Source organism: Spermophilus citellus (genome assembly GCF_964194105.1).
Source record: "Spermophilus citellus genome assembly, chromosome: 6".
Classification (NCBI taxonomy): domain Eukaryota; kingdom Metazoa; phylum Chordata; class Mammalia; order Rodentia; family Sciuridae; genus Spermophilus; species Spermophilus citellus.
Genome location: NC_138187.1, coordinates 15,903,878 through 16,048,056, shown reverse-complemented (window position 1 = coordinate 16,048,056; position 144,179 = coordinate 15,903,878). Strand labels below are relative to the sequence as shown.

The 144,179-nt window shown below is 43.2% G+C and overlaps 1 protein-coding gene across 1 annotated transcript; it reads right to left on the bottom strand.

The window, feature by feature from the left end:
- Positions 1-60,145: 60,145 nt before the first annotated feature.
- On the bottom strand, positions 60,146-142,364 carry OTOA (otoancorin). Its single transcript, XM_081298339.1, has 29 exons — positions 142,027-142,364; positions 133,319-133,400; positions 132,933-132,961; positions 132,810-132,840; positions 132,663-132,690; positions 130,969-131,056; positions 127,847-127,978; positions 123,985-124,220; positions 121,555-121,658; positions 117,914-118,014; positions 115,767-115,906; positions 114,377-114,500; positions 111,806-112,021; positions 109,100-109,267; positions 108,200-108,340; positions 105,923-105,981; positions 104,870-104,987; positions 102,858-102,931; positions 99,257-99,392; positions 97,548-97,738; positions 93,090-93,183; positions 89,458-89,587; positions 78,156-78,343; positions 75,333-75,488; positions 67,154-67,296; positions 66,810-66,946; positions 66,183-66,280; positions 62,965-63,160; positions 60,146-60,729 (listed from the first exon to the last, which is right to left on the bottom strand). Exons 2-29 carry the CDS (start codon positions 133,371-133,373, stop codon positions 60,659-60,661), a joined length of 3,384 nt encoding a protein of 1,127 aa, XP_081154465.1. The 5' UTR covers positions 133,374-133,400; positions 142,027-142,364; the 3' UTR covers positions 60,146-60,658.
- Between the last annotated feature and the right edge of the window lie 1,815 nt (positions 142,365-144,179).

Below are 144,179 nucleotides of genomic sequence, written 5' to 3'. Positions count from 1 at the left end.
TAAAAGCCAGCTTTTCAGAGACCACACATTGGCTCCTGACAGTGACAAACGGTGTAGCCACACAGGTAGTCCCCAGAGCAGGGACTTGGGGATGTTCTGGTAGAGCCAAGGAGATAAAAGGAAAATGTATGTTTCTTCCCGAATGTCCAGCAACAAATGACTGTCTTGCAAGAAAGAAATTTAGCTCAAGTGCAGATGGATGCGCTGGGCACACTGGGGACACTTGAGAAGTCAGAATGTTATTTATGGGGACAATGACTTACTCTCCTAAACAACTATAAAGTCCCAACCTGCCCGAGTTCCATGAAAGTCTCAAGTTCAAACTCCAATTTGAAGCTACAAAAATGAACATGGATCCTTCTGGAATTCAAATTGGATGTGAAGGATACCCAAAGACCCGCCAACAGATGTTACTGGAAACGTTCGACTCATGCCTACTGACAGAGCGGTAAGTAGAATCCGTGTTCTGATTTTATTTTTGAGCCAGGAGGAGGGAGCCATGTTTGTCCCCGGGTAACCTTCCTCTGTCCCTCATACGAGATCATGGTCATCACTGTGACACTAACTACCAAGCCACCACAGCTAACATTTGTTGAGCATTTACCATATATAACATATGACAGAGATCTCTTGTCACCCTCATTTTTAGACAAGAGGAAATGGAGTCCCCAGAAATAAGGGCATCTGCCAATGTGGCACGAGGAGGCGGTGGAGATGATCCCGCTAGGAAACCAGGTTCTGCACCAGGAATCTGCCAACTGTGGGCAAAATCCCACTGGCCCTTGTTTTTGTAAATAAAGTTTTATTGGAATACAAAACATGCTCCTTGATTCACCTACTACCCACAGCTCTGTCACACTCCAAGGGTAGAGCTGAGAAGCTGCAGCAGGAGCCATATGGCCCACGGAGCCTAAAATATTTACTAGCTGGCCCTTTGTGGAAGCAGGCTGCCAATTTCTGCTCCAGATCAGACGTTCTTGCTGGGTACATTTCCTCAGAGCTCGCCCTCCCACTCCTTCATGCCACTTCCACACCATCCACCCCACTGACGCGTTAGAGACCTATTCCTGATCCTTCCACGAGACACCAGGAGCCTTCTCCTTCCCAGATTCCTCCCACTCCCACAGCTTGCCTGCCAAGACCGGGGCCACGCTTCCTCCTGCCCTGCTCTGAGGCTGAGAGGAGGCTGGGATGAAGGTCAGACTACAGGAAGCCAGACTCCTGGGTCCCTGGTGCCTCCAAGACCAGCTCTATCACCTGAGAGCATGAGCCAGAGGGCTCACTAGGGAACTTGCTCCCCAAGCATGAGTGTTATTTAGGGAGAAATATGAGTGTTATGTAGGGAGAAACCTTCAAGTGCTGGCCTGTAGGAGCTGTGTGACAGAGACCTGCTCCCCAAGCATGATTTCTTTTGCATGGGGCTTTCCCTAGGGGGAACTCTACCCAGCCGGGGGAGGGGAGAAGAAGGTGAATGACCAGAGGGATTTTTGCCATCTGCAATCAAAGCCAGCAAGAACAGGGACAATGGGAACATAGGAGGGTCACTGTCAAGCCCTGTAGAGCCCTCTAACTGAAGGTGATTGCTTACGAACCATCTTTTACTAAGGCTGCCTAACAGACTGGGTGGCCTAAACCACCAGAATTCATTTTTTTGCAGCTGTGGAGACTGGAAGTCCACCATCGAGATGTTGTGGGTTGGTTTCTCCAATTCCCCCTTCTTGGCTTAGGGATGGCCACCGTGTCCCTGCGTCTCCCCGTGGTCTTACCTCTGTACGTGTTGGTATCCCAGTTTTCTTATAAAGATATCCATCATACGGGGCTAGGGCTCACCCTAACATCCTGGGGTTTACTTCATAATCTCTTTATAGATATGGTCTCCAGTCACTTCCTGAGCTTCCTTGGGGTCAAGACATTTGAATTGTTGAGGGAACACAGTTCACCCCAGAAAGGTGATCTTCCTCATCTCTAAGGGAAATGTATCTGATATTTCATCTGCAAGTTTGATACATACTTAGGTTTAAGAGAGATACTTTCATAGTGCTTCTGTTCCCAATTTTCAAAGGTCTTTTTATTAGGAATGAATCACAGATCTATTGAATGCCTTTTGGTACTCACTGACATAATCATACAGAATACTTTTAATCTTTTGTGTGTGTGTTTGTGCGGTGCTGGGGATTGAACCCAGAGCCTTGTGCATGTGAGACAAGCCCTCTACCAACTGAGCTAGATCCCCAGCCCTATTTTTAACCTTTTTCAGTGGTATGATATAGTAATAGAGTTCCTGTTATCAGACAGTTCTGGATTGACACTCAGAATATATGAAGAAGTCTTATAAATCAATAGGAAAAAGGATTTTTAAAATCTAGTCTAAACTCGACAAAGGCTAGAAGCAAACTGTTGTGGAAAAAGAAAATGTCCCTGATCAACAAACATTAGAAAAACTCCACCTCAACTAGGAAATCAGGGAAATGCAAATTAAACCAGGAATAAAATCCCATCCCACACAAGAGTTCCCAAGGATGTGGAAGACAGAACTCTCACGCCCTGCTGGTAGGAGCGTACACAGCTACCGCCTCATTTGCACAGGCAAGTGGGGACATGTACACCAGGTTTGTTTTAGCATTGTTTATAATAGCCACTAAAAGAAAAAAAAAATGGAAACAATCTCAATTTCTGTCTTCCTTCAGGCTGCTATCACAAATACCATAAACTGGGGAGCTTATAAACAACAGAAAACTCTTTCTCACAGTTCCACAAGTCTGAGCTCAGGGAGGCAGCAGCATGGGAGAATCCTTTTCCAGATGGCAGACTGCCACCTCATTATATCCCCACACCCCAAGAAGAGTTCCCTGGAGTCCCTTTTGAGGGCACTAATTCCATTGCTGAGGGCTCCGCTCTCATGACTCGCTAAAGTCCCAATGCCCCCAAGTCCTAATGCCTAACTCCTAATGAGTTAAGACTTCAACATGGGGACTTGAGGGGCACACACTCAGTCCATAGCAAATGCTCATATGTTAAAAAAAAATAGACAAATAAAATAGATGCATGTGTACCATGAATGCGTTAGATCTACTTGTGTCCGTGTGGATAAATCTCAAATACATAACGCTGAGAGGGCAAAAGCAAGTTCCAGAGGAACACATTTAGAATAAAACCAGCTATGAAATCTTAAGGACATATAAAATAACATGGAGCTAAATATTTATGAATATTTATCAAAGTTTCAGGGGGTAGAAAACAGAGGTTAGAAGGATACATACGAACTTCAAAAGAGTTGTTGTCTCTAGTGCGGGCAAGGGGCGAGGGAGGGAAGAAGGGGACAGAGATTAGAACTCAGGAGGGGTACCAAGAAGGAGACTCAATGCATTTATGAGGTTTTATTTTATTTCTTTTTTTAATAAAATGACCTGAAAAACAAAAGTGTTTGTATTCCTGGGCCCAATCCTACTTGGTCATGGTGAATGATTCTATTAATGTCTTATTGAATTCTGGCTATTTATAGTTATTTATAGTTCTCATCTAGCGCCTAGGTCTCTTCTCTCTCTCTCTCCTTTTTCCCCCCCCACTATATTCTTCAAGATTGGATTTCAGGGTTGTACCATCCTCATAAAATGAATTAGAGGGTTTTTCTATGCTGTTCTATAGTCTGGAACCATTAGTCGAGTACAGAAATGATCTGTTAGTAGAAAAATCTGAAGGAAAAATAAAACAAGTACGTTAGAAAAATCTCTGCTTAAGAAGCCTATTTGAAAGTCACCATTTAGCAATGCTTTTATTTTTTTTTCTGTTTATATAATTATTTTTCATTCAGACTTATTCCCTTTTTGGGAGTCAATTTTTGGAACTTGTATTTTGTAAAACAAATCTACATCGATGAGACCTTTTTTTTCATGTCTTTTCAAAGAGTGGTACATGGTAATAATCTTGGTTTTTTTTTAATCTCTCGCATGCCTTTTAGAGCTTCTCATCATTTATAATTTTATTTGTTTTGCTTTCCCCCTCTTGAACCAATTTGTCAGAGTTTTATCTGTATTATTAGTTTTCTTCCCACAGCTACCTCTTGAATGCATTCATCACACCTTGAGCTTTTCTGTTTTAGAATCCATGGATTTCTGGTTTAAAGGATTTCAAGGATTTATTTTTCTTGATTCCTTTTAAATTTTTTTTTTGCTAATTTTCATACTTCTTGATTTTAAACCTAACCTCATTTATTTTTTATTTTCAACAATAAAAAGCAATTTAAGAGCTTTGGCTTAAATTACATTCTGCAAGTTTTCAGACGTATTATTCCCATTCCCATTCTTCTCTAAATGGTCTTTGTATATTTTATTTCTCCTTTGACTCAATAATTTCTTAGGAGATTGTTCCATATAGCAATCGCTATTCAATATTAATGGGAGACACCCAGATGACAAGAGCAAGACCAGAGGGGTACCCAGCACAGCCCCCAACTCTCCATAAACAGGGATGTGAACCCAAAGCCTGATAATCATGAGAAATAACGTTGGCTCCTTCGTTAGAATAACAACCATGAAGTAAGTGGAAAAGGAGCAGAGTTTGCTCTCTAGCTCATTTCACAATAGGCCTCCACGTAGTATTTATAGAGAACATTAACCAAGAGGAGCCTTTCCCCAACCACAAGATACCACAAGATGCAGATGTAATGAGCAGCAAAGATCTTTTGGCAACTGGGGCCAAATCCACTATCATTGTTACGAGAACCACCAAGTGCAGGCACAGCATATAATATTGCTGATGTGGAAGATGCACCTCCCTAGGACATCCAGGGTGCCCATGGTACTCAGATGGAAGGCCCAGCCCAGCCAAGATCAATGAATGATACCATCCTCTCATGGTCAAGCATGGTGCAATATCACAGCCAGAACTGGCCAATGGAGCGCTTACCAACTTTCCATGAAAACAGACCTTTGACATATCTCTAGCACAAGACTTAGGATGTCACTCTGTACGCTGCCCGTTGTTGTCATTTCTTTCAAGAAAACAGGTACAATTTGTCATATATATATATATATATATATATATATATATATATATATATATGAGTTTTCCAAGAGCAATATAGCATATGTCCCCTTCCCTTCCAAGTAACTAAAGTTAATTATTCTGTATGTATCTTTCCATGTTTTTTCTGAGTTAATGCAAACATTCATCCATGAAAAGAAAGATACATGAGACATTTTCTTCTAGCTGTTATTGTGGCTGAAAATTAGGACCATATTATACAAATTTGCCTTTTCACCTAAGAGAATAAAGATATCCTTCCATTCCTTCCACTAACCTGTTTTTCAATAGCTGCATAAAACTCTAGAATATAAAATAACATAATTGATTCAATCATTCTCTATTCTTGGACATTCTTTTGTTTCCAAATTTGTACAAGTATATGCTATACTGTAATCAACTTTTTTTAAAATTATTGAATTGGAATTCTTATTTATGTCTGCCAAAAGTGAAATGGCTAAGTCAAAGAGTGAGTATATTTTGAATTTCAGTAGCTCCTTCCAGTTTTTTTTTCCTTTTGAGTGGCTAAAGCAATTCTTATTCATAGCAGTAAAGTAGGAGGGTCTTTATTTCCCCCCCATACAATCATAAGCCATGATTACGAATCATTTCAATTTTGGCCAAACGGATGAATTTCTAAAGTGGTTTTATTGTCATTTTTATTTGCATTTCCCCTTCCCACCATAAGAATGAGCAAATTTTAATTTGCTTATTGGCTATTTGCATTTCCTCTTTCGAAAATTGCCTACTCCTCTCCTTTGCATATTTCTTTATTGTATTTTTTAAAAATCTTTTCAATTTGCAGAAGGTCTTTGTAGATTAGAAAAAATTAGCCCTGGAACCCTCTCACTACTTTTCCTGGAACTTTCAAAAAGAGGCTCAGTAGTTTTACTGGGAATCACTGGTGTAAGAGGAAAAGCTAGAAGTGCCAGCACCATTTTTGCCACCGTATGGATAGAGTCTGATAAAAAATAATAATAATAATTGTAGAGAAAACAAGTCAGAATGCAGATAGACAGCTCATGATATTGCTTGAATACCTAGGTACACTCATTCTCAGATGGAAGGATTTAGCCATTGAATTTCTCAGTAACAAGAGCCAATACATTCCCTTTTTTGGTTTGTGTTGGGTTTCTGTCTCTTGCCACCAAAACCTTCCTAACTTCATATTTGCATATAACTATGACCCCACCCTGATTCTGGAACAAGACCTTAGCATCCAAAAGAAATGGATTTTCTAAATCCAGGGTCCAGGTAATATTTGAACTAATTATCATTGTTCTTGGGTATCACCCAGGTTTCCTGTTACTTGGCAATCTCTAGAGGTTTCCTGACTCCGTAGCACCCCAAGCCCACGGGAAGAGTTTAGAGAACTTCTCTGTTACATCAGCCACCCAAAGGAACTTGAGTCCCTACAAATCACACTGTTGGCACACTCTACGTTGGCTGGACACACTTAAGTAAAGCCTAAGCAAGAAAATGGGCAGAGGCCCAAGTTACAAATCACGAGTTACAATTACACCTGTTGGGTATTTGTGGAAAGAAGTTCTTGAATCCACAGGGATGCCAGAGGACAGGTCAGGTCTCCAATGTCCACTAGAAAACACAGCACCTCCTTAAATGGGCTGTTATCAGAAGGTCGACCTTTGCCCTTTACTAAACTATGATTATTAGTCAATGCCGTAAGGGAAGGAAGGAAGTAAATAGCTCAAGAATCATAATTCTCTGCAAGCTCTTTAACAGAGGGGACTTCACAGTGTCTGATGTAGGGATTTCTCTTCTGAAGAGATAGGAGGGCAAGATATCAGTGCTAAGAGTTCAAATAAACTTTGGATATACTATCAGAAGATCCCAAGTAGGATCATTTTAGGCATAATACGCAGACATCCCCAACCACAGCAACTACAATGGCAAACACTGATATTTATTGGGCTCCTGTCATGAGCCAGACACTGAGTGAAACACTTTTTGTAAATTACTGTATTATTTTTACTCATGTAAAAATCTAAAACAGTAAGTACCGGAGCTTACAAGAGATCAAAGCTCACAGAGGTCCCATCAGAGAGGATCAGGTGTTATGCTGAAGAACAAAACCTGAACATCCTGATGACCACACGGAACAGAAGTCTAGTTCTGCTCCATGGTGCTATCTGTCCACCATGGGCTGGTGGGGGTCACTCTACTCCTCTTGGGCTGATGGGGGAGGGGGCTAACTCAGCTCTATTTCCAGAATCACAGCACCAGGAGGAAGGAAACTCGAGCCAGAGAGCTGACTCCTAAAGCTCTCATCTGGAAGCCAATTGCTGCTTGATTCATTTCATGGACCAAACAAGCCCATATTCATATTCAAGTTCAGGGCGGGAAGAGGGGAAAACTGTAATCCCGCTTGTGCCCAGAAGGAAGAGAATTAAAGCCATTTAATTAACAGCAACCACAGGGTACAAGCTGCTCTGGCCTGTTCCAGATACGGAGGTGTAATAAGTGGAGAATTCTCCATTTCTGCCTCAGCCATTGCTCCAAATAAAAACCTTAAAGTTGAAAGTGTTTCTGCCTCATCCCTCCTTCCCTCATTGACCTCGTTTCTATCCATACCCCCTTCCTATAGGAATTCTCATCTTTCCACTTTATTTTTATAGAATTTCTAATCTCCTGCGTATATAAAACTCTTGAAAAGAACACACTGGGTTTGGATAGGGGTATGTTTTTCTCCCCAAAAGGAAGTTTAAAAAAACCTTCATTTTGTATTCAGGAATAAATGAGAAGTAGTGTTATTTATAATTGGCTCCCTCTAATTCAGACTAAATGTAGATTAATCCTAATTGATAACACATAAAATTTAATTAAACCTTAAAGGAGTTCTCAATAGATGGTATCAATGGTAATGTTGGATGCTGCGTGCAGCGGTACTTGAGGTAAAACACCATTCGTAGAAGTATTTTCAGGGCTTTTGTGAAAGTCCAGATACAGGTCATTACCTCAAACACGACATTCATTAAAATTGTGGCTAAATCTGAGAGTTGGTGTTCTCCACCGTTTGCTGATAAGAAGTTTGGATCTCCCTCCTCTCCCCAGTCAGTCAGAGGCTGCTCAGTTCCCTGACCTTGAAGCCACTCTGAGCCGTGACCAGGAGTGGCTGTCACAGCCTAGTCACATCAGATAAACCCCACCCCACCGAACAGCTCACTGTAGAAATCCAATTAACGCAGCTACATAAACATCACCCTTCTGATCAATGTTCCCAACACAGAAACATTTTCATTTCATGTATTCAGGAATGATTTTATGCGTTCAGGGGTGATTAAGAACCGATCTTCTGTGGTCCATCACTCCAGTATCTAATTACTTACAACATGAATAGGGAGTCCAGGCAGAGGAGGAGATATGTCTCCCGGAAAAAGAACTCCTTGCTTACAATTGGAAGGATAGTCATGCCAGCTCCTGGAAAGTGTATCTAAGGAAGTAAATGTAGAAACCTTCAGAGACCAGGAAGATAATCCAAGAGATAAGGGGGCTAGGTTGGCCCTGCAGCAAACTGTCAAGGGTCTGCCAGGTCCAGAGGGGGCAACCATATTTCTCTACCCACAGTGACCAGGGGAGGTGACTCTGGGACCAGTGTTGCTGGATCATTTATTCTTCATTAGAAAGTTTCAGTTTTAGATTGTAATCTGAAGAGTGAAGCCCATTTTTTTAATCGTTAAGAAATTTTTTAAATATTTAAATACCTGAGAGCCTTTTGATTTCTCATTTAAAATTTTTCTCCTAAATTTTTGAGTTGGCTCCGTGCCTTTGGTCTCTTCTTCTCTTGAACAAATATCAAATACATGCTGACTCTGGGCCAGGCACTGGAGGTAGAACAATGATCAAAATAAAGATCTCTGACCTCGGGGCTGGGGTTGTGGCTCACGGGGTAGAGGGCTCGCCTAGCATATGCAAGACCCTGGGTTTGGTCCTCAGCACCACATATAAATAAATAAAATAAAGGTATTGTGTCCAACTACAACTAAAAAATAAATATTAAAAAAAAAAGGTCTCTGACCTCGTGGAGTTCATGCTGTAGCCAGAGGAGACTGACAAGAAGCAATAAACATATTCGATAAGGAAAGCATAGGCTATGTTAGGTGGGTTAAGTGCTAAGAAAGATGGAAAAGCACAGAGGGGCCAAGGGAATTGACACTGTGAAGGGGTTGCCCGCTGCTATTTAGACAACACTGTCTAAAGGCAACACTGGAGCCGAGTCTCCAAGGGGTACGGAGCAATGAGCTATGCAAACATCTAGGGGACATTGCAGACAGCAGTAAGAGCCTGGCAAAGCCCCCAAGGAGTGTGCCTGGCATGTCTATAGTGGAGAGAGGGAGAGGGAGAGGGAGATGGGAAGAGGGTAACCTCAGAGGGAGGAGGGCCCACGGGGCCTCAGGGTTCATTGGAATTACTCTGGCTTTTAACTAGAAGGCTGCAGCATCAACAAGGGGTATCGATACAGCTGGTAAAAAGCAGTTGGAGTCTAAATATATTTTAAAGGTGGAGCCAATAGGAATACCTAGTAGACTGGTCTTGAGGAATGAGAAAAACAGAAGATTCAAGGGCAGCTCCAAGCTTTTTAGCCTGAACAAGCAGAAAGCTAAGAAGTCTCTATACCCACCCAATCCCAAATGTCCTCGATTTCAGACAGCCAGGTTACCCCCATTTATCACCCTCAGGCCAGTCATAGTGATGATGATCACAAGTACTATCTTTTTATTGAGCACTTACTACATAGCAAACTATCTTATCTGCATATTGTTTTTAATCCTAGGTCAACTTTGTAAACTAGACATTGTTCTCGATCACCATCTTTCCCGAGAGGACCCTAGAAGCTTAGAAAAGTTAAATAACTTGTCAAGTTCATAGAGCTCATAAGTGTCCCAGGCAGGATTTAAGTGCAAGGCTTTATAAATGCAAGGTTCATGACCTAGCCACCATGGTACACTGCCTCTCCAAATCTGGAATTTTCTAACTACTTGCCTTGTGTCAAGCATGGGATGAGGCCTTTTTACATTTGTGATTTCATCGGATTTTTACAATCATTCTACAAAGTTGGTATTCTTGTTCCTATTTTCAGATGGAAGTAAACTACATACTCAGGCCCAATATCTCTTTTTTCATTTCTCCAGGGAAATAGGATAGGGAATGCTATGAACTGAATATTTGTGTTCTCCCAAAATTCACATGTTGAAGCCCTGCTCCCCAGTGTGATGATATTTGAAGACAGGGCCTCTGGGAGAGATTGGATAATGAGGGTAGAGCTGGAATTAGTGGTCTTAGGCAGGAAAAGAGAGAAAAGAGTTCACTCTCCCCACATCTCTCTCCCTACCGCACCACCCTACACAAGGATACAAGAAGACGGTCATTTGCAAACCAGGTAGAAAGTCTTCATCAGAAACCAAATTGTTCAGTACTTCGTCTTGCTTTTTCCAGCATCCAGAACTTGGATAAATAATGTTCTGTTATTTTAGTCCCCCGAGTCTTTGGTATTTTGTTATAGCAGTCTGAACTAAGTCAGAGAAGGTGGCATCAACCCACCTGTCCCAACATTAGTTTGAGTGGAAGAAGAAACTAATTCATGGGAGGAAGGAAGCCATAAGACATGGTCTCTGCATTTCGAGAGCATGACTCTCTGGAAAGATGATCAATTACCCACGGCCAGCCAAATGCCAATAAGTCTCAGTATGGCCGACCCTCAGCAGGCGGCTCACCCACACTGAGGGCTGGCTCCATGCTACACACTGTGCTCCACGTTGAGGATTCAAAGATGGACAGGAGAAAGCTCCTCCAAAATCCATGGACATTGAAGAATTTTGGAGGCATATGCATTTCTGTAAATGATCTGCGAGGCTCATTTAAATGCATCCTAAGTGCCACCGAGCTGAATGTCTATTCCCAGTTCTTTTCCTTAAATGTTAAAAACTAAAGACAGCACTCACCATCTGCTGTAGCTTGAGATCTGCTCCTTCCCCCTCCCCAAGGTCTCCTGACATGGCAGGCCCTGGCTGGCAGCCCCATGTGATGCCTTTCACCAGGCTACCAGGAACATTTAGAAGTTCTCAGAACATCTGCTGGTCTTTTCTCTGCAATATCCAGCTGCTGTAAACTTGTACCCCTTGCCTCTTGGGTCACTTCAAGTTTGTGAACAATCAGGAAGCTGGGTCCTAGGGTATTCAGTTCCCCACCTAATCTGGGTCCTTGGACTTCTGGTTATCGATGCAACAAATATTTACTAAGCAGCTATTATGTGCCAGGCATGATTATAGATGATACAATAGTAATCAATAAAGATGAAGGCTTTGCCCTCATGAAACCATCTAGAAGAGGAAACAAACCTAGAACAAGCTCACGAGTTATTAGAAAGATAGAGAGCACTTTGGGAACATAGGATAGATGGATCTGAACCAGCTGCAGACTCCTGGAGCACATGGTATTTGAGAAAAGAAATGAAGTAGGTGTTACCTGCGTGATGGTGGGTATCAGCAAGTTGTTCCAGGGAGAAGGAACAGCAAGAGAAGTGGTCCCAGGTAGAATACAATTTTGAAGAAAAGAAAGAATTGGAGAACAAGAGAGTAATGTGAAATGAAGTAAAGATACCGTAAGGCTTGACAGGTCATTTGAAGAAGTTCTTTTTTCACATCCTGAAGGCAGGGGATAATCATTACATGTTAAAGAAATGACCTGATTAAATTTTCATGCTAAAAGAATAATTCTGATACTGCATGAGATAAAATGTAAGGATACATGAGAATAAAGAAAAGATGTGTTACAGTCCCATGCAGAGGTCCAGATGAGGGAGTACTTGGTGGCTAAGGTCATCATGGTGGCAGTGGAAATGAAGAGGATGGTGTCTAGATATGTCTTTTTTTAATTGTTATTTTTTTGCTGTAATTTTATGGGTGCATTCAGTTGTTACATATTGGTACATGTGCACAATAAAACAATATAACTTGGCCAATATCACTCCCTAGATAACGTTTTAGGTAGAGTCAACAGAACTCGGTGAGAGATCGCAAGAGGTAGGTGAGAGAGAAAGGGGAGTTGGGCTGATTCTATCTTTTAAGGGTGTTGGTGTCATTTTTGAGAGGAGGAAAAAAGAGCTGCTTTCATGAGTAAAGGTTGATGTTCACTTCCGGTCATGCTGTGTTTAAGACGAGTGCAAGGCATTCAAGAGGATATGTCCAGAAAGAAAAATCAGTCTGTCTTCTGTACTGGTCATTTAGTTTTCTGACTTTCTGTATGTAAAGAAGACAAAGCCAAAAGGTGGGTGTGGGGACTTCCATCCATTGAGTCCTGCTCAGTTCATGCCTCAGCCTTTGCAGGTAAAAACACAGAAACTGTTATGTTGTGTATCCAGGGATGTCTCAACACCCAGTGTCAGAACCCCGGACAGCTCCCCGGCCACCCTCCTTGTTCATCAACATGAAAATCAACCTACTGTGCATCTTGCCTTCTCTCTTGCCCCTCACTGTCCTATTCACATCCTCAGACACTCATCGGCTTCCCCTACCTACGCCTTGGAATCCAAACGACACAATCTAAAGTCTGTCCTGATTCTTGATGGGAGATGCCACAAGATCTGCTAAGCCGATGTAGGGACAGGAGACCAGCGAGGATCTTTCCAGCCCTACCTGAGAGGGTGTGGAGGAGAGCAGCGCACTAAGCAGTGAGGTAGAGAGAGGCAAGAGAACCAACCCGCAGAGGAATAAATGATGCACAGTGGATCTTCCAAAGGTTCAAGTTCACTTGGGAAGTCAAGATGAGAGTGAGCTCTGTAGGGGACGAAGTGAGGGGTGGGGGTGGGGGAATGTTCAGGGGCGATAATGGGAGAGAAGGAGATGCAGGAGAGCACTGGATGTAGCTTTCAGGAACACCAAAGAACGACTCACATCTTAAAATGCAGGCTGTGAGGATGCATTTAAAACAAAACACTTCAATAATGGTATTGATTTAGGTCCCAAACTTTTAATTAGAAGATAAAAGAAAAAGTAAAGACCCGAGGTAATTCTTTATGTGCTTACGTAGCATAATGTTCATAATATACTTTTTTTTTTTGAGAGTGGAGGAAAAAGGATAGCTTGCTGTACAGAATATACAGCATGATTTTGTTTATGTTTGAACAAAAAGCTTTTTAAAGTCTGAAAGAAGAAAACCCTAAACTGTTAGCAGTAGTCATCTCTGAAAGGTAGGATGACAGCAGGATTCCACTTTCTCAGTAGTATTTTCATTTTTTTATAATGATGCTGTCTTAGTCTATTCAGGATGCTCTAACAAAAATACCATCAACCAGGGTAGACTATGAATAACAAACTTTTATTTTTCTAGAGATCTGGAGGCTGGGAAGTCCAAATCAAGGCATCAGCAGATTCAGTGGCTGGTAGGGGCTCTTTCCTCCTAGGTGGTACCTGGCTGTGTGTCCTCTCCTGTTGAAAGGGCACACCAGCTCCTGAAACTTCTTTTATGAGGTCACTAATCTCATTCTTTAGGGCTCCACCCTCATGAGCTAATCACTTCCCAATGGCTCCATCTCGAGGGTCCCCAGAGCTATCACATTGAGGATTATATTTCAATATGCAAACATTGGTGGGACATAGCATTCAGACCATGGCAGATTCTACACTGGGTTGATGTTTGGCCAGAGGCAATATGTTGTTCAGTTGTGCAAATTGTTAAAATAACCAAAGAATTCCATGTTACTCGGAAAAGCAACCATCCAAAACTCCATAAGAACTCTTTGCCAATACATCCACGATCCCGCAGGTTGAGGGTTAACACCAAACAAGTGCAGAGCTTCTGATTTCTCTACTGAAACTTCTAGGCAGGCGTCCATTCTGATCGGGTCACGTGGCAAGCTGAGAAAATTGTTACTTTCGAATATCTCTATTGTACTCCAAAACAAAAAAAAAATAGTTATATTCATTCTTTTTAAAAAGCGTGGCAACAGCAACCATCAGAATCGCATGACGGTTATCCCGCTGAACGAATTTTAGAATGCTAGTCTGCAATTTTGATGAGGGTCACAGCTCACATGTCAGATGACATTTACATAAAAGACCCCCTCTCGTAGGCTCACCCAAATTTTTAAAATTATGCTTATTTGCATTCCACCCAGATGTGAGCTGTCACAGTGGGACTTCTACGCAGGGTTCTGTGCCTGATGAGGTCACACCCCGCAGTGTGGGCACTCCCTCCTACAGGTCTGAGTCTTACCACTCATTTTACATAGGCCTCTGCCCCTCAGGGCTTCTTGTCATTAGGCTCCACACCTGACTGCTTTGTAAGCACTCTGAAGACAGACAATTTGGCCCATTGGTCATCCTCCCTAGACGTAGCCCACTGCCTGGCTTGTGGTAGTTTTTCAGGATTTTTTGTTGCTATTGATACATGTTATGTGCAACGTGTCCTCTTCCCTGGTTATAGCCACAACTGTCTGTGCACAGTTGTACTGTGGAGAGTCAAAGTCTGTTACAGGAGCCTTCAACAGGAACGGTGTGAGAACTATTCTCCCCAACTTAAAGAGCAGAAATCATTTGTCTGTCCACCTGTTCCTATGGTAATTGCCGTAGATCACTCTTATTCTTAATGTTTTTACTGTTAGATGATAACAATATCATTCTCTTTCCCTAAGAAAGTTTTTTGGTTTTTTTTTTTTTTGCAAGACAAGTGATCATCAACTACCCCATATGCTCCATACCAGATGTTAGAAGGGGTTATTATTCTTATTGGCATCTCTGTGTCGAGATGTCAACAGCTTTGGTACCCTGATGATTGACCAGTGTATAGTCAATGAGGGTAATCCACACCAGTGTCCTGAGAAAACCCCCAAATTCCAGTGCTTTCGTACAATAAGGGCTTATTTCTCACTCACACAAAGAACAGGGTGGTTGCTTATGGTCAATAGGCAACATTCTTCCATGCAGTGACTCAGGGACCAAGGCTCTTTCCGTACAGCTTTGGAATGATCTGCACTCAGCTGACAGAGAAAGGAAGAGAATAGAGAAGTCACCACTTTCTATTGATTTGTTTGTTTGTTTGTTTTAGTTGTAGAAGGATAGCATGCCTTTATTTTATTTGTTTATTTTTATGTGGTGCTAAGGACGGAACCCAGTGCCTCATGTGAGCTAGGCAAGCACTCTGCCACTGAGCTATAGCCCAGCCCCAAGACACCACTTCTTAAAAGAACCCTGACCCAGCAGCGAGGCACATCATTTCTGCTCATGTTCCATTGGTAAAGACCAATATGGTGGTGCAAGGGGAGCTGGGTAATGTGCTTCCTGACTGAGAAGCTGCCACCCAAGGCACCTCTAGAAATGGAGTCATGAAGTTTTGGTGAGTAGCTCAACATCTACCATAGTCAACATAATAGAAAATCATCTAATAAGACTCTGTAGTAGGAAAACTGTCTCCTAATGATGGTAAAGAAGACATTTTCAGATTTATTCTTCCCAAGTCTCTTAATAATATTTCTGCTACCTGTCACAGGCTGTGCGTTTTTATGCTAATGGGGAAAGATTTTAAAGAGAGAATTCCACAGGCTGACAAGGATACAATCCATGTGAACTTAAAAGCTAGGCTGGAGCAATATATGGCCTGATTCTGTAAAATCTAGGAGTATCAGGAAGGAAATAAAGCATCTTACTATTCTTTGAGCCTCAAATCTAACTCTTATTAGTCAGCTTTCTGTCACTATAACAAAATACCTGAGGGCAATTAAGTCATAAAAAGAAAGGGGCTGTTTCGGCTCATGTTTCTGTAGGTTTCAGTCTAAGATAGAGTGACCCCAGGGTTTGGGGCCTCTGTCAAGGCAACATATCATGGCAGGGGTGATATGTTGTGGAGCAACCTACTCACCTCCTGAGCCAGGAAGCAGAAGTGGAAAAGAAAGGGTCAGGGTATCACAATCCCAGAGCACTCCCCAATAGCACCACCCTGGGGACAGAGCCTTAAAGACATGAATCTTTGGGGGTCTTTCAACATTCAAGTTATAGCAGTCTCCATTCTATGTAATGCCACTGCCCGGCAGAAAATTTGGGCACTCTAATCAGCCACAGTTCCTGTCCCTGTGGCCATCGTTTAGCTTATGAAGAAAGCCGGAAGTAAACTCCAAGAGCATGCATCTAATAAAGCTATTTCTTTTTAAAAAATAAATAAGAGGAACTGCTACTGGTCCATAATGAACATTTTGTATTTTTAAAGTATTTTCTTTCAGAGAGGAAAAAAAATGTAATTCATTCTTTTTCCCCAAAAATAATAAAGAAAATTGCTACTGGGAAAGGTTTGGCATTTGAAACCTAGTGGGAGATTTTTCCAGCAGATGGCTTAGTGACAAAAAGCTTTTAAGAATTTCTGACTGCGAGAGAGAGAGAGAGAGAGAGAGAGAGAGAGAGAGAGAGAGAGAGAGAAGGCAGGAGGAGAAAAGGGAGGGAGAGAGAAAGAGAGAGAGAGAGGGAGGGAGAGAGAGAGAGACTTTATATGATAAAGAAAAGATGTGTCCAAAGAAAGCAATTCTTATTCAAGGTCTGATGACTCAAATAATCCATACACTAGATCATAGATTTCAAAATCTGTCTGTGCATCAGAATAGCATGGAACGTATGTTTAAAATACCCATGGAATCAGAATATCTGTGGGTGGTGACCAGACAGGCATATTTTTTAAAACTCCGTAGGTGACTGTGTTGAAACCCAGTGGCCCCCGTTGTTTGTTTAATTCTGATGGTAGCTATGAAGCTGGGCGGTCTTATTAGCTAAGCAAATACTATGTGCTCTCTTGGCCACTTGTTCATCATTTTCTGTACATCCAAACCCACCAGCAAGAGCCCCTTCACCAGTTTTCTCGTCTTTCCGTCAAAAGCACTGGCACGGTGTTCTGCAGAACACTACGGTAAGGATGCCAGTGAATTTGATGATTTCATTTGGAAGCAAAGGAGGCAGAGTTCACAGCCAATCCACCCAGCACGATCTGCAGAGAAGCCGAACTCTGTCACAGCCAATGGCTCTGTCGAACACCACTGCCCACATCCTCTGGGAAGGAAGGGTGGTATCCTGTGGAAGATCACAGGCTTGAGCAGATGAGTTTTAACTTCCAGCACTGCCATCTGCTCTCTGGGAGCCCAGGATAAGTCCCTCCAACCTAGTTTCTTTATTGTAAAATAGAAATGGATGATATTGACCCCATCGTTTCAAATGGGAACAAAAAAAAAATGTGAAGAAAAGCTCTTGTCGCATGCACAAGGCCCTGGGTTCAATCCCCACACCATACACACAAACAAACAAACAAAAAAAAAAGTCTTGGAAAGAATCCAGCATAGAAGAGGAACTTGATAAATGGTACCATCCTTGCTACATTTTTTTTTAACTTCCTTCCCCCTGGAAATAGGAGAACCAAAGATCCACTAAAACTTCACATTTTCCCAGTACGACATGAATTTTCTACTAAGGGGTAACCCAGGAGAGGATGTGGAGATAGGGATATTTTTCTGTTATCCTATAAGTAATGTGCCTACCTCGGAACAGACTCTTACCTCTAGTCCCAGATGTCACTCCAACCAGAAACCACTTCCTGGTACCTGAGGCCAAGGGTAGAAAACGGACATAGTTTTTGTAGCAGTGATTCAGGGTATAGGAATGATTTCTGTGAGTCCCACATGGTCAAATACAAAATTATATGGAACTCAAATTAATCACACAGACAGGCATAAAACACCAGACTCTAAATATTATTTACCCAGCATCGAGCAGATGTTTGTATCCAAAGCTACAATCTCCTCTAATTGGCCGACGCTGTACTGCATAAACTCCAATGCAAGCTTATGTTCTATAATGAATGACAAATGCCTAGAAGAATCCTTTGTGAGTTGACAGCCTCCCCCTCTAGCATGCAAATTGCATCGAAATTCCATCAGCAGACGCAGATAAGCTCATCTGCATGATTGGCAAACTAGTGGATAAACATACCCTTGGATTCATTGTCCAAATTCAATTTGATCCGTCTCTGTTTTTAGAGATCATTTATTTGTTAATTTATTCATTCAGTCAACATTTATTGAGCAGCTATTCCAAAACAGGCACTGTCTCAGGCTTGAGGAATGCAAAGATGAATCCAGATCTGGTCTCTTCCTTCCACAATGAAAGGAGGGAGACAAGACCAGTAAAGAAAAAATGACCCATGTGACCAAGAGCAGGTAGAGCTGTGGGCAAGCTTCCATGGTAACTCAGAGGGGTGACGATCAACTCTTCCTACATGAAGTAGGGATGCAGTTGCAGATTTTTAAGGAGAAACTTGAAGGCAAGAAGCTAGCTCGGCAAATGCAGTGTAGAAAGGGGGTTTCAATAAAGAGCACAGCAAGGGCACATGGAAAGGATGTCACATTCTGGGAATCATGAAGTTTGATCTTGCAGGAGCATGAAGTCAAAGTGTCTGCTCTGTTGTGATTCCTTTGAAATGTACCCATGCAAAGGGCACAGCCCCCCCTTGAAGGACAGCATGACTATATCTATTGAAATTGGAAAGTATGCATTTTTATTTGTCATAGCAAAATGTTTTTAAAAAAATGATTCTTCTCCAAGGGACTAATTAAATCAACTAAGGTACATCAATGTATAGGAATATTATACCAACTAAAGACTATGTAGAAAGGGTGAGTACATGTCCTGTATATAGAAAGATTTACAGTTAGGGAAGGACCTCTGTCAAGTGGGAAAAAGTAGGTAAAGAAAAATATATGTCGTAGGCTACCTCTTGTGTTGGAAAAGAAAAAAAATAGGAATACATATTTATTTGCTTTGTCTTCATAAAGAAACAGTGGAAGAATACATAAGAAATTAATACCTACAAGGGTAAGGGGGAGGAAAGAGGTGAAGGTGAGGCTTTGCAAGGTATATATCTTCTATATCATTTTAAATTTGCTTAAAGTAGAACTAAATTTTAAATTTTAGTTAAAAGTTGTCTCATGCCTCATGGTTGAGCAATTCCCATCTTGGTATAAACTATAGAGCATCACTCGTGTGTGTGTATGTGGAAGGGTATATAATAAAGTGTGTTCTTTGTAGAGGAAAAAAAAAACTTGGAAATTGCCAAAATGTCCATTAATAGAATCATGAAGCTACAATACACTCATACTTTGGAATATTATGCAGCAGTGAGGGAGCAATGAGGTAGATCTATGTCTACCAACATGGACACAACTCCGAGACTTATTGGTACATAAGGAAAGGTTCGGAATGGTGGTTACCAGGGACTAGGGCTAGAGAGATACGAGCTCACTGGTACCAAATTTCAGTTAGGAAGAATACGTTTGGGAGATCCATCCTGCTGCAGAGGGACTACAGTTAATGATGTGTTGCATCCTTGAAAACTGTTCACAGTACTTCTTAACCGTTCCCACAGAGTATGTGATAAGCATGTGAGGCAATGGATGTGTTCATTAGCTTGATACAACCGTTTCACAATCCCAACATAAATCAAAACATCACACTCTATACCACTAACTAGGTACAATTTTGATTCATCAACTAGACAGCCAGTAAATGAAGAACATGCAGAAAGATACGAGAGCATTAGGTAACAACACACACACACACACACACACACACACACACACACACACACAGAAGGAGGGAGGGAGGGAGAGAGAAAAAGCATTCCTCTCTTCAATATTCTTCAGAATTCCATTCACCGTCCCCTCCCCTAAGGTAAACCGGCCTCTTTGGAGCAGTAATACCCTAGTTTCATGGGCTCCTTATCTCTGTGGCTCAGCACACCCTCTCCTCCCCACTATGGCTTCTCAATTTTAGTACCAAAATAGGCTGACCTCCAGATATACCTCTCCCAGTCAAGAATCTGGGTCAGAATTCTATTTATTTGATTGATTGATTGATTGATTGGGTTCCAGGGATTGAACCCAAGGGTGCTTACTCACTGAGCTATATCCCCAGCCCTTTTTTATTTCTTGAGACAGGGTCTCGCTAAGTTGCTGAGGCTGTCTTTGAATTTGTGATCCTCCTGTCTCAGCCTCCTGAGCGGCTGGGATGACAGGTGCGCACCACCAGGCTTGGCTGGGTCAGAAATGTTTACAGTGCGGTTTGGCCAAATGAAGAAGAGAAGAATCTAGAACAGCTTTGAGATTTCTGAGCTGGGTCTCATTACCCAAAACAGGGAAATAAAAGCGAGTCCCTGGCTGGGTGAGGTCTCTTTGGGGTTATGATAAATTTGAGCCACGGAGAAGATATTCAAGCAAAAATCTGGAGCTTCGCCCAAGAAAAAAAGTCCAACTCAAAAAAAAAAAAAATGGGCAAAGGATATGATCATTCAGTTCACAGAAAAAAGATAAATAACAGCTCTTAAATATACAAGCAGACTTTCAATTTTCCTCATAATATGAGAAATGCAAGTTGACTTCCTGAATGCCATTTCTCAACTATTAAATTGGAAAAACTCCAAAAACTTGAATAACACGTTTTGTTGATACGGGCTGCAGGGGGAAAGAACTCTCCCACATTGCTGGTGAGAATTTAATTTCACATAATCACTGTGGAGAACAATTTGGCACTCTAACAAAATTACAAATGAACATCTCCTTTGTCCCCCAAATCCCACTTTGGTGAATTTATCCTGAGGATATGCATGCACATGTGCAAAGAAATATTAATACCAAATTACTCATGACGACATCGTTTGCAATGGGATGTGTTAGGCAGGGTTCTGGAGAAGCAGGACCAGTAATGTGGATAGACAGATAGAGATACTATGCATACACAAGCATATACGGTCAGCCATCTGAATCAACAGGTTCCACATCTGTGGTTTTAAACAACCTCAGGTAGAAAATACTTGAGAAAATTGCATTTGTGCTGAAAATGTATAGACGTTTATCTTCTCAGTGTTCCTTGAGCAATACACTATAACAGTTATTTACATAGCATTTACACTGTGTTAGGTATTATAAGTGATCTAGAGATAAAGTATACAGGAGGATGTGCATGCATATCCTTAGGATAACTATAGATAATATATATCTATATATAATTATATATAGGTTACATGCAAACACTATGCCATTTTACACAAGGGACTTGAACATCCATGGAGTTGGGTAACCATGGAAGGTAATGGGAATGACCATGTGTGTGCGTGCATATATGGAGAGAGAGAAAGAGAGAGAGAGAGAGAGAGAGAGAGAGAGAGAGAGAGAGAGAGATCTATTATAAGGAATTGGCTCTCACTCGATTATGGAGACTGAGAAATTCAGATCCAGAAGAGCCCCTGGTATAAATTCCTGTCTGAGTCTGAGTCCAAAGATAGGGGAAGATTGATGGCCCAGCCCAAAATCAGTCAGACCAAGAGAAAGAACTTCTTATTTCTTATTCTTTTCAAGCCTTCTACAGATTGGGTGAGGGCCACCCACCTTGAGGACAGCAACCAGCTTTACTCAGTGCAGGAGTTCAGATGTTAATCTCATCCAGAAACATCCTCACAGACACACCCAGAATAGTGTTGAACCACATAACTGGGCAGCCCATTGTCCAGTAAAGTTGACCCATAAAATCAATCATCACAGCAAGCGACTGGAAACAACTCAAGTGTCCATCAGAAGGAGACCGGTTAAATAAATTATGGGACATTCGGACGATGGAATGAACATGGTGCAATTGTAAATTTATTTATTTATTTATTTTGTGGTGCTGGGGATTGAACCCAGGGCCTTGTGCATGCAAGGCAAGCCCTCTACCAACTGAGCTATGTCCCCAGCCCAATTGTAAATTTAAAAGAGAAAAAGAAAACTAAAAAGGGATGGAGATGTTCTCTAGATCCCGTCATGGAAAGATCTGAAGTAAAAAAAAAAAAAGCAAAGTGCAAAATATGCATATAACATGGTACATTTAAGGGGAAATGGGGGGAAATTAGCATTTTTATTTGTATTTTCTTGTGCATGTGTAAAGAATCTCTGGAAGAAGTCAGTCTCTTATTGAAAATCAGAATGAGAAATGCAAAGCAAAAAGGGAACAGAGAATTTTAGCTGACTATTTATACCACCTGGACATCTTTCATTTTAACCATGAAAATGTACAGGGGGAACAGCTCCAACTTGAAAATCAGAAGCTCTCCAAAATCTGAAACTTTTTGAGCACCGACATAACACCACAGGAAAACTCCATACCTTGAAAACTTTTGTTTCATGCACAAAATTCAATTAAATTTAAAAGACGGTATAAAATGACCTTCAGCACAGTATATAAGATGTCTATGAGACATATTAATTTTATGTTGAGGCTCACGTCCTATCCCGGAGATATATCATTACGTGGATGCAAATATTCCAAAATTGGGAAGGAAAAAAATTATCCAAGACACTTCTGGTCTCCAGCATTATGGAAAAGGGATCTCAACGTGCACCTACTCTGAAAGATGTTAAATAAATGTGAAGGGGAGACACAAGTGTCAGACACCTGGGAAGGTACCTTTTGGGATTCATGGGCACATGCCAGCCAATTGTGGAAGCCATGAAGAAGAATTTGCCCAGGCTGATGTGGAGAGAAAGGGAAAGTGCTATAGAAGACAGAGTCTGGGGTCTGGGGAGGAGAGATAACAAAGAAATTCTCAGAAAGGTAGAGGAAGGGATGGCAAGAAATACAAAAGTGTAGACTTCAGCGTTCAGCAGTCGGATCATTTCTGGGATGATGTATTTAACCAGGTAGTCTATATTGTGTCTGCACTTCCTGTAGGAAATATACCACTTAGTTACATTTCTTCTCTGGAATTCCTTTCTCTCCTGTCAGTGCAACCTGATTTGAGATGTAAATAAACCACGGAGATAATGCTCCAGCCTCGTCAGACTCTGAATTCTGCCACCAGCCCAGGCTGAGAGCGATGATGAATGGCAGGAGGGTTGCCATATAATCTCCTCGGTTTTAATACTCGATTATCATGTCCCTCATCTTGCCCGGACCTGAGACTCGGCACATTAAAATTTCTTTGTTCCTTCCACAATGCTTCTATCTCTGCCGCATCTCCAGTCTCCTTTAATATGGCTCATTATTAAAATGAACACTGAAAACCAATTATCTGTATGGCAGTAGGAGTTGGTCCTGGGCCCACCCAGCCACGCTGCCAGCTTGGCTTCCTGTTCAGGCAAATAAGAAAACACACACACACACACAAATACAAATACAAACACACGCGGCCAAGCCCCTGGCCTATCCTCTGGCTCCCGGGAGCTGCCCCTGATGGAGTCCTGTGCACTTCGTATGTTGTTACTCCATCCAGCACCCATTTATTAACACCAGGTGCTGAGGGAGGGCCAGGCAATCCCTCAAGCAAATGCAGCAGTTAATGCAGACTCCCAAAGGAGCTCAGTTCAAATGGTGACTCCACTACGAAAGCTGTGTGACCTTGGACTGGTCCTGAATCTCTCAGTTCCATGTGGTTCCCACTTGCAAAATGGAAATGATAACAGTATCCACCTGATGTGGGTTGAATGGTTACCCCCAAACTCACACCCCCAAAAGAGATTGAAGCCTTAATCCCCAGTGCATGAAGTACATAGCAGTGTTTGCATCTAGTGAATCGTATGTAAGTGTGGCATGATTTTTATAACTATTATTATTATTACTATCATCATCATCATCATCATTATTGTAGTTGCTTTGTCCCATAAGCAGGCAAATGTCCCAATTTTTGTTGAATAATAGCAAATAAATGGATGGACTTGTTGCCTGCCATAGATGGAAAGAAACAATAAAACAGATAGCTTCAGTTGGCAAGCAGGCTCCAAGTTCTCCCACATACAGGTCTTGAGTCACCTTTGCAGAGGACTTGGGACAGGGAGGATGCTAAGGGCCTTTGCATGGGTTGACAGCTTTCCAAAGACGGGGCTGGTTTCTGTTATAGGGAATGATCCCGAGGGCAAGAACTGATTTCTCAGTCCACAGGGGCAAGGGTGGCACTGTAATAAGCACAAGCGCCTGATTCTTGGAGCAGACTGTCTGGTTCGAATTCCGCCTCCTCTACTTATGAGCTCTGTGAGCTTCAGCAACTCTTTAACCTCTCTGAATTTCAGTTTCCTCATTTGTAACATCAGCAAAGACTAACCAAGTGTACAATAATGGGTAGATAATCTGGAGACAGATGAAGGACAGTTTCTTCAGAACCAACACAGAATACCCTCTCTATATGTGCACATGGGCAAGCGTGCACACACACACACACACAGACACACACACACACACACACACACACACACACACACACACACAATTGGCTGGCATGTGCCCATGAATCCCAAATGGTACCTTCCCAGGTGTCTGACACTTGTGTCCCCCCTTCACATTTATTTAACATCTTTCAGAGTAGGTGCACGTTGAGATCCCTTTTCTCAGGTGATTTTTGTGGTCCATTGTAATTATCTGATACTGCAGAGACCAAGTTCCTTTAAGAAAGAGAACATGTGTTCCCAGAACCATCAGCGGGGCTGGTACAGAATAGCTGGGCAATAAAGAGCCCATGCTGAAGCCGGGCGCAGTGGTGCACGCCTATAATCTCAGCAGCTCGGGAGGCTGAGGCAGGAGGATCACGGGTTCAAAGCCAGCCTCAGCAAGAGTGAGGCACTAAGCAATTCAGTGAGACCCTGTCTCTAAATAAAATACAAAATAGGGCTGGGGGTGTGGCTCAGTGGTGGAGTGTCCCTGAGTTCAATCCCCAGTACTGCACCCCCCACCACCACCAAAAAATAAAGAGCCAATGTTGAACAAAGCAATAACTTCAAGCAAAGTTTCTGAATCCAAAGGCATTTACATTTCAGCTTTATGATTTCTGCCATATCCACTGAATACCCAAACTCTTGTTCTAATAACAGTTTCCTTTAAATCGGGAGTCAGCAAACTATGGCCTACCGGCCACCTCTGTCCATGCCCCTTCACATATGCATTGTTGAAAGCTACTTTTAGCTCTGACAGCAGAAGAATCGCAACAGAGACCACTTGGCTCACAAAGCTGAAAATATTTCCTCTTTAAGTCCCTTTAGAGAAAAAGTTTGTCAAGCCCTGCTTTAAATCAACTTGCTTGTTAATTTAAATGCATTTTTAAATAGGAAACTATATCGCTAATGTCATTGGAAACCAGTGTTCCTTGCCATAGATGGAAAGAAACAATAAAACAAAGATGTAACTATGATTATCAGAGGGAGTCCAAGAAACAGAGAGGCAGCAGCAGCAGGTTTTATATCAGCAGGGAATCGGGGGAAACAGGGAAACGAACCATTGAGACAGGCAGGGAAGGTGCAATGGAATCACAGCTCATCACAAAGGAAGAGTACATAGAGCCATAAAGGAAAAAGGACACTGGGAACGGGAAAAAAAAAAATTCTTTTTAACATCTGAAAGTAATAAGCATAATTTATAAACTAGATTAGAAAAGAACTTCTCAGCATATTTATAATGAAAACAGCTGATGCTAATGAGAGCAATAACATTTAAATAGAAATCTGTTTACCTTTGGGAAATTCATGCATAACTTTAATGCTGTACTGATTGATTTAAGGACCAGGGACCCGACTGATTAACCTTCCAGGGGTTTTTTTGTTTTTTAAAGGGTAGTTGGCTGAGATGCAAAGGCGTGCTGAGGACTCAATCGCCTAAGCCCATGATTGGGAGTAATTGGAACCAGGTGGAACAGAGGTCGAAGGAACCAACCTGTCCATATGCTGCAGTTCTTTCCTTTTATGAATATTTCAGGCTTCTTTGAAAACCTGAAGGAAGCTATGCTCCTCCTTTTCAGAAAATGCACAGAGATATGCACACCCAAACGTTTGCATTTAAATTTGCATTGGAAATACACGTCTTGCACACAAATGGAATTTAAAAGCAATCTTATATAAAAAAGTCTTGATGTCATTATTCTATAACTTATCCCAAGATTCTAGGCCTATTTGCACAGTAGAGGGAAACAATTCGAAATTTTAAATAAGACCAAAAAAATAATAATTCTTCTCAAAATTCTCATTAGATTTAAATGAGAATGCTCTTTTTTTTTTCTTGAACAAAATGTTGGGATTGTGGAGCCATCTCAGATATCGATTTCAAATTTTCATTTAAACAGTACCAAGGGTGCACACTCTGAACCTTCGCATAGGAAAAGACAAAATTAATACTTACATTGCTCACTTTGACAAGTCAGAGCAGGTTCATGTCAGTAGACACAAAATCCTCCAAAAACAATTTTTTTGAGAGAGAGAGAGAGAGAGAGAGAAATTTTTTAATATTTATTTTTCAGGGGGCTGGGGATGTGGCTCAAGTGGTAGCGCACTCGCCTGGCATGCGTGCGGCCCGGGTTCGAACCTCAGCACCACATACCAACAAAGATGTTGTGTTCGCCTGCTGAGAACTAAAATAAATAAATAAATATTTTTTAAAAAAATATTTATTTTTCAGTTTTCAGTGGACACAACATCTTTATTTTATTTTTATGTGGTACTGAGGATCGAACTCAGTGCCCCGTGCATGCCAGGTGAGCGCGTTACCGCTTGAGCCACATCCCCAGCCCACAAAATATTTTAAATTGATCATGTCATCAATGAGGCGCGGTTAGTGAGGGAAGAATTGAAGAATCCATGCTTAGATCTGAAGGTGGTCTGAGGTCCTCAGATGAGTCCTTTAGTGTCTCGAGGTGCCTTCAGAGTTGGTACACCAAAACAAAATCATAAGACCTGATCATTCTCAACTCCCATCTTGCAGAAGACTTTCTTTCAGCTTTCTGAAGTCTGGGGAGTTATCTCCCTATGGGACACCTGTTGGGCCAAAAGAGCTCATGGTTTTTCTGCCATGACCCATCATGGTAACCACTTGAGTGAAAATATGGACTTCATTTGGGTGTCCAATAACTCTTTTTTCCAAGTCCAGTAGTGAAGAAGATTCCTGCCAAATTGTTCTGGAAGGGAGCTTTGCCTTCTCGTATACAGGTGACAATTCCACCCAATATTCCATCAAAAACGTGGGGGATTTGTTTTCTGGCAACACTCTGGTGTATAAACAAGACTATCCTATTCAGCATCCATGCTGTGACAAAACTCCTCAAAAGGCCAGCTCTCATGGCACTAAATAAGACTCCTTTCAGGATTTTGACCGCGTTTCTGTGCCAATTATATGCCAAAGTAACGAAGCGCCAATGAGCCTCCACCCCAGCGGGCGTGCCATATGTGTTGCCGAGCACACCAGATGCGGACTTCTAGGCCCAGACTTCTTCTTTTTTTTTTTTTTTTTCTTTTTCAGTTAAAGTTGTGCCTGAAGAAAATAAACTTTTCAGTCACTGATGTTTCCAAAGGGACCCACCAAAAGAAAAATGTGGCTTCTGAAGGCGTCAGGATGCACATGACAGATGAAGGGAGCTCTGCGGGGAAAGTTCCACACAGTCACAGACTGAAGGAGAGAGGAATCGCTGCGGTTCCTGCTTTGCAGTATCAGGGGGGGAGGGGAATGTTCGTCTTTCAGACTAGACGAGATTATTGGATGAAAGTACTGCTTTATTGATGTCCCTGCTCCAGTCATAAACCAGCTTGCTCAGGGCTTGGGCATACTGGTATTTCCTTTCCAAGGCCTCCCCCTTCATGTACAGATATTCCGAGAGAACACGATATGGCTATGGGCCTGGGAGGAAAGGCAAGTTCAGGTGGAGTTTCATCCTTTCCAAATCTAAGCTGCTTCCCAGGGAACACACCTACGCCGCAGGATGCTATATGGGGATGCTGAGATGGAAACCACTGTCTCATTCTTGCTTGTTGTCTGCACCCGGTTGACAGGTAATTTGCATCCCAAGAGCCACGGTGGTGGCTTTAGTGTCCTGTTATGTTCAGTGATGAAAATGAAACTCAGGTGTATTCCCAGCTGTTAGAGTTTAGGAGGAGGTGTCCCCCAAAAGCTCATGTGTGAGACGATACTAGGACATTCAGAAGCCAAACGATTGGGTTATGAGAGCTTTAACCTCATCAGTGCATTAATCCACTGATTTGGATTAACTGGGTGGTAACTGTAGGCCGGTAGGGTGGGGCTGGGAGAGGTGGGTCACTGGGGGTGAGCTTTTGGGGTATATACTTTGTCCCTGGGAGGAACAGTCTCTCTGCTTCCTTGTTGCTGGGTTTGGGGATGCTTTCCTCCTTCTCACCTTCTGCCATGATGTTCTACCTCACCTCGAGCCCAGAGCTATGGAGTCGGCCATCTAGGGACTGAGCCCTGTGAAACCCTGAGCACCCAAGAAACATTCCTCCTCCAAAATTGTTCTTGTCACCTCTTTTGACCACCACAGTGCAAAGGATAACGGAAACATCAGCTGAGCCAAGTTTGATACAAACAAAGGCCAGTTTCCTTTAGCATTATACCGGCATGTATCTTCTTGAGTTTCCATCAGCAATAAATTAATCTCAGCACTGACATACAACAACCATAAACTTTATGTATATTACCTTACCAGGCAAGCATCATCCCGTCCCACAGTGTTATTGTTGGAAATGAAGCAATCCATTATTGGTATGATTTGACACTGGGGAAAAAAAAAAAAAAATTTTTCAGAGATGACTTCAAAATGACATTATAGATGAGGGTGCAGGTCTGAGTCCCAGAATTCTTGCTGCTCATCTCTAGGCCCCCATCTCTGCCCCTCCCCTGCTCCAGGTTAACAGTTCTGTGGCCTGCTTCAACCTCCTAAGGCTATTTATCACCTACAAGATGGGAACGGCAATGTGTCTGCCATAGAGTCTGACTTTAATTTGATAGTTTTCTAGCAGCAGCTTTTAAGCCCCATCCTTTCCCCTCTCCCCACTTCTGCCCCACATCTGCACAGGCCCCATTAGAAGGCCTGGTGTTGTCTCCTCTGATGATGGCAAGTTCAAGGTCATTTGAACCCGGGGGTGTAGGCAGGAAGCCTCACCCCAGCCCCAAACCTGGCCCCCAGGAAACCCAGACCAGCCCCCTTTGCTTGCTCTCTCAAACCATTTTGGACCTGCTTGGGAAGACTTCCCTGTTCTCCCCACCACGTCTTACTTAGTGAGTGATAACTTTGCCATCTCCTCTTGGCATGTGGGTGTGTGTGTATGTGGGGTGTATGAACCAAATTTAGGGTGATGGCTTCATCCCACTTGGGAAGACCTCAACAGTGAGTGCCAAGAGTAGGTCTAGGCAGTGACCACTACCCCCACCCCCGGGGGTTCGGCTTCTCCTGCTTTGATGTGTAGATTGGCTCTGTTGGCTGGCTCCCAGGCTGTTTGAGTCAGGCCGCTGCCTACGGGCTGCCTTGCGCTCTGAGCCGAGGTGCCTTGGGCTTCATTTGTTGAGGTCTTTCAAAATTCCATTACGTACCTAACAACCCAAGTCGGAGGTTTCAGGAAGTAGTCTTTAGGAACAGGAGTATGGGGCTGGGTCGTGTGTCTTGGGCTGGACCCATCTGTAGGTCTCAGATAGAATTGTGCCTCGGTCGGTTCCAGTCTGTTCCTCCCAGTGACTCAGGCGAACCACTCTTAACTCTCTTACCATTGCTTGTGCGTCTCAAGTGACCTTAGCCCCTGTTTTACGGAGCATGCAGGAAAAGACTGCTGCCCTCAAGAAGTGTGACCATCCGTGGTCCCTTGGGTGGAAGAACACGTTGAAGTCATATTCCTAGAGGCAGGAAGTTCACCAGGACCCTACAAAATGGCTTTGCTGCTGTCCTGCCTATACCTCTGTCCTCATAAGGATATCAGTCCTCAGGGTTATAGGGGAGACTACCAAAAGCACCCATGGCACAGCCAGAGGGCCAATTCAAACCCAACTGAAGCAAGCTTTCCATGGGCAAGGTCCCTAATTCTGACTCTATTAATTTGAGGCTCCAAGGAGGAAGACATTTCTAACTATAAAACCATAGCAAGCTTCTCCTAGTCGCCACCAATAATAATAATAATAGAGAAAAAATGAAGAACTGAAATAGAGGTCCACAATTTGGCTCAATTGGAAATCCAAAATTTGCTAACAGAATTTCTACAAAAAAAAAAAAAAAAAAAGAGAGAGAGAGAAGAGGGCACAGATTGGCTGTTACAGCTCTGCAGAACAGATTCTGGATTAACTTGAACATGCACTGAGACGCACAGCACAGAGATGCACAAACTTTTGTGGCCTCGATCCATATGGGGTCTCAAATTGTAGCTCTACCTTGGGATGCCACTAAATTTAAACAAGGTACTCCCTATAATCTAGGGGGTTACTGAACATTAAAATAGAGGGCAAATAAATGTGTTTCTTCCCAACCCCATCAGAAATATTGTCTTTGGAAATTCCCCATAGTCAAAATGCCCATTGTATCCTAAAATATCCCATAGAATCCCATGGATTCTCTGACTCCCCCACCCAATGGGATAAAGTTAAGTCAAGTATTCCATACTTACAATTGGTTTAACAAAACCTCCCTGACCCTGTTAGAATATTTAATAAGACTTAGTATATCGCAACAGGGCATTTAAGATTGAAACCAATTAAGCAAGATGATGTTTAAAGAGGGATTTATCCCCATGATAAATAGTTCGATTTGGCCTGTTCTTAACCTTGGAAGAAGGGAACGGTGCCTCAGGATGGACACTGCAATCTTCATGTCACAACCTCACTTGCGAAGTCCCTGTGGCCCCCATACTCAATATTATTTAAAATACTGACATTGTCCAATCAGGAACTGGTAAATACACCGCAGTCATGAATCTAGCTACACATCTATCCAGTGCCTGTTTGAACAGCCTCTCAGCGCATGTCCACTCACCATCACAGGCACACAATACACCTTTGCCCGAACACCTGGGCAGTCCTGCCAGTGTGCAGGCAAGGTCATGACCACATCCAGTGTGATGGAGCTTTCTAAAAAAAACTCTTGCTTTAGGGATCCCAAGGTCAGCGAAATTGGCTGGACTTCGGAAAGTCATCTTGGCACCCAATGCCCTGGTCAACCATTGGCCCCATATGCATACCTTTACAGATTCGTGGATCATTGCCGATGATCCGGCCATCTCGTCTGACCAGAGACAGAAACAACGATTCCATATCCACAGTTTTTTTTCCCTTTGGGGTAAAGAACTCCATAAATCTTTTGCTTCACAGATACTCAAAATATAAATCAGGTTTATACATGTCTCTGTACCTGCTAAAGCCACAGTACAAAGCCTCATTAAGATACTTCTTATATCCTTTTCTGTTCTGACCAAAGGTTTTATTTCACGTTCCAAAATACACAGTGCTGACCTGTTGAAGAAGTCATTCGGTGGGACTTCATTTTCTCTCATCAGCCTCAGGGCACAGACCTCTTAGGAAACTATAATGGCTTAATTAAATGAGTTCGAACTCAATTAAATAAAACATGGCACATTTTTAGTCATCAAACATCAAGGGAAGATTATAATAAAAGACACGCCATTACAATCCAGCAGTTTCACTTCCAGGTAAATTATCCCAAAGAATTAAAAGTAATGTCTTGAAGAGCTATTTGTACACCAATGTTCCTAGTGGCATCATTCACAATAACCAAAGTATGGAAGCAACCCAAATTGTCCATCAACAGATGAATGAATAAGCAAAATCGAGTACAACTGTATGATGGAATATTATACAGTCTTGAAAAGGAAGAGCATATTCTATAATATGCTACCCGTGGATGAACCTCACAGACACAATGCTAAGTGAGATAAGCCAGCTATAAATACTATATGTGTCTACTTATAAGAGGAACCTAGAGTGGTCAAAAGTAGAGAAACTAAAAGTAGAATGGTGATTTCCAAGGCCTGAGAGGAAGGGGAAATACAGAGTTAGTGGATTCAGAGTTTCAGGTCTGCAAGACAAAAATGATCATGGAGAGGGATGGCGATGGTGGTGGCACAACATTATGAATTCATTGAACACCATTGACCTGTGCGCTTAAAATGGTGACGATACAGTTTGTTGTGTGTATTCTACCACCACAAAGAAATTTTTGAAGTCAGCCTCCCTTTCTACCGTTGGACTGCTGACATCTTCCAGACTCACCCCACCTGCTTCGCCTTCTGCCCCACATCTGGATGTTAAGAAAGCCCAGATGATATCTCCTTGGCAGCAGCAGAAAGTTCCCAGCCCATAAGCCCTTGCCTCCCACAAGATCCGTCACCCCTGACCACCATAAATGCTACAGCAGTCTCTTTGTCCTGTGCTCTCAAGGCATTTAAATTAAATGAGACCTCCTTAGGACACTGTCTTGCTCTCCCCAAAAAAGCCTCATTATAGGAGCAAAGAACCCCTTCTTACTCTTTTGAAGCATGTGTAGCATCATCGGTCTCAACATCTTAACCAGATTTTAGATTTTGGGTAGAGGGATCAATTCATCTTTGTAAGGTGACCACAATAGCACCCGGTACATTATGTGTTCAGTAAATGGAAATCGGTGTTCCTTTTTTTTTTTTTTAATTTCCTTATTTAAGTGACTGGATAGCCATAAATCTGATAGCCATAAAGAGGCAATTTGTGGAATCCAAGTGATAACCGGAGGATGGCTTCCTGTGCCATGGGAAATATCTCGTGGCCCAGGAATGCTAAGGACCCACAACCAAAAGCACTGAATGAAAACTTAGAGGATAAAGAGTTCCAGGTTAAGGAAGAAGGTTTCACATATTGGATGCTCAACATTTTCTGAATGAATGAATGGCCCCAGTGGGCAGGACTCGGAACTGATTAGCTAGAGAGAGGACCGAGAATAGAAACAAGTTGGAAATAATTGATAACTCAAAAACAAGAGGGCAACCTCCATGGGCTTCTTCCCACACTTGCCAAATGTTATGGTTTGGAGGTGAGTTGTCCCCCAAAAGGTCACAATGTGAGACAATGCGAGAAGATTTGGAAGAGAAATGATTTATAGTCTTAATCTTCTCAGTGGATTAACCCCAGAGTGGTAACTGGAGGCGGGTGGGGTGTGGCTATGGGGTATATATTTTGTATCTGGAGAGTGGAGTCTGTCTCTCTCTGCTTCTGATCACCATGTGAGCTGCTTCCCTCTGCCACATTCTTCTGCCATGTTCTGCCTCACCTGGAGCTCTGAGGAATAAAGCCGGCTGTCTGTGGATTGAGACCTCTGAAGCCGGAAGCCCCTAAATCAATCTTTCCTCCTTTACAGTTATTCTGGTCAAATCCTTTGGTCACAGCAGTGAGAAAAGCTAAAACACCAAACTTTAGTGATTCAGAAAACAATGTTCAAAGGAAATTTTGCTGGTAAGACATTCAGCAAAGCTGGTCCTTCTAAAGGACTCTATGTAGAAAAAAAAAAAAAAACCAAAAAGATTAAAATCAGTGCAGGAACCAGGGAACCATTTTTTTTTTCTCTTATCATATTGATCATTTCAAGTGGAACTGTTAGGTATCTTAGAAAAATTGTGGTTCTGAATTGCTTTTGCCTCCAACTCTGGACCTCTGTTCCTGAAAGGTTGTTTCCGAAAAGAAAACATTCAACCAGAAAATTTTAGCACATTGGAATCTCTCTAAAGATTAAGAAATCTCTGTAAAGGACTGAATGTCCAAAATTGAAAACTTCTTTTTTTTTTTTTTTTTTTTTTTTTTTTGCTCTTATATTCAGGTATGGATGAAATCATTCTTCATATCCCTTTCCTGTGTGTCTGTAGCTCACCTGGGTGAACTTTTCTCTCAGAAGTGACATAAAATCCAAGCCCATGACACTAAGTGTCACTCATGGAGGGACAGCCCCCCCCCCCCCCGTTTACTTTTGCTGAAGTGTTTCCAGAGACATCCGTCCAATGCCAATTCTCCACTTAGTGAGCAATTCTTTTATATTCATTTGCACATGGTCGGAAGTCACATTTCAGGGGCACAGGGGAGCTTTATGAGGCTGGGCCTCCTCTGTAGCCTCTCGTGAAGTCTCTTATTTGAAGGATTAGTATCCCCTCCAGATTATGCAAGTTGACTTTCTTCTACCTGGAACTGCTTAGACCAAAAAAAAAAAAAAAATCTACTTCAATTGTTTGTCACCAAAGCAAGAAGAAATGGCATTAGATTTCTCAGAACAGGACATTCATTACAGATTTTCCTTTGTCAGCGATGGATGAGACATTTGGGTGCTCTACAAGCCCACTCAAGCCCCCATCCTCCACTGCTGACACAGTCTTTGACTTGCTACACAAGTATCTGACCTCCAGAAAACGGATGATGGCAGGCAGGGGTAGGGACCCCCAACTCCAGAGTCACTACTGGTTCCTTTTGGGCAGCTCCTTCTACTTCTCACTAAAGGGATGCCTACCAAAATAGCAGCCAACCGTTCATTGATCTGAATATGTAAAGCTCATCCTCCAAATCCAACAAAGGGTCAGCTATTTGCAGTTCAGGTGCTGGGTAAGGTCAGCTTGGCTACTACCTTTAGAGCCTACCCATGGCCCCGGGAATGCAAAGAGATGTAGGAAATCAGACTTAATATATTGTTCTCATCTTCCTGCTATCATTATTCTTCTCTAGAACCAGGGGGATCTTCCTGGTAAAAGACTCCTTTTTTGTAGAGTAATACACAGGGTGGACACACCTTGACTGAATAACTTTCAAAATTCGATTTCCATACTAACTTCACTATTTCTGACTGTGTACCATTTGCTTTTATTATTGGCTTAATAATGTTCTTTAAATGAGATCATTCTTAATTCATTTTTTTAGTATTAAGCAATAATGTCCAAGAAATAATGGGTTTGGTGTATTCGTTATATTTTCCATAATAGGCACTCTACTGAATAACTGCCCGTTCATTTTTTTTTAATGTTGAACTTGCAACCCTTTAAAATAATCTGATGCATCATAAATAACAGTCAAGATTTGGGTAGTGCAGCAGAAGTTTATTTTATCAAAAAAAAAAATTAAACACTATGGGAGAACTAAAAAAGTAAAAAGGGAACACTTGAGTTGGCACAGGAAGATATCTGCATGAAGAAGTTACTATCCAGGAGGGACAGAGGGAAGGGCATGAGGTTGGTGAGTAGGTCCTGGATGTTGGAGAGAAGAAGTACTTGGAGATGGGACTCAGGTCCCCTATTGTCAGGGGAAATACCCTCTCAGTGCTGGTGCCTCGGAGGAGCTCCTGAAGATGGTTCTACGAGGGTAAAGGAAGAAACTAAGCGCTCAGTCAGTTACTTCTGTAATCAACTGCCCCTGCCAGACTAAAGGACCATGGTTGGGGTGATGCTAATCAGAAGAGCAAGCGAACAGAAATCCTGTCCTCTTTCCTTCTAGTCTCCCCATTGACAGAGCATCCGGCTGGTAAAAATGAAAGGTGGTACCCAGCGCTCCAGCCCCAGCATCGGAGTCTAAAGGATGGGTTAATTGAGAGGCAATAATTTAACAACCAAGCGCCATGCCATACTTCACAAAGTACTGCCGTAAAAGAGGCTCGGAAGAGAAATGTAAGTTTGGGAAAATATGCTTGTGTGTTGTGGGAAGAGAAAATTTTCAACAGGCTTTCCAGACCCCCTTAAGGCCCAACAAACAAATGATAATTTAGACAAGTCTGGGATTCTTCGCAGCTCAGCTTGTGGTGGTGGTATTAGCTTCACAACTCCAAACAGTGAGGCTGACTGCGCGAAAGCCCCTCACTAGCACCTCCCTGGGAAACCTAGAGGCACTGCAAACACAGAGCTTCCCTTTCTCATTTCCAACCAGGAGGGGTGAGTTTGCAAAAGGCACCAAGAACAGCCCGGGGAAAACACACCACGGACCTCACCACCCAAGAGCTCACAACCAAATGGCAAAGGGAGACATAAAGTCTGTTTTTTCATATTAGGAATTGAATCCAGAGATGCTTTCCACTGAGCTACATCCCCAGTCCTTTATTATTATTATTATTATTATTATTATTATTATTATTAGTCAGGGCCTTACTAAGTTGCTCAGCCTGGCCTCAAACTTCCAATCCTCCTGCCTCAGACATAAACTCTTCAAAAATTTCCACCACAGTTCAGCATAAAGGACCTTGGTCACGTGCCCTGTTACTGCTAGTTTCTCATTGAAAGTCTCCTGTGATGTTTGATCACACAGATTTCTTACTCAGTTGCAAAACTGCTTCAGGTATTTACCTCCACCCCGCCTTGTGTCCTGCTCCTTCCTCAAGAGCTGGAGTCCATCTCCATACCCGCTGAGTCTCAGTTGGCTGTGTCACTTGCTTCCGCCCCTAGGACGTGGCAGAAATGATGGAGTGTCAGTCCTGAGCTGTCTCAAGAGGCCCTGCGTGCACTCACATTCTCTGAGAACCCTTCCACCCTGTGGGCGAGCCTGCCCAGGCCAGCCCATGAAGGGTGAGAGACCACATGGAGGACAGCCGAGGGGCCGCAGCCAACAGCCAACCCTCCAAGTCATGAACCCCATTTTAGGGGAGTTTGAAAGGCAGCAATAACTAACTGACGCATTTCTCTTCTTCTCGAAGTCTTTGCAGGGATTCAGCTTGACATGATCATTGCCACCTTGAGTCATAACTTCCCTGACTGCCCCTGAGTAATCCTGGTGTATTGGGGGTTTAAAGAATTTTGTATTGACGCATTACAGTTATCATAATATTGAGATTCATTTTAACTATACAAAGCAGGGACTATAACTCCAGTTCAGTCCCAAGTACTTCCTCTCTCCCTCTCCTCCTCCCACCATCTCTATTTATTTATAGTTTTTTTAATTAGCACTTTATAGATACCTGTTCACAAAGGTGAAATTCACTGTGGTCTATTCATATGTGCACATAGGATAGTTTGGCCAATTTAATTCCACTCTTTCTCCCGTTTCCTGTCCCTCCTCCTACCCACTCAATTCACTTCTTTTACTCCACTCATCTCTCTTCTGTTTTCATGAGATTTCTCACTCCTTTTTTCCCCTTATGTTGGTCTAACTTCTGCATATGAGAGAAAGCATTCAACCCTTGACTTTCTGAGTCTGGTTTATTTCATTTAGCATGATTTTCTCCGGTTCCATCCAGTTACCAGCAAATGCCACAGTTTCGTCCCCTTCATGACGAAAACTCCATTGCATATAGATGCCACATTTTTATTTGTCATTCATCTGTTGACAGACGTCTGTGCTGATCCCATAACTTGACTATTGTGAATTATTCTGCTATAAACTTTGATGTGGCTGTATCACTACAGTATGCTGATTTTTGTTCTTTTGGATAAAAATACCAAGCGGGATAGCTGTCCACACTTCCAAAAACATTTTAAAGATTCAGTGTAATCCCCATCAAAATGCCAATGAAATTCTTCACGAATTAGGGAAAAAAACAGTTCTAAAATTTATTTAGAAGAATGAGAGAGCCAGAATAAACAAAGCAACCTGAGCAAGAAGAATAATACAGGAGGCATCACAATACCAGATTTCAAATTATACTACAGAGTTATAGTAACAAAAACAGTATGACATTGGCACCAAATCAGACATGGAGACCAGTGGAATAGAAGACACAAAGCAAATCCACCTAGATAGAATCATCTGGTATTTGACAAAGGTATCAAAAACATCCATTGGAGAAAAGGTAGTCTTTTTAACAAATGGTATCGGGAAAAAATGGATATCTATATGCAGAAGAATGAAAATAGATCCGTATATTTCACTCAGCACAAAAGTGAACTCAAAGTGAATCAAAAACATAAGAATTAAAACCAGAAACTCTGCAACTGATAGCAGGAAATATAGTTTCTGAATTAGTTAGCTTTTCCTCACTGTGAACAAAATACCTGACAAGAACAACTTAAGAGGAGGGATGGTTTATTTGGGGATCATGGTTTCAAAGGTCTCAGTCCACAAATGGCCAACTCTATTGCTCTGGGCCCAAGATGAGACAGCACATGATGGTAGAAGGGTCCCGCAGAGGAAAGCTATCAGCTCATGACAGGGTCAAGACTCAGAGAGGGGTAGGGAAAGGGGCCGCAGAAAAAATGCACCCTTCCAGGGAACACCCCGAGTGACCCACCTTCTCCTGCAGTGCCCCACCTGCCTACAGTCACCACACAGGTGGTCCATTCCAAGGAGGATGGGCTGACTAGGTTACAGCTCTCACAATCCAGTAATTTTAACTCTGAAAACTCCTGTATTAATACAGAGGCTTTGGGAGGATACCTAATTTTCAAACTATAACAATTTCTTAAGCATAAACAAACTAAAACATTTGAGTGGAAGGTGGAGCTTTAAAGTGGACCCTGACTGCATCGGTGCCAGGAATGTGCATGAAGTCTTGGGTATTAGCTTCAGATAAACCAGGTACCTTCCCACTTGGGTGAAGTCACTTTGGTCCCCCTCACCTGCCACCCAGAAAGAAGCACATTGCCAGAAAGCTGAAATAAATTTCACTCTGTGCAATCCTTGGTCTATCTGCCTCGTTCTGTGGTCCCATGGCACCTTGGGGCTGGTTCTTACGCACTGGGACTGTATTGTCATAGAACATCTGTATCTCCCTCAAAAATTCATGTTTGAAATTTCAACACCCAAGGTGATGGTATTAGGAGGTGGGGCTCTTGAAGGTGATTGAGTCAGGATGGTGGAGGCCAATGAATGGAATTATTTCCCTTATAAAAGAGATTCCACAGGACTCATTTGCCTCTCCCACCATGTTAAGATACGGAAAAAAGACAACCACTTGGGAAGACATGGATAAACCTTTGCCTCATGGGACAAGAATCTACCTTTGTCTTGATCTTGGACTTCCTAGTTTCTAGAATTATGAGAAATGAATTTCTGGGTTTTTTATAAGCCACCTCTTTATGGCATTTTGTTGTAGCCACCTAAACAGACTGAAATAGCCCACCAGGACCACTCTTTTCCTTCCCTCAACCACCAACCACCTCCAGCATTTTGGGTCTCATCTTAAATACTACTTCCTCCAAGACCTCTCTATCTCTAACATAAATCCTATTTACATCTCATATTCTCCCACAGAACTGATGGCTCTTATCATAATGTGTAATTCTGTATCCATGGGGTTCTTTGTTTAACCTCGACTTCCTCCACTCTCTGGAAGCTCCAAGGAGACCCCTTTGTACCCAGCATCAAGGCAGTGTCTAGCACAGAGCAGGTGCTTCATTAATTATCCATTAAATGGCTGAATGTCTTCCAAGTTACATTACTGAGCATCCTTGATATCAGATTCTTACAGAAAGAAAAGAGGCCTTTTTGAAGGATCGAAGAAGAAAGTGGTACCTCTTTCTCCACTATTTTGCCCACTCTGGTATCCATTCAGGATACTTGGCATGGATGTAACTGACAGGTGCAGAATTACTACATTTCCTGGATGGTGATTTTGCCAGGTTCTGAATCCATGTGGCAGAGACAGCTAATTGTCCTCTGACATCTAACCCTCTTCTTCCATTTATACTCTCCCATGGGGTTTTACCAGGGCACGTGGCCACCCTACTGGAATCTCACTTCTCAGATTCCCATACATCGAGGTGTGGCCATATGACCAAATTTTCACCAATGGAATGTGAGTGCAAGTGATACTATCTCAGCATTCCGTCATTTTCCTAAAAAGGAAAATGGCTGATCCTCATCTTCCTCTCCTTCTCCCTCTCTACCAGCTGGACCACGGACGGGCGTGCTGTGCAGATGAGTTAGCTTCAATCACATGAATAAAGGCAAAACCCCAGGGGAAGCTAAGCAGTAAGATATAAGAAACCCAGGTCTCAAGATGAATTCATGAAACCAAGTTGCCTATCCAACCCTGGGCCCATCTGGTCTGCAATATGGGAAATAAATAAGCTGTAATCATGTTTCTGAAATATTGAATTTCAGGGCATCTTTGTTACACCAGCTTATCCTGTGGTCTAACCAATACACATTGCCAAATATCCTGTTCTTAGGAGAATCAGAGAAATATAATGAATTTCAGAACATTATACAAATGGAACAGATACAGATCATCAACTCTGCCAGTCTTAGTCTGTTACTAGAGCTCAGAATTTTCCAATGTTCCTTCCCACCCCCACCCCCATTTCTATCTTGCTCCTGCCATCAGCAATTCCTAAGTTTTATCCACGAAAGAAGGAAACATACTTTTTTCTTATGTAACCTCTATATTGCTGAGGCTGACAGAATATAACTAACGGTAGGAACTAAACATTTTAATCACCAACCTTGATGATTTACCAAAAAAATCACTTTAACTCATTATACATAAATTAAAATATACTGAATATCTAAGCTTAAACAGATTTAGCACTCAGGGAACTCCTTATACAGTTAGATATCTTCTCTCCCAAACCTTAAGAAAACCTCCCTCAGATCAAAGTGTAGAATTTTCTGAACTTTTCTATCACAGTTTCCTTAACAGCACAGGAAAGATAATTTATACCCAAAGATGTCTGGAATTTAGCCCAAAGTAACCCTCTACAAGCAGATTTCTTTAAAGGGCTATACCTTTAAAATTCCAGCGCAAGTTGTTTACACCCCACTTGTAAAATAAAATGCTATTTTTGTTCTCTAGTCATCACTTTTAAGAAGTGGAAAATAGATTCAACCTCATTTAAAATAAAGCTAAAACTTCTATGATATAATATTTTTCACCTAGGAAATTGAGAATGTTTTTTTACATATAACAATATACTCTGTTAGCAAGAGTGAGTAACCAGTTCTCTTTTCCCCAAGGGGTAGGATTATAAACTAGTGCAACCTCTTGGAAGGAAGGTGGTGGTTTGCAATTTTAAATGCAAATTTTGAACTGATCCACAATTCAACCTCTAGGAATCTATTCTTTAGATGTTCTTGTGCATGTGTGCAAAGACTTGTGTGCAAAGATCAGTGCCAGCGCTATCTGTGTAGCAAAAGAATAGACGTAATCCCAGGGATAATCAATAGCAGACTGGACAAATGAGTTACCATGTGGGAGTTGGTTGGGGTTCTCTGTGAAGCAAAGGCAGTGAGAGAATACAGAATGTGCATTAAGGAGTGACACCTCTGAAGGAGAAGGAAGGGAGCAGGATTGGGCAAGAGGGGCCATTAGGGCTCAGTTTAGATTTAATGAAATCTCTGCCATTCTGGAAGGCAGCAAAGATTGCTCTCCAGAGGAGTGGCTGGGCCCTGGCACCTTTACTTTGCTCAGCCACTGAGCATGCTCATGCTCAGTGCTCTTTTGGGAGCCACCCCAGAAGAGCATGACCATGACTCCATAACTAGGTAGAACCCTAAAGAGCTGCCAACTGAAGGCAGTCAGCTCCCTGCTCCTTACCTTTCTTAAAGGAGGAGCTAAACTGAGCATCTCATCTCCTGCCCTGGCACAAGGATCACCCATAGAATGAAGATGAAAGAGGTAAATCTACATGTACTAGTATGGAACGATTTCCACAGTACATTGTATTAGTCAGATTCCCGTTACTATAATGAAATACATGAAGCAAGTCCTTTACAAAGAAAATAGGTTTATTTGGGCTCATGGTTCTGGAGGTTCCAGTTCAAGATCAAATTGCCTCATTGCTTTGGGCCTCTGGTGAGGGCAGCACATCTTTGAAGGGAGCTTGTGGGGAAGCAAACCACTCACCTAGTGAGCCAGGAAGCATAGTTGACTCAGAAACTTGTTAGAGTCTGTAAACAAGTCAGGATGGCACCTAGCATTTTGCCAGAGGGAGTGGTTTGTGAAGTAACGCCAGCGAGCCATTAAGTGTGGAGATTCCTTATTGGTTGACTGCTGTATCTAGTTTATGTTAATTAGATAAGCTGTGTGGAATGTATAAATACCCCTCCTATCCTACAATAAACAGCTCCCACTCCTGCTGTATCAATCTACACAAGTTGTTCGTCACCCACCCCGGGTTATTTTGCTGCAGCCGGACTGCGGCAGATGGTGGCCCGTAGGAGAGCCCCGGGACACTTGGGAGTAAGTGACGAAAATAAAAGCTGCCCGTCCCTAGATAGGATGGGAGCAAATCTGCTCGTCACTAGGCAGATAGGGCAAGAGGAAAAATGGCCATTTTGAGAAAATGGAGAGGATTGATACAGTATGTTTGTGTCTTGTTTTGTCTAAGTGTATTGTATTGTCTTTGTGACGAAAATATGGAAGGGGTGAGAAGTAAATTACTAAGGGAAGGAGGCACCCCAGTGGAACCAAGAATAGTTAGGGCATGTGTTGACGGAAGCCCAGGAACTCTAGTCAGAAAGAAGAAAGTTCAGAGGAGGAAGAATTATCAGGAAAAAAGTTGCAGCAAAAGGCTACTACTAAATACTTTTCGTTACCAGAGGGTGCATGAATTGACGCAGTGGCTGCCGCATGCACAAGCAGGTCACAAGCAAGGACTTTCCAAGCGGTGGCAGCAGGCCCTTTCCCCCCCACCACCCAGGGATTGGGACACCACTGCCAGAGCCCCAATCCAGACCTGACCCGGAGGCACATTCTCACAGGCTCTTGCTCCCTGTGCCCAGTGGCAGTTTGAGTCCGGGACACTCCCCGGACTCTCCCCAGGGCCATCTGGGGCTGCCCAGGTCGCAGCAGGTGGAAGACAAAGACCGGCCAGCCTCCCTGAAGTTTGCTCATTTCCAAGGCCAGTAACTACAATGGTTCTCCCACACCTGGAAGCTAATGAGTAATCAGCAATATTAAGGCTTATTTCAAATGTAAAAAACCTTGAGATAATGTAATAAATTGTTCAGAAGATTGTTTTCTTAGTGCCTGCTGGAATACTACAGGATTTTATTTAGCCATCCAGAGTTCCTGCCTTCGTCCCAGTGCTGGTAAAGATGAAGGTGGAAGAATTTCCAGTGTTGCTGAGAACCAGATGAGACTTCGGATCAAGCTAGCTGCCTGCAGAATTTACCTGGACTGTGATTTAAGCTAGCTGCCTGCAGAATTTACCTGGACTGTGAGTTAATCTATTGAGACACTGCTTTACCTGGACTGAGACAACAAACTGTAATCTACAACAAATTGTAACTGGGTATCTTTGCTAACTGTGTCATTGCTGGTATAATTTTTCCAAGGGCTTCTTGCATGGAGCCATCAATTGGCTTGGTACTGTGGCATTTTGTATCCTCCCCTTCTGCTTGTAGCAGATTGTTTGTGGTGTTTGTGTAAAAACCACTATGGTCGTTATTTAAATTAAACAAAAGGGGGAATTGTTAGAGTCTGTAAACAAGTCAGGATGGCGCCTGGCATTTTGCTAGAGGGAGTGGTTTGTGAAGTAACGCCAGCAAGCCATTAAGTGTGGAGATTCCTTATTGGTTGACTGCTGTATCTAGTTTATGTTAATTAGATAAGCTGTGTGGAATGTATAAATACCCCTCCTGTCCTACAATAAAGGGCTCCCACTCCTGTTGTATCAATGCACACAAGTTGTTCGTCACCCCCCCCACCCCGGGGTTATTTTGCTGCAGCCGGACTGCGGCAGAAACTGGGATACCATAATTCCCCACAAGGGCACAGTCCCAGTGACCTAAGGGCCACCCACACACCCCCATCTTCAAAGGTTCCATCACCTCCCAATAGCTGCATCCTAGAGACCAAGCCTTTGACCCATAGATCTTTGGGGAACATTTATCCAAGCAAAAAGAGTTAAGATAAAGACTAATAGTAAAGAAAATACAGTGTTTGGGAACTAGAGTTGAATATATAACCATGTGAATATATTAAATGGTGCACTTTCAAATATTTCATTTTATGTGTCTCTCACCTTGATTTTTTTTTAAAAAAAGGTAGAGAATACAGAGTGTTACTATCTGTGTTAGAATACAGAGTGTTACTATCTGTGTTGATAAAAAAGAAAATGCTTTCATGGACACGCATACAGAGAGAGGCACGGCACCGCTCTAGAAGCAGCCACAAGACACCAGTCCCGTGGTCCCCAGTCAGGAGACAGACTTAATTTTCACTGAACACCCTTGACGCTGCTCAAATTTTTACCATGTGCCTGCAATTACACCCCCTCTTTAAAAAACATCATTAAAGATGTTGTTTAATTTTTCTGGTGGATGAATACATTACTTGCCATCAGGAAAAAAAAAACAAAAACAAATGAAAATGCCCTGCAAGACTATTATTAGTAAGACACTGCGGTATTGATCGTTCAATTTCAGGAAATTCAGCCTCCATGGAGGTGCGGGGGCGTCATTTATCAGGTTCAGTGGTGTCCTCTCTCTCAGGGTCGGAGTACTTCAGAAACAAAGGTATAATAAATTTCTGGAACTTAAATGGAAAATATCAGAACCTACTAGAAAAGGAGAGAAATAGATCTTATTAAAATTTCTTCAAGGTCTACTGGACCATTCCGCATTAGGCAGATGATCCCACCTCCGTAGACTGTATTATTTTAAAGTTGGCCAATGGCCAAGTCACCAACACTCTCCCCTTTCATCAATATATGCAGGACCGGCTGCCCCTGTGTCTCTCCACCAATCGTTCAAGTGCATCTCTGAATCCATTTGATGGTGTCACTCAAGAAGGGCAACTATTTCAACTTGGCTGCCTCTTTTTGACCCAAAATAATTTCAACAGCTCCGGGTTCCACCAGGTTTTCTATTATTGTATGTACCTTTCACAAAGATTCTAAAGTGACCTTGAATGAAGAGAAAACATTTTTTTTAACTCTATGTCTGATTGCACTTCTCATTGGACTGCTCCAAGTCCAGAATTTTCTTTGGGTTTACAAAAAAAAAAAAAAAAATTACTAGCACTTTACTTCCAGAGACTCACAAGTAGTTTTTCAATGTCTCTGCCAGTGTTTGGCTTCATGCAGTCAGAGTGCTCAGACTTTTTCTCGACGGAGAGACATATGGTTTGGGACCATTTTAGCAACTCCATAATAAAACCGATTATAAAAATAAGCATCTAAGAATATCTCGTGCTTTTAAGATTGACACGGCTGCTCACTCCTCAATTGCTGGTTGTGGTTGGCAGTGCACTCAGCATCTCCGTGGTCAAGTTCACTGTTGCAAACTCTGAGGCAAAGTTCTGTTGCAGAGTGGGGTGGACATCCCTCCACTACGTGGGGCACGTGACCCCCTGGGTCCAGTTCTTCCCTCAAACTCATACCCTTTAGGTGAGGCCATCACTTCAAACCTGCTACTCTTCAGAAAGCAAATAGACAATGATGCTAAAATCCCCAAAGCCAGAATTGCAGGAGTCCTCTGTGTCATTCATTTATTTCTTCCTCCGCCCATTCACTCAGCAAATACTTGTCGAGAGCCTGTTTATAGGTCAGGCACTTCAATGGTAAGCAACAGAAAATGACCCCTGACCACATGGCGCTCCTGCTTTGGTAGGGAGACCCAGAAGTTAAATAGAATATCACACCGATATGTAGCTACACATGGTGACGTGTTCCAAAGAAAGCCACAAGGTTAGCATTGGGAAGCTCACCTTGATCTGGAAAGGTAAAGAAATGCCATTCAACATGAGAACTGAAAGGTACGTGATTTCACTGTTGTAAAGTAGAAGGGAAAGTATTTTTAAGCAGCTGGAGCTTCATGAGTGAGGACCGTGGAGAAGAAACCTGAAGATGGGAAAGAAGAACAGCATGGCTGAGACACAGTGACTGAGGACCATGAGGACCGTGTGGCCAGAGAAGCTGGCTGGGCCCGTGGGCTGTGATGAGAGTTGTGGACCTTATTTATCACCACTGTAAGGGAGCCCTTGAGGGTCCTAGTTTTCTCAGATGTACATTTGATTGAGGTTTCTCTGGCTTTTGTTGAAAGAACAGATGAGGCAGGGAGCAAAAGAGGGAGCCGTGAGATCAGGTTCCCCACCGGCCACAGCTGGGACAGGTGCCCAGAGGGATGAGAGAGGAGACAGAAAGAAGTGGAGGGATGGGAGGCGTGGTTTAAGGTGGCACAGACAGTTGTTGGAAAGAGAGCATCCAGTGCTCAAGGACAGAGGAGTGAGAAGGAGGGGGGTTGTCGAGAAGGTCAGCCAAACAGACACTACATACCCTTCTAGAACAGTCTTCCATGACCAACTCAGGATCTCCCAGTCTCTGCTTTCTCATCAACTCAGGAGACTACTGCTTACCTTTCAAGGTTTCTGTGCTGATGAAAGAGGCTACTGCATCAATAGGCAGTGCTCAGAATGGCCCTCCACCCATGATCCCTTGTTTGTGCATGCTCTCCTCCTGCCCTTTATAGTAGGGTTAGTTCATCAGGAGGCTAGGTTTGCCAGTCCTTGCCCCCTCTCAAATCTCCTCTCTTCCTTCTGTGCAAGACTGAGGTTGCCCCTTCTCTGTCCATAAGCCCCCCAGCCATTGACTTTCACGTCCAAGGCAATTTTTTCTGCAAGGCTAGGCAGAGAGCTGGTCTGTTCTGCTATTAGCATGTCTTTTTAAATAGTGTGGTCTATTTAACAGTCCCCAATCTTTTTTTTAAGGCAACTAGGTGAGCGAGTCATGGTTTTTCTCATCCCCATCATGGTTGCTAGTGCATTGGCTCAGAAAAAAGACTAAAGAATAAAATATCCTCCAACAAAGCACTCTGGTTGTAATTTGCTCTCACTCGATTCTTAAGGAAGAACCTCCCTGATGAGGCATATCACCTGGGCTCCCTCACAACCAGGAGATGTTATGGGAATGTCTGAAGTTGGAACTGTTGGCTATATTCATGGAGACTGATGGCAACTTCTTGGGCCAGGAAATCCAAGGTTTGCAGTAGCTGCTTCTGGATAAATCTCCAGTAAAATCAATTCAGGAACTAATAAATAAATAAAGCTTAGAAATCAATTGGAGCAGTAGTAGCCAACACCAATTTCTGGGTTTTGACAATGTAATCAAATTATGTAGACATAATTGAGGGAAGAAAGAGGTGGCTACAGAGAACATTCCTGTGCTGTTTTTGAACTTTGTCGGGTCTTAAACTGTTTCCAAATGAGAGGTTATAATTTTAAAAACCAAATATAACTTTACAAATTAGTTATGGCAAACCAATTTTGAAATACTCAGTGGCTATAGTTTTCCTATGTTATGAAGAGGAACAAAATACAGTCGTGCACCAAATAACTATGTTTCTTTCAACAACAGACCACATGTATGACAGGGTGCTGGCACCTCCTGACACCTTAGCCATCTTAGTCTGTGTTAAGTATTATGTTATGATGTTTCCCCAGCACAGAAATCACCTAATGATTTGTTCCTCAGAATGTATCATAGTAGGTGACATATGACTACTTCACAAGTTGTCAAAGCTGCAAAAACAGAATAAAAAGCAAGGTAGACACGAGGCTATCCAAATACTTCCCGTGTCAGAGTCCAAGTTTCCAGCCCATTATATCAAAAGCCTAAGTGGTGGCAGGAGTTCCCAGGTCCTGTGATCAAGGGTATCTCCTGTCCCTGGGCTCTTGACAGCAATAAGAGTCTCCCACCAGTCCATCAGCCCCAGAGCCCTCCTACCTCCTCCTCCCAAGTCCTGAAAAGTTCTCTGGGCCAAAAGGTCGACCACACATTAGTTCTCCTGTAACCCTTGGTGCAAATGTCCTCAAGAATGTCCACCAAGCCCATCTCAGATAACACGAATGGCGATGGCCGCTGACATAGGTTGGACACGTCTAACCCTTTACAACCCTCATTCTTACAACACTGACCAAGAGTTAGATGGAATAATCTGATCAAGATGGAGTTGTGGCTCATAGGTAGAGCGCTTGCCTAACACATGTGAGGCACTGGGTTTGATCCTCAGCATCACATAAAATTAAATAAAGGTTTAAAAAATATTTAAATAATAATAATAATCCTTCAAATCAGCAATCCTAGACCAGGGACCCTTCTGCAAGGTTTCTGGCTCCTATAGCAATTAGACCATCTCCCCAGCCCAGCCTTCACTCCCAAGTCCTCTGGAAAACCTCAGCCCCTCCTCTGAGGCTGAAGAACTTCTAAGTGAAAAAAAAAAAAAACCACTCCATCTTTCAAGGTTCAGAGGGAGGGGGACAATTGCTCCTGCTTCCAACGAAGAGTGTGAAAACCAAGCTCAACCAAACCTGAAACAAGTTTTCGAATGCCTTTGAGAAGATTTACAAATCAAACAGCATTTGTCCATCGCTCAGCTCTTCAAAATGATCATGTATGCACCTGAAGTTTAAGCAAAGAAATCCATTAAACAAACAAACCTCAAATCATAAAGCCCAGATTTAGAGATTTATCCCCTCACACTAATGAATATCCAATTCAGAATACCATTTTGTCTTCAAAGAGCCCTGCAGGTTCTTATCTTTGTTATCTTTCTGTACTGTTAGCAGAAATATTACATCTTTGAAATGAAGAAAAACATTATTCCCAGAGCTAAAACAGAAAAGGCTTTGAACTATTTTAGGGATAAATCAACTTGCAGTTACCAATAAACCAAAAAGAATAAAGAAGACTATTTCAAACCAACTTGGCTCCTCTTACATATATTCAAGTGTCAATTTCCAAATCAGCCTTAGAATATACACATACACAATCAAATTCTACTGAAATGTCATACAAGCTCCCATTCGATCTGTTAAACAATTTAATTTTTTCCCTAAGGAAGAAACCAGGTTGTCAGTTAAGTAATTCTCCAGTCAAGCTTCTAGATCCTGATTCAGGTAGATATTATCAATCCCATATAACTTCTTTCACCAGGGACAGCATTCCTTATACATTATATGCAAATTTACCTCAACTTCATTTAAATTTTAAAACACTTCCCTCTGCTGAGTTGCTGAATTTTGTAATAAAGAAAAATATGAGTACGCTGAGGGTCTCCAAACATAGTTGGTCTGTGTGTGCACTGCACAAAGTCACCTGGCCAAATGAGCAGGGACAAAAATCTAGTGTGTGCTCTGTTCACTGGTTAAGCCAACTGGCCTGGTCAAAAAGTCCTCAACCTAGAAGAAAGGAGACCTTTTGACATTCATCCACCCCATTCAGAGGAGTCAATTTAAAATTCATCTCTGCGGAAGTGGCACCATTTTGAAATTCACTAAAGGAATCATAGGTGACAGCTATGGCCCTGGAAGCCACCCATCCAGTTGGCTGTTACCCTAAAGCTATCCACATTCTATTTATAGGTAGAAATAGGCTTCTGTCCACAGCCTCCATAGATTCATTCCTTCCGTTCTCGTCTCTTGGTTTCATCCACATTTTAAACTCTTGATTTCTGGTTCCACGCATTGCAAGTACAGAACCCATCCTTTCTCATTCTTCTTACACTGAGAAATTGAAGTATCGGAACCCTTGACATGTACAGGTTGTTTGTAAAGCACAGGATACAATTTCAGTGATAAATAAACCAATGTTTTATTAAACATAACCTACGGAGTAGCCTGATGAATCCCCAAGACCTCCATGCAGGTATAATTAAGGTTCCGTCTTACAGGAGCATAGGAAAAGGGCTGGGTAGGTCTTCACCAAAGTGGGGGCGGGGGGCATTTGTGATGCACTTGGTTTAAAATATAGACCACGCTGTACAGGGAGAACTTACTGTGGGAGCCGCTAGGAGAAGCCAAGACATAACCTGTTATGCTCTAGAGTTTCATAAGAGGTCACTGTGATCAAGAGACACACGTCAAGTCCCTGCGCACAGAAAAAGCCAGAAGTGTTTCAAATAGAAGCCCCAGTCCATTGGAGTAGGTGCCACCCTCGACTACAGATACCAGCTTCGATTTCCCGTACTTCTTCCACGGGCAACTCTATATGTCCTATTCTGGGAGAAGTTCAGCAAAGACTTGCTTCTTAATTGATGTTTAACAATTCTCCAAGCAATTGCCTGAGAGATGGAGTGAAAAATAAGGGGAAATTGTACAAATAACTGAATGATTGCCCTTATTTGTTTAAGTCAAGAGTCAGCAATTTAAAAGCAACCCTTTTAAATCAATCTGACAGGTTGTGTGGCATTTCCTATACCATTTGGAGGATGCTGGTGTCTCCTTAATAGCTGCTGTTTTCCTGTGTAGCACACAATGACTTCTCAAACATGCAGTAGCTTTTCATTCATCCATTCCACAAAGATTTCCTGAGTACCTACTATGTGCCAGCCACTGTCCAAGGTGCTGAGCATGCAGCATGCACGAAAATGGATAAAAGTCCCTCCTGCCTTGTAGAGGTGACATTCTAGGGAGGGGGTGGGGAGACAGACAACAAATCAAAAAAAAATAACTATGTACCAGGTCAGGTGTGCTGTGGAGAGAAAGCAGACACTAGAAACAGAAAATGTCAGAATGCGCTTTCATGTGTGGGGACCAGGGAGAAGGCCAAGGAGTGACATCGGAGGCAAAGCGAGCAAGCCCTGCGGGGACCTGGTGGAGATGGCTGGGAGGCAGAGAGCAGCCAGCAAGCACAAGCCCCAGGGCAGCAGAGGTGGCAGGCTCCACAGGGACAGTGAGGAACAGTGCCCGTGGGAAGCAGGGAAGTAGCTGGTAAGCTCAGACAGCGGGGAACTGCATCTCCTCTGTGGTTTTAAGAACTTGAGTTTTGACTCTGAATAACATAGAAAAGTACTGGGAGGTTTTAAGCAGAGGAATAGGCTTTTGCCCCCAGATGTCCTGAAACAACCTATAGCTGTCCCTCAGTAGCCACAGGGGACTGAGCCCAAGACACCCTGGGGATCAAAATACTAGGAGGTCCATGTTCCTTTTATAAAAGGGCATAGTATTTGCATGTGACCTACACATCCTTCTGTAAATTTTAACCCATCTCTACATGACCTGTGGTACCTAAAATAAATGCTTTGTAAGTCATCATTATTGTTAAAGAATAAGGGCAAGGGGAAAAATCTGTACATGTTCAGTACAGAGGCAATTTTTAAATATATTTTTCATCCCCAGTTCATTGGATCTGCAGATGTAGAACCCCAGACACACAGGGCCAAGTGTCTTTCTTTGACCCTGTCACCATCCCTATTTGGAAAGCCCGTGGGGTACACCAGGTGTTGTGACAACCGACTCTTCAGTGTGCAGTAGCCCACCAGAATTTGTTCCTACTCAAGACTGGATTAGACTTGATGAAAACAGATCCCCAAATTCAAGTCTTTCTTATAGGTCTGCTGTTTTAACAGACTTAATTCAAAGATAATTCAGACACTACAAAATCCCCCCAGTTAAAGTTCATGATTCAAAGGTTCTTGGTGTATTCACAGACTAGTGCAACTACTGCCACAACGTTTTAGAACATTCTCATCACCCATGAAGAAACCGTTAGCAGTCCCTCTCTCAATTTCCCAACTCCTCCTGCCAGCCCCAGGCAGGCACTAATTGACTTTTTGTCTTTATTGATCTGCCTATTTAAAACACTTCCTATAAATGGAATCATATAATATGGGGCGCTTTGCGTCTGGCTTCTTTCCGTTAGCATAAGGTTTCCAGAATCCACCCATGCTATAGCATGTATCAGTACTTCACTCCTTTTTTTAAAATAGATTACCACTTTTTAATGTACAGTTCAGTGGCATTCAGTATATTCATATGATTGTGTAACCATCACCACCAGCCATCTCTAGAACCCTTTTCCCTTGTAAAAACTGAAACTCTGAACCCATAAAACGTTAACTTCCATTGCCCACTCTTCTCAGCTCTTAGCAACTACCATTCCACTCTCTGTCTCTATGAACCTGATGACTTACACTTCATTCCTTTAGATTACCAAATGATATTTCATTGTACGGACACAGTAAAATTTGTTAATCCATTCAGTTGATGGACATTTAGGTTGTTTCCACCTTTTAGCTATGACCAAACAATGTTCTCTGACTTATCTTTTTTTTTAAGTATCATTCTGGTTGTTTGTTGAAATAGACTCTAAGGAGGTACGTTAGTCAGTTTTCTGTTACTGTATCAACATACCTGAGATGATCAACTGATAAAGAGAAAAGGTTTGTTTTGGCTCTATTTCACTCCATGCACAATTGGTCGTGTTGCTTTTGGACCCTGTAGCAAAGGAGCACATCATGACAGGAACACGTGACAGAGGAGGCTGTTCAGCTTGTGTCCAGGAAGTGAAAAAGGGAAGGCACTGTCCCCCTCAAGGGCACATCCTCAATGACCAGAAGACCTCCCAGTAGGTCCCATCTCATAAAGTTTCCCCTGCTGCCCAGTGTGCCAAACTGGGTACAAAGCCCTTGGGAGGCATTTCAGATCCAAACTATAGCAGGAGGCAAGTCTGCAGAAATCCCAAGGAGGCTGATGATGGCTGGCTCGGGGTGGAGTAGTCAGAAATGGCCACATTCTGATGTATTTTTATACAGCTCGTGCTCCTAGTGTTTTTCCTGCTTCTTTTTCTTTTTTTAACCATTACTATAATTACTTCACTGCACTTTTTTTTCTGACTTATTGGATCACATGTTTCAAACTCTGATATAAACACCTCCATTTATCTTTCTGGCTTTGTTAGGTATTTATCTAACTCTCCCAGGATTTTCCTACATGAACCAACCACATGAAAATCTGCAAAACAGGATCACTCCAGTGCCTCTATAGTTTCCTTGTAAAGATTTACAGCCTCAGTCTCTAGAATTATTTCATCAAGCTTAATGGATACATATTCTTGAATTCTTTCCTAACCTATATTTTTCCAGCAATTTTGCTCACTATATTTCCATAGCAGTCTTCTTATCTAACACACTGGTTGAAATGTCAAAAAGCATAGGATTTAAAAAGCTTTTCTGCCAAGAGAATATATTCTCCTTCACATTCGACACAACTGGATTTGAGCATCGTGAAGGCGTTTTCTTTGTTAGATTAAATTTTTGTTTGCATGTGTTTTTTAATAGCTTTAAGCCATTGGGAAGCAATATATGCAAGAAGAAGCTAAAAGACTTATGTAAGTGGTATTTTATATATCTATAACCTACGCTGCTACCCAAGAAAGGTGAACTGTGTTAACAGAGGCTATGACTGTCTTTCACCTGCTGAATACCTTGAGGAGTCTTTCAAGTGTGGGAGTAGAAGTTACAAAGAACTAAAAACCTCTGCCAAATGGATGAAGAATTGAAACCCAAAGAAGCCAAACAAGGCAAAACTGAAGAATGATATTGAAAGAGTAAAGCAAGAGAAGACTTCTCATTGAAAGAACTAAGGGTGGACAGAAATTCCTGTGGATGGGTTCATTGTGTTTTGTTGTGAAGTAGTTAGTTCACATCTAAACTTCACTTTGGTCTTTCCTTTGGTATCATAAGATCTACACCAGTGTATTAACTGCCTGTGGCTGTATAACAAATTATCCCCAAACTTATCACGTGGGTCAGGACTTGGAACATAGGTTAGCTAGGTCCTCTGCTCGAGGGTCTCCCAAGGTCGCTGTAGAAAGGTCGGCCAGGCTTCATCTTAAGGCTGAAGAGGAGGGATCTACTCCAAATCCTAAGGATTCAGTTTCGTATAAGGGATGTCAGAGGCCACCCTCTGATCCTTCTTATGTGGGCCTCTCCATTGGTAGCTCCCAGCAGGCTGCCTGACTTATCAGAGCAAGCAAACAAGAGGGCAAGACAGCGTACCAGCAAGACAGTAGTCTCAGTCTTTGGTGAAATCTACTCTCAGAAGTGACATCCCATTATTTTGCTGTATTCTACTAATTAAAAGCAAGTCACAATAAATTAATTAAAAAAAAAAAACAAAGCAAGTCACTAGGACCAGCCAATATGCAGGGCAGCAGGAATCATTTGAGGCCTCTTAGAGGCTGCCTGCTACAATTACCCACTAGTACTTTTGTCTGAATAGACTATTTGAGAGGGTCCACAACTAGGACAATGAGGTGCATGAATGGCATGCCATTAGGCAGTAATTTGCAGAAAACCTGGTGAGGGTTTTGGTTTTCTTTGGAATTGGGGCCTCCTCATTGGCCAGATGGTCTTAGCTGACATCCAGATCCACTTGAGAATTGTGCCCAGAGTCCTTAACTGCAAGGGCAGTACCTGGTTCTTCCCACACCAGAAGAAACAAGGTATGCATCTTCATGGCATCATGACAAATTTGATTAGATAAAAGAGGCATTGATTGGTCAGATTCAGGGAATGCATGCTGAGGTGGGCTACCACCTCAAAACTTAGGGACATTTCTATAGGATTCCCATGCAGCCTTTAAGGATACATTTCTTGAAAATGTCCGTGTAAAACAGAGAATTCAGGTCCTGGCAAGAAATGGATGGCACAAATTGGGTAATTGAAAATAGGGGAAAAACTACATGCAGAAGTTTGGAAAGGGTTAAGAAAAAATAAGAGATGTCAGTTTCCCTGGAATCATCAACAGCAGAGCTCCTACCCACCAGGTCTAAAAGAGAAGCAGGAGAGAAATTCCTGGAATCCAGAGGTAGCTCAGCTGTAAAAAAGACCCATTCACAGAAAAGGAGGCCCTCAAGGAGGCTGAGCCACTGCCAGCCCTTAACAGCTCCAGAAAGGGAGCCAGGGGAATAAGTGCCCCGACTTGGCCCTCCATCTCCAGCCTCCTGCTGGGCCCCCACTGGCCAATCCCAGCTGGAAGATAGAGGCAAAGTAATTTAATCAGTCTCTCTGGGCAGAGTGAAGCTGAGAAGAGTGTAGATTTGGAGGTACAGGCGGGAAGTATCCAAAGCATAAACAATAGGCCAGGCAGATTGATACAAGCCTTTTAAAAGGGCAGAAATCACAAAAAATTCTCCTGGAAATAAGCAGATGCAATCACTCAGAAGCTGGTATTCAAAACCCACATGGAGAAACACAAAATAGCTTTTAAAATGAAAGTCTACTCAGAAGGACAGAAAGAGGTGATCCCTGGCCATGGGCTTGGGAGGATTCAAGTCCTGTGTTAGTCAGCTTTCCGTTGCTGTGACAAAATGCCTGAGGTAAACCACATATATAGAGTCAAGATTTACTTTTCCTCATAATTACAGAGGTTTCAGTCCAAGGTCACTGGTCCCTGTTGCCTTTGGGCCTGTGGCGAAGCAGAGAATCATGGTGGGAGCACATGATGGGGCAAAGCTGCTCACCTCGTGGTGACTGGGAAACAGAGATGGGGGAAGGGGTCAGGGTCCTGGCATCCCCTTCATGGGCAGCTCCCAGGGAATCCAGCTTCCCTCCACTAGTCCCACCTCCTAAAGTTTCCACAACCTCCCAAAAGCACCATCAGCTGGGGACCAAGACTTCAACACACAACTTTGTTCCCTCACTCTATTTAGGATACTGAGAAGAGCCAGAAAATAAAACGCCAAATCAAACCTTCTAGGACAGTTTTCATCAAACTGAAATATAACCTTTTCAAGGAGGCAACCAACCAGGTGGAAACTAAGGGAAGCCAATACACGGAGAACAGGAGGCAGAACCCAGAGGGATTCCAGCTCACAGTAATTTTTTTCTAAACCACCTTGGTGTCATGGTAAGAGAGCTGTGAAAAGCAGAGACTCCACTGGTGTGTGTCCCACCTCCTCCCACTTTCATCTCATTCAGAGCCACAGGACAGAGCCCTGTGGTGTCACCGACCTGCCGATCTGACCCATCACCTGTCCAACCTCATCTCCCACCTCTCCTCACTCTCACCCAAGTCCCAGTCTTGTGGTTACCATCTCAGTCCTCAAACACCCTGAGCTTTGGCCTTGCCTCTGGAACTGGCTCATCTTTCTGTCTAGAATCTCCCCTATATAAAGGCATGTTCTCCTCTGTCCTCCAAATACATGCTCCATTATCATCTTTTCAGTAAGGCCTTCCCTAACTACCTGCTTCTGAATTAAAGCTTGTTCTCTGCCATCCCCACCACCCAGTGCTCCCAGTGCTGCCCTCCACATTTCTTTTGCCCCCTAGTGCCGGTTACTGTCTGACATGGACATGTGTTTTTGTCTGCCTCTCCTGCCCCCAGGAGAGTGCAAGCTCTTTGAAGTCAGGGCTTTGTGTCCTGCTCTATCTGTAGCACCTACCACAGGCCAACAGAAAAGTCAGTTTTCCATAATTTTTCATTAAATGGCAATCTTCCAATCCCGTGCCTCCCTTCTCCTGGAGTGGAGCCGAAGTTTTCCGAACTGTGCCTATTGAAATTCCTACTGAGTTCAGTTTTGTGCAAGAGAAGAAGTGGATTCACTCAAACATTTCAAAAACCATGTAGTAAACATCAACCAGGACCTAGTCCACGGTGCAGTAGGAACATGGCAGTGAACAAGACAGATAAGTTTCCTGCCCACAGATTACATCCGGGTGAGATACGTACTGGTGAGTTCTCACTTCCACTCCTCCAATGCCAAACCCTTCCTGGTGTGACAGATCCTGTAGCTGGATTGGGCACCAGTGGGAATCCACCAGGCTGCCCATCAGTGTCTCAGGCTGCCTGACCCAGGATGCCAGGGAAGGTCATAGAGGAGCCTGGTGGAGAGTGGGGTTTCTGTGGGTGTAATATGGCAAAGAGTTAATGAAGACGGGGCAGATTCCCAGAAGAACAGACTTGTCAACCTCAGTCACTTCTATGGGCCTTCCAACATGAGTGGAGGAGGTGACCATACCCAGGGAGAGAGCCAGATCACTCCTTGAACTGGAATATTCTTCCCAAAGGATGGCCCAATGCATATTCCATGTGCTGTTCCTTAACCAGAAAATCCTGGGAAACTCTGGATGAAAGCGTCTTGACTACACTAGAGGTACAGCTAAGATGAAGAGTTGGAGGGAATTATTACTGGAACATTCCATGCCCAGATGAAGCAGTCAGTGAATCATTAGCTACAAAGATACCATGTGGCAAAGTAGGTGGAACAACCATGTTATAAGCATGAGCTCTGACTGCCAGCTCTGCTCTGGTACCTGGTTTCCATGACTCCTGGAGATGGGGAATAAGTAGGAGCAGGACACTATCAGCTGCCAAGTAGCATGGCACTCTTTGGAGGCCATGGAACAGGACCAGAACTGAGCGAGGAAGGCGTGTGGACAATATGATGTATAAGTCAGCATTTGCTACAGTAACAATCCCGAAATCTCAGTGGATTTCCATAACAAGTATTTATTTCTTGCTCATGAGTCTTCAAGTCTTCAGCAGAACCCAGCTGAGCTCAGCTTGGCTTTAAGATCTCAGTCAAGTTCAGGTCTACCCACAGTCCCTTCACGTGAAAAAGAAATTACTTCCCAAGGTGAAGCTACATCATGCAAGCACATTTAAAACTTCCAGGTCATGACATGTCTACTCACATTCTAATGACCAAAGCTGAAATTTATCAGAGTAAGGAAACAGACTCTCCCTACCGAGATGTACTACAAATTCCCATGGCTTGGATTATTAGGTATAATCCTAATAAAGGGGGTAAGCAGTATTGTTGGAAATAATCACCTGGCCCACCATACACAGGCATGTGCTGGAGGGTGTAAGAGACTGGAGGAAATTTCACAGGCCTAGGGTTCTCCCAGGAATGTACAGTCCCCGCCATTTCCTCCCTCCATTTTCCATCAGCATCTATTTAGTCTGCCTCTTAAAAGGCCAAGAAAGAAGTGAAGGCAAATAAGGACTTCACTTGCTGGTGTCCCCATGGATCAACTCCGCAGATATCCCCATGGATCAGACGAGCCCACAGCCTTTTCTAAAAATCATCAGTAACTGGGGCACTGAAGAAGTATAAAATGAATTGCCTGTAGGGACGGAAGAATCTCTGGATCATTGGACATGCTAAATGGATTTGTAGAGAGGGAATTCACTTCAGGACCACTGCAGGACATGTGCTTTGCAGATGTCCCAGCTGGATACTGGGTAGACTGGGAACTCTGCAAGGCTTAAGTCTCGGCACACACATCCCATAAATATGAGATGGGAGGAAGATGATATAAATTCTTTGGTTTGGGGGTTTGAGGGGGGTTAATATTTATTTTAAAATATTTTTTCTAATATTTATTTATTTTAATATTTAGGTGGACACCATATTTTTATTTTACTTTTTTATGTGGTGCTGAGGATCAAGCCCAGTGCCTCATGCATGCTAGACAAGCACTCTACCACTGAGCCACAACCCCAGCCCCGATATAGATGTTTTTAAAAGCCTCCCAAGATGCTAGGCTGGATCCAAGCATGGTGGACCACCTTAATCCCAGTGACTTAGGAGGCTGAGATAGGAGGATCAAAAGTTCAAGGCCAGGCTAGGCAACTAAGTGAGATCCTATCTCAAAAGAAAAAAATTAAAAGGGCTGGGGACTTAGTTCAATAGTAGAGCAACCCTGGGATTGCCCTAGTACTAGGAAAAAAAGAAAAAAAGGCAAAGGTAGGCAAAGTGAAGGTCCAAGAAAGACCAAATATTTCACATAAATTATAACTCTCTTCCATGGCAGCATCTCTTCAGTTCAGCCAGGTAAACACAGTGCACACAAGAACCCAGCAACCTCTTCTTTGGCAGTCCAGAGCATCACCAGCAATGGTGGCTACAACTCTGGATACCAGGACTACAGCGAATAACTGAAGCTGCACTTCACTGAGTGGCAGGCTGGGGTTGTGGGAGGATTGCCAGCCCCCAGCAAGCCAGGCTCAGCATCCATTGTGGTCCTAAAGGTGGGGCTTCTACAAAAGGACCCAGCTGGGGCATTATCCACTATGTTTAATAGCCCAGATGGCCAGAGGTCCTGTCCTATCAGAACTCTGAACAACAGCACACTGTAACCTGCCTGCAAGTGTCCTTGATCCCTGCACCCAGCTAGTGAAGCTGCCAACGATGGAGGCTGGGAACCCATCTGGCAGGCTGACATTGAAAGGTGGACATTACAACACCTACCAGTATGACCTGCCACTTTCCTGAAGGAAGGGACTGAGCATTTAAACCTGAGACCCTGGGGGTCCTGCAGGGCATGAGCTAGATTTGTCTTCCTGCCTGAGGCAATCACCAATTATATGTGCTGTGAGGCGAGCTGGCCTCCCGCCAGAGGAGGTGGTGAAGGGATTTACAGAATCTCTCTCTGATCTGACTTATTAGGGAAGTTAAAGGTACCAGCTCAGGAGGCAGCACAGCTCAGAGATAAAGAAGTCAGGATTCAGGTCCCCACTATGTGGGAGGCCAAGGGGCAAGAGAGTTCCTAATCCAGTCTCCTTCTCTAGGGCTCAGTCTCCTCATCTGGAAAAGGGGAACTGTCACAGCACCTACCTGGCAGGGTCTTCATGATGACGAAAGGAACTAAGAGTACAGGCATAGCCCTGAGAGCAGTCTGGCACAGTCGGCCCTCTGTTATGGGAGCCATTGCTATTATTCCAGATGGAAGGGATGACCAGGAAGTGGATCAGACACAAGTGATCAAAAGAGAACATGAGATACAAAAGCCATGGTGCTATCCGTGTGAAGTCTACTGTGTGCCTTTGGTTGTGCAGGATGATCCAAGGCCACAGAAAGCAGGAACATACATGACCTTTCTGCTGGGACGCTGCATGGCGCATGCTCATTCAGCATCCTTCTCCAAGCAGCTGGTCCAGCCCAGAAGAACCGGGGACTGCTATTTGGAACCCGATAAATGACCTGTGCTTGGGAAGCAACATTTGCTACCATTTCCCTGCCAATCGGACCCTCTGTGGTACCTGCAGGGCCACCCCTTCCACTCCACAATCTTTTCATTTTCTATAATGACCACGGGTGACAGCTCCCCAAATCCACCAGTCTCTACTACACCTACCAATGCTGATTTATTAAAAAAATCCACTCACCTCATGGAACACCACAGATTTTTGGAAATTCACACATCTCTCATCTCTAGATGAGATGTCTCCTGTGGATATATAACTAAAAGAATCCAAGACACCTAACTTACCACCTGAGGGATGCCGTGCCAGGCAGATTTGATTGCTACCCCCAGAAGGTGTAGCCCCTGGTGGGTGGGATACACCATGGTTGGCCCCCTTTCTCCAGCTCCGACTTCCTGAATCCAAGACCAAGGGCATCCTAGCAATTTCCAGAAGTAACTTCTTCCCAGAAGGATAGGACCAGGGGGCTGAATTTGCTGGGCTGTGCCAGAATCACATTAGCAACTGACTTACCCAAATTTTTTTTTCAAACCCTCTGAAGCTCAGAGCAACTCAATACCAAGACACCATCTCCACTTAAAAAAAAAAAAAAAAAAAAAAACGAAGAAGAATATTTTAAAAGTTTAACTGATAACTCCACAGTCATCCATCCAGCTGATACCCGAGGAAATAGAAGGCATCTGGAAAATGTATTTAAAAATTGATTTAACGTTGGGCCATGTTAAATGTTTTAATTTCCAAGCAATGCAATGCCCACCAAAACATCAATTAGTCCCAGCAATCAGGCAGGAATATTGGCTTCTGTTGAGGGATTCATTTATTTCAGTTCTGCTAAGCATTGGAGAAGGAGAAATCCGATGCAGTCTGTAGCTCCAAGAAAGTGAAATTAAGCTGGAGGAGAAGCCAGATCAGGCACTGGCTAAAAAGAGTTCCTCTTCCTGCACCCATCTCCCCATCCCTTCTCTCTCTGGAGGGAGGGAGGGCTGTAAAGTTTTCGTGCTGTAAACAGGACACCCTCCCCTCCCCAGTTCTGTCTGTCTCAAAAGCCAGGAAAAAAAAAGAAAAACAGGTTAAACTGGGCATAGAAGGGCACCCTTCTAGAGAGGCTGGATGCCTTAAAATTCACAGGATCATTTTTAAATTTTTCCCCCTTTTAAATGTCAAGGGTCCAGGGTCTCCTTGCCCTAGTTGAGGTGCTGAGTCCAGCTGAGGGTCTCCTACAGTCTGAAGCATCCTCTGTCTCTACAGGCCTTGGCCAGCTCCTTGGGACACCAACGGGAAGTGCTCAGGCCACTCATAGAAGGAGATCAGTCATCAGAAGCAGCAGGGGGCCTCCAAGCCAAAGACCCAAGGCAATAGATGCTCCTGAAATCAAACACAAGGTGGGGCACACATGAGAGCCGAAGCATGTGCCCAGCCCTGAGTCTCTTGGGACCTCTTAACTCAGAAGCTCTATCTGTTCATCTCTTAAATGGGAATAATGGCTCCAAAGGAGGAGAAAAAAGCAAGTTGAATTAAATGGGATTGTGTGAATCAGCACATACCAGGCCTGCCTTAATCATAAGAGTTGCCTGGGAAGCCTAATGCAAGTGCCAAGAAAGATTCTGATTCAGCAAGTCTGGTAGGAGGCCTAAGAATGTGTACTCTAAACATCACTCCAGATGCAAGTTGAGGAAACAAAAGATGAAGGGTTTGGCTACAGGAATGGCTCATCCAATGGCAGCTCTTCCTCAGACACCCCAGTAGAGCGAACGGAGGAGGTGTCAGGGGTCTTGCCTGGTCATTTTCTGACACAGCTGGTTCAAGGGAAAACAGGTACCCAACTCTCTGCAGGGCATGTGACAACGTCTATCAAAATTACAAATGCACATACCCTCCGACCCAGCAATCCCACTTTGGAGAATTTATCCTAGACATACCTGAATTTGCAAATTATACAAGGTTATACGCAAATTACACAATGCAGTGTTAGTAACAACAAAAAAGAAACAATTGAAATGCCCATCTACATAGATCTAGTTAGTTACCCTCATGATGTAGCCAGAAAACCAACAATTACACAGCTCCTGCGGATGGTTATGGGATTGTCCAAAATATATTGTTAGATTAAAAAATGCAGGGTGCAGAACAGGTGTATAATAAGCCTTTGTTAAGTTGCAGAAATAATCTATCTCTGATTTGCTTGTTTATGCATAGAATATCTCTGGACAAATACACTAGAAGCTGGTAAGACTGGTGGCCTGTGGGGCTGGGGGATGGGGGACAGAGAGAGAAGTTTCATTACATAACTCTTCTGACCCTATATGTTTTAAACATGTACATTATCTATTATGTGTATTATCTATTCATACAAAATGCCATAACATTTTAAAACAATTTTCATTATTATAATATATAATTTTAATTATATTTCAATTAAAAGTTTATTAAAAATAATAATACATAGAAAGGCATGGCCCTATCTGTAAGTGCTACTTCTGGACACTTGTGGCCACGGAAATTAGGAATCCCCCAATCTTCATCCCCAGAGGAAGGTGGGGCCTGGAAATGGGAGACTATTGACAGTGATGGATGATCAAGTTAGGAAAGGGAAGGAAAGCAGGTAGAGTTGGTTAAGCCCAAGTTCTTTCTCCCACGAGCATGTGCACCTGCTCTTCCCTCTACCTGGGATACAGTCCACCAGGTGAAGTCCATCTTATCCACATCTTGGGCTTCAACTGAGGCATCATGGATTCCATGAGCCCCTCCCACTCCCCCAGGCCTATCCAGATGCATTCTCTTGGAGTCTGTGCATCTCCACCATACTGCCTCATGGCCACCTGGTTATGGATGCTTCCCTCACTGCACAACTCAGTGAGGACAAGAGATACCCGGCTCCATGCTGTTTTCCCAAAGTGTTGCACCTTGCCTAGGATAGAAAAAACGGCCAAGATGGAGTGGGCGAGGAAAGCAGTAAGCAAGGCCGTGAGGGGAAAGGGCAGGAAAGTCACATACCCAGGTGAATGTCACTTCCTGGGGAGGCTTCCCAGATCCTGTCTTGCTCAGCCCTTGGTTACCATCACCTCCTCTGCCTATTGCCTTCCCCAGTCTTATCAGACATGACATCATCCTCTTCATTTACAAAAGACCCTTGTCTGTCTTGCTCACCTGTGTTCTCAGCCTCTACAGCAGATTTGGAACATAGAAGGTGCTCACCTGTGTTCTCAGCCTCTACAGCAGATTTGGAACATAGAAGGTGCCCAGTGCAGAGAGGCTGAATTAATTAATACTGGACAGTGAGGAAGAAGGATGCAAAGGAACCACTAAAACCTGTTCAGTCTTGAGAAGATTCCGATCCAATGGATTCCGAAGAGAACCTGGGGACCTGCAAGTTTTATGAGCTTCCCCCAGGTGATTTCAAATGCTGCTAGAACCACTCAGCAGAAGCTTGGTGAGCACTTTGGGTTTATCTCTGAGCACAGATCCTAAATGACTGTTAAAGATCCGGCCCTGAACCTTAGGAACCTCCCCCCGCCCCACCCCCCACCCCCAGGGACTGCACGGTAGACCACTGGACAGGGAAGGAGACTAAGAGTGCGTCCCTGGCGCGGCTCCGCTCACCTGGGAGAGAACCCGCGGAGGACGACCCGGTGGGGCTGGCGCTGGCGGGCGCTTCCTGCCAGGAGTGAGTCTTGGCGCCATCTAGTGCTCGCTGGAGGCTCTGCAGCTGCGACGTGCTGAGCCGCTGGCGCTGGGCGTGGGTCACCGCAGCGGCATTCTCTGGACCCAAAGAGGCGATCTGCTCCGCTGATAGCTCCTGTGCGAGGAAAAGGGGGCAAAGGCTTCGGAGGGCGGAGCTTCTGACTTTCCCCAAACCTCAGTCATCTTCCCAAGCCTGCACAACTTTGTCATGCCCGTGTACCATTTGTGCACCTCTTTAAGATCACTCTTCGACTAAGCAAATACATATATTTTAAAATGGAATTTTCCAAAAATAGAAGATCAGTAGAATTGCTATAAGCAAACATTCAATAGAAGCAAAAAGAAAAAAACACAATTTAATTTCAGCTAGATTGTGGCCAACAACATCTGAATCCCTAGCCTTTTAAAAAAAAGAGAGGCTGGACCATTATGGTGGTGCCTGTAATCACAGTAGCTCAGGAGGCTGAGGCAGGAGGATGGCGAGTTCAAATCCAATCTCGGCAAAAGCAAGCCACTGAGCAACTCAGTGAGACCCTGTCTCTAAATAAAATAAAAAATAGGAATGGAGATGTGGCTCAGTGGTCAGGTGCCCCTGAATTCAATCCCCACTTACAAAAAAAAAAAAAAGTGGTTGGAGAAATTAAAAAGTGCTCCAGAGGTATTAAAGACATTCTAGCTCCAAAGTGAGCCTCCTTGAAGTAATCAAAAGTCTTAAAGGAGGGTTGAAAAGGGAGTCATGATTTTCTCACTGTGACAATGAAGGTATCTTTTCAACCATTCCAGTTTTCCACCTGAAGAAACGTTGATGTAGGAAAGAAATCACAGGCCTAGATGCAAAAGACCTGAATCTGAGCCCAGGCTTGCCTCATACTAGCCGTGTGACCTTGGGCAAGTTGCATAGCCTCTCTGGGCTTTTGGACTAGCTGTGGAGTGACTCAGAGAACTTATCTCCTGGGCCAATTTTGATCCTCTGGCATGACTGCCTATATACCATATGATGAGTCCTGTGAGGGATCAGAGGAGGGAACACATGGTAATCTATTGTTGATGTCGCCATAAACAACAGAAGTAGAAAATTCTGCCTGGCACCCTGTGTCTTTAAGAACTCTGAACAAAATGTTTTCTGAAGTCACCCAGCTTTAAATAAGAACTTGGTGACTGGTTCCAGTGGGAATGGAATGAGATGGGGTGGCAGGATTCTGCTTTTTTAAAAGAACCTCTCACATCATCCTGTTTATTTTAGGGCTCCCAAGGATCTGGGGATTCTCTGGTAATGCTCCTTCCTCCCTCCCGCCTCACTCAGTCTCACCCTCTCCTCTCTTGTCTGGGTAGACCTGCCCTGGAATCCCATTTCTCTGCCTACAGCCCTTCTCTGCACCATGCCCTCCAGGACACTGCAGTGGCTCCGTCAAGCCCTGGGTCCTGCCCACCCTTCCAGCCACACCCCCAGTGCTCTTCACCCCAGGAGAAGGAGCAACCATACTGACAGCTCCCAGAAGCCAGCAAGTGCTCATCTGGTTTACGTCTACCATTAACACCGAGTCTGTATCACAAAAATTATCTGTTTTTCCAATGCTGCTGACTTGTGACCCATGGGAACAGACTGAATCTCTAGGCCTACTGTTTTTTTCAAAAATAAATTCAAATCGACTGCCAACATTCAATTATCAGGAGATTTCACATGCAAATGAAGATTTCTGGCTGCTTCTAAAAAAAAAAAAAAAAAAAAAAAGTTACATCCAGCAATTCTGGGTCCATGTGGTCACACTGCATTAATGTGCCTGAGATGAGAAGTAGCCGCCCCATTTAGACAGGGCTCTCCTGTTCACATTGGGCCCCACCCTGCCTACTGCATTCCTTTATGTCACCTTCTTGGCCCCTGAAGGTACTGTTTTATAACTCCTTCACCACTAATCTCCTGATCCCAGGTAAACCTAACACTGACCCTGCAGAGGACAAACAGGAGTTTAAAATAGATACTTGAACAATGAAGCAGCCACAACTCACTCCTATAGGGACCAGGAGAAAGTGCTTGGCCAAATGCCAGGACCAAGCTGCCCATCCCACACAGAGCATCCCCAGGGGAAGCAAGAATTCCCTCACTAGCCTCAGGGAATGCTATTTATCCCCCCCCCCCCAAAGGACTATTGTGCCCAGGCTGTGCTGGGAGCTGTCCACGGTGCTGGAACGGTCCTAGGTCAGATGCGGGTCTTGAAATGAACCAGTCATGTGGCCCCTCGGGACTGTCTCCAGTCTGATTTGTGTGCCTTATCCAGGTGTATACCCAGCAAGCAAGAAGATCAGGGGCCCTGCCTCCTCATCAGAGCAGTCCGTCCAAACACTTAAATCTTGTATGAGCTCAGGAAGAAGGACCCCTCACTGGAGTCCCCGGCTGCCCTACTTCATCTGATGCAACCACACTCTCTCAGTTTTTTTCCACAGCAATCCATCATCTGTCTTATTATGGTTTTTTTCAATTAATTAAAAGATTTTTAATTAAACTTATTTCAAAGGGAAATGTTATCGAGCTCCACACTCTCACCTGCAAATCTGAAGTTCAAAAATGTCTGAAAACTGAAAGTTTTTTCCAAAGCTTAAGACAAACTTAATTACTAGCAAAACTTTATGTGAGGCTATTTATAGCTTCTATTTATTTTAGTTGGTGTGATCTGTTACCTATTTCCTCACAAAAATACTATTATGTTATTAGTATGTTTACTTACAAATGCATCCCCTGCTGTTGCTGAGAATATTAGGTATATTTAGTACATACACGTGCCATTCTCTCTAAAATTTGAAAAATTCCAAATGCTAAAATACCTCTGTGCCCGAGTGTTTTGAAGAAGGTTTTTAAGAACCTGTCACACCTCCATAAATAGAAAATTAGTATCACTTGCTGGGAAGAGAAGGTAGCCATAAAAATAAGCATAATTAAAATATAAATTAAAAATTTAAGAAAAACTTTTCAAAAACACCTAAAATTATCCTGCCATCGTTGTTGACATGTTGATCTCCTCTGATCCTATCAGTAGAGGGCTATTTCCACACCTCAAGAATCCAGGGCCTGTCACTTGTTTCCTTGTGTGATCCAAAATGGGGTCAAGCTCTCATTTCTCCTTGAAGAACTGAGCACCTACTTTGAATATCTCGTCAGGGAAGCATTTTACTGCTGATGGCTGGAAATACGGCATCAATTCCTTGTCGAACGTTCGGAGCTCCGCCTGAGTTAACCCAGCTGGGAAGGAAAGGAATCACGGGGTTTAGTTCAAGCCATCGGAACGCCACTCCTTTTATTAATGGGGCTGCATAATGTACAGCTCTCATGTCCCAAGCAAGCATCATTCCTGATCATTCCTGGAAAATCACACGAGGGAGCCATGTTCCTTAATCAACTAGGAAAAATATGTGGGTCACATTAGCCCTGGTTGGCCTCCTGTAGTGAAATGTATACCCAGGAGGAGCTTCAATTTACACACTTTAAGATGATGAACAAATCTATTTAGAGACCAATTAAATCACATTCTATAGCAGCGTTTTTCTGTATAAAACTGTAGCATGCACAGGAATTGCCAAGAGACCTTGTTTAAAGAGCAGATTTTCAGATACTGCCCTCTACAACATTAAGCTGTAAAATCTAGGTTCTACTGTAACTCTACTGATGTTTGCTCTATGTGGCTAAGGATTATTATTTAATTCTGTTTCATTTTATTTTAGTTCTAGATTTCAGTTTGAGAAGAGAAAGTTATGCTCAAGATGCCTCTTACCTGCAATGGTCCCAAGCTCTTGCAAAACTGAGCTGGTCCACTCAGTGGGATCCCCAAACACTTCTTCAGCCTTTCTCTTAAACTCAGCCAAGACATGAGTGCTGCAGGTCAGGGTCCCAATTCTGGCCACCACCACCCTGGTTAAAGAAGACCTCTCCAGTCAAAAAATATTGTGTAGAAGGTAAATAGGCCCAGTACCAAAGGAGGACCCAGATAACCCCATTCCCTATTTTAGTTCAGAAAGGGGCAAAGTGTCAGAAAGTAGAGAACATCTGGATGAACAGATGAATGGATGGATGAATGGAGGGATCATTTGCTATTTTGTACACTAGTATTTGGTTTACCTGAATTCTGAGATCCTTATAAGTGGAATTTCAGTGATGTTCATAGCACACAGGATGGCACCAAGCCCTACTAAGTGAAAGCTCTTCAGATCCTGAACACTATAGCCTGAATCCTCCAGGAACCCTTGCAGAATGGATTTGGCCTGATAGATAGATAGATAGATAGATAGATAGATAGATAAATAAATAAATAAATAAATAAATAAATAAATAAGAAAAAAAGAAGGAAATGTCTGATGATTTATCTCCTTCAAAAGCTCTTATGATCTTCAGATAGTTTGGACGTTCAAGTTCTTCTTCATCAGGATCTAAATATTTCCAGCATCTGTTTCTACAATTTTCCAATCAAACCTAATAGTCTCCTGCCTCTCTGTCTTTACTCAAACCAGCCCCTTTCTGGTCATGGTGGAGCATGCCTATAATCCCAGCAATTCAGGAGGCTGAGGCAGGAGGTTCACTAGTCCAAAGTCAGCCTCCACGACTTAGCAAGGCTGTAAGCAACTTAGTGAGACCCTGTCTTAAAATAAAAAAATGCTGGGGATATGGCTCAGTGGATTTAATCCCCAGTATCAAAAAAAATCTAAAAACAAAACAAAACAAAAAATATAGCTCCTTCAACTGCAATATCCTTCTGCATTCCCAACTGTGAGAATTAATTTTATGTTTTAGTCCAATTAAAATATCACCTTCTACACAGAGACAAACCCACACATCTACAGTCATCTGATCCTTGACAAAGGTGCCAAACATTTTTTCCAACATAACATGCATTGGAGAAAAGACAGCCTTTTTTGGCAGGGGGTGGGTTCCCTGTATTGAATGCAGGGTTGCTTAACCACTGGGCCACATCCTAAGCCCATTTTATTTTTTATTTTGAGACAGGATCTCACTAAGTTGCTACTTGGTTTGGATGTGAGCTGTCCCCCAAAAGCTCACATGTGAGACAATGCAAGAAGGTTCAGAAGAAAAATTATTGGGTTGTGAGAGTCTTAATCCAATCGTGAATTAACCCCCTGATAGGGATTAACTGAGTGGTAAGTGAAGTGGTGGGTAAGGCTGGGGGAGGTGGGAATTGGGGCATGCCTCTGGGTGTATATTTGTATCTGCCAAGTGGAGTTTTTCCCCTCTGCTTCCTGGCCGCCATGATGTGAGCTGCTTCCCTCTGCCATACTCTCCCGCCATAATGTTCAGCCTCACTTCAAGCAAGCCCTGAGAAATGGATCTGGCCTTCTGTGGACTAAGACCTCCAAAACCGTGAGTCCCTGAATAAACTTTTGCCTCTGTATAGTTGTTCTGGTCAGATCCTTTAGTCACAGCATCAAAAAAACTGACTAAAACAGTTGCTAAAGGCCAAACTAAGTTGCTGAGGCTGGCTTTGAACTTGCAATCCTCCTGCTTCAGCCTCCCAAGCCACTGAGAAAAAAACTCCAGGTGTGCACATAGTGCCTAGCAAAAAACAGGCTTTTTAACAAATGGTGCTGGTTGTCTATATATAGAAGAATGAAACTAGACCCTTATCTCTCTCTCTCAACAAAAATCGACTCAAAGTGGATCAATGAGAAAAGAAACTATGCAACTCCCAGAAGAAAATATAGTGTCAACACTCCAGTACACAGGCACGGACAACAACTTCCTGATTACAATCCTAAAGCTCAGGAAATAATGCCAAGAGTTAATAAACATGATGGCATCAAATTTAAAACTTCTGCACAGCAAAGGAAAAAATTCAGAATGGGAAGAGAGAACATACAGAATGGGAGAAAACCTTTGCTAGCTACTTGTCCGACAGAGGATTAATATCTAGAATATATAAAGAACTCAAAAAAATTTACACCAAAAAATCAAATAACCCAATTAAGAAATGAGAAAATAAATTAAACAGTCATCTCAAAAGAAGAGATACACATGGCTAATGAATATACAAAAAAAATGTTCAACATCATCGCAGTTAGAGGAATGCAAATCAAAACTATACTGAGATTTCATCTCACACCAGTCAGAATAGTAATCATCAAGAATCCAAATAATATTAAATGCCGGAGAGAATGTGGAGAAAAAGAAACACTTTCACACTGTCGGTGGGACTATAAATTAGTACAACTATGATAGAAATCAACAAGGGGGTTCCTCAAAGGACTAGGCATGGAACCACCATATGACCCAGCTGTACCACTCCTCAGTATTTACCCTAAAGAATTAAGATCATCATACTACAGTGATACAGCGATACCTATGTCTATAGTAGCACAGTTCACAATAGTCAAACTATGGAACCAGCCTGGGGGTCCATCAATGGATGAATGGATAAAGAAAATGTGGTCTATATACACAATAGAGTTTTATTCAGCCATAAAGAAAAATGAAATTATGTCATTTGCAAGAAAACAGATGGAACTAGAGAACATTATGTTAAGCACAATAAGCCTAACTCAGAAAGTCAAGGGTCATGTTTTGTTTCGTATGTGGAAGCCACACAGGATAAAGGAAAAGAAACAGGGAGGCAGTCCTTATGGAAATCAAAGGGAGATCAGGAGAAGAAAGGGACCAAGGGGTGGGAGAAGGGGAGGGAGAAAATGAGTGCTGAGGAGTGAAATTGGCCAAATTATATTGTTCTACTGTGTGTATGTATGAATATGTAACAGCAAATCCCATCATTGTGTGCAACTATAATGCACCAATACATCTTTAGTTGTGCATTATGTACAATTACAATGCACCAATAAAAAATGTGGAATAAAAAACAAATACTGCCTTCTTCATGGAATTTTTCTTGACCATTCAGAATCAATTTTGCTTCCTCTGTTTGCTACAGAACTATATTTCCCCCTTGCTCTTCAATTCCAGAAAGTAATACATAAAATATGCTGGCGTTTAAAATTTGCATCTCCAGTGTGCTTTGATGTAAGGGAGCTCATGTGTAGGGTCCCTGAAATTCCAGCACAATTGTCATTCATTGGTCATGACTGTCCCTGGAAAACCACACATACACTCTTACTCTATATGGTTCAGACAAAGTTAACTGTCTCCTGTGTTCCATAGGACCTATTTCTAGTCACTGTGTCATCTCTTAGCCTGGCTGCAGTGATTGGTTCTAGATTATGCCTGTGATCCAGCCAGGACCAAACAAGACATTGGGTGGAGCAATTAGGAGGAAAGTGCTCTTTACACTGGACTTGAACTTGAAGGGATAGCATATGTATCACTGGAAGGATATGCACATGGATCTGCTTAGACTTACCTGTCTTTGACCAAATGGAAATGTGCATCCAAAATAATAACAACCAACATTTTTTTTTAATGCTTACTGTGTGCTGGCACTATTTTACATCACCATCTCATCTGATTCTCACAACAACCCTCTTAGCTATGTATTAATATTATTCCTCTTTCATAGATGAGCAACTGAGGCACAGAAAAGTTAAGAAAGTCAAGATCACACTGCTAAAAAACAATGGCTCTAGTATCAAAACCCAGTTGGTCAGACTCCAGAGCCTGTACTCAGCCAGTGAAGGTATCTGAACATGGAAAAAGATGGATATTCACGTTAGCTTTTCAATTTTTCTTATTAAGTCTTCAAAATCAGGTTTCACTAGTTGACTCATAGCAATTTGGGCTCCGCAAGTATCAGGCATGCCCATTTAAAATGAAAGTGCAAAAGTACAATTCAAATAAAATTACTTTGAAGATGTGGTATTAAATTGTCCTTGCCACTGGTACCCAGAAATGCAAACTCAGCCTGCAAGGTGATAAGTCAAAATACATTTCCCTGAATGACTGGACCGGTGTGTACATAATGATTCCAGGACAATTAATACCAACACTTTTAGGCAATATTAACCACTGAAAAATGAGTAGCTGTAAGATTTCAATCTCTCTGTTCATCCCTCTGGCTTTTATAATAGTTTTTTCCCCCTTATATTGGTTTTTAAACTGAACTATCTGTTAATGTAGTCCCTCCAGGTCTGACTATTAATCTAGAAACATGCATTTAAGGGTTTGATTGGGAGCTAAAGTTGAGGAACTGACTGCAAATGATATATGCAAATGTTAGATTTTCATATCCTCTTCAAACATATTGATAAATCTCGCTGCCATCCATGGGAATTAAAATTGGTGCAAAGGGAAAGAGATACTCCAGCTTCTAAGTTGGATATATTTTTCTGTTTCTCCCAGACTGCAAATAGAAATGATTTTAATATCAGCTATGTGATGTGGCACTTCTCGAACGAGTCAAAACCAGTTTTGGAGCCACGGAATCTCAGATTATAGAATGTGGGAGTGAAAGGAACTTCAGATTCCTGGGTTTAACCCTCTCGTCTTACAAACAAAGAAACTAAACCAAGGGAAGAAGTGTGATGATGACAGTGACAATAATGACAGCAACAGCAATGAAAAATTAAGTTCATCGACTTCTATGTTCGAGACATTGTTGAAAATGTTTTAATTGATCATCTCATTGAAGCCTTGTGGCCAGGACCTCCAGGTTGCCCAGGTCCAGGTAGATGCCATTCACACTGTGTTCTGTTTAAATGGTGCCACTTGGTTATGGGATGTGACAATTTCGATTACCCAGAGCTCCTGAGAGGTGCTGGGTTTTGCCTGCCTGGCATCCATTCTCCCTTTGTTCAATAACACCAATTTTCCTTTCAAGAACTACTCTGGATTAGTTTCCTATTGTTACTAAACAAATTATCACCAACTTAGTGACTTAAAATGACACAAATTTATTCACTTACAGTTTTTTTTGGGGGGGGGTCTTAACTCCTACAATGAATCAGCAGAAGAATGTGCTCCCCCTGAGGGTCTAGGGAGAAATCATTTCCTTGCCTTTTCTCACTCCCAGCGGTCACCTGCCTTCCTTGACTTATAGCCCCTCCTCCATCTTCAAAAACAACAGCCCACGCCCTCACATCTCTCTGTTTCCCTCTGCTGCCTTTCTCATGTCACCTTCTATAGCTGTGGCGCTTCTGTGTCCCTCCCCTCTTACAAGGCCCTTGAGATCACACTGGAATCACCAGGATAATCTATTTCAAGACCCTTACATGAATCACATCTGCAAAGACTCCTGTGCTCCTTAAGGCAATGTAGCAGCTCCAGGGATTCCATGTGGACATCTCTGGGTGGTGGGGAGGAGGGACCTTAACCTCCACATGCCCCTTCCCACTCTCAGCTCAGGCGGTCATGGGAAGAGTAATTCCACTCCTGCTAGTAGCCTGGCCAATCAACAACACACTCAGCCCCTGACCAGAGTGACTCCATGACTGGAGTTAATGGTGAGACATTTTTAAAAATGAATGAAAAAGAGACACATTTTTGACAATTTTTTATTATGTGTTCTCATCAGTTATACGTGACAGCAGAATGCTCTTCAATTCATTGTACACAAATGGAGCACAATTTTTCACTTCTCTGCTTGTACACGAAGTAGAGTTACACCATTCATGCAATCATACATGTACCTAGGATAATAATGTCCATCTCATTCCACCATCTTTCCTACCCCCATTCCCCCTCCCCTCTCCTCCCTCCCCTTTGCCCAATCCAAAGTTCCGCCACTCATCCCATGCCCCACCCCCCATGATGGATTAGCATCCACTTATCAGAGAAAACGTTCGGCCTTTGGTTTGGGGGGATTGGCTTACTTTGCTTAACATGATATTCTCCAACTCCATCCATTTACCTGAAAATGCCATAACTTCATTCTTCTTTAAGGCTGAGAAATATCCCATTGTGCATATATACCTCATTTTCTTTATCCATTCATCTGTTGAAGGACACTTAGGTAGTTTCCATAGCTTAGCTATTGTGAATTAAGCTGCCATAAACATTGATGTGGCTGCGTCACTGTAGTATGCTATTTTTATGTCCTTTGGATATAGACAGAAAGAAACACATTTTTATGTGATTGCTAATTAACGAGTGTCTAAGCCTTGTGCTGAAATAGCTTGCAAGGCCGACATGGAGAATCTAGGACTTCCTTTCCCACCAGTCCCGTGGACTTGACGCCCTATACATCTGTCCCAACTGAAACAATTCAAATTCTGGCAAGCATGTCTTCTTCAGCCCATGAAGGATTAATGACCACAGGAATTCTCCTCTCACCATAAACGACTAGAAAAGTGAAAAAAATATATAAAACAACTGTATTCCAATATTGTACAACAGGGAGCACAGGATGGTAATCTTGAAAGAAGAAAAACAAATAACGCAAGCCCTGAAATTGCCCCTGCTCACTGCCCCGAGGCACCTTCCAGGTCATAGAGCAGGAGGGGGAAGCCAAACAACCCAGAGGTGCAGCCAAGTTGACTCAGATCCAAGGTCAAAAATTCACAAAAAACAAACACGGCAAATTGCTCTTCCTCGCTGGTTCACTTCAACACGTCACAAGTAGCAATCCACTTCCACTGACCCCTCTAAGAAGAGAATGCTTTAGCATTCATTTATTCAGTAAATATTTATTATGTGATAAAACATGCATGTCTAACCATATATTTTTTAAAGAAAAGCATGTGCTAGTCATCTTTTATAGATACAATTTCTGTGCCCAGGCCCAATTCTAAGCCAGTATAAATATCACAGGTGGCCCCAGAGGAAATGAAATCAAACTCTTAGGATGTTTTCTTCCCATATAACCAGCCCCAGAGAACTGCCAATCTGTATTGTTCTATAAATAATTACAAGAGAGAGACACAGAGAAAGAGAGAAGGGTCCAAGTTCAGAGAAGCAAGGATTTCTATTCTTTATGGGTCGAAGTATGAGAGAAGTGAAAAATACACAGAGAGAGTTCTAGAAATCTGCAAAGATAACTGTTGGAGGACTGAGTCTATATTTGCACATGTAAAGAATGAAATTCCGTAGAGGCAAGGAAAGAGTCACTAGAAAGAAGCAGGCAGAGTCATTCGAAAGGTTCTCATGGAGTTGGAAAGAGTTCACATCTCCACCAGCCAGGGTGGAGAGAGCATGGCATACCAGGCAGAGTCCATAGAAGAATGACGTCTCAGTAATGGGGGAACATGAACCACAGAATAAAATTCATTCTGGACTTGCTGTAATGAAGCTCAGAAGGACACAAAGGGATCAAACTGAATGGTAAGTAATTTAAACACAGACCAAAACAAGACCTAATAATCTTTAAAGGAATCCAACTGAATCAGACATTCAACCATGTAAAATACATAATTCAACCAGTCAAAATGACTAGGGTTGCAGGTCAAAGAAATACAAATAAAGAACTACATTGAGGATGCCTCTCACTCCAGTTAGAATGGCAATTATCAAGAATACAAATAAAAATATATGCTAGTAAGGATACAGGGAAATACAAACTCTTACATATTGTTGGCAGAAATGTAAATTATTATAGCCAATATGGAAATCAGTATGGCATTTCCTTAAAAAGCTAAAAATAAAACTACCTTATGATCTAGCTACACCATTCCTTGGTATTTGTCCAAAAGACATAAAGTTAGTGTACTTCAGAGATACAATGTATACCCATATTTATCTCAGCACAATCCACTATAGCCAAGTTATAGAATCAGCCTAGGTGTCCACTGACAGATGAATGAATAAAGAAAATATGGTATATATTCACAAGGGAATTTTATTCAGCCTTAATGAAAAGCAAAATTACATCACTTGCTGTAAAATGAATGGAACTAGAAACCATAATTTTGAGCCAAATGTCCAACTCAGAGAGAAAAGTATCACGTGTTTTATCTCATATGTTGAAGGGGGGGAAACAGAGACAAAAAGGGGTGCCACTAAAGCAGAAGGAAGACCATTAGGGAAGAGGAAGGCAGCGAGGGGCGGAGGGAAAAAGGGGTGGGGAAGGTCCTGGCAAATGGAATTAATTATATTATAGTTTTATGTCTACATGAATATGCCACAGTGAAACCCACCATTCTGTATAAATCACGTGCACCAATAAAAATGAAAAAAAAACCCACAAACACAATGAATTACTCAGCTTGCAAACGAGCAAGAAAATACAATCCAAAACTAGAACAACTGGTTCACAGAAACAGGCTCAGAAATAACAGTGATGGTTGGGATCAGCAGTAAGGGTATGAAAGCAGCTATTATAAACACTATAAATATGTTCAAGAATCTAAAGGAAAATATAAGCAAAATTAAGAGAGAACTAGACTATTTAAAAGATCCAGTGACATCCACCTACCTGTTCTGGGGTCCATTCTGTCTGCTGGCTCAAAGAAGCCACAGTGTCTATGGAGCTGAGGTCCAGCTGCTCCAGCTCACTCACATTAAGAGCCAGGGCAATGCGTCCCAGGGAGACGATGTGGTGTTCTCTCCAAAAAGAAGGGAGGTTCCAAACCTTTGAATGGAGAGGAAAAAAACTTTGACAAACAGTAATGACAGCATTTGTTGAGGTCTAATTGTTATGTCCCTGTAAAAATCATTTGTTGAAACCTAATTCTCAATGTGACAGTATTAGAAGGTGGGACCTGTGAGCAGGGACTAGGTCATAAGAGCTTCACCCTCACAAATGGGTTCATGCCCTTAGAAAAGACACCTCAGAGCGCTAGATAGCCCTTTCCACTGAGTGAGGCTGGCGAGAGCAAAGGCCGTCTATGAGGAACAAGCCCTTGCTAGAGACTCTGAATGTTCTAGTGCCTTGATATTAGAATTCCCAGCTCCCAGACTGTGAAAAATAAACTTCTGGTTTTTGTAAGTTATCCTGTATATTTTCTTATAGCAGCCTGAGCAAACTAAGATGGTATATTTTAAATACACATAGGGTCTCTTTTTTGCAGGGGGGTATCAGGGATTGAACTCAGGGGCACTCGACCACTGAATCACATCCCCAGCCCTAGTCTGTATTATTATTTTAGAAATGGGGTCTCACTGAGTTGCTTAGCATCTTGCTTTTTGCTGAGGCTGGTTTTGAACTTGTGATCCTCCTGCTCTCAGCCTCCCAAACCTCTGGGATTACAGGCTTATACCACCTTGACCGGCCTAGGGTCTCTTTAATATATAAATCTCTTACAAATCATGACCACATTTTTGTTTTCTTTTTTTAAAAAAAAAAGACATTAACAGGAGATTCACAGAAGAAGAAAACATATGAGAAGAAGTTTATTCTCTGTCATGAATGAAAAAATGCTCATTTAAAATAATTAAAGAAGGCCATGTTGCCTCATTATGTTGACAAGGAATGTAAAGAATGGTGGTCTCTGACGTTGTGAAGACATGAGGCAAAAGATGCCCTTGTTTGTTGTTAACTGAGAATATAAATTAGTACATAATTTTGAAAGGGTAATTTGACTATGTGGATCAAAAGCTTTTTAGATACTTACACTCTTTCTCCAAGAAATTCATCCTCTGGGAATTTAGCCCAAAAGAAATATGAGATAAGTACCCAAAGACATTACAAAGAAGCACCTTAAGGCTTTAAAAATATAATCTAGGGGCTGAGGATATAGCTCAGTTGGTAGGGTGCTTGCCTTGCATGCACAGGGCCCTGGATTCGATTCAATTCAAAATATACATATATGTATATATATATACAATCTTAAAGACTAACAATTAGATAAATAAAAAAGGCCAGCCATAAAATGAAATATTATATAGCTATATAAAATACTGATATAGATTTATATATCTAATATGGTAAAGTAAGCACTGTTGAATGTTGAAAGTTATTGAACAGTGTGTATGATGCCATTTTTTATAACATCTATATGTGAATAAAGTCAGTTCTCTGCATCTGCATGTTTTGCAATCTGTAGGTTCAACAAATCATGATCAAAAATACAGGATGCAGGAGCAGGATGCAGTGGTGCACACCTGTTATCCCAGCAATGAGAAGCTGAGGCAGGAGGATTGCAAGCTCTAGGCCAGCCCCAGCAACTCAGTGAGACCCTATCTTTAAAAAAAATAAAAATAAAAAGGGACTTAGTGTGTAGCTCAGTAGTAAAGCATCCCTGGGTTCAATGCTCAGTACCAGGAAAAAAAAAAACTTCAAAAAAAAGTGCATCTGGGGTTGGGGATGTGGCTCGTTGTAGGGCACTTGCCTAACTTGCACGATGCCCTGGGTTCAATCCCTGGCACTGCAAAAAAAAAAAAAATTGTATCTATATTGAACATGTACAGACTTATTTTCTTGTCATTATTCCCTAAACAATATAGTATAGCAACTATTTAAATTGTATTGGGAATTGTAGGTTATATATAAAAACTGTGCTGTTTTATATAAAGAAGTTGATCATCCATGGATTGGTATTTGTGGGGGTCCTGGAATCAGTACCCCTTGGATACTAAAGAAACATGGGTATGAAATCTACAACTCTATTTTATATGCATGCACAAATCTGAGAAGCTTCAGATGAATATACCCAAATATCACCCTTGTTTATCCTGGAGTAAAGATTATGACTGATTTTCTGTTTAAATATTTTCTGACTTTTCTACCATAAACTCGGATTTCTTGTTTAAAAAGAATTGTAAATATAATTTTAAGTGATGTGATGTTTTTAACCCCATGAGAGTAACTAAATATTCATAACGATCCCAACAGCTAACTTGAGCTACTCAAAGGGAACTTTTTAAAGATGGCCAACTACTTCCTGCTCTCTTTTCTTACTCCTTCCTGCTGTTCTCAGGTGAGTCTGGAACAGATGCTGAGAAAACCTGCTGCAGGCAGCAGTTGGGGCTCTCCCAGTGGAGGAAGAAAAGGCAGAATCCCTGGAAAGAGTTTTGGACAGGACACGCACAGAAGTTGATTTACTGAACAGCCACAAGATGCCAAGAGGCATCTCAGTCCATTCTCTGTCGATGCCCTAAGAGGGAAGAACTAGAAGTTTCCCCTTTTCTCAAATGAGGAGATCACAACTGCCTCACTGAGCAGAGGCAGTGAAATTCCAACAAGATCATGTAGGTGCAAATTCCCCCAAGGAGGGTGTCTAGGTATAGAAATGCAGCAAGGCCAGAATTTGGTGGTGACTGTCCTTCACTTGAGCCTCCTCCCTGTGGGGCGGTTTACCTGAATCACCTTCTCCTTCAGCGTCAACAGCTGAGGCTGGCTGAAACCCTTGACAGCCCCCAGCAGCTCCACGCTCCTGATGAAAGTGTCTTCTTCCATACAAAGGAGGTTCTCGGGGGCCCAGCAGGCGTTGGCCTCGGCCAACTTAAAGATGTCATCAGAGGAGGGAGCTGTGACTCCTTGGCAACCTGAAGAATGGGGAGATGCAGGGAAGGATGGGGTGGGGAAGAGAAATTCAGGAAATGCTAGTCAGTTTCCCTACTGAATAAGCGTCTTCACCAGTTCCATTCTTTCCCAAGAGGCAGGAGAGTGGGGAGGCTGAGCTGGGGCCCAGAGCCCAGCTGAAATCCCACTTCTGCCATTTTTTGATAACTATCTGTAGCCAAATCTTGGAGACGCCAGCATTTTGCACATCCACATGGGCAAAGAAACAGCTTTACAACGTCACAACTGGACTGCAAACCCCTGGAGGGCAATAGGAGCTGGTAAACAGATCTGATTTCAGGTTCAGATCCAAAGCCATTTAACCCCTCTGTTCTTCCATTTCCTTGTCTATAAAATGGGAATAAAATCACTTTGTAAGATGGTTAAGAAAACTGCGAGTGTTACTATATAGAAAGCACTTAGAAGCACACAGAAGGTGTTTAGTAAATGTTAGACATTTTTATCATTTATGTTACCTACCTGACCCCCTACATATTTGAGTTTGCAACCCAGCATTAAGGGTTCCATGGTAATTAAAAAGGAGACTTTCTATCCAAATGAGAGGGTGATTTTCTATCCATAAAAATCATAGTGGGAGCTGTGGCCTTCTAATCCCAAGAAGGAAGAGAAATGGACCCATTGCATTTTCCTCGACAACAGGAGAAACCCATCCATTTCAGTCCTTGAATAGTTGAGGTTTGCATAGACAAACTAGTTACCTACTAATGCACAAATGAGATATTGTCCTTCCTGGCTTCAGTATGCCCAGACTGGGAGGAAGTGCAAGGCCCTTTAAGAGCAGTCCTGGATCTTTTTGTTTTAGCAGCTGACCACTACTCATGCTGACTATTCACCAGCACTACCAGAGGCCAGAGTATTTCCCAAGCTCTGTAGTCACTCCCTTCTCACTGCATTTTTTAATATGAACTCTCTGGACTCCAATCAAGAGGCCAAACTAGACCAGATCAATGGTGTCATTTGTGATCCTCAACATCTTTATTACAACATACTTTTAGGGGACTAAAGACCCACCTCTCCTGAATTCCCAGGATTAATGACAGCACAGAATTAGAGAAAAATAGAAGGGATGAATGGTACAGCAGGGACTTGGTCTTATCACAGCTGTGTGTCTAGGGCTTAGAATAGAGCCTAGCACATAGTAGATGCTCAGCCAGTATTTGGAGAATGAATGAACACACACACAAATTAACTCAAATTAAGCAAAGTAGTAATCCTGCTAATTTATTGATGACTAAAATCACAGTGGCGGATTCCCAAGATGGCCGAGAATAGAGTGCATCACACCCCGTGTACCGCGCCACTGCGCAGGTGAATAACGAGTTATAACGACAAAAAAAACTATCTTGTTAGGAACTTACAGCAAAATGGGGGTGCACCGAAACCTAGAGGAAGGATTTCCAGCACCGAGGTCTGGTAATTGAGTCTCATACATGAGCCAACTGTGCGACTGGAGATCCGGGCTGACTGATCCGTGCAGCCCGCCCCGAAGCTACAGACGGTGGGGAGCTGCCGAGAAGCGACCAGCAAGCAGGGAGAAACGTTGCTGCAGATTCTGTGGAATCCTGCCGCCTGAGCACTCACGGAGCCCCGGGCTGAGTTCGGGATTTCAGACGGGGAAAGAAATGGGACAGTTCTATCCCCCACAACGGAAACTCCACCAAGGAAACCGGCAGCCACCATCTTGGAGAGCTGAAGTAACCACCGCCACTCTCCGACAGATTGCAACAATAAAACAGGTGCGTGTTACTCAGCTCATCTCCCATACAGCGGGGAATTCGCATAAAATCTCTCCTAGGCTCTCTGGGGGAGGGATTATCAGAGCAAGCCTGCATAAAGACGGGGAAAACTAGAGACACCCGACCTTCAACTCCCCCTCCCATTGTATTGCCAGCGCGGGGGGAGGGGCAAGCGGAAAAAATCAAAACAATAGAGTGCCAGGGTTCTCAACAGCCACCCTCCACGCCCAACAAACGGCAGGCCCAGAGTACAGTTTGAACTGCCGAGAGGCATCACTCAGGGGAAATCTGGTCTAGCAGGAGAAACCAGGACTAGCAGGAGAAACCAGGGGACTAGAGGCCAGGCCCTCGCGACTGGGCGGCTGGAGAACGCACACCCGCTGGCGGAACTCCACCCACTGCCTGCACGACTGGGCGGCTGGAGTCTGCCCCCCGCCGGCGACCAACCGCTCGACTGGGCAGCTAGAGATCGCCTGCCCACCAGCGACAGCCGGCCCATTGCCACTGCGACTGGGCGGCTAGAGATCGCCCGCCCGCCGGCGACCGATCATACGCCTGCTGCCTGCGCAACTGGGCGGCTGGAAACCGGCCGCCCGCTGGCGACCGACCCTGCGAGTGGGCGGCTAGAGATCACCCGCCCACCGGCAACAGCCCACCCGCTGTCCGCGCGACTGGGCGGCTGGAGACTGCCCGCCCGCCGGCAACCGATCGCCCACTGGCTGCCAGCGCGACTGGGTGGCTGGAGACCGCCTGGCCGCCGGTGTCCGGGAGCTGAAACCAACCAGAGACAGTCCAGTCCCACCCCCACATTTGGACACCCCGGCAAGGAGCCTGGGGCCTGCCATAGCAGAGAGGTGACGTCACTGGAGCTTGGCCGTCAGAATTCCTTCCCAGCGGAATCCACTTTAGCAGGCATAGTCTACCAACACAAAGGATAGACAACAGAGATATAAAAAACCAAAACAAATTTATAGAAGAGAGCAGAAACACAGCAATCAAATAGAGCTGGAAAGTAACGTGAAAATCATGGAAAAAAAACAAGGGAAAAAAGGAGTACAAACAATGCAGGACAACTTAAATCTACAGGAGGACCTAGAAGCATCAGAAACAGGGATAGGGAAAGAACTCAAGGCATACCTAACTCAGATGGAAAGGAATATTAGAGAACGACATGAGACAGCAAGTCCAAGCAATAAAAGTATATTTTGAAAATGAATTAAATAAACAAATTCAAATGGCAAAGAACGAGCTTTACCAGGAGATAGAGATCTTAAAAAAAAAATCAAACAGTAATCCTAGAAATGCAGGAAACTATAAACCAAATTAAAAACTCAAACGAGAGTATTACAAATAGACTAGATCAAGTAGAAGTCAGAACATCAGATAATGAAGACAAAGTTTATCAACTTGAAAAGAATATAGTCAACACAGAAAAGATGCTTAAATCCCATGAGCAGTCTATTCAAGAGATATGGGATGTCATAAAAAAAAACAAACTTGAGAGTCATCGGGATAGAAGAAGGCATAGAGAATCAAACCAAAGGAATGGACAACCTATTAAATGAAATAATTCTAGAAAACTTCCCAGAGATGAAAGATGGAATGGATTGCCAAATCCTGGAAGCCTACAGGACCCCAAACATTCAAAGCCGTAACAGACCAACTCCAAGACATATAATTATGAAGATAGCCAACATACAGAACAAGGAGAGAATATTAAATATTAAAAGAAAGGAGGCAGATTACATTCAGGGGTAAACCAATTAGGTTAACGACTGATTTTTCATCACAGACTTTGAAAGCGAGAAGATCCTGGAACAATGTATTTCAAATGCTGAAAAATAATGGATTCCAACCAAGAATACTATATCCAACAAAACTAAGCTTCAGATTTGACAATGAAATTAAAATCTTTCACGATAAACAAAAGCTAAAAGAATTCGCAGCCAGAAAACCAGCACTGCAAAGCATTTTGAGCAAAATACTACAAGAAGAGGAATTGAAAAATAGTGCCCAAAACTAACAGCAGGAGGTATCTCAGCAAAGGGGGAGGAAAATAACCAAAAAGTAAAAACTAGCCAAACTAAAATAAATAAATAAATAAACATGACTGGAAGTACAAATCATATTTCAATTGTAACCTTAAATGTTAATGGCCTAAACTCACCAATCAAGAGACCTAGGCTAGTAACCTGGATCAAAAAAAAATCCAACAATATGCTGCCTTCAGGAGACTCATATGATAGGAAAAGACATACACAGGCTGAAGGTAAAAGGTTGGGAAAAATAATACCACTCACATGGCCCTCGGAAGCAAGCAGGAGTGGCCATACTCATATCGAATAAAATCAACTTCAAACCTAAGTTAATCAAAAGGGATAAAGAAGGACACTATATACTGTTAAAAGGAACCATCCACCAACAAGACATAACAATCATCAATTTGTATGCACCCAACAATGGAGCTGCAACGTTCATAAAACAAACTCTCCTCAAGTTCAAGAGTCAAATAGACTACAACACAATAATTATGGGTGACTTCAACACACCGCTCTCACCATTAGACAGATCCTCTAGAAAAAAGCTGAATAAAGAAACTATTGAACTCAATAGCACAATCAATAACCTAGACTTAACCGACATATATAGAATATATCAACCATCATCAAGTGGATACACGTTCTTCTCAGCAGCACATGGATCCTACTCAAAGATAGACCATATATTATACCATAGGGCAACTCTTAGTAAATATAAAGGTGTGGAGATAATACCATGCACCATATCTGATCATAATGGAATGAAACTGGAAATCAATGATAAAAGAAGGAAGGAAAAATCCTACATCACATGGAAAATGAACAATATGTTACTGAATGATCAATGGGTTACAGAAGACATAAAGGAGGAGATAAAAAAAATTCTTAGAGACAAATGACAATACAGACACAACATACCGGAATCTATGGGACACAATGAAAGCAGTTTTAAGAGGGAAATTCATTTCTTGGAGTTCTTTCCTCAAAAAAAGAAAAAACCAACAAATAAATGAACTCACACTACACCTCAAAAACCTAGAAAAGGAAGAGCAAAACAACAGCAAATGTAGTAGAAGACAAGAAATAATTAAAATTAGAGCAGAAATCAACGAAATTGAAACAAAAAACAAACATTGAAAAAATTAAAAGTTGGTTCTTTGAAAAAATAAATAAGATCGACAGGCCCTTAGCCATGCTAACGAAGAGAAGAAGAGAGAGAACTCAAATTACTAATATACGGGATGAAAAAGGCAATATCACAACAGACACTACAGAAATACAGAAGATAATTAGAAAGTATTTTGAAACCCTATATTCCAATAAAATAGAAGATAGTGAAGATATCGATAAATTTCTTAAGTCATACCATCTGCCCAGATTGAGTCAGGAAGACACACACAATTTAAACAGACCAATAACAAAGGAAGAAATTGAAGAAGCCATCAAAAGACTACCAACCAAAAAAAGCCCTGGACCAGATGGGTATACAGCAGAGTTTTACAAAACCTTCAAAGAAGAATTAATACCAATACTTTTCAAGCTATTTCAAGAAATAGAAAAAGAAGGAGCTCTTCCAAATTCATTCTATGAGGCCAACATCACCCTGATCCCGAAACCAGACAAAGACACTTCAAAGAAAGAAAACTACAGGCCAATATCTCTAATGAACTTGGATGCAAAAATTCTCAATAAAATCCTGGCGAATCGAATACAAAAGCATATCAAAAAAATTGTGCACCATGATCAAGTAGGATTCGTCCCTGGGATGCAAGGCTGGTTCAATATACGGAAATCAATAAATGTTATTCACCACATCAATAGACTTAAAGACAAGAACCATATGATCATCTCGATAGATGCAGAAAAATCATTTGACAAAGTACAGCATCCCTTTATGTTCAAAACACTAGAAAAACTAGGGATAACAGGAACTTACCTCAACATTGTAAAAGCTATATATGCTAAACCTCAGGCTAGCATCATCCTAAATGGAGAAAAACTGAAGGCATTCCCTCTAAAATCTGGAACAAGACAGGGATGCCCTCTATCACCACTTCTATTCAATTTAGTTCTTGAAATACTAGCCAGAGCAATTAGACAGACGAAAGAAATTAAAGGCATAAAAATAGGAAAAGAAGAACTTAAATTATCGCTATTTGCGGATGACATGATAATATATTTAACAGACCCAAAAGGGTCTACAAAGAAGCTGCTAGAGTTAATAAATGAATTCAGCAAAGTGGCAGGTTATAAAATCAACACGCATAAATCAAAGGCATTCCTGTATATCAGCAACAAAACTTCTGAAATGGAAATGAAGAAAACCACTCCATTCACAATATCCTCAAAGAAAATAAAATACTTGGGAATCAACCTAACAAAAGAGGTGAAAGATTTATACAATGAAAACTACAGAACCCTAAAGAGAGAGAGATAGAAGAAGATCTTAGAAGATGGAAAAATGTACCCTGTTCATGGATAGGCAGAACTAACATCAACAAAATGGCGATATTACCCAAAGTTCTCTACAGGTTTAATGCGATGCCAATTAAAATCCCAACGGCATTTCTTATAGAAATAGATAAAGCAATCATGAAATTCATATGGAAAAACAAAAGACCCAGAATAGCAAAAGCAATTCTAAGCAGGAAGTGTGAATCTGGAGGTATAGCGATACCAGATTTCAAACTGTACTACAAAACAATAGTAACAAAAACAGCGTGGTACTGGTACCAAAACAGGCAGGTGGACCAATGGTACAGAATAGAGGACACAGAAACCAATCCACAAAATTACAACTTTCTTATATTTGATAAAGGGGCTAAAAGCATGCAATGGAGGAAGGATAGCATCTTCAACAAATGGTGCTGGGAAAATTGGAAATCCATATGCAACAAAATGAAACTGAATCCCTTTCTCTTGCCATGCACAAAAGTTAACTCAAAATGGATCAAGGAGCTAGATATCAAATCAGAGACACTGTGTCTGATAGAAGAAAAAGTTGGCTATGATCTACATACTGTGGGGTCGGGCTCCAAATTCCTTAATAGGATGCCCATAGCCCAAGAGTTAATAACTAGAATCAACAAATGGGACTTACTTAAACTAAAAAGTTTTTTCTCAGCAAGAGAAACAATAAGAGAGGTAAATAGAGAGCCTACATCCTGGGAACAAATCTTTACCCCTCACCCTTCAGATAGAGCCCTAATATCCAGAATATACAAAGAACTCAAAAAATTAAACAATAAGATAACAAATAACCCAATCAACAAATGGGCCAAGGACCTGAACAGACACTTCACAGAGGACATACAATCAATCAACAAGTACATGAAAAAATGCTCACCATCTCTAGCAGTCAGAGAAATGCAAATCAAAACCACCCTAAGATACCATCTCACTCCAGTAAGATTGGCAGCCATTATGAAGTCCAACAACAACAAGTGTAGGCGAGGATGTGGGGAAAAGGGTACACTTGTACACTGCTGGTGGGACTGCAAATTGGTAAGGCCAATTTGGAAAGCAGTATGGAGATACCTGGGAAAGCTGGGAATGGATCCACCATTTGACCCAGCTATCGCCCTCCTCGGACTATTCCCTGAGGATCTTAAAAGAGCGTACTATAGGGATACTGCCGAATCAATGATCATAGTGGCACAATTCACAATAGCTAGACTGTGGAACCAACCTAGATGCCCCTCAATAGATGAATGGATAAAAAAAATGTGGCATCTATACACAATGGAGTACTACGCAGCACTAAAAAATGACAAAATCATAGAATTTGCAGGGAAATGGATGGCATTAGAGCAGATTATGCTAAGCGAAGCTAGCCAATCCTTAAAAAACAAATGCCAAATGTCTTCTTTGATATAAAGAGAGCAACTAAGAACAGAACAGGGAGGAAGAGCATGAGGAAAAGATTAACATTAAACAAAGACAAGTGGGGGGAGAGAAAGGGAGAGAGAAGGGAAAGCATATGGAAATGGTAGGAGACCCTCAATGTTACACAAAATTACATAGAAGAGGTTGAGAGGGGAAAGGGGGGGAAACAAGGGAAAGAAGTGAACAACAGCAGATGAGGTAGAGAGGGATGATGGGAGGGGAGGGGAGGGGGATAGTAGGGGATAGGAAAGGTAGCAGAATACAACAGTCACTAATATGCCATTATGTAAAAACGTGAGTGTGTAACCGATGTGATTCTGCAATTTGTATTTGGGATAAAAATGGGAGTTCATAACCCAATTGAGTCAAATGTATGAAAGATGATATATCATGAGCTTTGTAATGTTTTGAACAACCAATAAAAAAATATTAAAAAAATAAAATAAAATCACAGTGGCAATTAATACCAAGAATTAACTAAGAAAACCCTGTCTATGTACTGGTAGAAGCTTCCTCCCCAGGTATGGAAAGACTTGCTTCCCACAGACCACAGTAAGAGTCATGTGATATATGACTCCAAGATGGCCAGCTCTGAGGGCAGCAGAAGCTAGCAGTCAACACCACCAGCTCTGGACACAAGTCCAAGAGTCGCCACTTACTAACTATGTGACTTTGGCAAAGTTCCTGAATGTCTCTGAACCCCAGTTTCCCTCCTCAAGAGAATGGGAGAATCATGGTGCCCACCTCACAGAATAGAAATGAGAACAAGACAGTGCATATGGGGAGAAGATAACCTACAGTGGATCAAATCAGATGGGGATCTTTCTTTGCTTGATACCCCAGGATTCCTCTACCTGGAGCAAAAGCCAAAGTCCTTAGGGTTTCCTTCCTCAGGCCCTATCTGCGTGGCCTGTTCCTCCAATGACATGGGCTTCTCACTACCCATCCCTCTCCCACTCCCATTGTATTCTCTCTGTCTGGAAAACTTATAGAAAATAGAAGGCAGTAAAACACCATGTCCTCGAATGCCCTTTTCTAATCTCCAAAACCTAGCCAAGTTACAGGAACAATGAGAGCAAGCCTGAGCAGGAATGTTTTGAAGGACACTGTCTGTCTCTAATGCACACTGGGAACCAGGGAAAGTCAGCATTATCTGTAGAAAGCTGCTGTCTTGCATGTACAACAGGACAGTTGCTCCTTGAGATGCTGGTCATGCAGGCAGACTAAGCAAGCTAATAATGCTGGTGATGTCACTGCTCCTGCAGCCTGACATATAAAGCCTCTCTCTCAGGAATGACTTGTGGGGAACTGGGGGTTCTACGGAACTTGTCCAGCCAGCTGCTACTAGACAAAATGCCTTGAGGCAGAGGAGGCACCTTGGCAAAGAGGTGAAGGGAGCAGGTGCTACCTGTTCAGCCTGTCAACACTGGACCTTTCCCATAAGCATTTCTCAATGAAGCCTTAAGCCTCATACACCATCTCTGGGTGTTTCCTTTGGTCTCTAGGCAACCGGGCTGTGAACATGACAATCAATGTGGTCCACTCCCACATCCCCCTGGGTCTTCATTCAAACATCACCGTCTGGATCTGACCTTCCTTAATGGTTCTCTTCCACATTATGATCTCTCACTGACATGGGTCCCCAGCCACCAAGCCATGCAGCCAGCCCACTGGTCCCTGCTGAGAAGTAGCAAGGGAGTGGCGAAGCAGCAGAGTGGCAGCTGGGGTGGACTGAAGCCCAGGCAGGAAGCAGGGGCTGCCATGAGTAGCCTGCCATGGTGGCCTGAGGGGCAGTGGTCTAGTGCTGAGGTGAGCCAGGGCAAGCGGACCCGGATCCGTCACCCTGCCGCAACCCATCCTGCACACAGTGGGGATGCCCACTGCAGAGGCGCACTGCAGAGCTGCAGCTCCAGACACCCCAGGCAGCATGCGCAACTCCATGACTCCAACTTCCGCTTTCTGAAGCAGGGAGGAAATTGAAGTAAGGCAAACCCGAATGGGATTGGGGCTGACCAATAGCGTTACTTTTCCAAACCCTAATTACCATAAGTTTGGACCAATAGCATTAGTACTTTTCCAAACCATAATTAGCATAAGCTTGGACCACTAACAGTGACCCAGGTGCTACTTAAACCCCTAGACTAGCATACTTGGTCAGAGAAAAGCCACTGTTGGGTCCCCTCTTACACCACAAGAGTTCAATAAATCCTACTCCCACGCTCACTCATCATGGTCCATGGGTTTCATTCTTGGAATTCACAAGACAAGAACCCACGAGGAAGAAATCCACAGAGAGCTGCTGGGTCTATTGCATCACTGGAGGGAACGGCCCACCATTAAGAGCCGTGGCACTTCTTGACTGCAGAGGTTGGCACCTTAGGCAGACCCCACCCACCAACAAAAGTGGGGAGATGAGTTTCATCTCAAAACTTCAGTTTCATCAGGCGTGGAGGCACATGCCTGTAATCCCAGCAGCTCAGGAGGCCTAGGCAAGAGGATCGTGAGTTGCCACCCTCAGCTACAGTGAGGCGTTTAGCAACTCAGTGAGACCCTGTCCCTAAATAAAATACAAAAACAGGGCTGGGGATGTGGCTCAGTGGTCAAGTGCCCCCTGAATTCAATCCCCAGTACCCACACCCTCAAAAAATACTCCACTTTCAATACTGAACACTCCCAGACCCTTCCCTGCTTTACCTTCCTTCTTGGTACTTATCACTGTACAACATTCTACATATTTTACTTATGTATGGAATTAATTGTCTGGCTATGCCCCATTTGAAAATAAGCTTTGTGAGGACCGGGAATTTTTCTCTTCATCACATAATCAGCTTTCAATAAGTATTTGTTGGATGAAAGCAAGCAAGGACTGACTGTGAACTATGATTATTACAATTATTACTGGGTTTGACTGACTTTTGTCTCTTCGTGCCTAGCACAAGGATGTACTTAGCAGGTACACAGTGCAGATAATAAAAATGTCTAATATTTTTGAGCCTTTCCTATACGCCGGATTTAAACCTGTTAATCTTCACAATAATCCAATGAGGTGCAGGGTTTTCTTTACCCTCACTTTAATAGAGGATGAAAACTGAGGCACAGAGAGGTCAAAGAGATTACCCAAAGTCGCACAGCCAGTAAATGACTGCCCCCATCACTGCAGTATTTAGCTGCTGAACCATGTTGGTCTTTTAAGCCAATCCTATTGAAATGTGTCTTACACACATCCACCCATTACACCTACTATCTTGGTAAGGAGTGTGGAATATGATTTCAAATGACTTTACAAAGGTGTGGTTCTTTGGCCTGTGGATTTTTGCCTTCTGGTACTTTTCAAATATTTAATTCAGTCTTCTGGACAAGGAGCTCTTTAAATGTCAGGGACCCTGGCACAGGATCAGATACCCCAGAAGCACTCACCAGGGGTGGGGTCCAAACTGGGGCTCTCATCACTACTGTTCCGAACAGATTCAAAGACAGCCCAGAGGAATTCTTTAGGGAGCAGAGTCCCCGCCATCTTGAAAGCTGTTTGTTGAAGGATATCAGGAAACTGTGTGTGTTAAAAAGAACAAATAGTTAAAGCACATTAGACATATCTAAGTCAGAGTGTTGTGCTCAAATTCAGGACCCCCAAAGACCACCAGAGACCCAAGATCGATGTAAGCAGCAAAGAGGTGTTTATTGCGAGCTAGCTCGGTCCTCCGCGTGCACACAGCAACTGGTGACGCTGAGAGGCCCCGAGCCCAGGGTTTGCAGCAGTTTTATAAATTCTTTGGAGAAGGCAGGGACCTCACATACATCATAGCATCTCTTAGCAAATCATCACACACGGCGGGAAAATAAAATAACAACTCTAAAACATGATTAGCACATTCACTGGCGGGAACAAGTTGGGTAGGGGTGATTGGTCAGTATTCGTTTGAACTGATTGGTTTAAGCCACGAGGGGTGTACGTGCTGAACTACATGGTTTCCCAACAAGTTATCAACCACCATAAACTGGGAGGGTCATCTGGCATCCCAGGTATTTCCCTGTCTCATGCTGATTGGTGGCTGCTAGGGGGTTGCTATGGATCCCCACCTAGCCTGACTGAGTCAGGGACACCTGGTGCAGCATGTTATTTGTTATTTGTAGATAAACAACTTAGCAGGGTGGGAATGTGCTTAGGAGTGCTCTGTGGGTCTTTCCAAGGACAAAGGTGATGTCCCTTCCTTGGACAGGCTTTGCTCTGAGATAGAGGCTGGTTTTTCAAGAGCTTAAACCACAATGCTGCCTAATGCCTCAGGTTATTTATTTGTTTTTCTCTTTAGGGCAGCTTCTCATATCAGTTTAATCTCTAGCCCAACTAACATGGTTCATATAACAATCTAGCCCAACTAACATGGTCCAACTAACAATCCTAAAAAAAGATACCCAACCTCCACATTAACCAACGTCACTTTTCATCTATCAGATTGTCAAAAATAAAATAAAGTGATAATACTTAATGCTGGCTAAGATGTAGGAGACGTGCACTCCTGTTTTTCTGTGGGACTGTTACATGGTGCCTCATTATCAGAGCAATCTGATAATGTCTACAAAAAAAAATGTGGGTGCTCCTCCTCTTTTTTCAGGCTAATATTAAAAACTTTATGTTTTTCATAAAAAGGAGGTACAGAAGGGCTGCCTCTGGGTTTTGGGTGGAGATTAGCAGTGAGGGAGCTTGGTGCCCATGAACAAGGTATCATTTCCCATCCAGAACTATATCAGACTTTGTCCATTCTTGGGAGCCCTATCTATGAGCCCAAAGAACTCATCAGGCTCTTATACCATCACATGCCACTGTGTCCCAGCTCTCCCACAGAGAAAGCAACTTGGTTTGTGTAGTTACTCTTTCTATCCAAATCTTCAGAATAAGAGTTGGAAGTTAAGTCAGCTATGGGTAAGAATCACCTGGGAATTCTACAGATATCCAGGCTTCACCTTCAGAGATTTGAGTCACTTGGTCTGGAGTGGGGACCATGGATCAGTTCATTTTAGAGTGTCCCCAGGTGATTCTAGTGGGCAACTGTTGAAAGAGACTGTCCAGCAACATACAATGACCTTTCAGTTGACGACGGACCACGCATTCGACCACAGTCCCATAGGTTCACAATGGAGCTAAAATTTTTCTGGTGTCTGGTAATGTCATAGCCATCCTATCACATCACCCACGTGTTTGTGGTAATGCTGGTATCAACGAACCTACTGTGAAGCCAGTCATACAAAAGTACAGCAAGTGCCACTTAACAACGTTTTCAGTCAATGCAGGCCACAGGATCACATCACTTAGTGACTTTAGTTTGTGTGAGTACATTCTATGAAGTTTGCACAATGGTGAAATCATCCAATGATGCATTCCTCATAACCTACCCCCATCATTAAGCAATGGATGACTGTGGTTAACTGTTAAAGATGCAAAGAATCTAGCAGGGAACAAACCAACAGACTGGTATTTTCCATTTTGTGTTGTTGAAAGGGAGCCTGTGTGTGTGCGTGGGTGGCATTTTTCTGAAAGGATGCACAAGAAACTGCAAAGAATGGCTGCTCTGAGTAGAAAAGCTGGGAGTAGAAATCTGGGGTGAGAGGAAGAGTTGCTTTTCATCCTATAGCCTCTGGAACACTTGGGATTTTTAACCAGAAGCATGTACTACTTGTTTTATTAAACATTTCCAGCATCAAAAAATATATATATATACAGAATAATACAACAAAACACCCATGTACCCCATGTACCTACAATTCAACTTAAGAAATAAGACATCACAGATACAATTGATGGGTCCCTCCCCAGCCTTCAGCCTCTCGCCTTCCCCAGAAGTAACTGTGACTCTGAATTTGGCATTAACCATTCTCAGCACACTTTTAAACTTACCTTATACATAGACTTGTTCTGCAGGTGCTTAAAATTAATTTAGCTAGTATTTATTCATGTCCTTGGTATCCTACCATACACATTCTTTTGCAACTCAGGCTTTTCTAACTCTATGCTGTTTTTGAAATCTCACCATGTTGATACAGGATGATTTCCATTTCATAAGTTGTTTTTTTTAAAGACAAGATCAGTATATAATATTTATGCACCTACTGTTTATGTTTGGACACCTGGACGGTGATTTTGCTCTGACCAGACGTTAGAAGATGAGCTGTGCATGCGTGACCCTGGCGATGTGCCTGTGCTCAAGCCCTGCTAAGCACGCTCATGTGCAGACTGCGTGTGCAGGTACAGGTCTGAGTGTGTGGGTGTGCTTTGTGGTAGGTCTGACTGTAACCAGGCAAACATTTATTCCTTCCCCACCCTCCATCTCCATAGGAGACTACTTCCTGCCCCTCCAGGTGGGGCTTAGTCATGTGAATCTCCTTGGTGGTTGGAATGTGGCAGAAGAGGCAAGCCAATGTCCAGCCTAGGCCTTAAGAATGATTGTACTTTTCCACTCCTTTATCTGGAATTTCAGAACTGTACCATGAGGAGAGGGCCCTAAAGACAGGGTTCCACAGAGGGCTGCCCCAGGGACCCACAGACCAAATGCTATCATTGCATGCCAGTGAGACCATGAGGCTCTGTATGCAGCAAAAGGTGACTGATTTGTTTTGCACATATCTTGGCCTAAACTATCTAAAGCTTGGATAGTTACTTTAGTGACTTCCCTAGTAGAGTGCTGGGCTCAGTGATCTGGTTTTGGATTAATGGTGTTCACGTATGTGATTGCACACCCTGAACACCATGCGCATATGCATATGGCACTGGAAGGAACAAGACCTTGAATGGGCATGCACATGAGATGACAGATAGCATGACCATAGCAGGACACATTTGCCTGGAGGGCCACGGAAAGGACTAGAGGTCATTCAGCTGTCACCTCACTCCCTTTCCCTGAACTCTGGGCATCTCAGAATGAAACTGGAAACATCTAACCTCTTTGAAGCCAAAAAAAAAAGAACCTTCCCGAACCACAGAGGGTGCAAACCCAGTGAGGTATCCCCTTCAAACTCCTTCGACCTTCTTAAATTCTTCAAATGAAGCACAGAGGTACCTTTCTGGCAATAGGGCGTAATTCATCTCCTGAGAAAAGTACTAGAAAAGGTCCCAAGTCCTTTGTAGTCTCAGCCGTCCAGTTCTGAGGAAGCCTAAAAAGAAATGATAAGCAGCAAAATGAAACACCACATTGTAGTGGAAGTCCATCGTGGACGTCCGTCATGGACATCCTTGTACCCAGCATCCTTTACTTTCAAGAACAGACCCGTCCTTAATGCCCAGAGAGGCTGTCAATCACACGATCCCACTTCACTGGCCAAATAAATAAATAAATAAAGGACATGTGATACAGACTGATCAATCATCCCTTGAAATTTTGAAGAACCTACCAGAGTGGCTCTCTCTTTTCTGGAGTCACTCCTTGTAAAGAGGATACTGGAGGCCAATCACCAAATAGAGAAAATAAGGGCCATACCAAGGAATGGCAAGCTGAGGAATGGGAGGAACAGATTCCAATCCAGTCCTGCCTGAAGTCCACCCCTAGACTTTCTCATTACATTCTATTTCTGAACTCAACAAATTCCCACTTTTTTTAGTTTGAATTGAATCATTGAGTTTCTGTCACTTATATCACCATGTGTCCTTCCTCCCCCTTCTCAAAGAAGAGTAATGATATTGTTGTTCTTTTCAAATTATTGTAACCGCCTCTTTTGTTCTTATGGTGCTAGAGATTGAACCCAGTGCTTTTTGCATGCTAGAAAAGTGCTCTACCACTGAGCTATAACCACAGGTCACAAAAGAGTTTTATCTTACAGTAAGAAAAAAATTTCTTTTGAATTTGACAGGATAACTGAACAGACCCAGAATCTACTATTGTTCTCAAAGAGGCGAAAATGTCTACCATGAAGTGTGCTACATTATATCTAAGGAGATCTACCCAATTAGCAGTGAGGGTCCCTCTAGCATCAAAGCTAAACACCCCTTAATGAGCCCATCCCTATTTCTTTGATAAAAATATCCCACTAGGGACTGGGGATACAGCTCAGTTGGTAGAGTGCTTGCCTCTCATGCACAAGGCCCTGGGTTCAAACCCCAGCACCACAGAAAAAAATAAAAATATTATCCCATTAGACCATAAGCCCCATGAAAGCAAGACCTGCACCTGTCCTAACAGCAGCTATTCCCTTAGTCCTGGCAGTAAAACGGTGGTCACAGCACTTGCGTGCCCCGCACTACTGGAAGTTCTTTAACTATATTAACTCACTTCATCATCACAACCACCGTACAGGGACTATAACTATCCCCATTCTACAAATGTGAAAATTAAACTGCAGAAAGATGAGGTTTTCTCAGGCCACATGAACAGTATATGGTAGAAGCAAAATTTTAACAAATATTCTGGCTCCTGAGTCCTTGGTGTTAAACTCTACATAACAGTACAATACCCACGACACAATTACTCAAAAGAGCATTCGTCATCTCAGCATTGACTGACAGCTGCATCCCACTCAAATGTCTGACCTCCCTCAGAAAGCTCTCCACGGGAAAGCAGAGCTCTGTTTTCCTCCAGGAAGTTCTCACACACCTGGAGGTAATGGTAATTATTATTATTACAAAAATAACAATAATGTGGAGAAATAGGAACTCTCTTTCATCTCTTTCATTGAATGCAAAATGCTTTAGCCACTTTGAAAGATAGTTTGATGGTTTCCTACAAAATTAACAATATGATCCAGCAATTACACACTTTAGTATTTACCCAAAGGAGCTGAAAACTTGTTTACACACACACACACACACACACACACACACACCACAATCTGCACATGAATGTTTATAGCAGCTTTGTTTATAAGGGCCAATATTCAGAAACAGCCAAGATGCCCTTCAGTAGTCAAATGGATAAATAAACTGTGGCGCATCCAGACAATGGAATATAATTCAGTGCTAAAAAGAAACAAGCTGCCAGGCCATGAAAAGACATGGAGGAGCCTTAACTGCATGTTATTAAGTGAAAGAAGCCAATCTGGATAGGCCATATGATTCAACTATATGACATTCTGGAAAAGCCATCAGTGATGACCAGGGAGGAGGGGAAGGAAGGAATGAATAGGTGGAACAGAGGATTTTCAGGACAATGAAAACACTCTGTGTGACACTATCATGGTAAATACATGTCATTATACATTAGTCCAAAACCAGGGAATGCCCAACCCCAAGAATGAGCCCTAATGTATCTGTGGATATTGGTGTTAGTGACAACATTGTGATGTCTATGAGAATTCTTCAACTGTAATAAATGTGCCACTCCAAATGGAGATATTAACAATGGGGAAGCTACAGGGCTGTATAAGTGATGTATAAGAAATCTTCTTTTTTTTTGAATTTTTAATATTTATTTTTTTTACTTTTTTTTATTGGTTGTTCACAACATTACAAAGCTCTTGACATATCATATTTCATACATTAGATTGAAGTGGGTTATGAACCCCCAATTTTACCCCAAATGCAGATTGCAGAATCACGTCGGTTACACATCCACAATTTTACATAATGCCCTATTAGTAATTGTTGTATTCTGCTACCTTTCCTGTCCCCTACTATCCCCTCTCCCCTCCCCTCCCATCTTCTCTCTCTACCCCATCTACTGTAATTCATTTCTCTCCTTGTTTATTTTCCCATTCCCCTCACAACCTCTTATATGTAATTTTGTATAGCAATGAGGGTCTCCCTTCATTTCCATGCAATTTCCCTTTTCTCTCCCTTTCCCTCCCATCTCATATCTCTGTTTAATGTTACTCTTTTCTTCCTGCTCTTCCTCCCTGCTCTGTTCATAGTTGCTCTCATTATATCAAAGAAGACATTTGGTATTTGTTTTTTAGGGATTGGCTAGCTTCACTAAGCATAATCTGCTCTAGTGCCATCCATTTCCCTGCAAATTCTATGATTTTGTCATTTCTTATTGCTGCATAGTACTCCATTGTGTATAGATGCCACATTTTTTTTATCCATTCATCTATTGAAGGGCATCTGGGTTGGTTCCACAGTCTAGCTATTGTGAATTGTGCTGCTATGAACATCGATGTGGCAGTATCCCTGTAGCATGCTCTTTTAAGGTCTTCAGGGAATAGTCCGAGAAGGGCAATAGCAGGGTCAAATGGTGGTTCCATTCCCAGCTTTCCCAGGAATCTCCAAACTGCTTTCCAAATTGGCCGCACCAATTTGCAGTCCCACCAGCAATGTACAAGTGTACCCTTTTCTCCACATCCTTGCCAGCACTTGTTGTTGTTTGACTTCATAGTGGCTGCCAATCTTACTGGAGTGAGATGGTATCTTAGGGTGGTTTTGATTTGCATTTCTCTGACTGCTAGAGATGGTGAGCATTTTTTCATGTACTTGTTGATTGATTGTATATCCTCCTCTGAGAAGTGGTATAAGAAATCTCTATACCTTCCTCTCAATTTTGCTATAAACCTAAAACTACTCTTTAAAATAATCTTTAAAGCGAGACGTGGTGACACACACCTATAATCCCGGTGGCTTGGGAGGCCAAGGCAGGAGGATCACTGCTGAGGGCCATTGCCAAGTAGGAATGACGCATCGAAATTTCCTTGCCAGCGTACCCCATGTTAAATGGACTTGCCTTGGAAATTCGCTGTGACATTGCATGTGTGTTTGAGAAAGGTGACCCTGCTCAAGGACCAGGGTGGATCCAGGTTTAGGGTGTATCCTGCAGGTTTTAGGAAGTATCCCGGTGGTTTAGGGCGTTCCTGGTTTAGGGCGTTCCTGGTTTAGGGCGTTCCCGGTTTAGGACAATCTGGATTTAAGGCAGTTCCAGGTTCAAGGTTACTGCTGCTGGGAATAGGGCGTATCCTGCTGCCTGAGTTCCCGTTGAGTTCTCGTGGAATTGAGAAAGTATTTCGGATGTGAATTGTGCGGCAGAACTTGGATTTCCCCAGAACGTGTTTGTAAGAGGGCCGGTGTGAGTTCGGGAATAAAGAATTGCTGTTTGAAACTACAAGGCTGTGAGTAGCTCGTGATTCTGTGCCCAGCCAGACTGCGGCAGATCACAAATTCAAAGCTAGCCTCAGTAACTTAGCAAGCCCTAAACAACTCAGTGAGACCCTGTCTCTAAATAAAAATTTTTTTAAAGGGCTGGGGGTGTGGCTTAATGGTTGAGCACCCCCAGATTCAATCCCCAGTACCCCCCACCAAAAAAATAGTCTTTAAAATCATGATACCAACACCTTGCATTTTCAAGGTCCATCTTTTCAAAACTGTCCCTTCCACATGCCAAGCTGAGTCAGTGATACCCATGCAAGCCTGCAGGGTGGCTACAATTGTTCCCCGCTTCATAGGGACCCCGAAGCCAAAAGAAGAAACGTCACACTTCCAAAACTATCCTAATAGCACATCTGACCTCATCCTAACTAGAACCTATCTCCTTTGAGAGGCAACACTGGTGTCCCTTCACCAGAACAACTTCCCCCCAAAGCCCAGCCCCTGCCCCTCTCACCCGCACTGTTCCAGCAGCCTGAGCCTCACCGCGGCCTTCTGCTCAGGGCTGAGGTCTGGGCAGTCTCCAAGGCCCTGCAGAGCAGCGGCCCAGGCCCGGGGGGAGATGCCTCTTTCAATGATGGTCGCTGGCAAATGACACAGCAGATTCCCCACGATGTCTACGGTGTACTCATCAGCAATGGAATCATCCTGAAAGCAACCAGTGTTACTCCTGGGAGATCCAGCAGGGCGCAAGGTCATGATCCCTGAAAAACACTCCCAGTTCCAAACTTCTTCAAGATTCCAGGATGAATCACCCACCCTGCCATGGACCTCCAAAGATGGAGCAGGACCTGATTTCCCCCCAGGGAGGCAGCCTCAGAAGTCTGGGAGACCCCAGCCTGGTGCCTCCTGAGCACTCAGCAAATAAGGGCTGTTGTCATTGTTACTGCTCAGTCCAACAACCATTATAATAATAGTATATAACAAGAAAATCAGCACTCCAAAGCTTGTAGGGCACTTGAATGCTTTCCAAGCTCCTCCTCAAAATGATAAAAATAGCTAACATTTATTATGCATATACTATGTGCTAGGCACTGTTCTAAACATCTACAAATTTTAATCCACTTCACCTTCATAATAACTATAAGAGAAAAGAACTAACATAGCCCATATTTTAAACATAAAGAAACTGCCAGTTACCAAGATGTTTTGGTCTTAGGCCCTGTGCATTCAATAATTCAGTTCCCACAATTCACAATAGCCAAGCTATGGAGCTAAGCTACATGCCCTTGACAGATGAATGGAAAAAGAAAATGTGGTACATATACACAATGGAGCACTACTGAGCCATAAAGAAGAATGATATAATGGTATTTGCCTGGTAAATGGATGGAATTGGAAACTATCATGCTAAGTGAAATAAGCCAGTCCCAAAAAGTCAAAGGTCCAATGTTTTCACTATTATGCAGAAGCTAATCCAAAATAAGGAAGAAAGATCAGTAACAGAAGAAAGATCAGTAGAGTAGATAAAAGGGAATGAAGGGAAAGGAGGAAGGATGAGGTAGAGAAATTTAAAATTTCCTGTGTATATATATGAATATACCACAGCAAACTTCACAATCATGTACATCCTAAATAGCAGAAAGTTTAGTAAAAGGAAGGGAACAGGGGAGGGAGGACAGAAGGGAAAGAGAAAGTACTGGGGACTGAATTAGAACAAATTATATTCCATACTTTTATAAATATGTCAAAATGAATCTTAATGTTATGTATAACTAAAAAGAATCAATAAAAAATTCTAAAAATAAAAAAAAAAATGCAGTGCCCATTTCATACCCTTCAGAAAGCCCTGAGAGATGTGCTGTTATATCCACCTTACAGATGAGAAAAACCAAGGTTCAGGGAGGGGAAGTGATGTGCCTAAAACCAATAGCTGGCAGAGGCATGTCTAGAACCCAAACTCTGTAGACTCTGCTTTTTCCAATCCTCCAGTGTGGCCTCCCTTCATTCAGGCCCTGGGACAGGTATCTCCAGAACCATTCACCAAGATTATTCCAACCAGCAACTCTGTTCTCCCAGAGTCAGCTCTGGGACCCACAATCAGACTTCCAGCTATCACAGGAGGCTCAAGATCCCAGCCAGATCCCCACAAGGTCTTCCCAAGATGACTACAGACACCCAGAGAAGAGGGACAGCCGTGAAGTGTGACCCAGAAAGGTTCCTCACCAGGCACTGTTGTACTTTCCTGAGGACCAAATCCCTTTTGTGGGAATCTGAAACCAGGGAGTCCAGTCGACTCTTGCCCAGGCTGATCAGAAAGGGCGCACACCGGGAGGCTGGGACAGAAGCCAGGAAGCGGGCCCTGGAGAGAGATGGGGACAAGCAGAAGAGGAAAACAGTGGCTGTCCTGTATTTGCTCCTGAAATTGATGTGCATGTGCCCTATAGCTCATCACGGGGATACTCTTTAATGTCTCTCTTTTCCAGTGATGCTGTGGCTCCCTGGGGCAGGTAGCTCCTACCCATCATGCACCTCTTCTAGGGCGGAGTAGGGGGTAAAGCTCCCATCATGCTCTTCTTCTAGGGGCAGGGAAACTGAATTCCCATCACACTTATCTTCTGGGGTGGGCGGGGACAAAGTTCCCATCATGCTCTTCTTCTAGGGGTGGGAAAACTGAATTCCCATCATGCTCGTCTTCTGAGGTGGGCGGGGACAGAGTTTCCATCATGCTCTTCTTCTAGGGGTGGGAAAACAGACCTCTAATCATGTACCTCTTCTAGTGGAGGGTGGGACACACTTCCCATCATGCTTCTCTTCTAGGGGTGGGAAACAGACTTCCCATCATGCCTCTCTTCTAGGGGTGGGAAACAGACTTCCCATCATGCCTCTCTTCTAGGGGTGGGAAACAGACTTCCCATCATGCCTCTCTTCTAGGGGTGGGAAACAGACTTCCCATCATGCCTCTCTTCTAGGGGTGGGAAACAGACTTCCCATCATGCCTCTCTTCTAGGGGTGGGAAACAGACTTCCCATCATGCCTCTCTTCTAGGGGTGGGAAACAGACTTCCCATCATGCCTCTCTTCTAGGGGTGGGAAACAGACTTCCCATCATGCCTCTCTTCTAGGGGTGGGAAACAGACTTCCCATCATGCTTCTCTTCTATTCCCCATCAACACTGATCAGAGAATGGATTCTCCATAAATATTTATTGAATGAAAGACTGGCTGAGGGGAAATGAAGAGAAAGGAAAATGTAAAAGTAAGAGACAAAGAAGGGATAGAATATAACAGAAAGTAAGGAATACAGACAAGAGAGAATGAAAAGAGAGAAATGGCCCCCATCCTATCATCTCCTCCCCTGAGCCCTTGACCATAGATCAGGGAAAAATCGCAGTTGTTAGAATGATTTATAGCTCACCAAAGCTCAATCATACTCAGTAAAATACTTTTCTTTAATATATCACTTCTCTCATTAAAGAAAAATTAAAAATTTCTCTGTAACGGGAATGATGAAAAAAAGACCCAACATCTTCCTCCTCCTCTGTGCTACCCCAGGATCCTTTTCCTTTTATTCCCAACCTGTCATTGCTCCATTCTTAATATTATTCCAATCTGTTCTTGTCTTTCCATCCCCAGTCCTCTTTATTTCCTTATTTCTTCTTCATTCATTCAGCAGTTTCTACAGAGCATACTGCATGCCATGTATTATCACTGGTCACTAGATATAGCAATGAACTTCATGATGCTTAGTTCTAGGTGAGGGCAGAAACACAGGAACAAAACAGGTTTAACAGAAAGAAAACAGGTCATTTCAGCTAATGATTAAATATAAGAAGAAAATATGGTGGCTCTATAATATAGAGAACAATGCTGGGGAGGCAGAGGAGCCCCTGCTGGAGCCAGGACGTGGAGATGTAGGGGAGTCTACGTGCAGATCTGTATGACTGAAATAACCTTCTCCTGCCTTCCTCCTGCCACTCAGGCCCGTGGTCCACCCTGGGTGATGGTGATGATCTTTTTGAAGCATAAATCTGGTGGCTGCTCCCAGAATACAAATGAAACAATAAGGGGTCATACATTCTGACGCCCCTTGCTTCTCTACCTTCTCTCTCCACCTGCTCTGCAGCTATGCACCATGTGTTCCTTGAAGTGCTTTCTAGCCTCATCTGCACTGGACAGGACATCCCTGTGCCTGTGTCTGGAGTGTCTGTCTTAAACTTTCTCACCCAGCTGACCCCACCCAAGTTCAAGATATGACTGTCTAGCACCTGCTTGAACCCGGGACTGTGGTCAGCTGAATTGCAGAACTAATGCTATGTCAGCTTCTGTTTATTGCTTGCTTGCTTGCTTGCTGACTGGAAAATTCCAGTCCTGCCTAGAGCCCACAGGTCCCACTTATCAATGTTTTAACTTCTGTGATTGGCTAGCTTACATGACAATAAGCAAGTCACTGAGTGTAGTTTTTGTGCTTATATTCTCTTCAGATGAACCAGGAAGCTGCTATCCTCCCACAGACCCTGAGTCTCTGGGGTGGGTGTCAGTCCCTGGCCAGGTAAATAAAGCTCTCTTTTGATTTGAAATTCCAACTTAGAGTGCTTTCTGAGGCGTCTCCCCATAATACTAACAACACCTGGCTTTCTTGGGAAACTATCCTTTTCATTCTAAGTCCTTGTGATTCACCCCCAGTTCAAGGGACCTAAGCCTGGTTGACTTAAGGAGAACAATTGGCCCTAATAAGTCCAATGACAGTCAAACCCAAGACTTTTATTGAGAATGATGGGAATAGAAAGTTGTTCTCTTTTCCCCCAACAATGATGCCAGGAAAATGTAACTTTGAACCTTCAGGGGCTGCAGAAGAGAAAGAACTTGCCTGACAGTTAAGTCAACAGAGGAAAACTGAACCAAGAGACAGATGACATCATTTGAGCCTCTAGATTCAGCCATGCCTGAAGTTCATCTTTATAATTTTCAGTTGCCTGAACTAAAAATTCTCTGTTATTGCCTGAGTCAATTTGAGTTAGGTTCTGTCAATTTCAACCAAATATCAACTTAATATTATAATTGACTTCATATTTGTCTACTGTTCCCATAAGATTGTAAGCTCTTAAAAAGAGAATATTTAGCTATCATTGAGAACCCGTACAGTAAGTACTCAGTGTTAGAGTTTTTTTGGGGGGGTGGGTAGGTACTGGGGATCAAACTCAGGGGCACTCAATAACTGAGCCACATCCCCAGCCCAGTTTGTATTTTATTTAGAGACAGGGTCACAGAGTTGCTTAGCACCTCACTTTTGCTGAGGCTGGCTTTGAACTTTCGATCCTCCTGACTCAGCCTCCCGAGCTGCTGAGATTACAGGCGTGAGCCACCACACCTGGCAAACACTCAGTATTTTTTTGAATGAATGAGTACAAAAACAGCAAAAGAAAGTAGAGGGAAATAACAAAGGAGAAGATGAGAGAAACAGTGTCCAGACCATGTTTGAAAAGCAGGAAGTCCCCACTGCTTATAAGCCTAATTCCCCTGGGGCCTGGACATAGCTGTCAGGCCAGCCCAGATGAGGCCTGCTTCACTGGTATTTATTCAGGCTTAAGACGCTTTCTCTTTGGTTTTTAAATGAAAGAAAAAGCAAAAGCATCTGTCTAACATTTCTGTGTGGGGCTCAGAGTTTAATTCCTGCTTCTCCAGGGCTTAGCTGTGAAAGACACTCTCCTTGCTCCCTCTTTTCCTCAAGAAAACTCAGGGGGAGAGAGTCACTTGGGCCCAGGTGATTCTCCGACACATACCCATCTTACTGCTGAGCCAGAAAGAGTAGGAGCCGTGGTGACTTACGGGAGTGCAGCCAACAGGAAAGGAGGCATGGATGGTCGGGAAACTTCCCAGTACTTCCACGCCAAACAATTAACCTGAAAGATTAGTGGTTCAAGAATTTGATCCAATAATAATAAGAGCAAACACAGATGGCCCAGTCTGCGTGCTGGACACCATTCTAAGTGCTATATCCATGTCCACTTAGGTAGTGGAGGACCCTACAATGCAGACACCACTATTGTGCCCATGTTATGGATGAGGAAACTGCGGTGAACACAAACCCTGAAGTGTGAGAACACACTCCTCACAGTTCTTGGTATAATTGCAAAGTGAGCTATGACCTTAAGGTCATTCAGTAGGGAGTTGGCTAAATACGTTATGGTATGTTCAGACAATAGAATTCTATTATATGTATTATAATATATAACATACGTACACATATTATATGATTTCTACACATGTATGTACACAAACATATATGTACACATACCTATAGAATAGTATGGATAATATATGCTCATTCGTTTTTCATATTACAAACAAATATGCTTAATACACTTAAAAAAAAAACCTCTCAAAATCAATGTGCAAGTTTTTTTCCCTGTACCTACTTGTGGTTGCTCACCTCAGGCTATTGACATGTTGGACCATGTACCTCTTGGTTGTGGGGGCTGTGCCCTGCGGGGTGTTCAGCGGGATCCTTGGCCTCCACCCACTACATGCCAGGAGAATCCCACCTCCCCAGCTGTGATGGCCAAAAGTGCCTCCAGATACGGCCACAAGGGCCTTGGGGGCAGAATAGCACCCTATCCTGCACCACTCCTCTCAGGCAAATTAGGAGAATTTTACTTCCTCTGTATTGTTTGGATTTCATAAAATAATTTTCAACAAAAATGTAAACAATAAGGGCAAAGTTTCTAATTAACCAGCATTTGAAGGTCCTGGGAGCTGGGATAAGAAGCATCTCATTGGGCAACTGCTGGAACATGCTGGGTCTTCCTGACATCTCCACCCATTTCCTCATGGCTTCCCTGTCTGAGCAGGACTTTCAATATGGTTTGATGGTTCTCACCAAGGAACTAATTAGAAAGGCAGATTCTCAGGCTTCACCCAAGACCTGCGATATAGTTAACTCTAGGAGTGACTCACAGTCTTTTGTGTGTATGTGTGTGGAGCTGTACATGGAACCCAGGGCCTTGCATGCAAGGCACATGCTCCACTAATGAGCCACACCCCAGCGCCTCATCTGGATTTTAACAAACCTTCGAGGCAATGCGGATACAAGCTCCTACTGATCCAAGCTCCCGTTTGAGAGCCACTGGTGGAATAAAGACTCTAAGGGCATGCCAGGGCTTCATTAAAACTTTGCATATTCCTCTAATGATCTCAGAGGATTATGCGCCAAGCTTCATGCTTCCCAATTCTGTAGGGAGAGAATGCACTGTTTGGAAATTTTTAATTTGGATATAAAACCCAAGGCCAAAGTTGAGAAGATGCTTTATGTATTCACTGGCTGTCTCTCCTGGGACTCTCTGCAGCCAACAGTTTACACTCAAAGCCTACACTCTGTCCCCAAGGCCAGTTGCTACTAACTTAGCTACTGTGAAAAGTCAGTTACTGCCGTTAGTCTCCCCAAGGGGTTACAGAGTCTCCATGACCTTTTAGAAAATGAAAAAGAAAATACTCAGAGCATTATTTCCCTTTTATAGATCTCTTTGGAAGACAAGAATGTTAGACGAGGGATTGCCTCTGGTCCCAGGAGACCATGACCATGAACATGCAAAAGCATCTACCTTCCAAACACATTTTAAGGTTCACATTTGAGTATGGACTAACCAACTGGAAACTTTGGGTTATTATTTGGAGTTTTCAAAAAGGAAACTGGAGAAAACCTGGCTCAATATCTGGCACCAAGTCATTGCTTGCACCTGAATAATTTTGGCATTAACATCTTTAGATGCCACCATCAACCTGTGCCCAGTGATTGGGGGATGGAGAGAGAATTAGAAGCAGAACCAATCTTCAGCAGTTACCTGATCCAGTGAAAGAAGGGAAAGGTTGTTCTCAAAATACCGGAAATGGGCCAGGAAGGAGTCGGCGCTCAGGTGATCAATGTGTGAACAGGTCATGCCTTTGATCAGCTGTCCAACACTAGAAACGAAACAGGGACATAGAGAAGAAGGAGCAAGAGAAGGCAGGTTCCAATAAATGTTGGCAAGGATGTGGGGAGAAAGGTGTGACATTGCTGGTGGGACTGCAAATTGGTGCAACCATTCAGGAAAGTAGTATCAATAGTTCTCAGAAAACTTGGAATGGAACCACCATTTGACCCAGCTATCACACTCCTCACTTGATACCAGAGGACTTAAAATCAGCCTACTACACTGACATAGCCACATCAATGTTTATAGCAGCTCAATTCATAATAGCTAAGCTATGGAACCAGCATAGGTGCCCTTCAACAGATGAATGAATTTTTTTAAATGTGGTACATATGCACAATGGATATTACTCAGCCTTAAAGAAGAATTAAATTATGGCATTTGCCAGTAAATGGATGGAACTGGAGAATATCATGCTAAGTGAAATAAGCCAATCCCAAGAAAACAAAGGCTGAATGTTCTCTCTGATATGTGGATGTTAACTCACATCAAGGGAGGGTAGAGAGAAGAAAAATAGAAATCCACTGGATTAGACATAGGGAAAGAAAGGGAAGGGAGGGGAGAGGAAACAGTTATGTCCTATTAATTCTAGGACATAGAATTTGGAAATTCTATGGACATAGAATTAATAGGACATAACTTTCCTAGCCTTGTATTTGAATACTGCACCAGAGTAACTTTGCATCATGTTTAACCACAAGATTGGGATCCCAGTTAGAACACGTTTTACTCCACGTATGTATAATATGCCAAAATATATTCCACTGTCATATATAATTTAAAAGGACCAAAAAAAAAAAAAAAAGAAAGGCAGGTTCCATGTGACCCAAGCTACAGACGTCACTGTCCAACCCTCCTTCCTGGGAAAGTCAGCTCCTCAGCAGGAAGCTCCCAGGGGCTCCCAGCCCTGGGCTTCGTCCCTACCTCAGGAGCTCCTCAGGCCTTCCAGTTGTCCTTAACAGGAGCTCGTACAGGAACAAGGCCTGAGGGAAGAGAGATTGACATCACTGATGGAGCCCAGGACTGCGAGGCCCTGTAGGGAGGGCACTCTGCCCATCGCACAGATGGGCAAAGGAGGCCCAACGGGTTGCTAATCCAGGACCATACAACTGCTAAGTGGCCAAGCAGGGGTTTGAAAGGGTGTCAGAGTAATCCAGAGCCTGAGCTTTAAAGGGTGAATCAGGAGCAGGGCTGGAGAATGACTTCCTATGCAGAGGGAGGCCACAGACCTGTGGAGGACTCTCTGTGGCCTCTTTTTGCATGCCCACCTGCTAGTCCTGAGCACAGGGTATCCCAGAACAAAAGCAAATGAATAGACCAGCACCGGCTAGAAAGAGCCATCAATAAAGAACTGCAGGCAGCACACACTTGCCTGAAACCCTCCCAGATGAGCACTCCAGGAGAGCAACACTGAGCAGGCAGGGGAGACATTTGTTTTAAGGAATGTAATTTTACAGAATACCTAACTCGCAGACAGGATCAAGTATGACATTTGTCTATTTTATAGACTCTGAAACTTTGAGCATAATTCCCCAAACAGAGTAAATTATGAGCTAGCGTCAAATGGGGCTTCTGTGACACAGTAGCTAAGGATCTTAAAGTATCCTAAAGGCCCGGGCAAAAGGAGCAGGGGTGGAGGAAAGTTCCGGGTGTGTGTGTGTGTGTGTGTGTGTGTGTGTGTGTGTGTGGTGTCCCAGAGACTTCCAAGGGCACAAGGTCAGCTTCCGGGACTCTCCTACCATCCTCCCCATCTCAGGAAATAACAACTCCATCAACCCATTGCTGGGGAAAAAAAATATATATATATATCTTGAAGTACCTGCAGCAAGATGTATTTTCCAAAATAGAATGAGTGGTCCTGACCACTGAATTTGGCAGCTGTTGGATACATAGCAATTGGTCACCATAATATCATCCAAACATGTGAGCAAGATTCCCCAGGACAGATGGGGATTTTGGTCTGTTTTGTTCACTTCTGTACTCCCAGGGCTGTGAGCAGCACCCGACATGTGCTCAATATCAGGAGTGAGTGAGCAGGAAGTCAGAGAAAGTCCTACAACTATACCTCAACCTCAATAATGCCATCCTGCCCTCCTGGTCTCAGAGCTCACAGTATATAATAAACATACAATCTGCTAATATTTACAGCCCATGCTTGTGAGCCATGAGACGTGTGTCACTGATCCTTATGAGAAATTACCCACATTTTGCACATGGGAAGACTGAGGCCATGTAGGGAGAAGTAGTTTCCCCAAAGCTAATAAAATAAATGGGATCCAGATCTTGTCTCACTTCTTAACACTACACTATTCTGCCTCCAGGGTTGAATCCCACAGAAATAAATTGCTTTTGCCAAATTAAAGAATACTCCCACAAGACAGAGAGTCAGAAATACAGGATCGAGCTGCAGGGATTGTGGCCATAACACGTTCTACTGCATGATCATAACAGGTTTTGATGCCAACTTTATTTATTTATTTATTTATTTTGCCCAAAAAGTGAGGCATAATCTTTATGGGAAGCTTTTTAAGAAAGCAGTGCTGGTGTTATTGAGAAATCATTTATTACTAAATTGTCTTTGGTGCAAGATTTGGATGCACAGAATACTCATGAATAGACAGTAAAATGGGATAGGCCAAATCAACACACATCATTTCTTGGTGACCAATCAGTGAACATTTTTTCCAACCTGAAAAAGATAACGCATTAGTTGCTACTGATTGGTGCATGCTAGTTGAAATAGTACACTTTGAGAAAATTGACTACCATGTTGCAAAGTTGGGGCTTACAAACTTTAATCCTGTATCCAGAGATTCTGTGCCACTAACGCTAGTTTTGTTACCTGACTCGCCAGCCTCAACACCACTTGTGCAAAATATGTTGACTGTATGCAACTTTTGTGTGTTTAGTACTACGGGGCTTTAAATGAACCATGCAAGTCAGCTTTTGGAAAGGTACTGACAATGTAATGCACTGAGAATTCAGGGTTTGTGGCTCACAGTGCGCTGGAAGACAAATGTGCATCCATATGCCCCTGGTGGATACCCTGCTGCTCTGTTCACCTTTTAAGCAGCACAAGGAACAGAATTATACCATGCAATGATTACATGATAAAAGGTTATAAATCAATTTGGGGGCTGAAAAAAAATAAAGTATGACAATATTATATGGTGGTGATGATTATGTGGTGAAATATGGTACCTGGCTCCTTCGAAGCTCCTTCTCCTTCAGGATTGAAGAGTTGAAATGGGATACCCTCCGTAAATCAAAGAGAGACACTTCCTTAAAGAAAGACCCTTGTATCTCCACAATGCCTGAGGTGGTGTCGCCTACTTCAATCATCTGCCCAAAGTGAGAAGAAAGAGGAATGACCTTATAAGAAGTGCCTGAGATTTGGGTACGAACTAGATATGGCTTCGTGGGAAAAAAAAAAATCCATCAGATCTGCTAGCAACCCTATGAAGCAGGGACTTCCATTAATCCCATTTACAGGTAGGAAGACTGAGGCTTAGAAGTGATTGGTGGAAAGTGGGTAAGTGACATTCAAGTCCAAGTTGGGGTTATTCCAGAATCCACTCTTTATTTTAACCAGGCATGCTACTGCTATCTGCAAGGGGGAGGGGTTTCTTAACAGATTTTGCAACTGGACGTGAAGGTCTTTAGTGCAAGATGGAAACCCAGAAAACCCTCTGGAGACCTCCTCCAATTGAGAAAGGCATAACAACTTGACTTTGGACCATGGAAAGGGCTTTCAGAAGCACTCTGAACTTCAGGCATCGTTTTTAGGCTTGGAAAACCAATTTTTAAACACATTATTAGATCAAGAAACCTGGCTTTAAAAATGTTTTCTGGATTAGACAGGCGAGGGAGAGCAAGGGTCTGGAGAGAACTATAGCGTGGCCAGCAGAGCCCTGTCTAGGAAGGAGGGAGGAGAGCCATCAGGAGAAGGCATCTTCTGGGCTCAGAACTACCCTGGACACCAGTGAATGAGATAATCTCAGCCCTGAAGGGAGGGCCCAGTCACAGCCCACTCGCAAAACCCCAAAACCACATCCTCTGTGAGCCACCTGACAGGGGAGCAGCCACCTGTCTTCACCTCACCTTGCTCAGGACACCTTGCTGCTGGGCAGGCGACAAATCAGACAGGTGCTGGGAGATGCTGCTTCTCAGGACCTGCAGGAGGTCTTTGCGGTCCATGCTGTAGAAGTCCTGGGTGGCCACCCCTGCCAGCAGCACACCCAGCTGGCTGACATTGTAGAAGGACAGCACCTGGTAGAGGACCCGCCACCAGGGTGAGGCGCCGCTCTGGCCTCTCCTCTCCCAGATGCTCACCCATCCCTTCTGCATGCCAGGTATGAATGGGCAACCCCATGGGACACACGGCGAGCAAGACACATGCTGTGATCAGAGACTGCCCCCCTTTCTACCCAGAAAGAGTATCAACTATCCAAACCCAAGGCAGCTGGAGTGGAGCACACCTGCAATCCCAGCAACTTGGTGGGCTGCAGCAGGAGGATCGCAGGTTCGAGGCCAGCCTCAGCAACTTAGCAAGACCCAGTCTCAAAATAAAAATTTAAAAAGCTCAGTGGTAAAGTGCCCCTGGGTTCAATCTCAGTACCACAAAAACTTTAATTAGTTAGTTAATTTAAAAAAAAAAAACACAAGGCACATGATCAGGGCTACACTAGGGGAATTACTATGCTATTTAAGCACATGGAACAAATGAATGGGCTATGTGTGTGTGCTTAATTTGAACTAATTGACAACATTTAAAAATTGTTTCTAGTTTCTTTAAATTTATAGGAAGAACTCCCATATGCATTCAGATTTGAACTTCTGGATTTTTTTTTAAACAAAACAATATGAACATAGATAACACAGGGCTCACATTCTACCTGGGCACAATTATTAAGAGCAGAGGATCAGCCTCCCCAGAGGCAGGAGTTCTCAGTGTTACCCAGTCCCCGCCCCCACTCACAGGAGCTGGAGACAATTCTCTTGTCACTGGACAGGCATCTGCCTTGCCAAATCCCCATGCTCGTCAAATCTCTGGGCAGAAGTTTTGAGTGGGAATAAAAAAATTTCAAGATATAAATCTGATGTTTGACGGGAAATATGATGGATCTACCCATCCTACCAGAAATCATGTGTGCCTCCTCCCCTCCTTTCCAGCAAGCCTAGCAGATGATTTTCCAAATAATCAGAGACATACCTTTTTCCTTCAATTATTCTCTGTGGAGAGGAGAGTTTCTTACTGTCTCCAAAGAAAGCAAGACCTTTCAAGTTCTCTAAAAGTCTCTAGAGTCTGAAGCCCTTTCAACTGGACCCAGCACAGGGAGACTAATTACTCCTACCCACCCCCCAAGAAAGTTCCATTTGTGGAGTGAGGTCCGCGTACTGTAGACATACAAGCACAGCCATGTTTAGAGCAGTCCAATTCACAACAACCCTACTATGGAGCCAGCCTAGGCGTCCATCATTGGATGAATGGATAGAGAAAATGTGGTCTATATACACAGTGGAATTTTATTCAGGGATAAAGAAGAATGAAATTATATCATTTGCAGGAAAATGGATGGAACTTGAGAAACTTAAATAAAATAAGCCAAACTCAGAAAGTCAAGGGTTATATGTTTTCTTTCATATGTGGGAAACTAGAGAGGAAAGGAAAAGAAAGATGGAGGGTGGATCTCATGAAAATGGAAGGGAGATCAGTAGCGGAAAAGGACCAGGGAGAGGGAGGAGGGGAGAGAAGGGAGAAATCCTGGAGAATCATATTGGCCAAATTATAGTTATGCTGTGTGCACATACAAATGTGTAACGATGAATCCCACCATTATGTCTGACTATAATGCATCAAAAAATACAGAAAAAAAAAAAAGATCCACACTTTCCATCCCCAGCTAGAACATGGCTAAGACTTCCTGCCCTGACCGCCCTTCTCTGCAGCCCAAAGCTAGAATAAAATAACTTCATCCCCAATCCCAGGATGAGGATCAACAACTCGGTGATCACTAACTCACAGAGTTCATGCTCCATTATGTCACCTGATGTTCAGACATCTGTATGTGGGTCACATCAATTAACATTTGTAGCAATGAGGTGGGGTAGGCTCTACGTTATCCCCGTTTTACAAGTAAAGAAACTGAGGCAAGGCAAAGTTAGGCAACTGACCAATGTCACACTCTTTGTTAGTAAGGGGCACAGTGAGGATTCCGCCCTAGGGAGACCTCCTGAGGATTCTCACGGATTGATTGTTCCTGCTGTGTATACATAACTGGCTGTTATGGGCAGAATGAGTCCCCACAAAATTCGTATGTTGAAGCCATAACCCGCAACGTGATGGTATTGAGTGGTTGGGCCTTGGGTGGTAACTAGGATTAGGTGAGATAGAGTTAGGTGGGGCCCTGGACCAATGGGATTAGTGCCCTTATAGAAAGGATGCCAGAGCACTAGGGGTGTAGCTCAGTGGTAGAGCACCTGCCTAGCATGTGTGAGGCCCTGAATTCAATCCCCAGTACCACCCAAAAAAAAAAAAAAAAAAAAAAGGCACACCAAAGAGCTTGCTGTCATGGAACTCGTGTGAGCACATGGCAAGATGGCAGCTACCCACAAGCCAAGAGAAGAGGCCTCAGAATAAAAACTACCTTGCCTACACCTTGACCTTGGACTTTCCAGCTTCCAGACTGAATTTGTGTTTTTTTATGTCCCCTGGACTCTGGTGTTTTGTTATGGCGGCCTGAGCTGATAAATACACTAGTTCTTGGGTCTTAGGTCACTCCGGAAAAGTTAAAAGTTCCAGCTCACCTTTTCATGGGCTGAGTATTTGGCAGACAAGATGATGACCTGGCTCTTGGCCCAGCCTAAGACCTGGTTGAGGGTGGCGATGGCACTGTGCACGGCCTCCGGGGAGAGGGATTCCAGCTGACTGCAGGTCAAACCCACGACTGCATCCGACAAAGAGCCCAGGGTCTCGTTGAGGGTTCGGTTCTCGGTGGCAATACCCAGGAGGTCAGCTTTGAGCTAGAAGGAGAGCAGTCTGAGATGAGCTTGGACATCAAGCAGGGCAGTGTCTCCCTCTGACTACGTCCTGGGCATACAGAGTCCATCCTGCCCCATCTAAGCCTCTGTACCAGAGACCAGGAGGAAAAGAGACTCCTGCCTTGTCCAGTGACACAGTCCCCCCCCATCCACCTCCACAGGCAGTGGCTTTCATGTGCTGGAAATTCAAATTGGGCTTCATTTGAATATTAATGTGTTAGTAAATCAACCTGAAAGCATAGCAGAAAGGAATTTTGCTCCCTTACAATTCCACCGCATTCTTGTAGATTTTATTTTCCTTTTCTGACCTTGAACTCTGTGTCCATATATATATATGGCTGTTTTTCTTTTGTAAACTATCTGGGGCCTTTTTCATGATGATAGATAATCTTTGTCCAAATAATTCTCAACAGTACAAGAAAGTTCAAGTGGTCTAAAAATCCTACCTCTTAAAAATAAATCTGAGGCTGGAGTGACCCAGTGGCTCAGTGGTAGAGCACTTGTACAAAGAACACAAGGCTCTGGGTTCAATCCTCGGCACCAGAAAAAGAAAGAAAGGTGAGAAACTATGATTAGTAGTTGGGTCTATATCCTTCCAAGTCTCCCTGTGCCTTTATAAAGACAGCATGGAGTTTTTACAGAGCTACAATATGAACAGAAGTATAATTTTCTGTTCTATGTTTTTCACTTAAAATTATATCTTGTACATCTTTGTACATGTCTGTGATCATTTTGATAATTATATTATTACAATATGCCTGCCTAGTTATAGTTGCATGTGTGTCTCAATTGCTTCTGGTAAGGAAACTCGCCGACTGTAGCAAAACCTCCGTGCCAGAAAATGAGAGCCGTGCAGATTTTAACACCAGAATTTATTACAACAATATGTCCATTTCCAACAGGTGCACGAGACTGGTCCATGCAATATTAAAATGGCCACTGGGGGGCAGAAGAGTGAAGTAGAAGGACCCTCCGTGGCTGTGCCTGGATTCTCTCAATTTTAGCAGGTCCCCATTCCCTAGAAGTGGTTCTCTAAGTGTGGTCCTTGGCCAGCAGCCGCAGCTTGGGGGAATTTATTAGAAACAAGTTCCATCCCAGACCTGCCAAATCAGACTCTGGGCATCGGGCCCAGCCACCTGTACTTTAACAAGCCTGCCCACTAATTCTGATGCACCCTTAAGTTTGAAAACTACAGAGTTAAGTGATCCCAAAGTGTTCCTCCATATCTAAATGTATTTGACTTTCTTTTTCATCAGGGCTGCCACAATTATCCCTGTGGATATAAAATACATTGATTCTTATTTTTGTTGGAGTTTGCTTGAGGATTTCTTTTCCTTGAAAAGTATGCATTGACCAAGACTGATGATCTAATGTGACATGTCCACTGTGATTGGGGCGGGGCACAGACACCCACACCTGTAATCCTAGCAACTCAGGAGGCTGAGGCAGGAGATCACAATTTCAAGGCCCGCCTGGGCAATTTAGCAAGACCCTGTCACAAAATTTAAAAATACAAATATAAAGGGTTGGGGATGTCACTCAGTGGTAGAGCAACCCTAGGTTCAGTCCCTAATACTACCAAAAAAAAAAAAAAATGGGATTGAAGATTTCAAAAGGATCATGTGTGAAAAACAGCTATGTAAAATTATTGATGACTTGATCAAAAATGTCTTTAACATTATTTTCATGCCATATTTTCAATAACAAAAATTGGAAAGGACCAAAGGAAGTGAAGAGATTGATATCTGAATGGATGAAAGAAAAGAGAGATGAGCAGAGAGGAAACAAACCCATCCTCACTTGCTAATTTGTCCTGAGCCTGGTCTAGGGGCTCAATAAATAAAACCCCACCACCCAGGGTTCTTGATCCTGGCTGGGTTGGAATCACCTGCAAGCTTTGAAACCACCCCAATCCCAGGCGGGTAACCTCAGAGTCTCGGGGTGGACCTGGAGAGGCTGATACTCATCAAGAACCATTCTAGCAGCTCTTGTCACCTGGAGTTGATTGGAAATGCAGCCGTACAGGCCCCACCCCAGACCTCCTGAACCAGGATCTGCATTTAAGATCCCCAGGTGATCTTCAAGCTCATGCCAGCGGGATGTGGCTGCTCTGATTGAATTTCCATCTTTCCAAGGTTCTTCCCTAGGCTGTTTGATGTCACTCTCTCCCATGTTACGTTCATCCCAGGATGTGAGACACCATTTGAGTGGCTGGGTTTAGATCCTGGTTAACAACACTACCAGTGTTCTCTCTAAGACCAGGCAAGGCTGTTCTCCCCATTCCTCTGGCTGGTAAAACAGAGGCAGAAGCCCCAGGGCCTTGCATCCCACTGGCACCTTCTGAACTGCAGCCTGGAAGCCCCACAGGTGGCTGCACTTGATCATCTGGTGAAGGAGGACTCGGGCCAGGGCGGCGTCCAGCAGCTCCAGGTCATCGTAGAAACAAACCAACAGCCCCAACCTGCGTGAGAAGATGAGGGATACTAGCAGAGGGCTCAGAGCTGGGGGGGCTGCAACCACACCCACCCCAGTCCAAACCAAAAGGGTCAGGATCCCGGCAGCTACCGCTCACCAGGTGTTGGACTGAGCCTTTACCTGAGTCATCTATTGCAATAATCCTACAGGTAGAAGTTCTCATCAGAGCTCTATCCCATAGATGGGCAAAGTGAGACTCAGATAAAGTGACTTGCCCAAGGCAAATAGGGGAGCTGGGACTTCTATCTAGATCCATCCAACTAAGTCATCTCACCTCCTGAACTAGCCACTGAGAACTGCCTGCTCTCCACACGGACATACGGGGTTCATTCACCCTGAAGGAGAGGTCTGCTTCCAAAATTATTGTTTACTTACCTGGATGATGCAAAGATTTCAGAAGAAAAAGAAAGAAAAACCAGAAGGCAGAATAGTCTAGGGCAGAAGGATTCAATCTTGGTCTAACTGGGAGCAAAATATCCAGTGGTGCCAGGCAAGGTGGCACACATCTGTAATTCCAGCGGCTCAGGAGGCTGAGGCAGGAGGATTGTGAGTTCAAAGCCAGCCTCAGCAAAAGCAAGACACTAAGCAACTCAGTGAGACCCGTCTCTAAATAAAATACAAAACAAGGCTGGGGATGTGGCTCAGTGGTTGAGTGCCCCTGAGTTCAATCCCTGGTACCCCCTCAAAAAAAAATATATCCAGTGGTTAAGAGCATACATTCAGGCCAACTGAAGTTAGAAGCCATATTCTAATCAGATATTTGATCTCCAATAAGTTATTTCATTTCTCTGTAAGGCTGCTACATACAGCTGGGCAGTGTACCCTCTGTACTACTGTACAGGGTGGCCCTGCCTCATTGAACTTTTAATAAATGAGAGACTTGCTTTGTTCATCATAGCACATCAAAATAAATATGATGAATGGAAGGAACGAGGATGATTGTGAAAGTTAAAGGAGAGATATAGCAAGTGACGAGCAGTCCTGGTGGATACTGAGTTCTCTTTCCTTAATGAATGCCTTTGGGGTTCATAGGAAGACTATCCACTCAGCATGGCCAGAGCACCTGGTTGATGGCCATCAACCTGGCTCCACCCTCCTAGAGAGACTGACATCGGACATGGGTACAGGAAAGCAGCCAGACCCAGGGAAAGGATTTGAACGTGTGTTGAGAAAAAAAGTTTAGCTTAACTATGAGAAAAGAAGATTGTGTCTTGGGAGAAAGCTCAGAGGGCCCAGCACCCACACCCCTTGCCTGTGGATGGTTGAGGCGTTCCTCACATCAAAGCCGGAGGAGCTGATTCTCTGCAGAAATGCCTGGGCCAGCTCAGGGGTGATGTCATAGACCGTGTCCAGCTGCTTGGTGGCATTGTCATAGCTAAGGAACAGCCCAATCTGGTGGACAGAGACGGGAAGATCAGAGAGGAGCATGGAAGGGCCCAGTGCGCTGTGCCCCATCCCAGACACTTGGGTGCACCACCATTGGCAGCTGACATTTGTCATCAATTTCTTTCCCCTTCCTCCAGCAATGCAGGTAACAAACCCCCGGCACTTTGCATGCTAGCAAGTGCTCTGACCCTGCACTACATCCCCAGCCCTCTCCTGATTTCTTCATGGTCTATAACTGCTGCTTTGATTTCCTCCTCAACCCAACCTGTTATTTAAGAATGATTCCTTTAACATTCCGGCAGCTGAACTTTGTAAGCTAATTTTGACACATTGATTCCTAGATTGGTTTTAAGGTCAGAGAAGATGGTCCACAAATTTTTCTGCTTTGAGAAATCAAGATTTTGTAACAGGTGAGCGAGTTTATAGATGGACTTCAGGTGATAGAAAAAAGAATGTGTGTTCTCTTTGTAAGACACAGAATGTGGCGCATCGTATATATTCAACCTTATTAAATATAGTTTTTGGATGATCTGTATTCTCGTTCCCTTTTTGCCTACATTTCCAAAGGTGCTCTTGTATGTTCTACGACCGTGGGGTTCAGATCTTTCTCCTGGTGTTTCTAATGGATTTCTCATTCTCTATTCTGATGCAGTCATTGTGTTTAAAAGAGGCTCGTAAAGTTGTCCTTCCCTTGTGGACTCTGCTCTTGGCCCATATAAAATTCCTTCTTAGTGTGCATGTCCCGTGCCTTTTCCTTTCTTCTCTATACTTTTAGGTAATGAAAAGTTTCAATGGATGTCTGACCTGGGAAATTCCCTCAAAGAGCTCAGATTTCTAAGAATTAAACCTCAGTCTACTTCTAGAAAAATCTCTCAATGCTGGGAGGGTAAATGGGGGCCCGAGGGGTTAATCCTAGGACAGAGGGTTATAAAAATTGGGAGGTGTTTGAAATATTCCCAGCCTCCTAGGTAAAAAAGAGGGATTTAATTCTGTAGCTGGCTTCACAATAAGCAGATATTGTTGGGTTAGCTTCACAATAAGCAGATATTGTTAGTTAGCCACTCATTTGATACAAACTCTTCTCTGAATGGCCAGTAGAAAGTCACGTCACCTATGATTTAAGAAATAATAATAGGCCAGGCCATGGTGCACATCTGTAATCTCAGTGACTCAGGAGGCTGAGGCAGGAGGATCGAAAGTTCCAGGCCAGCCTCAGCAACTTAGTGAAGCCATGAGCAACTTAAAATATAAATTTAAAAAAGTCTTAAAATAAAACTAGCTGGGGGAATACCTCAGTGGTAAAGCACCCCTGGGTTCAAACCCCAGTACCAAAAAAAAAAATTTTTTTTTTTTTAGACAGGCTCCAAAGTCTTTACGAAGGCCTTTGCATGGACGACATTCTTGGGAGGTTGCATCCTAGAGTCAAGATTCCCCAAGGGGTTTTTATGTCATTGAGTCAACGTCAGCAGGAGACAGGTTGATGACTGAGTTAAGTGACCCCAGACATGGACTTTTCTCCACTATAAACTCTATAAAAAAAATCCACTCTATAAAACCCAGTCACTGCTCATGCTAAAGGGATATTACTAGAAGTCACTATAAATAGAAATAGCTATTAATCCACGTTGCTTGGTCTTGCGTTCGTGCGTCCAAAGATTGGAAACTTGATAGCTATTGTCCTTGGCCTTTTGAGTTCAAAAATGCCCTCAAATGATTCTTGGTGCACAGCCAACGTTCCCCCTTCCTTCATCATGATTCACATCAAAGGGGTCTTAATTCTGTGCAGTTTTTTTCTTTCTCCCATTACCCTTCTATAGCAGCACACAATCCTACTGCCACCACCTGAGGCCTTGTTCCAAGAGTTTTCTTTAGAAGCTAGAGACAGGTTGGACAGAGGCAGGTGGACACTTTCTAGAGCACCTCGACTGGCTGGCTGAACCCTGGAAGTTTAGCACACACCTTACCCCAGGTGGATTAGTAACGGGGACATATAAATATACTTTTCCAGCTTACCTCTACAGGACTAATCTTCATAATCTCTTCAAATGATAGGTGAACCATGTATCTGCCCAAAATCCATAAGTTTTCTGCACTGACCCAGGAAACAGAGTCATCTACAAAAAATGAATGAATGAATGAATGAATAAGTGAATACATATATAAAAGTCTTCCTGCTGGTGTGTGATGGTCAACGGCATCTTGGACATCAGGACCTCCTTCTTGAGTTCACTCAACGACCATTTATTAAAAGCTCACCCTCGAGACACTATGCTGTGCACAGACCTGGGTCACAGAGCTGGAGACTGGCCGCCATTGTTCCCAGTCCTTCAGCATAAGACTTTTCCACACAGCAAATTGTGTTGGTGGCATTTGGGGGAAAGAAAGAAGGGAGAGCATGTGCATCCATCACTAAGAGCGGTTTCAGGAGGTGTGGGTGGTAACTCATGTCCAAATGAGATGGAGAAGTCAGCTTTGCACAGACTCATTCAGGAGAACATTATGTGTCTCCCCTGACCCAGGAATCAGAGTACAGGGGACTCTGGGACATCTGATTTGGCTATTGAATAAAAAGGTGGCCTCAGAGGATAGATAACTGGGGAGGAACCATAAATTTCACCAACAACCACGCTGAGTTTCTTCATTTGCCAACAATGATTAAGCATGAACTATACTCCTGCAGATGAATGATCCTCAAGCTCAAGATATTCTATTTTTTATTAATTCTTTATTGGTGCATTGTAATAGTACATCAGAGTGGGATTCATTGTGATAAATTTGTACTTGCGCATAATATAATTTGGTCAGTTTCATCTGGGGACATCTTTAATAGCCAAAGTATTTCCAGTTAGCTCGGGGACCTTCATGAAAAAAGAATTTCCGAGGTCCAAAAAGAATGAACTTTAATTCACTGTAGATTAATAATGAAATTTGGGCCGGGGCTGTAGCTCAGTGGCAGAGTGCTTGCCTCACACCTGTGAGGCACTGGGTTCGATCCTCAGCACCACATAAAAATTAAAAAATTAATTAATTAAAGGTATTGTGTTCATCTACAGTTAAAAATATTTTTTAAAAAATGAAATTTACCAGGCTGAGGTTGTGGCCGAGTAGAGCGCTACTCATGTAAGGGCCTAGGTTCCATCCTTAGCACCACATATAAATAAATAAAATAAAGGTATTCTGTCTATCATATATATATATATATATATATATATATATATATATATATATTCTTAAAAAAAAAGAAATTTACCATATAGGAATTCCAGAAGGAAAATCTGTCCCTAAACTCTGGCAATAAAGTCTTAGGGACGTTTAGAGAATGAGTGACTTTCTCAGGGTTACACAGTGTGAGATTCAGGTTCCTAGAGGCTGGAGTTTATACTCCAGGAAGAGGGGATTCTGCTAAGCATCCAACACATTGTTATTATATTGTTAATGCTCCTTACACACAAATCTCAGAGATTAAGCCCAGGAAAAGGATTGTTTGGCATCCCTCAGCTCCAACCCCACTGGTTTCCTTTATGGTTCCCCAACACCCCTTGCTCATTCCCACCCCAGGGCCTTTGCATGTGCTGGTCCCTCAGCTTGGAATGCCCTCGCTGCAGAACCCCACATGACTGATTCCATCTCCTCCTCTTGATCACCCCTGAGAGGTCTTCCTTGATCCCTTAGTCCAGGGATTGGCCAACTACAGCCCATGGGTCACCCCCAGAGCACAACTTAATTTTACACAGTCTCGAAGCCAAGAAAAGAAGACTTATGTTTGGTGACAGGTGAAAATCATGAATTTCAGATTCCAGCATCCAGAAATAAAGTTTCCATGGGACACAGCCTTGCCCATTCACCTACCTCTGTAGCTAATATGGAAAAGTAGTGTCAGAGGTTATGGGCTCACAAAGCATAAAATATTTACTCACTTTTTAAATGACCTTGACAGAAAGCATTTGACAAGGCCTGTTCTAGCCTAAAGTAGTAACCTTTTCTCATTTCTATCTCCTCTCTCTCTTTCACTCTTTCTCTTTCGATCTCCATCCCACCTTTCCCTCCTTTAAAAATTTTTCTCCGCCTACCCTTCCACAATAAAAGGATGAATTCAGAAAGCAAACATTTTGTCTTATTTTCTTCTATATCCTCAGCTGCCAACACATAGTAGGCTCTTTTTTGCTGAGATGGGTGCAGTGGCGCACGCCTGTAATCACAGCAGCTCAGGAGGCTGAGGCAGGAGGATTATGAGTTCAAAGCCAGCCTAAACAAAAGTGAGGCACTAAGCAACTCAGTGAGACCCTGTCACTAAAATGAAATTCAAAATAGGGCTGGGGTTGGGTCTCAGTGGTTGAATGGCCCTTGGTACAATCCTCTGTACCCTCCCCCCCCCAAAAAAAATTAATGCTATTTATAGTCCTGACATGACACATTTACCAACTTGAAGCTGAGAAGTTGTTTGCATTGTTAACCTATATAACCATTCTTCTCTAGATTGTTTTTTTCAGTTGTGATAAAATACACATAATATAAATTTTGCCATCATACACATTTTAATTGTCCAGCTTAGTGGTATTAAATACAGTCATTCTTCAGTATGCATAGGAGTTTGGGTGCAGACCCACTACAGATATCAAATCCTTGGCTACTCTAGTCCCTTAGGTAAAATGGCATAGAGTTTGCAGGTAACCCCCACGCCTCCTCCCTGAATACTGAAAATCATTGCTAGATTATTTATAATATTTAATACAATATAAGTGTTAGAGAAATAGTTGTTACATCATATTGTTCAGGGGATAAAAGAAAAACATCTGAACATGTTCCATACAGACACATTTTTTTCAAATAGTTTCCATGCACAGTTGGTTGAACCCACAAATGCAGAGAGCCAGGGGTGCAGGCTCAGTGTATACCCATTACCACCACCCATATCCAGAACTTCGTGCATCTTGCAGAACTGAACTCTACCACCGTTCCAATGCCTGACTCTGAGTTTGACTACTTAGGACATAAATAGGCTTCTAATAAATACATTGCAGGTAAATAATCCTGACATATTTCCACTTTGGTTGCCAGGAAGGTCAGAAAACTAAATCTGTGCCTTATTGACTTGATTAGATTTCTTTTTTTCTTTTTTTTTTTTTTTTTGGCAGTACTACGGATTGTACCCAGGGGTGCTCTACTGCAGAACCTCCAGCCCTTTTAATTCTACTTTGAGACAGGGTCACACAATGTTGCCCAGGCTGGCCTCAAACTTTCAATCCTCCTACCTCAACCTCCCAAGTAGCTGGGATTACAGGCATGAGCCACCATGGCCAGCTATTGCCTAGATTTTATAACAAAAAAAAATCATATCTCACTTTAATATAGATATTTTTACACAGATTTTTGAACTTGTAACCCATTCTAAAGGTTCTCATCAACTCTGTCACTAAAAGATTAGGCCACACCATTGATTTTAAGATACAGATACATCCTCGATAGGTAAAGAGAATGTTGATGAGGAGCCGCTGAGTTTTAACCTTAAGTCTCACTAAACCCTCTCTGGAAGTTGCGGGGAGGGTGGTAGAAACCACAGAGGCACTGAAATCGAGCCCCTCTTTCAGTGATGAAGTGCCTCTTTGGAGGACAGACTCCCCACCCGTGACCCACCCACACAAGCACAAGCTCACCAGAGGTGTTGGCAGACATCTGCAGAATCCCAGTCATCCAGGAATACAGCGCCCTCTGCGCATGAGCCGAGGTTTGGTCATAGAGATCTCTGAACACGGCAGAGCTGCGTGGCACAAACACAGGCATCTGTTAGTACCACGCAGGTGGAGGGGTGAACGGAGAATCAAAACTGCAAACGTGCCCAAAGCTATCGAGTGATGAGGCCCTTCCCACTTTTTGGCTAACTGAGCCATTTGCTCCTTTAGGTGTCACACCATCCAAAGAGTGGCCTGTACACACTGCCTCCGCTTCCTCACCCCCTGGTGCCTTGGCTGCTGTTAATAGCTTTGCTGAGATATTATTTACATACACTATAATTTGTCCTCTTAAAGTATTCTGTTCCATGGTTTTCAGGACATCCTGAGTCCCACAACCCATTTTAGAACATTTTAAACACCTCAAAAAGAAATTCCATATCCTTAGCTAACACTCCTCATCTCCCAATCTCCCCAGCCCCTAGACTGCACTAATCTACGTCCTGTCTCTATAGATTTGCTCTTTCTGAGCCTCTCACATAAACAGAAGCCAACAATACAGAGTATTGGGTCTCTGGCTTCTTGCACTTGGCATGATGTTTTTCAAGGTTGGAGTATGTCGGTCCTTCATTCCTTTTTAGAACCAAATAATATTCCATTGTATGAATGAATACACCACATCTCCTTCATCCATTCATCAGTTGATGGACATTTAGATTATTTCCAACAACTTTATCTTTTATGAATATTGTCTTTTAATAAACATTCCTGTGCAAATTTTTGTATGGACATATGTCATAGGCGCTCTGTCTGGTCTCTCGGGTTTATAGCCAGGCATGGGATTGGTGGGTAGTGGGTAAATGGCACTGGTTAGCTTGTGTGTATGTGTGTGTGCGCGCGCGCGCGCTGGGAAGTGCATCCAGGACCTCTTACAGGCTATGCACGTGCTCTATCACTGAGCTACATCCTGGGCCCTTCTGTTTAGCCTCTTGAGTCTCCCGATCATTCCCAAAGCAGCTGCACCAGTAGTGTGTCAGGACCTGACTTCTCCACGTCATCTTTGACACTCGTCATGCTCTGACATTTGGATTAAAGACCTCCTACTGGGTGTGAAGCTTCTGGGTCATGTTGTAATCTGGTTCCTCCAGTACCACATTCCCCCCCGTGGCCCAAGTCACCAATGGCCTCCTTCTCGCCATGCCCAGAGGTCCTATTTGGCCAAATAGGATTTAACCTTTCACAGCATTTGGCACTGACCATTCCTCCTGCCCAATCTGCAAAACTGCTGGATCTCCATGTCCTGGAAGCTTCTTTCTGCACCACCAATTTATCAACTCACCAAACCACCAATTCGCCAACATTTTCTAAGCTTAAATTTTATCCCATCGCTTCTCCAGCCATTTTATATGTAAACAGGCAAACTGTCCCCTAAACCCAAATAAATGTCTTCTCCATAGATTTTTATTTTCCTTCTTCCCCTAATGCCAGCAAGAGAAGGTGAAAAAACAGGGACAGGGGGGAGACAAGGTTCTTTTTAAAAATGGTAAACATTATTTGAGAAGAAGATTGTCCATTTGCAAAAATGCTGTCTCCTTCCCTATTATTCTGACCTAGAACAAATCATTGGGCCTCAGTTTCCTTGTCTGAAAGATGGGGATGAAAATAATCCTCATAAGATAAAGAGGATAGAGTGGGAAGAGGAGGATTGGGGTTCAGGAGACCGGGGGAAGTTCAGATGAAGTCAGATCCCATGGGGTCATCTCAGGGTCACAAGGTGGAGCCCCCATGAATGCGGTTAGTGCCCTTTTAAAGGAGACTCCAAAGAGCTTCCTTGCCCCTTCTGTCATGTGAGGACACAGCAAGAAAAACGCCTTCTATGAACCAGAACCCCTCATGTGACACCAAATCTGCCAATACCTTGAACATGGACTTCCTAGTCTCCAGAACTGTAAAAAATCGCTATTTGGTGTTTGAGCCCCCCAATGGACAGCAGTTCTGTGATAGCAATTCACACCGCCTCAGACACTCAGGAGAGCAACACAGGTGGCTGGGATTGGGTGACACGTTGCTTTCATCCTTATCCCTCTTTATGATCACCTAAGACAAAGGATGCCGGATTCCCATTTACGGTAATAATATCAAACTTAGTTTTAAAATAAATATTTCAAGTAATAAAGATGAGTCCTTATAAAGAAAAACACAAAGTGAATCATGGTACAAGCAAAGATTGTGGGGACAGAACCCAGATGGCTGAAATTTCAGACAATTTTAATCACAGCCTCTCTCAGCTCCTCAGATTTTTAAGCCTCTGCTTGGAAGGCACATATCAACCTGTGTCCACCTGTCTTCTCCCCTCTGCCAGGTGTTACCTCCTGGGACTCTCAGGCAGGTGAGAGGGTGGGAGGAAGCACTCACAGGTTCTTAAAGGTGTCCTCACGCAGGTGCCGGGGCAGCCTCTCTGTGACGTCTGGCTGGAGAAATCTGCCTGAGGACCCCCTCAGCACCCTGCCCAGGATCTCCACGCACTCCAGGGAGTTCAACACCTGGAAACACCTCTCCAGTGTGACCAGAAACAGGGTGCGGTTCACACCAGGGCTCCGCAAAGCTTGTTCCCGAATCGCTCCCAAGTCGATGAGGACGTCCCCCAGGTCCTAAAGCAAGGAGAAAAGCAGGGCTGTCTTGAGAGATGCCCTCTTGACTCAGAAGCCTCAGAAGGGACCACACACTGTGGCAGTGGGGAGACTCCATGCCGCTATGTGGAAACTTCTAGAACCTTCCATCACCTACCCAACAAAATCAAGGGCGTCACCTACTTCACCTGCCCTAGGTGACTTGTCACTCTCCAGATGCAGCATGATTGTCACACCTCAGGCCCTTAGTCTAGTTGGAATCTCCTGCCCCCTCCTCCTAGCAAAATGCAGCTCATCCTTTTAAGATTGAGTTCAGTCGTCACCTCCTTAGCGAAGTCTCCTCTGATCTCCTCCGACTTCCTACTTCAAGTCAGCTCTCCCTCCACTGGGTGCTCCTGGAGCATCTTGAACCAAACTCTTTGATGCATTAAAGATGCTGTGAGCTTCTCTTCCCTCCAAGCCCAGGGTTCTGAATCACGAGGGAGACTTAAAAGCTCTGGTTTCCAGCACCACTACCTACAGTCTGATTTACTTGGTCAGGAGCGGAGCTCTGGCATATGATCCTTATGTGTATCCAAGGCTGAGCCAGGAAAGACCCTGAGGCCAAGGTCATGTGTCTAGTGGAGTGCCCAGGACCTAGAAGACACTGACAAGCCGTCTATCCAAATGCACAGACAAACGCTTTCCACCACAGAACTCAGGAATAAGGATGAGGTTTCCTTCCAATCTGAGGGATCCCTCTGTCCTTCACCCCACGTACCCTCCAAAACTAGCCACCATTTGCTGACCACTGACTATGCACCAGGCACTGTGCCAAGCATGGAGCAAATGGGCATCACCTTATTGAATTCTGATCCTACAGAATAAGCATCAAAGTTCCCCAAGTCAGGCATTCCCAGGTTAACATCCCAGGGCCCGACTTTTTCCCTGAGTAAATTGCTTACCTTTAAAAAAAAAAAAAATCTGTTTCCTTCTCTGCAAAATCAGCACTTAGATTCTGTGTAAAACCTGAGCAAGAAAACGAGTGTGCAAAATGACTGGGAGCTGTGAACACTCAGCCAGAGTTCCATAGGCGGTTCCTACCTCAGTGTCACAGGTGACGAAAGCAAAACAGAGAATATGCACCAGTCCCCAGAGCTGGGATCTGAACAGTGTCTTGGAGCACAAACCCACACTAGAACCTTGATTGACTGCTTCCTGGTTTCAGTCATTTGCTGTGGTGACCGAATAACCGTGTACTTCCGGTGATTCTGTTTCGAGCCAGGTTCTCGCTGAGTAGCGCAGGGCGTCACTAAGTTGCTGAGGCCGGCTTTGAACTTGGTGATCCCCCTGCCTCAGCCTCCTGAACCACTGGGATTACAGGGGCCCCAGCCACTTAGTGGTTCTGAAGCAAGGGCCTGGGGTTGGAATTCGGGGCATCTGTGGACACTGAGGGGGAAACTGCAGCTTCATTTCCACGAACACAAAACTGACACGTCGCACTTCCTTTGGGGATGAATGTAGGCAGCAAAGCCACAGTTTATACTCAACACAAAATTACACAAGTTATTAAACATGCTGCTAAATCATGTTATCGAACGTGTTAAAAAAAAACATAAATTACTATCCCCCAAGTGTGTCTGTATTTTACATTTTGATCAATGTTTTTCAATAGAATTTGCCTCCTTTTTAATCCTTTGTAATTTGTTCTTCTCTAAGTGCCAGAAAGGCTCACAGCTGGAGTCAGGAGCCCAGGTTTCAACCTCTGATTTGCTATTTCTAAGCTGTGTCATTTGAGATTGTTCACCCTCTCCAAGCCACAGTTTCCTCATCTGAATATTACAATGGTAAGATTCCTATAACTTTATTTCAGAGGGTCCTGGAGGGGAGTCAATGAGTCCCTGCATGTCAAACCCTTAGAGCTATGGCCAGCAAGTTATTTTTCCCATAGGCCGCTGTTAGCCCACCGCTTGTTTCTGTGGATAATTTTCATGAGACATGTCTACAGTCACTTCTAATAGCTTCATTTCTCATAGCTTCTTTCATTCCTCAGTGGCAGAGTTGAGTAATAGTGTCAGAGCTTGTTTTTCCTGCAATGCCTTAAATATTTCCTAGCCAGTCCCTTAGAGAAAGTTTGCTGATCACTCCCATTAGAATGATACCTCCCACCTAGAACCCTCAGTAAACTTTAAGCAATACCGTTCTCATAGACCGCCACCCCATGGGTGCCTTTACTGTGGTATACTTTGTATTTTCCTTTATAAGGAGGTTTGTTTTTTTTTAAGCTTAAATTCATTTCTAAAGGAAATATTACATTCCTACCAAACTGGTTTGATGTATACAACACATTTTAATAAGAGATATTGTAACAGTGTGTGATTAGGGGTTGGAGCTGGAGCTGCATGGTAGAACAGTTACCAAGCCTGCTGACGCCCTCGGACATTCTCTAGCACCACTAAATAGATAAGTGATTCAAACTGGTGCAGCCAATATGGAAATCAGTATGGAGATTCCTTGGAGAACTGGGAATGGAACCACCCCTTTGACCCAGCTATCCCTCTCCTCAGTCTATACCCAAAGGACTTTAAAACAGCATTCTACAGGGACACAGCCACATCAATGTTGATAGCAGCACAATTCATAATAGCTAAACTGTGGAGCCAACCTAGATGCCCTTCAGTAGATAAATGGATAAAAAAATATATACACAATGGACTATTACTCAGCAATAAAAGAGAATAAAATCATGGCATTTGCAGGTAAATGGATGGCGTTGGAGAAGATGATGCTAAGTGAAGTTGGCCAATCCAAAAAAAAAAAAAAAAACAAATGTCGAATGTTTTCTCTGATATAAGGAGGCTGACTCATAGTGGGGTAGGGAGGGGGAGCATGGGAGGAATAGATCAACTCTAGATTGGGCAGAGGAGTGGGAGGGGAAGGGAAGGGCACGGGGTTAGCAAGGATGGTGGAATGTGATTGACATTATTATCCAAAGTACATGTATGAAGACACGAATTGGTGTCAACATACTTTATAGACAACCAGAAGTATGAAAAATTGTCCTCTATATGTGTAATATGAATTGAAATGCATTCTGCTGTCATTTATTTTTTAAAAATCAATAAAAAAATTTACTTTATCTGCTACTAATAAAATTATAGCAGGAACCTTTAAAAAATGTTTAAATGGTTCAACTCCTTTTAAGAAACACTACTCCACACACTAAACTGCCTCCAATAAAGAAAACTCTACAGGTCATCTTTTGGGATCCAAAGGACTCTCTGAGGTGCCCACAGATCCCTAACCTCACTTTGTGGAAATTACGTTTCTGCTTTTTGTCTTCGCCCAAGAGACCAAAAGCTGCGGAAGGACAGGGACAGCATTCCCTCTCTACGTCCATCGCGATAGCCATTCTTCATAGATGATTATCAAGCCGAACGATGAGAAGTACCCCCTCATTTCTTAGCATGCACAAGAATATGAGTTATAACCCTCTTCATAGGAAGAAAGTGAGTGGGAAGACCTAGGTCCTAAAGATCCCAGCAGGTTGGAGGGGGCAGAGGAGGGAGGAAGAAATAAAGGTGGCCCAGGCCGGGCTCAGGTCAGTTTCATTCAGCTCAACCAATCACAACGACCTGGGACTTCTACTTCCCCCAAAGACGACTCACCAGGTGATCCCTCTTGTCTTCCAAGAGGCATTTCATGGCGGTCCGGAACTGCTGGGCGTCAGTCTTCCTCAGGTCCTGCAGGAGCTTCTGGGGCTGGTACAAACACTGCTCCAGATGGTTTTCCACAGCTGCCTGGACAGGAGAGTGAAGGGGAAGTCAGTGAGGACAGACAGACAGGAGCACCTGATCAGCACCATGGCCAACAGCCCAGCCTATTTCCCCAGATTCCCTACAAAGTCCCCAAACCGACCACCGACTGATGGGTTTGGTCTGTCCAGCTCCAAAATTTTTCAATATCCGCAAACATCAAAAAGTCAGGAAAGCTGGATGCTGTGGCGCAGGCCTGTGATCCCAGTGGCTTGGGAGGCTGAGGCAGGAGGATCTAAGTCCAAAACGAGCCTCAGCAACTTACCCAGGTCCTAAGCAACTTAGCAAGACCCTGCCTCACAACAAAACATAAAAAGGGCTGGGGATGTGGCTCAGGGGTTAAGCACCCCTGGATTCAATCCTTAGTACCAAAAAAAAAAAGATTGGGCAATTTCTCACAAAATCCAGGTTTCCAATTTCTCTTGGAAAATGCAAATATTGGTGATCAAAAGCAAGACCCCGGCAGCGGCTCACTTGCCACAGGCCCTACCAGCCTTATTTCCCCACTCCCTGGTCTGCCTGGTCCCTGCAGGTGATGGAGGTTTGGAGTCCAGAGCAGCCGGTCTCTGTTCAGAAAGGCAAGCATCCCTAGATGCACTGCTGCTCGAACCCAGGCCAGCAGCAGCACCGGGCAAAATTCAGGCAGTGAACAAACATCCATGGTGTCCCCTGCAGGGCAAGGAGAGAGGCTACCAGTCTCTCCTGAAAGACATTTCCTGTGCTATCTGGAGAATTACTTTCTAAATCTCTTTAAACAGAGGTACTCTAGGAAGGGCAGCATGTGTGATGTGGACAAAACCTTGACCCTGAACCCCCCAAACCCATGTGCAAATCTCCACCTTGACCCCTCCTTGTCTTGTGGCCTGGGATACACTAGGTAATTAGGATTGCAGGAAAAAAACACAGAATGCTGAGTTAAATTTAAATTTCAGATAAAGAGCAAAAAAAAAAAAATTAATGTAGTTATATCGCAAAAATTGCATAGGCTACACTCATAATTTAAAAATTACTCATTATTAATCTGAAATTCAAATTTAACTGGACATTCTATGTTTGTATTTGTTCAATCAGCAACACTACCTCTGGGCCTCAGTTTTCTCATCTGGAAAATAGAGACCATGGCAGGACTTACCACGTAGGGCTGTGAAGAGGATTAGGTAGTGTGTACAGTGTTTTCAACAGTACCTAGCACGAGTTAGTGCCCCCTGCTCTTCTCTGTCTGGAATGAACTGAATAGTGATTGACTTAGCATCTCTCCCCCTAGAATGGAGGCCCCACATCCGGGGTAACAAGACTGTCTCATCTCCACTGAGCTCCCAGTGTCTAAAACAGAGACTGGCAGAAAGAGGATGCTAAGTAGGTGCTGAGTGAATCAATGAATATGTACATGGAAAGAAAAGCTTTTGTCAGATGTGGCCACTAAACAGAAGTCCTGCCTCCTTCCTTTCTCTTTGGTAGTGAGGTGCATCATGAGGTGCATCTGTTTTATCCTAACGCACGTCTGACAAAAGCAGATGCCACATGGGAGGAGCCAATGGTTCACAACCTACTCTCTGGGTGTAGTTGATTGACATTTTCGTTTTTCTTAAAACGTAAATAAAATGAAAGGAACTTCTTTATTCGTTGGCCAATGACAGGAGTGATTTCTTTGCTAAACTGGGAAATAGTTTGGGAATACTGAAAGAAAACTTCCTCAAGGGTGTGCTATCCACAATGCAACGGTGAAGACCCAACACGCCACACTAACACTCATGCCATTCTGTCCGGTTCTCCATGGTCTCCACCGTGCCCTATTGCTTCCCGAGGCAAATATCCACTGCTTCTATCAACATGCTTGTGTTGGCTGCTTTCGAAATAGTAGACTCAAAAGAGAAGAAGACTATTTCTTGGAACCCTGATCGGAAGACTGATAATTATATCCAAATATCCATTCTCCCTGCAGTGGTTTGCCCCCCAATTATTTATGTGCTGGATGCTTTTTTCCCATTGGAGTAAGAGGTAGAGTTTAGAGGTAGGTCATTGGAGCAGTATCCTCAGAAAAAAAACTGATGTCATTTTCAAGGGACCCTCGTTAGTCCTAATGAGAGGTTTGTTATAAAGGAGTGACCCTAATTCCTGAATCAAGGCTTCTTGTCTTGCCATGTGATCTCTTCCTCCCATACCTGTTTCCATCATGGCGGTACCATCCACCATGAGGTGACACAGGCAAAGAGGCCCTTGCAAGAGTTGACACCATGCTGTTTGGACTTTAAGCCTACAACTGAGTAAAGCAGACTTCTTCTCTTTATAAAGTTCCCAGACTCAGGTATTTTGTTATAGTTTTGGAAAGCTGACTAATACATTTCCATATTCTTCTTATCATAGAGTACCTCAAGATTTAACTGGGTGTATGGCTTCTTTGCAGGAAGATGCGATTATGGCATCTGAGCCAATACAGTAGAAACAAAAGGAATTGTACAACTTGCAAGTCACATCCTTAGACAAGAAGATGCTCACCCTTCACTTTCTCTTTCGATCCCTCTTCCCTGATGGGGGAAGATGTTTCAATCATGGGAGCAACCACTTCTTAGGGGGTGACCAACCAAAAAGACAAAAAGATCTTGGGGTCTTGGGTGGTCTTTTGAAAAAGAGTTACCCCTCCTCTCTGAATCTCCCACTTAACTCTGGAGAAATAAACTCAATATGTTATAAAGAAAGAAACTAAAATTGTTTGAGCTTCTGTAACTTGGGGTCAGCTTGTTATAGAAGCTTACTTAGCCTATACCCTAATATACCACATTGTCACCAAAGGTGAGAAGATGAAAGCAAGACAAACGAGCTTGAGTTACGCTTCAAGAAAAACTGGACAGAACACTCTTCTTGTAGAAGCAAAGACTCTCTTGACATATGGCCCAGTTCTCCAACTTTCCTGGCCCCTAAGTTTGCAAGCAGTGAGCACTGAGAGCAGAGCATAAAGATGGGACTCAGATACTCACCTGCAGGCTGGGGATGGTGAAGGCAACATTCCGTGAATTCAGATAGGCCAGCACTCTGTGGGACAGGTCTGCTGTCCATGCATGGGAGCTTTGATCAAAGATGGATGGGAGAAAATTAGAGTGACAGGTCCCCCTACAAGCAGCTCTGCACCAGCCATGTACATGGGGGACAGGCGCTCAGAGAGCCTGGTGGGAACCAGCCAGGGATGCTAGCAACTTTGGGCTTGGAAGTTGGAGATGCTTTAATCTGCATGGTGACAGCAGAGTTTCCAGTCCTGGGAATCTGCTGGGGTCCTAGTGTCTCAATGGTGATTGTCAAGTTCTGAGCTGGATGCAATTTCTAATTCCTATGACAATTCACTTAGATAGATTACAGTCTGCATAGAGTGACTTGGAACGATTCCTTCCTACATTAAGTTTAAAAAGCAGAGGCTGGGTGCACTCATCCCCCACCCCCCGCGCCCAAGGCTACAATAGCAGAGTTGAGCACACAGGCACCAAGCGTGGATTTGCATCCTGGGCTCCAGTACATAGTTGTGCAGCCTTAGGCAACGTGTTGAATATCTGTGAGCCTCCCATTCCCTTTCTATGAAATATGGCTAACAATTGTGAGGATTAAATTTGTTCATGTATGTAAAGTGCTTAAAAGAGCACCTCACCCATAATAGATGCTCACAGTTAGACTTTTTTTTGTGGTGGTGTTGGTTGCTTTGGTGCTGGGAGTGGAGAGCAGAACTCTGTAGCTCTACTACTGAGCTATGCCCATAGGCCCAACAATAGTCTTTTATAATCTCTCCGTTTTTTGGTTTTTTTGTTTTGGGGTTTTTTTTTGTTTTGTTTTTTGGTACTGGGGATTGAACTCAGGGCACTCACCCACTGAGCCACATCCCCAGCCCTATTTTGTATTTTATTTAGAGACAGGGACTTACTGAGCTGCTCCTGCCTCAGCCTCCCAAGCCGCTGGGATTACAGGCGTGAGCCACTGCACCCAACAATAATCCCATTTTTGTTACAGATAAATAGATGAACGGATAGGTAGATAGATTAATTCATCAATCAATCAATTAATTAAAATTTTAGCCTGAGAGAATATATCCAGGATCATGGATTGAAGTTGTCTTAGGGAGAAGAATTTTTATGGGGGATCATTCACTTTGACACTATTGGGTATGCCTGTCTTGGGGCCCCCATTTCTTCTCCATCCAAGTAGTCATCCTATTAAAATCATTTGTTCATTTTTCACCATTCAACTGAACCATCTGGCTCCCTGTCCCATGTCCCCAGTATTTAGGGCATACAGTGAAGGGAATGGCCTGGAGCCAGATGCTGGGGTCACATCCATCTCTGCCACTTCCCAGCTGTGTGGCCGTATTCACCCTCCCTGTGCCTGAGTTTCATTATTGTGACCAGACGTGCCTCACAGGGCACTGTGAGGACAGACGTGTTTCTAGGCACCAGCACTTGGAACAGCACCCACTACCTCAAAAGCACTCCATAAAGTCTGGGTCTTTAACGCTACAGCAGAGGAGGAACAAATGTTTGTGGGACAAGAGTGTCGAGTTTAAAACACTCGTGCATTGGCTGACAGTTTTTGCAAGGAGCATGCATCACGTTTGATCATGAAGAGACTTCCTCTAGGAATTTTTTTTAAAAAATCGATTCCATCCCTTTCCCTCCCCGCTAGGGCAGGTTACCTTTGAAACTGTATGAGATCCAGCAACGCTACAATGGGAATAAAACGAAAAGACAACTTTAAAAGGAATCTTTCCAGAGAGATCACAGCCACATTCCGTTTGAAATTCTCAGAAGATGCAATTGGGAGACGGGTAAGGGGACATTACCATTCAGATAGCTTCCCTCTATTATCTCCTCCTAAAAGGCAAAGAGATAACATCAAGTAGAACATTCAAAAGTTGACAGTTCCGGGAGAGGGGATTTGGATTAAAAGAAAATGGAACACTCACCGCCATCTTTTGCAACAATGGATGCAGATCTGTAAGAAAGCCATTGAATGTGTAACCAGAATTGAATTATATGACCTTCAAAAATATAAATATAGGGTAGGAGAAGAGACGGGGGTGGGAGAGACCAGGCGTGGAGGAAATTTTTATTGAATTTTAATTATATCTCTGCCCAGTGTAAAAAAAAACTGGTTTGAAAAACCCCTTTAGAAAAACCTGAGGATCTTACACACACATACACACACACACACACGCACACACACACACATGCACACACGAAATTACTCCCCCAAAACACCTTAAAGCATCATGTACCTAAATGGGTCTGTCCTACTACGTTCCCCAAGATGCACCGAAGCCCAGAAGGTGATCCCTCCCTCCAGACTCACCCGTCTCACTTGCCACTCCATGAATCAGAAAAAGGACCAGGAGGAGGGAGGACATCCTGGGTTCCAGAGGGATCTTCCTCTACTGAACACAAGCAGAGAAGTGATGGAGGTCTGTTGTAGTCAGCTTTGCCTCGCTGTGACCAAAAGACCCGACAAGAACAATCTTAGAGGAGGAAAAGTTCATTTGGGGGCTCCTGGTCTCAGAGGTCTCAGTCCACAGGTGGCCAACTCCATGGCTCTGGGCCCAAGGTGAGGCAGAAAAATCATGGCGGAAAAGTGTGGAGGAGGAAAGCAGCTCAGAACAAGGCAATCAGGAAGGAGGGGGGGGGGGAGAGAGAAGAGAGAGAGAGGGAGGGAGAGGGAGAGGGAGAGGGAGAGAGGGAAGGGGGGAGAGAGAGAGAGGGGGAGGGAGCGCTCCACTCACCAGGGACAAAATATAAACCCCAAAGGCACGCCCCAGTGACCTACTTGCTCCAGCCCAGTGAGTCCACATTAGTGGATTAATCCACTAGTTAGGTTAAGGGTCACGTAACCCAATCACTTCACCTCTGAAAATTCTTGCATTGTCTCACACCTGAGCTTTCAGGGGACATCTCCTATCCAATCCATAACAAGGTTTTTTTGTTTCTTTTTAAAATATATTTAAGAACATTCAAGATGAAAGGGAACAAGTAGACCCAGAATCCCTTGAAGTGCTTTTTTTTTTTTAATAATTTAAAAGTTTCCAACTATTTTGCTCCATTTACCCCTATCCCAGTCTAAGACACAGTCATCTCTCCTTGGTGACAAGGGTCTGGTTACATTCTTACCACCACTCCCCAAATCACTGATTCCAGGGAAGAGAAGTGGATAAAAGCGTACTTATATCTCCTATGGGATTTATATCCAGAATATATTTTTTAAAAAAACTCTTACAATTAAATAACAAGAAGAAAAATCAACAAATGAGAAAAAGATACGAAGTTAAATTTCTTTAAAAATAGATATACAAGTGTCCAAGAAAGCACGCAAAAGGTTATCATAGCATTTGTTCACAAGAACATGTGCATTAAACCCAAATAAGGCCACTACAGACTCAGGATGACCGATAATTAAGATTGACAATATCAAGTGTTGAGAATGGCATGGAGCAACAGGAACGCTCATAAATTGTTGAAAAGAAAAACTGGTGGTGTCTTATAAAATTAAATATGCCATACTGTACGATCAAGGAATTCCATTCCTAATAATTTACTCAAGAGAAATGAAAACATGTCCACACAAAGATTTGTTTGGCTTCATTCATTTGTAGTCAAAAATTGGAAACAACTCAGATATCCAACAACAGGAGAAAGGTTAAAGATGGAATCTTCACTCAATGGGATACCAATGGGCAGAGATTTAATAAATGTAGGTATCTGTGTAATTCCCATCACAATCAAAATATAGAAATTTTCATAAGCCCCAATAGTTCCCTTATGCCCTTTTGCAATAAACTCCTGCCTCCACGCCCTAGGAACGCCCCAGGAACACCCCAGGAACACCTTTGTTTTCTGTGATTCTGTCATTCCTGGAGTTGACATTGTACTGTAGTATATACTTACATACTTCCTTACCCTATATAAGATGTAACCATTGGGGGACACGGGGTGAAGGGTACATAGAACTTCCTCGTATATATGGTTTTTGTAACGTTCTGTAAAATCTGTAAGTATCTCAAATATAAGCAATTCAGTTTCAATTCTAAGCAACCAAAGGGGGAAAGCATATTATATACACAGGAAAAGGAATAGTGATATTGGCAACAATATAAATGATCATTAAAACCCTATGCTGAGCCTGTCCCAAAAGAACATATTTCATGATTTCATGTTCGGGAAAGTCTCAGGCAAAATAATCTGCAATCACAGAAAACAAAGGTGTTCCTGGGGTGTTCCTGGGGTGTTCCTGGGGTGTGGAGGCAGGAGTTTAATGCAAAAGGGCATAAGGGAACTACTGGGGCTGATGAAAATTTCTATATTTTGATTGTGGTGGGAATTACACAGATATCTACGTTTATTAAATCTCATTGAACTACATGCTTAAATCAGTACTTTTGATCATGTGCCAATTATACCTCACAGAAGCTGATATCAAAAAAGAAAGGGGCTGGGGGTGTGGCTCAATGGAAGCATGCTTGCCTGTTATACAGGAGGTCCTGGGTTCAGCTCTAGCATGGAGGGGGAGAGAGACAGAGTGAAAGGGGAAAAAGAATGAACTATGGAGCCAGACCACCAGGTTTGAATCCACTTACTGCCACTTACTAGCTGGGTCATGTTGAGAAAGTTGCTTAACCTCTCTGTGCTTCAATTTCCCCATCTGTCAAATGAGGTTAATAATAGTACCCACATCATAAAGTCCTATGAAGATAAAATGAGTTAATAATATGAAGTCACTTAGAACAGAGCCTTACTCAAAGTAAGCTTTAGGTGTGGGTTTTTTTCAAATAAGGCAGATTGCTGTTTTCAAAATTCAAATCTATTTATGTCACCCTCCTTCCTTTTACCCTCAGGATAAAGCCCCAATTTTTTTTCAATGACCTTATCACCCACCTGCTTACCCCTCACTGCCCCAGGCTCCTGCTCAGGGGCATCTTTCTGTCCCTCCAAGATGCTACTTCTCCCCAGATCAAGGTCCTCTGGGAAGGCTCTGCCCCTCCCTCTTTGCCTGACTAATCTCAACTCATTACACACCTCAAGGCTCCAATGAAGCTTTCCCCGAATCCTCGAGGGCAAGACAATTAGCCAGAATAAAAAGCCAGTGCTTCTCTTCTATAGCATGAAGCACAACTGTGATACATATTTATATCCGTGTAATTATTTCATCAAATATTTATTGCATGCCACTGCGCGGCCGGCACTTTTCTAGACTCCAAGGATATAGCAGTTTGCAAAACTAAGTCCCCGATGGGGTGAGCAGGAAATAAATAGATAATCAAATAACTCTATTATGTCAGAAAGAGATGACGGCATCAGAGAAAGAGAAAACAGGGAGGAGGAGACAAACAGTGAAGGAGTGGGGCCCTCGAGGAGAACATGGTCAGGGGAGATCTAAGAACAGGAGGGAATGAGTCACAGGAATATCTGAGGAAGGAAAGTTCCAGAAAGAACAACAACAACAACAACAAAAAAAATACAATAATGCAAAGGCCCTGACGTTAGGAAGATGGTTTGCATGTTCTTTAATAAATCGCATGAGGGTGGGAACAGTAGGAGATGGGGTTGGGGAAGAATCAGGAGGAGCAGGATCTTTGGGGCCATTGTAGACATTGGAACTTGGACTAGGAAGCACTTGGGAGCCCCTGAGGGGCTGTGAGAGCCAGAGCGGTGGGCTCCTCCGGCTTTTATTTTAACTGGATCAAGCACACTGATGACCGTGTCAGGAATACCCCAGAGGGGGATCCTGGCTAGCACAGGGAGAACTGTGACTTGGCGGTGGTCAGAAGTGACTGGACCCAGGGATATTGCAAAGGTGGAGCCGGCACAGAATGAAAGAAAGTTGCACTGACAGCTGACGCCCAGGATCTGGGCCTCAGTGTGTGGAAAGATGGCCCACCAGGAAAACCAGGGAGTTACACGTTCAGGGGAGAGGCCCCCGAGCTGCAGGCTGGACCTGCCAGGCTTGAGTTCCTGGTAAGTACATGGGTGAGGCGGCCCGTGGGCAAGCTGGAGCTTGAGCCTGTTTAGGGGAGAGACCCAGACAGAAGTTATCTAGGCAGGGTATCCAGGGTGTTTTTAAACCCACAACATGGGATGAGATCTACAAACCATGAGTGTAAGGAGAAACGGGGTGATATCTGAGGACAGACCCAGGTCTGTCCTGCAAACTCGAGGCTGAAAAACTGCCCAGAACAGACTAGTTCCTTCTGCACAGATATGGAAGAGAAAGAGACACTGCAAAGTTGAAAGAAAACAGCTTGAGATTTATCAGTCACTTGTAGCATATGGATGCAACTCGGATACTGTTCAAATATGACATTAAAATAACAAAAAAAAAAAAATACGAAACAGTTGGGGGAATTAAACCAGGTATTTAAAGATTAAAACCAGGTATTTAAAAAAATCATTGTTAATATTTTTTAATCTGACAATGAACCTGTGGTTTCTTTTGGGGTTTTTTGTTTTGTTTTGTTTCTAGTTATCGATGGGCCTTCATTTTATTTATATGAGATTCAAACCCAGGGCCTCACACATGCCAAGACAAGTGCTCTACCACTGACCCACAACCCCAGCCCTGATTCTATTTTTAAAGGAGTCCTTGTCTTTTAAAAAAGGGATCAGCAAACTATTGCATGGACCACCTGGTTTTGTGTAGGTAAAGAAGCTGCCATAGTTTCCATGTCACACAACCCCCAAAGGCCTGTGTGTTAAAGGCTTGGTTCCCAGGGTGACTAATTGGGAGGTTGTGGAATCTTTTGTGGGTGAGCCTTGTGGGATGTCCTTAGGTCATTGAGGGTGTGCCCTTAAAGGGGATCATGAAACCTTGCCCTTTCCTCTTTCTCTTGATAACAGAAAGAACAAAAAAATACAATAATGCAAAGGCCTTGTATGATGAGGTGATCAGATTTGCTCTGCCATGACACCCTGCCTCACCAGATGCCCAAAGCAACAGAACCATCATGGACTGGAACCTCCAAAACTGTGAGCCGAAATAAACCTTTTCTCTTTATAAATTAATTGGAGAGCTGACTAACACACAAATGGTTTTTACATTGTTCAAATGGTTAAAAGAATCAAAAGAGTAATATTTCTTGACACATAAACATTTCACTTGTGAAGTTTAAATTTTAGTGTCACTGAAGTTTTATTGGAACCTACCTGTGCTCGCTCATTTAAGTACCTACCATCTGTGGCTGCTTTTACACTGCAGTGGTAAAGTCGAGTAGGTTTTGCAACAGAGATTTTGTGGTCCACCATATATTTAAGCCCTCAACACTGGATGCCCTGATAATACTTCAAAAGTGCACCCCTTGTTATCCACAGATCACCCCCGACAAGGCCTATCTACATAAGCTTCACAGTCTCCTGATAGTGCCATTCAGTAGATCAAACCTCTAACACATGGGCCAGTGGGAGAGATTCAATATCCAAAACCACAAGTATTTACTATCTCTTCCTTCACCAGAAAGAAAAATTTTTTTGCCGACCCATCATTTTGAGCTGCATACTTATTTATTTACAGAAAAAAAAAAACGATGTGATGTTTGGGATCGCCTCCAAAATAATACTGGAGGGAGGTCTAGCTGGAACAAGATCGGCCCCAGGTTGACAGTTATTGAAGCTGGATGACGGGCAGATGGGAGCTCATTATATTCTTATACAGTCGTGCTCCATGTAAGGATGGAGCCCCCAGATCCAGCGTTGGTCCGATGTGATTATAAGGCAGCCGAAAAATTGCCATCTCCCAGTGACATAAAGTCGCTCCATCTATTACCCGTTGAGTCTGTGCTGATGCTGGTTCAAACAAACCACTCTGCTGCCAGACCTAGAGAGGAACAGCACGTACAGCTGACACTTGACAATAAAAGAGTCTGTACTGGTTTATGTATTTACTATGCTGACTTTGATCATCATTTTAGGGCATACTCTTACTTTTTTGTTTTTAAATAGTTGATCGTGAAACAGGGTGCTGTTATGTCGTAGCCTCATACATCTGGGGTGGACTCCACCTCTGGATTCCAAGAGGCCACGTGCTCCGACTGTCATTGAGCAGGGCATGCCTCTGTCTACCTTTGTGCATGTTTGGATGTTTGTGTTTGGCACTGGAGATCAAAGCCAGAGCCTTAGGCATGCTAGGCAAGAGCTTTACCACAGAGAAGTACCCCCAATCCCCTGAAATTTTCTACATGACAGTTTTTAAAAGGAAAAGCAAAACAACAGAGACTGTGTGTGTGTGTGTGTGTGTGTGTGTGTGTGTGTGTTTAAATAAAAGCAGTTGGGTAGATGGAGAGGAAATAGCAAAGTGATCTGCAAGGAGTGGCAGGGGAGCATCAGGTAAGGGTGGTGTCTTTGAGGCAAAGAGGAGGCTACATAGAGTCAACGGAGGAGCAAGTGGGACAAACGCAAGGAAGGGTGCTTTGCTTCGGTGGACTCCCAGGGGGACCAAGTCCCGTTAAGCCATCGCATCCTCTTTCAGTATTAATGGGAACTTTTGGGGTACCAAAGGAAACCCCATAATGCACACCTGAGGTCTCTTGAAATTATTTTGTAGACAAAATAGAGCAGGTTACCTTGATAGTGCCTAACTTGTAGGTCAGTGGATTATTTCCCTCTCAGGGAACTTCTTCTGCCAGCTTTGGGAACTGTTATGCTCATTTCCTTGCCCTGGGCAAAAATCAGACTTTGGAAACCTCCAGACCCCCAAAGCCAGCGCATTCTTAGAGGTTTTGCAAGAACTGATCCCAGCGCACTTGGCAGCTCATTCAATGCCACCAGTGCAGCATCAGAGCTGGTATATTCAATGCTGATGAGAACCTCCTGGGTTTGGGTCTTTGGGGGATCCAGGGAACCTCTGGCTCTCTTTGCTCCCTTCCCTTTGGTCAGCTGCCCTGGGGCACTGGCCTCTTTCACAGTTCTCCAGTTCCCCAGACAATGAGGCTTCTTGTGCTTCTGGCTGCAGTCTCCCAGTGAACTCTACAGAGAGGTTTACGATTACTGATCCAAATGCCCCACTTTTGGCTGCGCATATTGTCTTCGTTCCAATGAAACCTCAGCCCATCGCCAGTTTGGGATTTGGTTTTCATGAAAAGCCCTTTGGGTCACTCTCTTGAAGGAGATTAGCCAAAAGGATTGGAATGTCTAGGCAGGGCAATGGCGATTGCAGGGTCCATAGATTTCTCCAGAGCCCCGCCCCTTCCCCACCAAAGAGCGCCCCCAACAGGTGGCAATCAGACAAGCAGAGAGTCCTTCCGTGAAACCTAAAATTAAAATGGCAATAACCACAAACCTGAAATGAGCCTGGCTTCCTGAGAAGCAGTGTTTGATGAGTAGGGTGATCAACTGTCCCGCCTGCCCTGGGACCCAGCACACCGAGCTTTGCGTTTTAAAACCAGAAATTCCCAGGTAAATCAGGATCAGGCATTTCTTCTTTTATGAAATCTGCAAAGATGCTGGGAGGTTTCCCCAATGCTGGGACATCCCATCCCAGACACAAACCAACAACTCACAGTTCCACAGAGTAGCACGCCACATGCAGATGTGCAGACACCAGTTGACCGAGTTTTCGCCAAAATAAATAAATAAACAAAAAAGATACCATTTCGTGGCAATTAATGCAAAATAGGGAAACACATCTGTCTTGTAGAATGGCCCCCCGATTAAGTGGATTTTAAATACTTGGTGTTAGAACGGCCCAGCTTGCAGAGTTGGAGATGGTCACTTTGTGAGACTTTAGACACAGCCATTCTTACCCTCCCTCAGCCTCAGGAGAGCAATGGAAGGCTTTGGATTCAATAATGGAAGGAAGGAGACAGAGGAAGATGCCACCAATGCAGCATCAGAGCAGGTATATTCAATGCTGATGAGAACCTCCTGGGTTTGGGTCTTTTGGGGATCCAAAAGACTTACTGTGCATCCTCCATGAGCTGTCACTCTGTCAGCCCTGAGGGGTTTACTTTGCTGCATTTCACAGATGAGTTCCATACACATGCAAATGTCATAGAGCACCCCAATCAGAGTGTGTTCCAAAGCAGGGTTGTCAGAGTGCCTAGTATTCGTGATACTAGCAACCATTTAATGAGAGGGAACCACTACGCATGTACACACTCTGTCTACATTGTCTCACATAAGTCCTGCAGAATCTTTGTGACAAATACTACCATCATCCTATTTCAGAAAGGAAGAAACCATTTCTTAGAGGTCAAGTGATCTGCCCAAGGTCACACAGCTCCAGTAGCAGATCCAGGTGGCACCCAGAGCTAAATGATTCCAATGGCCTGGCCCAGTGTTCTCCAGCCTCCTTGCTCATCAGCCCTCAACCTCAGGAAGCCATTGGCACCCCAGGATTAGAAAGTGCCAGCTTTAATCTGGAGCATCCATTAGTAGCTGTGTGCTGCTGCACAAATTCCTTAACATCTCTTCCTCTGTACAATGCAGATGGCATTGGTACCTCCTTCACAAAGACTGTGTAAACACTTTTAAAGTTCGTGCATTTATGCAATGCATACTTAGTGCTGCTTGTTTTCTTGCATTTTCAAGTTTCTTCCTCACAAAAGTCATAAAGTAGGTTATCATCATATTCCTTATATGTAAAATGTGTAAAGAACTCCCTCCCTCCCCAGCATCGGCACACATAAGAAATCAGGAAATAATAGCTATTATTATTGATGCTATTGTTTTTGCTGCAGGTATTATTACAAGGTTGTTGTTGTTGTTGTTGTTATTATTATTATTATTATTATTATTATTATTATTACTGAGTTCCGCGAATTTTCACCATGCCCTTTGGACTCCTTAAAACCCCTGCCTTGCACTTTGCCTACGCTCCTTCAATCTCTGTCAACCCCCTCAATCCTACCCCCCCGCCCCCCCCCCGCATCCCCTGACCCCTGTCTCCAGTACATCTGTGTCCCTTCCTTGAGAAAACCAGGAGCCCGTCCCCAGCCCGCGAACTTAGCACCCTGCGCTGTGCCGCGCCCGCGTCCCCAGCGCTTTGCCCGGTGGGGGTCCTCCTCTGGGACCCCAGCGCCTCACCTGCAGTGCCAGGCTCCCCCGCTGCACTGGATCAGCGGGCAGGCAGCTCCGGGCGGGACCTCGGGACACACCTGGGTGGAGCAGCGCCAGCTTGAGGCACTGCGACATCCTCCCTGCAGAACCTGGGCTCCGGGAGAAGGTCCCCACCTGGGACTTTCTACCTGGACCCTAAAGCAGCCGGGCGCACAACAGGCGTGGACAAAAGCATTAGGCACAGCACGGGAGGCAGGAGCCTGAGCAGCGCCTAGGGCTTATCCACCAATTACAGTGGAGCCGCTTGATTTGGATCCGGATTCAAACAAAGGATTAAAAAATCACAAGTGGAGCAATGTGACCATTAGAAGTTAAAGGGGTGGATTTTTGTAATTGTAATGGAGGCTTTCTTTTTTTAAGAGTCCCTTTTACAGATATGCATTTACAAAACGGAAACGATAGGCTCTCTAGCATGTGCTTGGAAATAGTGGGGATCAAAGAGTGGTGGGGGTGGCTGAAACAAGATTGGCCAAGTGTTGATAATTGCTGAAGCCAAGCGAGGAGGATTCTTATTTCCTTTTATTCTTTTTGATGTGCTTGGAATTTTCCATAATAAAAATTTTTTGTAATAGACCAATAACAAACACGCAAGGAGAGGGTAAAGGAGAGGGAGGAGAGGGAGGGGGAGGGAAGGAGAGAGCGCTTAAGCGCCCATCAAATAAAAAATGACGAAATAGTACCATACACCAACTCTATGGATTAAACAGCCATTAAAATGGTCATTTAAGGCTAGGGGTGTAGCTCAGTGGCAAAGCATGTGCCTAGCACATGGATACCAAGGCACTGACTGGGTTCAATCCCCAGCACCAAAAAAAAAAAAAAAAAAAGTCTTTTAACAAAAAGCATATAATAGAAATAATAGAAACACAAGGAAATAATTTTATAGCCAAAACAAAAAAAAACAAATATAAAATGTGTGAGCTTTTATTAAAATGGAAAGGAAATGTATTAAAATAATAGATTTGCCTGGTGAGATTATGCATAATTCTTTTGCATCTCACTTAGTGAAATATAATAGTGGAGCCTAGAGTTTTTCTTGCAACCCTTCCTATTTAATCCTTCCTATTTAACATCTCAATCCCTGTGGCTTTTAGAAATTACTGAAATACCAAATGCTGACACCAGTTTGTCAGTGGCAAAATTAAAACATTCTCTTCAGAAATGACCAACCACCAACCCTGGAGTTGTTCTTGCCTGCTGAGAATCCCTTATATACTCTAGGTCCAGCATCCCCCAAAACATCCCTTTTGTCTCAAAGTCTTGCTTTAATCCTTTATCCTCAAGTCCAAATGATGGGAAATGCCTTTATCAATTTTTGATTTGGAAAATAGGCTACCTCTGAGTCTCACATGATTCATCTTGGAAAAATAAAAAGTATCTTTTCATTTTTCACATATTTTTGGGCCTGCCTAGCACATGCAAAGTCCTGAGTTCCATCCCCAACACTTCAAAAAAATACATAAATAAAAAAATAACCTAGGCATATGATTTTATAAATGTTTTATTAAAAAATTTTGTAAATGGGTGTACACATACATGCATTTTAAAGTATAGAAGAGCACACAGAACAAAAAATAATGGTACCTTCAGAGTTATGGGGTAGGTAAAGCTTATTTTCACTTTGTTCTTTTTGCCTGTATTTTCTATTTTTTCTATAATGAACATGTTATTTGTAATGCAAATACCAGCAATTTCATGATCAGTCATAGCCATCTTATAACTTATTGTTTATTGTTATTGTTTATACAAAGTGGCAAAATCAAGTGCTGGTAAACCTATTTTGTTCTGCTCAGTCTCAGTGGTTCATTCCTGTAGTCACAGCTACTAGGGAGACTGAGGCAAAAGGATCACTTGAACCCTGGAGTTCAAGGCCAAGTTGGACACCATCGTGAGACCTCATCTCAAAAAATAAATAAACCAGAGGGCTGGGGTTGTAGCTCAGTGGTAGGGTACTCACCTAGCATGTGTGAGGCACTGAGTTTGATCCTCAGTACCATATACAAATAAATAAAGGTATTGTGTCCACCTAAAACTAAAAATAAATAAATAAATAAACCAATGTTCTTTATTGAATCCTGAACAGAATATAAGAAAGGAGCATTCAGGCATTTTATCTGTTA

Excerpts from the sequence above, each read along its gene's own strand:
- OTOA (XM_081298339.1), bottom strand. The coding sequence starts at position 133,373 with ATGTCCTCCCTCCTCCTGGTCCTTTTTCTGATTCATGGAGTGGCAAGT. Across the intron at positions 114,501-115,766 it reads AACGCCTCAACCATCCACAG|GTTGGGGCTGTTGGTTTGTT; the intron begins GCAAGGGGTGTG and ends CTTCTCACGCAG. Across the intron at positions 102,932-104,869 it reads CCCTTCTTTCACTGGATCAG|GTTAATTGTTTGGCGTGGAA; the intron begins GTAACTGCTGAA and ends CTAATCTTTCAG.